This window comes from Acomys minous (genome assembly GCF_964271855.1).
Source record: "Acomys minous genome assembly, chromosome: 14".
Taxonomy (NCBI): domain Eukaryota; kingdom Metazoa; phylum Chordata; class Mammalia; order Rodentia; family Muridae; genus Acomys; species Acomys minous.
Genome location: NC_140496.1, coordinates 52,021,935 through 52,164,881, shown reverse-complemented (window position 1 = coordinate 52,164,881; position 142,947 = coordinate 52,021,935). Strand labels below are relative to the sequence as shown.

General features: G+C 46.7%; 2 protein-coding genes across 7 annotated transcripts; both read left to right on the top strand.

The window, feature by feature from the left end:
* The first annotated feature begins 46,241 nt into the window (after positions 1-46,241).
* HMGXB4 (HMG-box containing 4) lies at positions 46,242-85,093 on the top strand. 4 transcript variants are annotated; one of them, XM_084756332.1, is made up of 11 exons: positions 46,264-46,407; positions 52,043-52,144; positions 52,765-52,913; positions 53,018-53,096; positions 53,855-54,807; positions 73,352-73,433; positions 75,207-75,271; positions 76,499-76,604; positions 77,402-77,571; positions 82,603-82,725; positions 83,132-85,093. In XM_084756332.1, exons 2-11 carry the CDS (start codon positions 52,114-52,116, stop codon positions 83,174-83,176), a joined length of 1,803 nt encoding a protein of 600 aa, XP_084612458.1. In that variant the 5' UTR covers positions 46,264-46,407; positions 52,043-52,113; the 3' UTR covers positions 83,177-85,093. The 4 variants fall into 4 exon arrangements, with proteins under 4 accessions (XP_084612459.1, XP_084612458.1, XP_084612460.1 ...); XM_084756333.1 differs by lacking the exon at positions 52,043-52,144 and having other exon boundaries at positions 46,242-46,407; XM_084756335.1 differs by lacking the exons at positions 46,264-46,407; positions 52,043-52,144 and adding an exon at positions 53,204-53,318 and having other exon boundaries at positions 52,856-52,913.
* A 1,692-nt stretch (positions 85,094-86,785) lies between these two features.
* On the top strand, positions 86,786-124,798 carry TOM1 (target of myb1 membrane trafficking protein). 3 transcript variants are annotated; one of them, XM_084756336.1, is made up of 15 exons: positions 86,786-86,925; positions 100,132-100,216; positions 103,724-103,802; positions 105,085-105,234; positions 105,501-105,635; positions 105,726-105,872; positions 108,329-108,445; positions 110,944-111,077; positions 112,247-112,280; positions 112,823-112,916; positions 114,651-114,771; positions 118,720-118,795; positions 122,077-122,136; positions 122,844-122,883; positions 122,996-124,798. In XM_084756336.1, the coding sequence occupies exons 1-15, from the start codon at positions 86,874-86,876 to the stop codon at positions 123,145-123,147; spliced, it is 1,476 nt and encodes a 491-aa protein (XP_084612462.1). In that variant the 5' UTR covers positions 86,786-86,873; the 3' UTR covers positions 123,148-124,798. The 3 variants fall into 3 exon arrangements, with proteins under 3 accessions (XP_084612462.1, XP_084612463.1, XP_084612464.1); XM_084756337.1 differs by having other exon boundaries at positions 86,811-86,925; positions 100,121-100,216; XM_084756338.1 differs by lacking the exon at positions 100,132-100,216 and having other exon boundaries at positions 86,811-86,925.
* Positions 124,799-142,947: the final 18,149 nt, after the last annotated feature.

Here is a 142,947-nt window from a genome sequence, read left to right as displayed (position 1 = left end):
GTGTGTGCATGCGCCGTGTGTGTGTGTGTGTGTGTGTGTGTGTGTGTGTGTGTGTGTGTGTGTGTAAGAGAGTGTGAGTGTATATGCTCACTCACACACAAGCACTGCTTGGACGAATCTTAAGGCTTCACTCAATCTACCACTGAGCTACATTGCCAGCTTGTGGATCAAAATTCAAATTCACATGGTTCAAGTTCAAAGCCTATGCCAATGGCACAGAGGCTGGGTGACATGTCTCATATCACACAGGCAAGTATGTAAGGTGTCACAAGGGTGGTAGCTCAAGTCCCAGAGCCTGGTTCTACACTCCCATCAGAACACAGGTGGGAGGAGAGAGGCAGGGAGAGGAGGCTAAGAAAGGGGCCTGGAAGGAAGACAGTACACACCTCAGGGCAATGTAGTGAGCTAAAGAGAGGACTTCACAGTTAAAAGCACTTGCTCTTGCAGATGACCTGAGTCCTGTGCCCAGCACTCGGATCTGACAGCTCACAATTGTCTGGAACTCCTTTTCCAGGGATCAGGCACCTTCTTCTGGCTTATGGAGACATCAGGAACACACACTTATAAAATAATTATTTAGGGCTGGAGAGATGGCTCAGTGGTTAAGAGCACTGCCTGCTCTTCCTTAAAGGACCTGGGTTCAATTCCCAGCACCCACATGGCAGCTCACAACTGCCTGTAACTCCAAGACCTGACACCCTCACACCAATGCACATAAATTAAAATTAAATAAAATATTTTTTAAAAATAAAATAAAATAATTATTTAAAAGAAATGTATTGAAGGCCAGAGAAATGGCTTCATGGATACAGATGCTTGCCATACCAAGCCTGGTGACCTGACTTTTATTCCCTAAACCAATATATGAGTGAGGGAGAGAACAGACTGCACACAGCTGTCCTCTGACATCCACACAGGAGCTGTGACATTCGTGCCCTCCCCCACACAGTCACACCACATAATATAATAGTCATACGTAAAAAAAATTTTAAAGAAATATAATAAGCCATTACTTTTACACAACTAATTTGTAGTAATAAAATTGTAAAATATGAAAAAGAAATTATGGGCCCTATTGTAATTGGGGACCCAGAGGATCTGGACACTCTGCTATTCTCTCCAAATGCTTGTGGTGTTCTCTGTCACCCATTACACCTGGTGAAGCATTTTTTCCTGGCCTGTCATGGGAGTTAGAAATCCTCTCCCCTTGTATACCCAAGTGTCTTCTCGGAGGGCACAGTAAATGAAGTACACTTCCAGCTGCAATTGCCAGGGGAGCTATAGCTGCTCCTGAAGATTCGGGAGTCCCGGTGCTTAGCCACTTAAGCGACATATTTTGATTTTCCACACGGGTGAAGGGCTCTTCAGCCCTCCAAAATCTCCCAGTCTGGGAGGAGACAGAAGGCCAAGCCGTTAACTCTCAGCTATGGTAAGAGCGAGCTGGGAGCCTGCAACGGGCACAGGAGAGTAAGACAGCACAAAGCTGGGAGCAGAAGGTTCTGGAGGCCGTCCCATGGGGCCACAGTAGCGGGGGAGGTGTGAACTTTCACAGTTCAATGTCACCTATGGTGGCACAGGCCTCACCTGCTGCCTGAGAGTCACTACTGTTCGTCTCTGTGTGCTCACTCCACCCATTAAGGATAATTAGCCTCCCCTAACAAGAGACTTTTTTAACGTGGATTTTTAAATATTTTGATTTTGTTATTTGTCAAGACTTCTTTTTGCTAGGTAACCCTGGCTGGCCTAGAATTCAATATGTAGACCAGGCTGGCCTCCAATTCACAGAGGTCTGCCTGTCTCTTCCTCTGAGTAGTAGGAGTAAAGATGTGCATCACAATGCCTAGCCAAATAGATTTTTTAAATTTGATTATTTATTTTGTTTGTTTGTAGATTCCTAGTTGCCCAGAAGACTAGTTTCCCCTCAAACGCCAACAAGAGGGTGTCAGACCCAGCAGCACTGGAGTTACAGACGGTGGTAAGGCACCTCGAAGTTGATGGGATGGAAACTCATGACCTCAGGAAGAGCAGCCAGGGCTCTGACCACTGAGCCATCTCTCCAGCCCCCTCTCTTCATTTTCTTTTTCTGCAGGGTCATCTGTAGTTCAGATTGACTGCCAAATTTTCTATGTAGCCAAAGATGACATTAAACTTTTGTTTTGTTTTGTTTTGTTTTTCAACAGGATTATTTTGTGTAGCCTTGACTATCGTAGATTCACTTTGTAGACCAGGCTGGCCTCGAACTCACAGACATCCACCTTTCTCAGACTACCCAGTGACAGGATTACAGGTGTCAGCCATCAGGCTCAACGAGACCTCAGACTTCCTGATCCTTTTGTTTTCTTTTCCTGAGTGCAGGGATTACAGCCCACCATGCTAACTACATAACCCTGTCTGACCTATGGAAGCTAGGCTGCCCTCCACTCACAGAGATGCTCTACCCTGCCCCTCCCCCTGCCATTGGTCCCCAAGTCTCTGTCCTCTGCTCGGACATCTGCCTCTTCCACTCACTCTACTTCTACCTCTTCTCACTTTCTCTACCATCGACGCTGCCTCTACACTTCAGCCTTGTGCCCTCTGCCAATGATCAAAGTCTTTGTGCCTCTAACTCTGCCCCCTGCATTCTCCCCCTGCACTCTCCCTTTGCACTCTGCCTCTGCCTCTGCCTCAGTACTTAGATTACGTCCTGTGTTCTCCGAGCCCATTTTTCCCTGTGTCTCCTGACGTCACAGCTGCACTGAGCTCTATCTCGCACTTCGCACATCGGCTTCCTCTTTGGCGGCACAGCTGTAGCTGGCATAGTTTCTTGTCTCCTCTCCTGTATGTGACAGCCTGGTTTTGCAGAGTTTAAATAAGGCCATGGGTTGCTATTGTCTCCTCGCTGTCTGCAGGGACCGCAGAGCTTTGTGTCTCTTCTAACACCCGAGTTGCTCCCCCTCCCCGAGACAGAGCTCAGCCCCTTGAATAAACCCCAGGGTCTGCTCGGGTGGTGGTGCTCTCCTGTAATCCCAACACTCAGGATGTGGAGACAGGAGGATCATAAGGCCAAGGTCAGCCTTGGCTACATCGTGATTTCCAGGCCAGTGTGAGCTATGTGAGAAAAAGAAAGAGAAAAAAAGAAAAAGAAAAAAAGAAAACCCATGATAGCCATGGCTTTCCTTGACCTCTATGATGTCTTGAGTTTTACAAATGTCTTCCACTCTGCCCTCTCAACTATGATGAACTGAGTCTTCAAACCAAGAGCCAAAATAACTACTTCTTCCTAAGTCGTTTTTCTCATTTGTGTCTGTTACTGTTCTCCTCATTAGGGCAAAATACTCGACAGAAGCATCTTAAAGGAGGAAGGATTTCCCTTGGCTCATGGCTTCAGAGGGTTCAGTGAGGAAGGCAGAGCAGTGCTAGCTCCATCTGTCAGGGCGGAAGCAAGCAGCACAGCTTCTTCACATGACACAGATAAGGAGCAAATAATACAGGCCAGATCCAGAAGCCGGCATGACCTCAAAGACCTACCCCCTGCCACCTGCTGCCACACCCCGCATCCCAAAACTCCACGACCTCCCAAAACAACACTAGCAATGAGGATACAAGTATTCACACACATGAGCCTTGTAGAGTCTAACTTTAACAACATCCACCATCATCAATACTGAGGTCAAGGGCTATCTGGATTCCCTGTGGTAAGTTTGCTTTTCCTAAGTATTGCCAAAATTCTTGAAAGAGCAACTTAAAGGAGAGGAAATATTTATGTCATGTCTTGGTTTCATTTCTGCTGTTATAATAAACTACCCTGGCTAAAACAATTTTAAGGAAGAAAGGAGGTATTTTTGGGGGGTTTTGTTGTTGTTGTTGTTGTTGTTTGTTTGTTTGTTTTGTTTTGTTTTTGTTTTTGTTTTTTGCTTACAATTCCAGGTTACTGTCCATAATCGCAAGGAAGTCAAGGCCAGCACTTGAAGCAGCTTGCTCACAGACATAGTCAATAGCAGAGAAGAAATGAGTACATGCAAGCTTCCTGGTCCTCAACGCCCTCCCTGTATTCATACTGTCTAGAATCTCTGGCCTAGGGAATGGTGCTGCCTACAATGGGCCCGGTCTTTCTATATCAATTACTGTTTGTAACCAAGACAACCCCCCCCCCAAACATGCTTAGAGGGCAATCTGATGTAGAAAATCCCTCACTGAGACTCTCTTCCCTGATGATTCTAGATTGTTCCATGATGATACCGCAAACTAGTCATGCAAACTACATGCAAACTAGCACATGGTTTCAGAGGTTTAGTCCATAGTGGCAGGGAGGGTAGAGTGGACAGAGAGCTATTGAACTCAGGGCATCCAGGAGCCAGAGTACCTTGGTATTATTGGGAAGGTGTCAAGGCAGGATATAACTCCAAGAACGCATCTCCAGTGACCCAGTTCTTCCACTCAGGCCCCACCCTTCACAGTCCCACTACATCTCAACAGTCTATTTCAATTTCGAATCCCATCAGTGGATTGAACTATCCATTAGGCTAAAGCCCTTGTGATCTGATTGTCTTTGGAAATGTTCTCCCATAATCTTCCAGCCTATTCATGGTGATGATCAAAAATCACAATACCCAAAGCCAACTTTCCTCGGTGCCTTAGGCATAGCATGGTGCAGGAGAACGGGTTTCTACCAGTTCCCCAAGCCTGCGTGTTTTGCTCTGCTATATGGACCAAAAGTGATTGGGAAATTCTATTACCAGTCAGAAGCAACATACAGGAGCTCTTGCTGCAGAACAGACATCCGGACCCAGTCTCCTCCCCCACCCTCCAGGGTCTTTCCACACTAGGTGAGTCCCCTTCCTCTGGTCTACATCCTCATCTCTAACACCCCATTCTTCACTGCCTGCTCTTCCTTCCTCAATTCTAAAAGATTTATATCTCTGCATTTTTTTTTTTGAGACAAAGTCTCAGTTTTATCTGGAACTCAGCAATTCAGATAGAATGGTTAACCAAAAAGCCCCAGGAGTCCACCAGTCTCCCCAGTACTTAGACGACGGGCCAGCTCCGCCAAAGCATCTTCACCTGCCTGCAACTGGTAACTGCTTCTTTAACCTGGGGGAAGGTTCTGTGGATCTTGTGACTCTCTGGGCTCTGAGAGCCTGAGAGTACATAGTCTGGGGAGAGTCTCCTAAGGTTGAGAATTTTTCTGAGTCTCTTGCACCTCCACCCTCTCTACAAGAGAGAGTGTTTAATTCTCAAGGAAATATCCACACAACCAATGTGGCCTATCCTCAACACTTGCTTTCCTTGGAAGTCTAGAGTTTTCCTGCTAAGCACTGGGGAGGGTTTGTGTGACCAGACAACCAAAGAAACCCCTGGGAACTGAACTTGTAACAAGCATCCCTGGTAGACAGCATTCACATGTGTTCCTGGAGGAAGTAAGTGTAATTGTCAGTCTGATAGGATACAGAATCACCAAGGAGACACACCTGTGGGTGTTTCTGTAGGGGAGTGTGTAGTCTAGACAGCTAACTGAGGTGGGTGTGTCCCATTCTACTCCATGGGCTAAGGTCCTAGACTGAGTTTAAAAGAGAAAGCAAGCTAACCACCAGGATTCACCTCTTGGCTGCCTGACTACAGATGCCATGTGACCATCCATCTCCTGCTCTTGCCACCATGCCTTCCCCACCATGAGGGACTGGAACTGGGAGCCAAAATGAACCCTGATTTCTTTAAAGTAAGTAATTCAGGGGTTTGGGGAACCTGTACCTCTTTTGCTCTGGACTTCATCCCCATGTCTAACTCTGAAACGTCCCCTGTGTGTCTTCCCTCCAGAACAGACAGCAATGGATGCAACTATAGTACTGAATTCTGAGTCTTTCCAGTATGTCATTGAGCCTGGTGGAATACCCAGCATACTCCCTCTATTAAGGAATATATTTCACGTAGTAAGAGAGATGTTCTGCTTTTCGCACACTTATGCAAATGGCTTTGCCCCAGCCATTGATGTTCCCCATAAAGCCACACCTGTATGATGACTGACTGTGGTACTGTCTGGTACCCACACTGTCCAAAAGTGCAGGGAATTAATATCGGTGCAAGCCTTTGACTAGTGAGAAATAGACTGACTCCTAGTCTGAGCTCGTTCTCATCACATCATTTGGTTTCAATAGTGACACCCCCCTCAAGAAGGAACAAGAGTCTCATCCTTGAATGCCAGTGGTTGTCATCTCTGTCACCTGGGAAGTGCTCCTTAATGATGTATCAGCTCAGGGAGTTTTGCCTTGCCTCTGTGTTTCTGGGAAGCCATGTTGCTGAAAGTTGTTGGAAGGATGGATACATTCATGGACTCCTGGACTGGAGAAAAGGTCCAGTGTTTGGGTGTGGTCATTGGGGAAAGGACTGGATGGACTAGGAGATGGATGAATTTATTAATGGATATCCAGTTTCATTCTCAACGAAGAGACCATGGCGGTTTACATGGTCTTTAATCAAAGCAAAAGGGGAAAAGGATAAAAATATAAGATGAACTCAGATGAGACCCCATAGTGTTGTTGGAGGCAGTACTGACTCTGAGACTCTTGACAGTAAAAGCAAAGAGATAAAATTTGAGGGTTTTATCATTATCTCACCCCCAGTGTCATGAGTGCTAAGAGCAACCCAGCCAGGTGACATGGAAGAAATGGTTCCCAGTGAAGGTGAGGTTGCTGGGAGGTAGACAGCTCTTTCAATATGAGTCTACAGCAGTCAGAGGCCTGAGTTCTCCTATGGATTCCTAGAATGTTCTTCAGAGATGGCCAGGAAGAAAGCAGTTCAATAAGGAGTTAAGACAGACAAGCGTGGATACAAAACTCACAAATCTGCCTTGACCCACGGTCATGACCTGTAATGATCTAAGCCATCGTGACCAAATGTATAATGGCTCTTGATTGTTTAGAATCCAGCTGAATTGTGGAGACAAGGTTTGCTGAAAGAGAAAGCACCTAGGCTGCATCTCAACTCCAAGTCCACAGCCCTATCACTCTGTCTTGTCTTTGTATCCAGTCAAGCAGAGTGATAACAGTAAGAGCAGCAATAGCAACCAGAAGCAGCAGCAGCAGCAAACGTCCTGGATAGCTTGTGTGCTAGGAATTCTAAACAACAGACTTTGTAGGGCCTTTCTCCCAAGCATAAATACACACACACAAACCCACACAGGCACTCACACACTCACAAACACATACTCTCACACTCACACAACACTCACACATGCAGGTGCACACACTCACAAGCTCACATACATCATGCTCACACACACTCAGGCATGCACACTCATATGCTTTTCCTGAGCCATCGAGTGTAGATTTTCTTCCCCAAAGACTAGGAATCTGAATCTAAAAGCTCCAGCAGTTTCTGATTCCACAGTAGTTCTGATTATATCATTTGCAGGAAGGTGTGGGGAACTGGAAATCACCTTGTATAGTGAAATAAACCAGACTCAGGGAGACATATGCTATAAGCTTTCTCTCATATGCAAAAACCAGGGATGAAAAAGGTACAGGAAAGAGAAGAGAGACCAAGGATGGAAGGGGAAAGTGCAGAAGAGGCAGAAAAAGTAACAGAAGGGCTGGATATGACAGCTTTGTTCAACTGGAGAGCAAAACTGAGGCTGAGGAAATGGCTTAGTAAAATGCCTGCCACATAACACAGGGACTTGAGCTCTGATTCCCAGCACCCGTGAGGAAAGGAACACACACACACACAAACACAAACACACACACGTTTTTCTGCACTGCACCCCAACACAGAGACAGGGACATCCCTGGAGCTCACTTGCCAGCCAAGCCTGCTGAATTGGAGAGCTCCAGGTTCAGCAAGAGGCTGCCTCAAAATAAAGGTGGAGGGCCAGTCACATGGCTCAGAAGGTAAAGATGCCACCAAACCTGACAACCCATAAATGAAAAATCAAAATTAAAAGGTGGGTAGTGAAGACAGCAGATATCCTATGGCTTACACACCTACATACATGTATACGCACAGTCATATGACCCTGAGCATACCACACACACACACACACACACACACACACATACACACAAAGTTGGCTGTGGTAGTGCATTCCTGTTATCCTAGCTCTCAGGAGGCTGAGGCAGGAGAATTGTCCATTGGAAGGCCTACTAAAGCTACCTTTATAACAAGTTCCCTGTCACAGTGAGGCGAGGCCCTCTCAGGAGACGCTGTCTCTCTGAGCCAGACAGTATGAAGTAGAAGAAAGAGAACAGGAGCAGGAAGGTCTACGGGAGGGGACTGCCGCAGCCTTGGCATAAAGTCGTGTGGAAAGGTCTCAAAATATGAACTGATAGAAAAGCTAAAGGTATCCGGAGGGGAAAGATAAATCCTGGCGTCTTTATTCCTCTTGCTCTCTGTGTGGGCCCCAGTTTCCCCATTTGTAACACAGGGAGTCGCCCATTAGCCACTTCTCCGCCGATGAAGCTGTCCCTTGGGAAGGGTGCCGCACTGCAGCAGGTGCTGCCGTTGTGCTGATTGATTTAAATTGCTGCCCTTGAGGCGCTGCAATAGCCTCCTGAACATGGAGAAAGATTACATTGCAATCACTATAGCTCCATTGAGTGTCCTCTCTTCATTCATCAAGAAGTTGTAAGTTATCAGGTGTCCTACACTGAGCCTGGCACTCTGAGATAAAGCAGCAGTTCCTGGCCTGGGGATACTGAAGTTCCCTCATCTTGGAGACAAATGCTTATATAAAGAACACCAGACAGCCATGTGGGTAAACTACCCAAGCACACATACAGGCTGGCCAGACTCACACAGTTCAGCACCCAGCAGGTGTATGGTAGGTGTATGGTGTGTGTGTGTGTGTGTGTGTGTGTGTGTGTGTGTGTGTGTGTGTGTGTGTGTGTGTGCTATGTACACCAGAGGTCAATCTCAGGTGTCTTTTGTTTGTTTGTTTCTTTTCTCTTTTTTTTTTTTTGTATGTTTGTTTGGTTGGTTGGTTGGGGTGTTTTTGTTTTGTTTTTGTTTGTTTGTTTGTTTGTTTTAGAGGGGAGCTGGACTTCAAGACAGAATTTGTCTCTGTAGTCCTGGCTGCCCTGCAACTCACTTTCTAGATTAGGCTGGCTTCAAACGCGAAGATCCACCTGCCTCTGCCTCTCAAGTGCTCTCAGTGGCTGCTGCAGCCACGGCCACACAGCCTTTTTGGGGGGAGTGGTTCAAGATAGGGTTTCTTTGAGTAGCCCTGGCTGTCCTGGAACTCACTCTGTAAACTATACTGGCCTTGAACTCACAGAGATCTGTCTGCCTCTGGCTAGGGTCAAAGGCATCTGCCACTACCACCCGGCTTAGGTGTCATTCTCTTTTTTTTTTTTTTTTTTTTTTTTCTTTCTTTCTTTTTGGTTTTTTCGAGACAGGTTTTCTCTGTGTAGCCTTGACTCTCCTGGACTCCCTTTGTAGACAAGGCTGGCCTCGAACTTACAGAGATCCGCCTGCCTTTGCCTCCCAAGTGCTGGGATTAAAGATGTGCACCATGCCCGGCTCAGGTGTCATTCTTAAGACACTGCTCACTTGGTTATTTGAGACAGGCTCTCTTGTTGAGACCTAGGACTCCCTGACTGGGGAAGTTTGGCTGTAGAGCAAGCACCAGGGATCTTCTTTCTGAGAGCTAGGATAACAGGAATGCACTACCACAGCCAACTGTGTGTGTGTGTGTGTGTGTGTGTGTGTGTGTGTGTGTGTGTGTGTGTTATGCTCAGGGTCATATGCCTCTCCTGTTCTGGGATTACAATGCATGCCCCCCCACGTCTGGTTTTTCGTTTGAATACTGTGGACCCACTTTGATGTTCACAACTGCATGGCAGGCCCCTTCCCAGCTGGGCCATCCTGTGGATTCTGAAGCTGTTTCAAAGCTGGTGTTGGCCACAGGAAACCCCACGAAGACAATTATCTCCTCTCGAAAACAAGTTAAATCTTCAAACCTTGTTAAATGGGAAGAAATGTCATGGGGACATGAAGATCATTAAAAAATAATCAGAATTCTTAAGTGCATGTGTCTCTCCATTGCCTATATTCCAGAAAGTGCACAAGTTGGCAAGAAAGAAAAGAGGCCAATGAGATGGTTCAGTGAACAACGGCACCTGCTTCCAGTCTGGGAACCTGAGTTCCATCCCTGGAACCGGGAGGGTGGAAAGAGAACCAACTCCCGCAAACTGTCCTCTGGCCTCTGTAGCACACACACACTATATTTACTAAAATGTAATTTTAAAATCTTTTCAAGGAATGAATAGAATAATGCCAGCATCAACTTTGAAAGGTGGCCTTGTGGGTGGAAACTTAGGTCAGTCCTAGGCAAGTCAAGATGCTAATTCCTGGGATGTTAACTCCTTGTGCATAAAATCGCTGAAAGCTCTTCAGCTGTGGTTGACTGAGCAGCCATGATGAGCCAGACAGATCTATCCGCTCAGTTCTTAAGAGTGACAGAGCAGCTGTGTTCAAGGTCACAGAGAGTTGACGTGATCTTTTGAAGTTCAGGGAGCTGTGCAGGCACGATCCACAGGCCGGTACCCAGCACTGTCTTGCCCCATCGTCTTCAAAGCCGAAGCCAGTTTTTGGAATCTAGAAGCCTTGAGGCAATGAACTTGGCAGGTGCACTGTGAAGAGCCTTTAAAAGTCAGTTGAGAGTAACCTTCCACCACCTCCTGCTTTGAACCATATCCTTTTCCTGACCCAGGCAACTGTGCAACCCTGTTAAGTCTCCAGGGGTCTGAGGAAGCGCTCGGCACTCAAGAGTTCAGTTGGCAGCTGTCTGTGGAGAGACAGACACAGGAGATGAAGATGGGTAAAACCCACCCTCTCGCCTCCATTACCCCCCTCCCTTCACACTGACTAAAGAAAGAGGCGTTGGCACCAGGATCCCCAGCTACACCCAGCCAAGCATGCACGCAGAAACACACAAGAATCCCAAATTAGCTCAGCCTGCCTCCCCACTGCTGGAAGAGCCTAATTAGACCAAATTAATAATTTATTCAAGCAAAAAGAGATATGCCAAGAATCTCCTAGGAAGCTGTGAAATGATAATGCCTTCTTATTAGGAAATGTGTCAACACCTCACAAAAACTCTTCGGAGGATCTGGGCTAGACGTGGGAGGTCAGCAAATGTGGCATAATTCACCTTCTGAGACCAGTTCCTAGGTGTCTCCCCCTCTGAGACACAGACACCCCAGCCCACCACACACCCCTCTCTGTCTCCCCCCTATTGGCACCCCTCCCCTCCTCTCTCTCCTTTCCTCTCCCTATCCGCCCCCAATCACTAACCTAACGTTTGAAATTATTCTCCCCCCCTGCAAAAAGGAAAACCGATGACAAGCTAATATTTCCATGTCACACACTGAGTGACTCTAACATAAAAATTAACTGGCGCCTGACAAAGTCATAATTACTAACTAATGATCATTAGGAAATTTCCATAATTAGTCGTGCTACTGATATTTTCGTCCAAGCACAAAGCTGGTGGAGGGGCATCTTTATTTATAGGGATGGAAACGACTAGGTGTAGGTTGTCCAGAGAGAACCTGGGGACACAGTTTCCTTCTAACACACTCTCGAAGCCACTGCTGCCCGGTACACAGCCCCTGGGGCTGACTTGTGTCTTCCAAGAAACAGGAACAAACCAATGGGCTATTTACACAAAAGGATCCACTGAGGACAGACCAACTGAACTCCATGGCAAACTTCTCTCTCCACCACAGAAGCAGAGATGGAAGCTGACAGCATCTTTGGCTTTCCAGGCTGCACCCCTCGTCTCAAGGCCTACAGGCTTCCTGGGGCCATGGTTATGTACCCATTAGGCAGATGTGGAGACTGAGGCTCAAGAGGCAAAACAACGTGAGCAAGTGTACAGTGAGCTGGAATGTACATACTTTTCTTCCAGTTAACAGTCCAGCAAGCTGCACACAGTGGCGTAGATGGCACAGGCAAATCGCCTTAATCCAGCTGCTAACTCAATGCTGGAGTCCTTATTTTCACTGTGAAAACACCATAAAGGGTCTGGAGATGTAGAATGCTCACTTATCACGTACAAGTCCTAATTTGATCCCACCCATTGCATAAACCAGGTGTGGTGGCATAGGCCTGTTGTTCCATCAATCAAGAATTGGAAGTGCAAGGCCATCCTTAGCTAATCAGCCAATTCTAAGGCCAGCCAGGGATACACAAGACCCTACCTAAGCACATCATACATACATACATACATACATACATACATACATACATACATACATGCAAAATAAGTACCATAATAAGTCCTACCTATGGTGTTATAAGCTGCATGCCATGTGCTTGCACATCATTACCTTCTGCACAGTATATCACATTACAATAGTATTTATCTTTTTGTCTTCTTATTTACTGATTGTCTTCCTGCCTAGAGGGTAGAGTCTCATAAGCCAGAACAATGTAGGCTTTACATCTATGTTCAACAAACTGACAACCATAAATGGGGGGGGCACGTCCACATGTGATACAAAAATAAGGGAGAGGAATGCTTAGAGAGTGAAGCAAGGATGGGAACCAGAAGATGGAGTGAAGGAGGGAGTGGGGTAAGCTAACCAACAGTAGGGACTATGGGGCCTGCATGGGTAGGAAGTGGTTCCCTCAGCAGATATGGGTTATTAAGTAAAAACCTTAGGTACAGAATACATCCACATGCCTATCACCATAGCCCTTGGTTGGACACCATGACGTGGTGGTAATACCTGAAGATATAACATACTTTGGTACTTTGTACAACATAGAGAAATCAAGCTAGAATAGACCTAGAAACTTCCTGCTGACTAGTTTTCACGGTGCCAGGTGGTATGCAAGCGTCAGTGAACTTACTCAGCTGTGAACCATATATGCTGTAATACTCCTCTACCAGGAAGAGTAGCCATTGAGACAACAGTGGAAGGACTGTTCTGGGGGTATAACTGCTTTTTGATTGGGGGCCAGCTCCATAGAAGAAAATTTAAACTTGATATTGTAAACCTGGTCAAAATTGCAGTGAATTTTTTGTAATATTTGCTTTATCTCTGGTGCCCCATATTTGACCATGTCCCCTTCTTGGGGAGGCCCAATGGCACTTGGAGGAAGGATAGCAGACTACCAAGAAGAGACTTGATACCCTAGTATCATATTCAGGGGGAGGAGGTCCCCCTCAGTCACAGTCATAGGGGAGGGGAATGAGGTGAAAGTGGGAGGGAAGGAGGAATGGGAGGATGCATGGGATGGGATAGCAAATGAGATGTAATATGAATTATTTTATTTTTCAATAAAAATTTATTTTTAAAAAACAGCACAGAAAGCCAGGCTGTGGTGGTGCACACCTTTAATCCCAGCACCTAGGAGGCAGAGGCAGGCAGATTGCTGTGAGTTCAAGGCCAACCTGGTCTACAAAATGAGTCTAGGACAGCCAAGACTACACAGAGAAACCTTGTCTCGAAAAAAAAATAAAATAAAATAAATAAATAAATAATGAAAAATAAATAAAAGCACAGAAATAAGCCAGGCACAGTGGCACATGCCTGTTATCTCAGCACCCACGGAGGCTGCTTTCTGTGGGTTTGAGGCCAGCCTGGTCTACAAAGCAAATCCAGGACAGCCAGGACTACAAAAAGAAACCCTATCTTGGGAAAAAACACAGAAGAATTATAGGAATATTGTGGAGATATGGGACTACTTCACAGCAAGTGACTATGATTTGCTGCAGCCACTAGCAGGGGCGTGATTTTACCAGCTGCAGATAGTCTCTCCCAATGTGTGACATTTGGAATTCTGGAACCTTTCAGAGGACACATAAATGCTAGAGTACAGAAAGGAGAGGGAGGTTGTTCATTGGATGATGTTGGTTGCTATTGGTTGCTTTTGGTCGAGGTTTGTTAAGTAGTTGTGGGCAAAGGAGAAATGAGAAGAAGAAAAAAATCAGATATCCTAATGGCAAAGATCAAACTTGCCGTAAGGAACTCGATGCCCCTAATCAGCAGAAAGTAGTTTAACAATAAGTATGTCCCTTTTCTTCTCTATCCTTTTTTTTTCCCCTCTACATAATATTAGAGGGCTGAAAGGGAGGAAGAAAGGGGGTGATCAAGAAAGGGAGAAAAGCTGGATGTGGTGGCGCGCCCCTTTAGTCCCAGCACTCAGGAGGCAGAGGCAGGTGGATCGCTGTGAGTTCAAGGCCAGCCTGGTCTACAAAGTGAGTCCAGGACAGCCAAGGCTACACAGAGAAACCCTGTCTCAAAAAAAAAAAACCCACAAAGAAACAAAAAAGTGAAAGGAGGGAGTAGGCATGGATATTACCAAGATATATTTCATACATGTATGAAAATGTCAAATGATAAATTTCAATTTTGGGGTTTGATTTTATTTTACATTTTAGAGGGTGCATATGGAAGTTGGAGTATAAATTACCAGAGTTTCTCCTTCTGTCATATGGGCCTTCGGGTTCAAACTCAGGTCCTCAGGCTTGGCAGTAAGTGCCTTTATTTACTGAGCCATACCTCTGGCCCAAGAATAAATCTTTAAAGAAAGAGGAGGAGGAGGAGGACTACTAATGACATGAAGACTTCTTTTTATATATTTTTATTGAAAATATTTTTCATACAATAAATTCTGATCACAGCTTCCTCTTCCCCAATTCCTCCCACCTCCCCAGCATAAAGATTTGTCATCATTCCTACACAATACAGGCAACAGCGACACACATCACACCTGCAGTGCACTGGGACAGTTTGAGGTGTGCTGGAGCACATAGCACTGCCTGATATGCATGAGGCACTTGCATTACCAAAAAAAAAAAATCCATCAAGTAAAATGGTACATCTAGGAATATGCACAGGCTACATACAACTACTTCAGGATTTTGTAGAAAGGCCAAACGTGTCAACAGATGGTGACGTCTCAGGGGGCCCTGGATACAATCTCCACGATGCATAGGTAACTATAGCTCCATACTCACTCTGTCTTGGTCCATATTAGGTGTTCCAACAATGAACACATGAGTGGATGCTTAATACATTGCCTGGGCCATCATTGACACTCAATAAAAACAAGTTCCCTTCTCTCCCCAAGGCCCCATTCAAAGATGCTGCCGCACTAGTCAAGCTGAAGGGGACCATCTTTCCTAACCTTAACTGGCCTAACTCTGGGTGCTGGGAGATGGCCCAGTGGGTAAAGTGCCTGCTTCACAGACATCAGGACCAGAGTTTGCTTCCCCACTGGCACCTGGAAGAGCCAGGCACAATGGTGTGCATTTGCAATCTCTGCTCTGGGAAGGCAGAGACAGGAAAATCCCAAAACTCACTAAGAAGCTATTCTTTCCTAATCAGCAAGACCCAGGTTCCCATGAAAGACCCTGTCTCAAACAAAAAACAACCAACAAGAACAAAAAGTGTATACCGTTGTTGAGGACCAGCAACCCGGATTGACCTCTGGTGTGCATAGGCACACCTACCCACTGTCTTAGTCAGGGTTTCCACTGCTGTGGCAAAACATCATGAGAAAAAAGCAAGTTGGGGAGGAAAGGGCTTATGGGGCTAACACCTCACATCATAGCTCATCACTAAAGATGTCAGGGCAAGAACTTGAGCAGGGCAGGACCCTGGGAGCAGGAGCTGATACAGAGGCCATAGACGGTGCTGCTTACTGGTTTGTTTTCTTCCCGTGCTTGCTCAGCCTGATTTCTTATAAAACCCAGGACTTGCAGCCTAGGCATGGCACAACCCACCATGAGTTGGGCCCTCCCCTATTGATCACTAATTGAGAAAATGCCCAACATTGAGGTATCTCCTCAAATGAGGCTCCTGGCTCCTCTCTCTCTCTCTCTCTCTCTCTCTCTCTCTCTCTCTCTCTCTCTCTCTCTCTCCAGGGTTTCTCTGTGTAGCCTTGGCTGTCTTACACTCACTTTGTAGACCAGGCTGGCCTGGAACTCATAGTGATCCACCTGCCTCTACCTCCAGAGTGCTGGGATTAAAGGCCTGTGCCCCCATGCCCAGCTTTCTCTCTCATGACTAACCTGTGTCAAGCTGACTCACAAAATCAGCCAGTACACCCACAAAAACACCCACACATGGGGGGGGAGAGCAGGAGAGAGGGAAAGATAGAGAGGAAAAGAGAGGGGGAGAGAAAGAGAGAAGAGGAGGATGAAAGGAAGGAAGGAAGAGAGGGAAGGAGGGGGAGGGAAGGAAGAAGGCAGAGAGCCCTGGAGAGTGACTACAGGAAATGGTGAGACGCCCAGCTTTGGCCTCTCTGGGCAATAGCAGGATCCACACACACAGTTGTTTAATAAATGTATTCACATTTGATCAAACTGGGTATGCAGGGTGGTGTTGGAGAAAGCAACTCTGGGACACAGAAGGCAAACCTCACTGTCCCTTCTCTTAGCAAGGATTTGTCCTCCCTCCTGTGATGGAGTCTCAGAAGCTGTTAGGTGAAATGGTGCAGTGGGGAAAGGCATTTCCTGCTGAGCGGGACCACACCTGAGCTTTATTTCCAGAACCCATGTGGTAAACTGACTCCCAAAAATTGTTCTCTGGTCTGCACACACATGCACAGGCACATGATGGCATGCACACACATGCACAGGCACATGATGGCATGCACACACATGCACAGGCACATGATGGCATGCACACACATGCACAGGCACATGATGGCATGCACACACATGCACAGGCACATGATGGCATGCACACACATGCACAGGCACATGATGGCATGCACGCATCCCAATCCCCCTACACACAGAGAGAGAATAAGTAAATGTATGATTTTTTTTAAAAAGATTTTATGTATTTATTATTTATACATTATTCTGCCTGCATGTATGCCTGATTACCAGAAGAGGGCACCAGATCTCATTATAGATGGTTACTGGGAATTGAACTCAGGACCTTTGGAAGAACAGCCAGTGCTCTTAACCTCTTAACCTCTGAGCCATCTCTCCAGCCCAAATTTTTTTTTTTTAAATTCAAAGAAAGCACAGGTACAGAGAGGACATTGGTTCTATTTAGGATAGTACTAGAAATAATTTATAATGTGTCCCGTGACCCTTGTGTGGCACCTGAATTGCTGTTTCTCTCTGCTCACCTGGTATAAGCCTGCTCCTGTCTCCTCTCCCAGCTGAGCTGCAGACAGGCACACTTGAGAGGAGTGGACGATTAAGTCAGTTTGATGTTCCTCTCCTGTCTCACATCAGTTGTTACTGGCTCCTAGGGATTAGGAGGCTAGGAAAGGCTGGTAATCATAATTTCCTGTGCCCAGAGCCCACTCTTAAGCAAGGAGCATCTGCAAATGTTATCCTATTATCTGCAACATCCCTGTTAGGAACTGGTAGCTGCGTATTCTCCCATCAGTCACAGGTTGGAATGAGGTCCCTGATGCAAGCGGCTCCTCCTTTTATCTGAGCACTCCTCAGAATGGCCTTGGTCCTTGCATTGCCACACTTTGATGGCAGCCTCTGAGGCTGTCTCTAGGAAGGCCGGTGCTCTCTCCACACCCTTTTGAATCCTTCATCTCTCTGCTTGTTCACAGCAACTTCTCCCCATTCTCTGAGCCTCTTCTCCTAACTCACTTCCAGTGTTTGGCTGTTCCTTGAATTGGCACCCTACCCCTCAGAACCAGCTGCTGTTTCAATCCATTTGGGCTTCTCTGATAAAACAGCTCCTATCGATAACTTTATAAGCAATAAAGATGCATGGCTCAGAGTCCCACAGGCCGGGAAGGGTAGATTCAGGGTCTTCACTATTTCTCATAAACAATGGCAGAAGTGCAGGAAAGTGAACCAGCTTCTGTTGAGGCACTGTGTGAGGGTGTGTCTCTGTCTTTCCCCACAGAGGCATTCTCTGATTGGCTTTAATATAAAGCTGACCAATAACTGGGCAGGAAGTGAAGGGCGGGGCTTCCTGGGAGGGAGAAAGGGATTCTGGGAAGAAGAAAGAAGAGAGTTTTTGCCAGGAGACACAGAGGAGATAGATATGACTAAAGGCCTGGAAGATATAGCTAGGCATGTGGAAGGTATAGCTAGGCATGTGGAAGGTATGGCTAGGCATGTGGAAGGTATAGCTAGGCATGTGGAAGGCTTAACTTAGATGAGTTATTTGAGTCTACCCAACTAAGGCCTAAACTTTAAAAATATTAAAGATTTCAGTATCTTTATTTTTATGGCTGGCTGGTCACCAGGGTCTTATAACAAGCCTGGGGCTCTTTGCTAAGGAGACTGATCCAACCCAGGGAAGAACTTCTAGGAAGCTAGGACCACAACAGGCTAAGGAGCTGCTGCAGCCCCAAAGGGAGGGGAAACAGTCACAACCAGGTGTTCAGGGGAGGATTAAGAGGATTAAATGAGCATCCAATCATTTTTTGAAGTGACAGGACGCTGGGACAGAGATGGTGTGGAAATGATCCTGCAACCACAATTGGTTACCACCAAAATTCAACCTTCACCCCATCACCCAGAGCTGAGGATTGCCAGATGGGTTACAGGAAGACAGGCTCTGAGCTGTTCAGGTCCCTGTGACACTCAGTTCCTACATGACCAGAAGGGGAGTGAGATGGTAGCCGCGGCTTCCCAGCATGCTGACTTGAGGAGTTCCAGCCCCTGGGATCCTACATTGCATAGTTGTGTAACATATAGACTCCTCAGATGAATGTGGTGATCCCATGAGCCTCTTTGAAGTCCCACTGCAGGCCTGTCAGTGGTGGCAGCAAGTCACTGCCCTCTGGAGCACGAGGGGCACCCAGTCCATCCCCACAACCTTATAATGCATATTATATTGCCAAATTGCTGAGTGTTGTTTGAACTGACCTGGCTGGCTCTGGAGGCAATTATCCAACCCCCATTTCAGGCCCAAGCATGTTTGTGTCCAAGTGTCCTTTTCTAGAGATGGGCTTCCCTTCCTAACTCTGACAGGGAGGGAAGAGAACATCACAGCAGTCCAAGAGAAAAAAGCATCATGCCCTCGAGAATAGCTAGAACATTAACCATTTCCAATAGATGTTGCCATTGGTAATCCCATGATTAAAATTGTCTGCAATGTGAAAGAAAGTCTGGAAGGCCAGCCATGGGGTGCCCAGCCACGGGATGCCCAGCCACGGGGCACTCAACTACGGGATGCCCAGCCAAGGGGAAAAAAATCTGTCTGCTGCTGTTTGTTCTTTTGGAAGTCTCACCTGAGGCTACCCTGCTCTGCTTGAGCCTCTCACTGGGACTGCAGCTGGCTGCCTTAATGGATGCCTCCGTCAGTTCCTGCAGGATGTTTGAGGTCCTCAGTTGGATGATGTGTCACTTGTTCTATTACTCGGAAGCCTCTCCCGAGGGAGAGCTCTCTCTGTCCGGAGCTGCTGTGGCCTGCACAAACAGGGCTTCCCCAGTCAATCCCTACAGGACACATTTGAGCATGTGGCATAGACTCACACAGCTGCACACCATAAAGAAAAGAACTCTTCTTCAAACTCTAGTCACTTCACTTCAGTGTGACTCTTTTCTTCCTCTCCTCTTCTTTCTGAGAGAATGAGAGGAGCTGGGGAGTGCATTCCCTCCTGAGCTAACACTGTTCCCTAACAAACCACCCAGATGGCCTTGGCACCACAGATGGCCTAGCTAAGGGTCACACAGTTCTTTGAAGAAACAGAATTAAAAGGCAGGAAACAGAAATTTGAAAAAGTAAGGAGATTCGAACTCACAGCTGCAAGAAAGAAGCCCACCAGAGATAGCGTTATATGATAGCAACTGACCTGCCCCTCGCCCCCGCTCCCCCTGCCCCGCAGATAGGATTACTAAGAAAACAGACACTTCCCTGAGCAAAGTAGTGAACAAAAAGAACAAAAAAAGTTAAGCCTGTCACCATTTGGACATTAGACCCCCTTATGTTAACTAGGATCCCGCCTGCTTAGAGGGCATTGGGAGGAGAAGGACTTATAAAAAAAATCCCCAGGTCAATGCCCCAGGGTCATTTCCCAAGACTTTTAATTTGGTGTCAGGCGCAATCCAGCTTGAGCTGAAATATTAAAGATTCCTCTTGTATTTACAGCGGTTTTGAGTCTTCTGGTTCTTTGTGGGGATCTCAAAATCTGGGCGCAGCACTTCCACTTTCAGATGAAAGATGTATTCTTTCTGGTTAAATTCCCTCCAGTGAGCTCTCCCCACCTGCTGCTTCCTTATCTTTCTAGCTTGAGGGACTTGCTTTTCTCGTCCCCAACTCATCGTCTCAGTTCTGCTCAAGGGGCCAGGACTGTGCCTGAAAACCCACGATGCAGACAAGAAGGCCTGCACATCAGCCGAGGGAGGACAGGAAACATGATGCTTTTTGGGCCACAGTGCCAAATCATCAGGCCAGAGCGCTCATACCAGCACTGATTCTTCTAGTCTGAAGGAAGAAGGTGGGGAGGGGCACAGGCTTTAAATGGGAAGGGGTAAGCAAGGAAGACACACGCACGGTCCTCCTTACAATCATAGTGCTCTCTTTTTTTCTTTTTTCATGGTGCTTTCTTTTGGTGGGGGGAGGCATGTTTTCGAGAAAAGGTTTCTCTGTGTAACAGCCCTGGCTGTCCTGGACTTGCTTTGTAGACCAGGCTGGCCTCGAACTCACAACGATCCGCGTGCCTCTGCCTCTCAAGTGCTGGGATTAAAGGTGTGCGCCACAGCTTCATGGTGCTTTCTGAAGATCTAAAAACGTATCTCTCCTGATATCCACTCTTAGAGGCCAGTCAGGAAGCCATTTAAATAAAAAACAATAAGGACATGACCATTCCTAGGTATGGCTGAGGAAAAGGACTTTATTGTATTGCATTTATTTTATGTAGGGAAAGAACAGCTAAAGGCATCTGTAAGAGTTCAGACTGGTGCTGGGCGTGGTGGCGCACGCCTTTAATCCCAGCACTTGGGAGGCAGAGGCAGGCAGATCTCTGTGAGTCTGAAGCCAGCCTGGTCTACAGAGTGAGTCCAGGACAGCCAGTGCTATTATGTAGAGAAACCCTGTCTCAAAAAACGGAGAGAGAGAGAGAGAGAGAGAGAGAGAGAGAGAGAGAGAGAGAGAGAGAGAGAGAGAGAGAGAGAGAGAGAGAGAGAGAGAGAGAGAGAGAGAGAGAGAGAGAGAGAAGCCCAGCTCCTGGGCTGCGGCTGCAGAGGGGTTAGGGTGGGATGTGGAGTGAGAAGTGTTGACAGGATCCACAGAGATTGAGTGAGGTTTGTCCTGGCTTTCTTTGGGACCTAACAGCATTGTGTAGCTAGTATCATTTGAAGCTTTCCTTCTGGGCGATGAGGAGATGATCACAGTTCTGGGGAGGTGAAGCTATAAAAGCAGTAACCAGTTGATAAGAAACTGAAGACTCCTGAGTGGAGCTGGATTGCTGGCCAATGAGCTACAAGGGGCTGCCTGTCTCTGCCTCCCCACTACTGGGATTGCAAGCTTCCTAGGTGGGTGCTGGCAGTCTGTACTGATGTCCTTATAGTTACACAGCAAACACAGACGTATGTCTCTGCCTCTCATTTCTACATCTGTCTTCGTTGCCTAATATAATGTCTGGCCTGAACTGAACATGAATAAACTTGAGGAATGAATGAATGAACGAATGAATGGCTCAACCCTACACCAGTAGCCACCCATCACAGTGACCCCAAAACACACAATGCCTTTACCTTCTTAACAAAGAATCCCAATGTGGGATGTTGAAAGTTGTAAGCACACTCCTCTGTCGACACACCTCTGCAGTCTTTAGCCATGCCCATCCAAGCAAGCAGATAACTCATGCTGAGATTTACTTAAAAGGCATTTAACTCAGCTCACACATCTTCGGGCCAAGCCTATTACTTGGAGAAATCTATTCCACATATTACCATTTTGATTGCCAGCACTAAGGAATAGTGGTGGGTACGCAGACTCTTTGTTCTCCCCGCCTCTCACCAGTTGAGTTACTGCCTGCTTTTGTGGAATAAATTGCTATAAATTGAGTTACCAGCACTCTAACGTGAGGAAATATATTCTCGACACCCTATGGGCAGCTGACAACATTATGGAAATGCACAATGTGTGTGTTGAAGTTTATGTGGACGGTGATGGTTTGTGATGGATGGTAGAAGACTGGGGGGTGAGGGGGGAGCCTCAGACAAAGACACTCACTCTGTGCATACCTTTCCGACAACTGTGACAGTCCTTCACCCCTCAGAACAGAGTTTGTGAAATGGAACACTGGGATCAAGGCAAACGGTGGGGGGGGGGGGGTTAGGAGGTACTGAGCCTATTTGATTTGGACAGTACAACAGCTCCTGGAGCCATTAAGCATGCTAGCGTGTTGCTCCCTGCTCCCCGGCCTGTGTGTCCATCCTAAGGCTTCTAGCTGCTTCCCTACTAAAGACTGCACAGTAAGCCTCCCTGGCTGTCACCAGAATTCTCTTCAGCTTCACAGCCCCCAGAGCAGCCCATAGCCAATAAATAACGAACTGCAAGGTGTGGGAATGGGTATTGTCTCTACCTGCTAATTGTGCTAAGTGTTAAGATCTTTTAACATAGATCCAACAGTTAACATTAGGGTGGGGTTAGGGGGTCGGGGAAAGACTAGTAAATAAGTATGGGCATGGGCTTTAAGAAGAATCCTGGTCAAGTGCCTTAACAGTGGCTATGTATGTGATTCTAATGGCTTCTAAAATTACCTTGTTCTCTAAAGAACTTTTCTTTTTCCCATTTTTCAGTAAAGGAGATGACAGGGAGATTCCAGGATGCTTTGGCTAGGATTAAAACGTGAACTCATGGGGCATGTAGGTCACACAGGAAATAAGACACACCATTTACCATAAATGGAATTTTGTCTAGCTCACTAGTGTCTCAGAAAATTACAGGTTTCTATCTGAAAAAGAAAAGGCCATATTTGGTCATATATGCTTAGACCTTAAGCTTGATTCGTTGCTATTTTAATACTCTTATTTGAAATATCTCATTATAAAGGATACTGTCTCCTTTTGTTAATTGTGTTGGAATTCTTGACTCTCAATGAGTGGGAGACTTGAATCAGAGTCCATAGTGAGGGGCTCTTTTCCTCCCCTGATCCTGGATTTTTCCCATCTTTTTGTCTTGCCTCCTTCTAAATGGATGAAATGCTCGGTTCATACACAACAATGCTTAGGAAAAACTGATGTCTGTGAGCCATCCGAGTAGAAGAAGGCTGAGGCAAAACTGCACACTCTGTAAAAGTCTGTAGTAGTGTGAATGAGACTGGGCTCCATTGACTCATGTCTGAATGCTTGATTCGAGTTTGTAGAACTGTCAGGATTAGGAGTTGAGACTTTGTTGGAGGAGGTGTGTCACTGGGGGTAGGCTTTGAGATTTCAAAAGCCACTGGGCATGGTGGCACAGGCCTTTAATCCCAGCACTTGGGGAAGCAGAGGCAGGTGGATCACTGTGAATTAGAGGCCAGCCTGGTCTACAAAGCAAGTTCAGGACAGCCAAGGCTACACAGAGAAACCCTGTCTCGAAAAACAAAAAACAAGCCAGACATGGTGGTACATGCCTTTAATCCTAGCACTAGGGAGGCAGAGGCAGGAGGATCGCTGTGAATTCAAGGGCAGCCTGGTCTACAAAGAAGTCTAGGACAGCCAAGGCTACAAAGAGAAAACCTGTCTCGAAAAAAAACCAAACAACAACAACAACAAAAAAGAGATTTCAAAAGCCTATGTGTATTAGTCAAGGTTCTCTAGAGGAACAGACTGGTTGTGTGTATATGTGTGTGTTGTTGTTGTTTTTGTTTTTTGAGACAGAGTTTCCCTGTGTAGCCTTGGCTGTCCTGGACTCACTTTGTAGACCAGGCTACCCTCGAACTCACATCAATCCACCTGTCTCCGCCTCCCGAGTGCTGGGATTAAAGGCGTGAGCTACCATGCCCAGCTTGGTTCTAATAATTTCTATCAAGCTAACTCCCATCCATAATCCCAAATACTTGCTAATGTTCTTCTTCTGGGCTGAATCCTCCATCCACGCCTGCCATGTGCTTCTCTTCCATGATGGTGCAGCCGTCTTCTCCTCTCTTCTCTCCCATCTCACTTCTTCCCAAAATTCCCTCCATCCCCCTAAGCCCACAAACCTTAGACATGCCTATCCCATTAGCCCTGCCAAGGTGTGATGGCTTTTTATTAATTAGCATCAAAATACATCAGACCAACCCCCAACAGCTGTCTTCTCCATATCCCCTTTTTAAAAAGATTTATTTATTTATTTACTTATTATGCAGTGTTTTGCCTGCACATATACCTGCACGCCAGAAGAGGGCACCAGATCTCATTATAGATGGTTGTGAGCCACTACGTTGTTGCTGGGAATTGAACTCAGGACCTCTAGAAGAGCAGACAGTCCTCTTAACCTCTGAGCCATCTTTCCAGCCTCTTCTCCATGTCCTTGAGGTAGGCTGCCAACAGAAGATGTGGCCTCAAAAGACCTGGTTTAAAGGTGTGTCTTTTTACTTCAAAGATTCTGATTAGAAGTTGGTCTTAGAATTGCAAATAATTTAATCAAGCAACAACCTCTCACAAGCATGCCCAGCCATTTTTAGGTTGTAGTCCATTCCAAATGAAGTCAAGTTGACAACCAAGAACAGCCACCACACCAACATACCATTCCCAGTTATCGCCCTCTGCCTCATGGTTATGCCACATGATGTGAACCCTGTCCCAACGCGATGCCTGCATGCCTGCCTGCTGCTATGCTCTACAAGATGATGATCATAGACACTGAACTGTAAGCAAACTCCCAAATACACCCTCTCTCTTTTATAAGTTGTCTTGGTTGTGATGTCTCTTCATAGCAATAGAAAAGTCACTAAGACACGTTCCATTTCTATGCAATTCTAGAAAAGGTAAGATAGAGCACACAAAGGTGCATTAGTGTTGCCAGGGACCAGAGGCTGGGAGACAAAGGGAACAAAGAAACAGTGGGGGTTGATGGCAATGTCCTGCAGCATCTCAGAGCTGGTGGGGATGCTACTACCATGTGCGTCTGCCAAATTTTAGACTTGCCTGTTTAAAATGTCCATCACATTATACATAAATTATATCCCCCAATACACTGACCACAATGCTGGCAGTCTTGTGCATCCATCAGCTTTGTTGTTAGCGTCGGTGGAGTCCAGGATGTGGCGTCCCTAAAAGCTTGGTTCAGCCACCTGTCCTCAGTAGGCCAGCTAAGCAGACAAGGATTAGAGGAAAGCAGAAAAGGAAGAGTTTTCCAATGTGGCCACATTGAGGAGCAAAGAGATCCTGTGTCCCCTCCTTAGTCCATCTTCAGGGTCCTGACATGAGAGTTAGAATAAAAAGAGGCAAGAGGGGGCTGGAGAGATGGCTCAGTGGTTAAGAGCACCGCCTGCTCTTCCAAAGGTCCTGAGTTCAATTCCCAGCAACTACATGATGGCTCATAACCATCTGTAATGTGCTATAGCGCCCTCTTCTGGCATGCAGGAGTACATGCATACATAATAATAATAATAATAAAAGAGAGACAAGAGGCTGGGCAGTGGCAGCACAAGCCTTTAATCCCAGCATTCGGGAGGAAGAGGCACCTGGATCTTTGTGAATTCAAGGCCAGCCTGGCTTACAGAGCAAGTTTCAGGACAGCCAGGACTATACAGAGAAACCCTGTCTCAAAAACCAGAAAGAAGAGGAAGAGGAGGAAGATAAGAGTTAAGAGACATGACTAAGCAGTCCTAGTCAAGATGTGCTCCCACCCATTATCATTGTCCTGGCTGCAGTCTCTCCAGCAAGGTGTGCTCCCATAAGTCATCAGAAATGTGTGATAGGCCTTTCCCAGAAGCAGGATCCTCCTCTGCTTGACACCAAGCTTCAGCTCCTGGGGAAATTCTACTTCCTTAGTGTCCTTTCCCTCGAGGGGAGGCCCACAGTTGTCTCTAGAGTATTTTCATTCCTGCCTTGATGGTTCCAGCTTTCTGTTACTATGACAAATTTCCTTTTATTTTGGTTCACCATCTTGACTGTTTCAGTCAGTGGCTACTCATTCCCATGGCCTTGGAACTCGTGGTGAGACAGCACAGCTTCCCTGTTCTAAAGAAAACTAGGGAAACTGGAGACAAAGCCAGCCTGGTCTACAAAGCAAGTCCAGGACAGCCAGGGCTCTCTTACAGAGAGAAGCCCTGTGTCAAGAAATCAAAAAGGACAGACAGACAGACAGACAGACAAATAGAATGGATCTCTTCCCAGTTTTACCAATTGAGGCAGGGGATGTGTTGAGGGCTATCTACCAGAGAACACTGCTCAGACATGGGTGTAAGGCAACGGAAAGTCTTTATTAGCTGGCCAGCAACTACACTGGGTGCTCAGGACCCCAGTGTGGCACTGAACCTTTCTCAGGGTGAGTTTTAAGCACAAAAAAACATATTCCTGGGTTAACATACTTCATTTAATAAGAACAGTTAACCAGCCGGGTGTGGTGGCACGCACCTTTAATCCCAGCACTAGGGAGGCAGAGGCAGGCAGATCACTGTAAATTCAAGGACAGCCTGGTCTATAGAGTCTAGGACAGCCAAGGCTACACAGAGAAACCCTATCTGGAAAAAAAAAAACTAGTATAATGCCCAAGTTGTGAAATGTGGGGAGCCATGCCAAATTCTGCCATGTCAGAAATCCTGTGCTTAGGCTGCATGCTGTGACCTTTGCCTCATGAGGTCCTGTGTTCTAAGCTACCCTTGCACTATTTACCTTTGAAACAAGTAGGGAACCACCCAGAGGATCAAGAAAGTTCTTACAGGGAAATACTCAGAGTAATAGAAGTTCTTACAGGAAGTGATTCAAGCTATTGTATTCTTGCCTGGGGGCTAGGGTGAGTGGGATTAGAATAGATCCTATTGACCTTGCTCTATCTCTTTTCTTACTAGTCGACATTAAAGTGAGTCTTAATCAGAAATTTCTAGACTTGACTCATTATTTCTCATGTCTCTGTATGCTACTTTCAATCCCCACTCCCTCTTTCAGGTGAACCCTGATTCGGGACACATCAGTGAAACCCCCAAAGACCACCAGGAATCAGCCAGATGTATATCCCACAGGGTCTCGTTTATTAGTCAAGCTCAGAGCCTAGACCATCAGCCCCCTTGTGAGGAGGGAAGGTGGCGGCCCTGAGTGCAAGGGGAACAGGGTTTTTTGTTTGGTTGGTTGGTTGGTTTTTGGTGTTTTGGTTTTTCGAGACAGGGTTTCTCTGTGTAGCCTTGGCTGTCCTGGACTTGCTTTGTAGACCAGGCTGGCCTTGAACTCACAGCAATCCACCTGCCTCTGCCTCTCGAGTGCTGGGATTAAAGGTGTGCACCACCACGCCCAGCTGGGAACAGGGTTTTTAAAGGAAAAACTGTAGGGGGATTTCCAAGCCTTGCCATCACATGATAGGTTAGAGAGGTACAGGAAAGTTGCCCTTTAAAGCTGATTGACCTGGAAGACCAGGGCTAAGTGAGGGGACCAGGGCCAGACCACAGAGGGGAATTTTTTGTTTGTTCTGGTCACTGTGACCTGTAGCTCTGATTGGTTGGCCCCAGATGCAAGCACCTAGGAATACACTAGCTGTGTATTGTGGCTCTCCCTGGAAACGCCAGTGGGGGGGTGGGGGGGATTGTCAAGTTCTCAGGTCCTGAACACAAAATGGTGTTGGTTTGGTGTCTACACTAGTTAGCCAGAGCAGAACTGTAGCTCAATTTTCTTAGCAAATATATTTTATTATGAACTTATTAACCAAGAGTACCTCACTTCCAACCCAACTAACCTAAACAATAGGAAAAGAAGATTAAATAATACAATAGTGAAACTATAAGGATATCAGTTCCGAGGAATGATTCTCCTGGTATAATCAGCAGGATTTCTTCTGCTGAAACCTGGAGAAACCAGAACCCAGAACCTCAGCAGGAGCCCGGGGCTCTGAAGCCTTCCCTCTAGCAATTCTCTCTAGGAGCTTCTCGAAGTGAAGCAATGAACAGCCAAAACTATCCCAAGTCTCCAAAGGCCCCACCTCTTGTTTTTGGCTCACATTTATACCTCCTCTCAGAATTTGTTCAAGGATGTTTTTCAGCTTATTAATAACCATTCTCCCCCCACATGGTGGCTCAACTTTTTTTTTTTTTTTTTTTTTTTTTTTTTTTTTTTTTTTTGGTTTTTCGAGACAGGGTTTCTCTATGTAGCCTTGGCTGTCCTGGACTTGCTTTGTAGACCAGGCTGTCCTCGAACTCACAGCGATCCGCCTGCCTCTGCCTCCTGAGTGATGGGATTAAAGGCATGCACCACCACGCCCGGCCTGGTGGCTCAACTTCTAAGGGAATAAACATCACCTGTTCTCTCACAAATCTTTTTCTCATCCCCCACTTGTGATCTAAACAAAAAACATGTTTATCTCACCTTCACAGAACTACAGAAACCAAGGAGCAAGGTTAGTACATTTAGAGACTTTCCCAGAACTATAGATTGATGGATTAGGCCTTTGTTTTAGTTTGGCAGGTGGTGCTGTCTACGTGCTGAGTTTTACAGCCTCAATGGTATTCCCATTATGGAGTCAGTTATGTTAAAGTCTGGGGATCCTATTACAGTTATAAAAGCAGAATTGGGATGGGTTGTTGGTTTCTTTGTTTGTTTGCTTCATATATGTACACTTGTGTATAGGCTAGACAACCTATGGTGTTAGCTTCAGGAAAGCCATCTACATCCTCTGGGATACGGTCTCTCATTGGCCAGGAGCTCACTAGTTAGTGTTAAGTTTGAAGCTCACCTCATCAACATATCTCAAAAACCAAGGCAAAACAAACAAACAAAATGGGTGTTTGATGAGAAAAGATCAGGTTCTGTGGCAGGCAGGGAATCCGTGAAGAATTTCCAGAAAGGAATTTGACCTTTCACTGACCTTTCTGCAAGCCAAGTAAACCAAACTTGAGTGACTGTTGGGAAGTTGGAAGGTTGCAGGTCCAGAGCCTAATTACAGTGTATCACTTCAGGCTATCAAAGCCCACCTAAACAGCCCTTCCTTGCCTCTGTGCCTAACACCCTGTCAGTTTCCACCAAGGTGAGTCATCAGATGACTTGTGAGTGTGACAGGGTTCTGTGCATTGCTTCACTGTACCACCTAAGGCTTCCCCAGTGAATCTGAAATGCATCTTGATTTATTACTTTCTTTATTCTGTCACCATAAAAACATAGTGAAACTACTTCTGTGTGGGGTGGGGTACCCCGAATCTGTGTTCCAGGACATGATCACTCTTGTTTGCTTCCAGAGCAAACTGTCATTTATTCCCTTTGAGGTGAGATTTTTTTTTCAAGGGCAATCCTCAACTTTCCTAGACCTGACAGCATTCTTGGTCCACAGCTCTGTTTCTTTTTGTTGTTATTTGTTTGGTTGGTTGTTGGTTTGGTTTGGTTTGGTTTTTTGAGATAGGGTATCCTTGGCTGTCCTGGATTCACTTTGTAGACCAGGCTGGCCTTGAACTCGCAGACCTCCTCCTGCCTCTACCTCCCTTACAGACATGGGCCACATCTCTGTTTCTATGACGGGTAGAGAAATGAACCTTTTGGATCTTTTCTTTGGGGGTCAGGCTCAAGATCCAGATTCCTGCATTCCCCTTGACCAAATTAATTTCATTTATTTAAAGACAGAGGTTACTGTGTAGCTCTGGCTCACCTGGAACTGGCCCATAACATGCTACCCAACTTTGCCAAGGCTTCACCTCAATAAAAAGGAGTCTCTGCCTTCCAGTTTCTTCTGATAGCAATACTAGGTAGTTAGACCTCTGGATTCAGTTGGAAGAGCCTCCCACCCAACACACTCCAGCTTTTAAGTTAGAAATTAGCCTCAAAGAGAAGCTAAAAGTAACCTCAATGCCACGATGAGTCACACGCACGCACACACACACGCACACACACACACACACTCCTCCCCTCCACTCCCCTCTACCCCCCACTTCACACATTTACTATTCATTTGCAGATGGCTAAGCAGGGAGGAGTCCAAGTTGTTCAGGAGGAAAAGCTCAGGAAGACACAAGCAGATCTCAGGAAATCTCACCACACTGCTCAGACCACAGGAGGCTCAAGTGCCTCAACCTTCAGTAAGCAATATTTTGCAAAGAGATTTGAGAGCTTTCTTTGTGGAAAAATAATGCAAAATGATAAATTTGAATTATATTGCAAAACACAGAAGGGATCTATGCAGGGGAAAGTCCAGGAAACCTAAGGGTTTTTTTAGTTTTATAGCAAGCAATTCAAGATCAGAAAGGACACTGAACTGGGCCACCTGCGCCCTCTAGTGGCTACATGGAGGAAGGACTCGGGAATCTAATATCACGCAGACACATTCTCTCAGGAGTCCAAAGGGACTCATTTCCAGAAATGGTCTCATTAGCTATGGTCCTGCCCCTGGCTCCAGCTGTGTGATGTTCCAGGCCCACACATCAGCATTCAGATAGTTACTTACAGCTGGATTACTGTACCCTCTGTGCCCTTCTAAGCTTCCATTCCCTGTCTGTAGATAAGCTGTATCTTGACAGGACTAAATGCATACCTACTGCAGAGGGTGCTGTAAGGATGGAAATAGATGGTGCTTCCACGGGTGCATTATAGTGTATGGAAATTTACTCGTGATGACATCTTTTTCTGCTTTTGAACCGCCTCTCCTGGAGGAAGAGAGCCTTGCTATTGTGAACTAAGTTTCTACATAGAACAAAAGCTGCTCGCGTGCTAGCATACACCTTTATCCCAGCACTCCCGAGGCAAGCAGTCTCTGTGAGTTCAAGGTCAGATCAGTCTATACACAGAGGCCCTGTCAAACAAAACAAAAAGACACACATTAAAGATGATGCAAGACTGATCAGAGCTCTCTGAGTGAGGGGGTTAAAACCTAGCAGGTGTAAGGCCAAATCACCTTGGGCTCCGTTTAATCCCATCGATATTGCCCACCTCTGCATCTAGCCTAGCATCCTCTGACTGCCAGGAGAAATCTTTAGGAATGCATTATGAGACCACTAGCTTCAACCAACCTGAAGCTAAGCATGCCATCAGACCGTGTAATAATCCCCTCAGGATGGTTGTTGACAACTAGCCTGATTAAGGTAATTAAAACTTTTAAGTTTAAAAAAAAAAACTTTTAAATCCTTGTTTATAGATGGCCAGACCAAGAGCAGGCTCCAAAAAAGTCTCTTGGTGACCAAGTTCAGGGTTACAGAGTTTTTAAAGATAAAAACCATAAAGATACAACAGAGTTAGGTGAGGGTCAGAGTAGCCTTGAAACATTCATTCCTGGCAAAGCATTTAGTTGGTTTAGACATAAGTTGCCAACTATTTTTAATACATCTGAACCACATCCAAGGGCATGGAAATCTCAAGTGTGTTGCCAAGGCAGATGCTACCATTAGGGGGAGGGAGGTAGAGGGCTGAGAACTGTCTAAGCAAACACAAAATGGAGTCAGAACAAGATGGGGTTCCTGATCATTTCAGTAGCGTCCGAGACCTATCTCATGCTTGCCTGCAACCTATTTAACTAAGGGTTTTACCAATATATTTGGTAAATGCTTTGATTCATGACTTATTTTTGTTCTGTAACATTTTTTTAAATTCGCTTTACATCCTGGTCATAGTCCCATCCGTCCTCTCGTCCTAGTCCCATTCTCCCTCTCTTTCCCCCCCCCCATCCTCTCCCCTATTCCTCAGAAAAGGGGAGCCCCCCCTTTCCATCCACCACAACTCATCAAGTCACATCAGGACTGAGCGCATTGTCTTCCGCCGTGGCCTGGCAAGGCAGTCTCACCAAGGGGGCAGTAATCAAAACGCTGGCATCAGAGTCCATATCAAAGACAGCTCCCGGTCCCCTTACTAGAGGATCCACGTGAAGCCTGAGCTGCCCATCGGCTACATCTGTGTAGGAGGCCTAGGTCCAGTCCATGCATGGTCCTTGGTTGGTGCTTCAGTCTCAGCAAGCCCCTCTAGGCTCCGGTTGGTTGGCTCTGTTGGTCTTCTTATGGAGCTCCTGTCAGTCCAGGCCCTTTACTATTTCCCCCACTTTTCTATAAGACTCCCTACGCATCACCCAATGTTTGGCTGTGAGTCTCAGCATCTGTTTCAATGTTCTGTAACTAAAAAAAAAAAAGTTCATCAACTCAAATCTGTGTTCCTAGGGCATAGTCCCTTGTATTTGGCTCAGAATAATCTTTTTGCTTCCAGGTGAGAGCTGTGTTTCCATAGGTGTTATGTTTCCATAAAGGACCACTGAAGCCCCAGTTACACTGTGCAGAAGGTGGGGGGCTATCTAGCATCTGAGAAGCTCCATGGGCCCCAAAGAATAAGGATGGAGTTTGTTTCTCCGTGTGCCCTCAGTACCCCTGGCTATTAGGCCTCTGCAGGAGAGGTGGTAAATTCTGAGTGGTCTGTAAGAGCAACAGAGCCTTTCTCAGCTGTTGGATAGGCTTTAACTCAGGAGTTAGGCTGTCACACACTCATGGTCACATGACTCTTACACTGAGTCACTGCTGTCTAGATCTTTGTCTCACATACTCAAAGAAAGAAATTCACAGATCACAGGGGGTAAGGGTTGGTTTCTTGTTTGTTTTTTCTTTTGTTTCGTTTCTCTGTGTAGCCCTGGATGTCTTGGAACATGCTTTGTAGACCAGATTGGCCTCCAGCTCGCAGATCCACCTGCTTCTGCCTCCTGAGTGCTGAGTATAAGGGGATACATTTTAAGAGAAATGTATTATAGATTCACAGGTAGGAGCCCAAAAGAAAGAAGACAAAGGCTGGGCGTGGTGGTGCACGCCTTTAATCCCAGCACTCGGAAGGCAGAGGCAGGTGAATCTCTGTGAGTCAAGGCCAGCCTGGTCTACAAAGTGAGTCCAGGACAGCCAAGGCCACACAGAGAAACCCTGTCTCAAAAAACCAAAAAAAAAAAAGAAAAAAAGAAAGAGGACAGAGTTCATGTACAGGAAAAGTGGCTTCAGGAGTGGAATACCATTGCAGGTCACTGTCATGGAGTTAAAAAGGCTTGATTAGAAGGAGGCATGAGCTAGGTGTAGTGGCAGATGCCTTTAATCCCAGCACTTGGGAAGGCAGAGGCAGGCAGATCTCTGTGAGTTCAAGGCCAACCTGGTCTACAAAGAAAATTCAGGACAGCTAGGACTACACAGTGAAAGCCTGTTTTGGAAAAAAAAAAAAAAGGCTGGGCGTGGTAGCGCATGCCTTTAATACCAGCACTTGGGAGGCAGAGGCAGGTGGATCGCTGTGAGTTCGAGGCCAGCCTGGTCTGCAAAGTAAGTCTAGGACAGCCAAGGCTACACAGAGAAGCCCTATCTCGAAAAACCAAAAAAAGAAAAAGAAAAAGAAAAAAAAAAGGGTTAGAGAGATAGCTTAGAGGTTAAGAGCACTGGCTGCTCTTCCAGAGGTCCTGAGTTCAATTCCCAGCAACCACATGGTGGTTCACAACCATCTGTAATGTGATCTGATGCCCTCTTCTGGCCTGCAGGTGTACATGCAGGCAAAGTATTGTATACATAATAAATAAATAAATAAATAAATAAATAAATAAATCTTTTTAAAAAATAAGTAAATAAATAAAGATGGAGGCATAGGGGTAAGAGGTGCACTGGTCAGTCCAGTTCTTATTCACAAGGTGTCCAGGTGCCTCTCCATTTCCATCAGATCCTCATAAACAGTGCCAGGCAGGCGTGCTCCTTTAGAGGAAAAGATAAGGCATCTGGCATCTCCACCCTCTGGCCATGACAGAACCAGCACTATGGCATCTCTGGCCTCTGACAAAGCTGATACCAAGAACATTTCTCAATTTTAGTAGAGGAAAACACTGTTCACATTCAGGATTCTCTAAACTGCTCAGCCATGTTCTATCTTCCCTCGTCATCACAGGCAACAGGAAGAGTCATTGCATTAATGACTCCTGTGTAATCCGGGAAGAGAGAAGCTCAAATGAGAAAATGCCCACGGCAGACTGCCCTTAGGCAAGTCTGTAGAGCATGTCCTTGATTAGCTATTGAGGTGAGGAGTGCCCAGCTCGCAGGAGGCAGTACCAGCCTTAGGAGGTAAGAAAGCAGGCTGAGCAAGCCAGGAGGAACACAGCAGTGAGCACCGCGCCCCACGGCCTGTGCTTTAGCTTCTGCCCCCAGGTGAGTTCCTTTGGTGAGTTCCTGCTTTGGCTTCCCTTAATGATGGACTGTGACCAGGACATTTAAATCAAATAAACCCTTTCCTTCCTGAGATGCTTTTGGTCAATGTTTTATCACAACAGTAAAAAGCAAACTAGAAGCTGGGCATGGTAGTGCACTTCTTTAGTCCCAGCAGTTGGGAGGCAGATGCAAATGGATTGCTGTGAGTTCGAGGCCAGCCTGGTCTGCAAAGTGTCCAGGACAGTCAGGGCTATTACACAGAGAAACCCTGTTTCAAAAAACAAAAAGAAGCCAGGCATGGTGGCGCACGCCTTTAATCCCAGCACTTGGGAGGCAGAGGCAGGGGGATCTCTGTGAGTTCGAGGCCAGCCTGGTCTACAAAGCGAGTTCAGGACAGCCAAGGCTACACAGAGAAGCCCTGTCTCGAAAAACCAAAAAAAAAAAAAAATCCCCCCGCCAAAAAAAAGAGAAAAAAGAAAGCAAACTAGAATAGTCTTCAACACAGATGTGAGGTAGATGGGGCCAAATGAAACCCTTTTTGTTGGGGGGATTAAAGGCAGAGCCTGTGCCTTGGCGGCCCCTTATAAGCAAGGCGCAACCACTCATCCTCAAGCCAATTAAAAGAGCCAAATTAATAGTAGAAAATACCCTTCCATACCCACACACAAAATAAGCAAGCAAAGCCGGGCGTGGTGGTGCACGCCTTTAATCCCAGCACTTGGGAGGCAGAGGCAGGCGGATCCCTGTGAGTTCAAGGCCAGCCTGGTCTACAAAGTGAGTCCAGGACAGCCAAGGGTACACAGAGAAACCCTGTCTTGAAAAACAATAAATAAAATAAATAAATAAATAAATAAATAAGCAAGTAAATAAATAAACGAGATTGTTTTAAGGGTCACCTTCTTGCCAAGCATGGTGATACATGCCTATAAACCCAGCACGTAGAAGTAGTGTCAAGGTCATCATCTTCCCACATAACAAATTAAGTAGTTCAAGGTCATCCTCAGCTATGCGACAAGCTAAAGGCAGGCCTGTGTTATATGAAAACTGATCTCAAAATAAATTAACATCTCAGGGCTGGAGAGATGGCTCAGTGGTTAAGAGTACATACTGCTCTTGCCGAGGACTAAAGTTTAGTTCCCACAACCTATGTTAAGTGCGTCACAACAACCTGTAACTCCTGTTCCAGGAGATCTGATGCCCTCTCCTATCCTCCAAGGGCCCCTACATTCACATACACTCTCTCTCTCTCTCTCTAATAATTTTGAAATTAATATTACATAACCACATCTCATTTGAAAAAAATTCAATTCTCTTATCTACTTTTCAAAGTTATTAACATTTCACCAATGTCCCAATAATGTCAACTGTGCCAGTGTACCCAGGCTCAAGCACGCCTCCACGATTGGATTTTTCCCGTCTTTACTAATGGGCAAACTCCCTCAGTGATATGTGAATGGGGCTGGAGAGTGAACCAGAAGTTAAGGGCACTGACTGCTCCTCCAGTTTTACGTGAATGAACTTATGTGCACACTTCAAGATAGTAACACTTTTTAAGAATGCAGGCCCTAAGGCCTGGCGTGGTGATGCACGCCTTTACTCCCAGCACTCAGGAGGTAGAGGCAGGTGGATCGCTGTGAGTTCAAGGCCAGCCTGGTCTACAAAGCAAGTCCAGGACAGTCAGGGCTACACAGAGAAACCCTGTCTCAAAAAAACCAAAGGGAAAAAAATAAAAAAGAACGTAGTTGGTCTGAGGAGGATCTGGATTACCCACTTCTGGTAAGATGCCACAGTGGGGGCTTCTTTCATTCATCAAATCAAGAAGCATATGCTATCACTTTACCCAGTTAGTTACTGATGGTGATAATTGTAGTGAGAATTTCGGTTTATTTTTTCTTTTTTGCGGGGAGGGTGAGAGGGATGGGTTCTCAAGACAGAGTATCTCTGTGAGCCTTGGCTGCCCTGGACTCACTTTGTAGACCAGGCTGGCCTCTAACTCACAGAAATCTACCTGCCTCTGCCTTCCAAATGCTGGGTTCATAGGTGTGTGCCATCATGCCTTGCTAAAGTTTGGTTACTTTAAAAACACAGTTATGAGGCCTGGCATCATGGCACACACCTTTAATCCAGCACTGGGGAAGCAGAGGCAGGCAGATCACCATGAGTTCAAGGCCAGCCTAGTCTATAATGTGGGTCCAGGATAGACACAGATACACAGAGAAGCCCTGTCTCAAAAAACAAAAATAAAATGCAGTTATGTTATGTAAACATGTTTTTGTTTTAATCTCAGGTGTGGGATATGGGGCTGCTCCAGACTGTCCTCAGCAGCTGACTGTGATTTGTCTTGTGCTTGGACAGGGGCATGATTTTGCCAGCTGAAGATAATTTACATTTGGAATTCTGAGGACTCTTCAGAGGGTAGAAAAATGCCAGAGCCCTAAGAAGTAGCAGCCTGCTGTTGCTGTTGCTGCTGCTGTTGCTGTTTGCTGGGTTGCTGCTTGGAGATACCCTGTTGAGGAAGATCAAACTTACTCCAAGGAACTCAACTCCCCTAATCAGCAGGAAGTAGTCTAATGATATCTATGGTGCCTTTCCCATCTAACCTTTTTTTTGGGGGGGGGGGGTTTGGTTTTTCCAGACAGGGTTTCTCTGTGTATCCTTGGCTGTCCTAGACTCACTTTGTAGCCCAGGCTGGCCTCGAATTCACAGAGATCCGTCTGTCTCTGCCTCCTAAGTGCTGAGATTAAAGGCATGTGCCACCACACTTGGCCTCCATCTAACCTACCTCATGTTAGAGGCTTGGAAAGTACTGGCATACAAAAGGGTGGTAGAAAAAAGAACCCAATAAAGTAGCCAAAAGTCCAGTTATAGTTAGCATTGATTATTTGGATAAAGGGGCATCTTTTGGGGAGACTGGAGAGGTGGCCCAGTGGTTATGAGCACTTGCTGTTCCTGCAGAGAAAAGACTTCAGTTTCCAGCACTCACATGGCAACTTACAACCATCTGTACCCCAGTCTCAAAGGATCCAAATCCCCCTTCTGGCCTGCATGGATATCTTCATGCACATGATGCATATTAACTAACACAGGCACACATAAACGTAAACTAAAGTATAATGCCCAAGTTATGAGACCCCCAAAGACCACCAGGAATCAGCCAGATGCAAAGTACAACAGGGTCAAGCTCAGACCCTGGACTGTCAGCCCCCTCACAAGGAAGGAAGATGTCTGCCCCTAGTGCTAGGGGAACAGGGTTTTTAAAAGCAAAAACTGCAGGCGGTGGCAAGTTACAGGACAGCCAAGGCTACACAGAGAAATCTGTCTCAAAAAAAAGCCCATCCCTTGTGAACACTTCCTCCAATAAGACATCTCCTAATCCTCTTAATCCTTTCAAACAGTGCCATCCCTGGTAACTAAGCACTCAAATATATGAGCTTATAGGGCCATTCTTTTTTTTTTTTTTAAGAGACAAATAGCCTTTAATGTCATGACAGGTAAAGCAGACAGGTAATGCATTTTGTGGAATTTAATTGGAACAAAAAAATACTTTTTTTGAATAGCAAGTAAAATTAATATAATAAAATATTATCAAAGCATGAAGATTGCTATTATAGTTTAAATCAACGCTGCTCTCTGAAGATCAGTGTGTTAAAGGCTTGGTTCCCTTCTTGCTGCTATTGGAAGGTGCTGGAAACTTTTAAAGGCTGGACCTAACAGGAGGTTTTATGTTACCAAGGGTGTCTCCTCCATGATGCCTGGGGTATAGGGCCATTCTTATTCAAACCTTCTTGGAAGGTACTCTGTTTGTTTGCTTGCTTGCTTGCTTGCTTGCTTGCTTGCTTGCTTTTCAAGACAGGGTTTCTCTATGTAGCCTTGGCTGTCCTAGACTCACTTTGTAGACCAGGCTGGCCTCGAACTCACAGAGATCCACCTGCCTCTGCCTCCCAAGTGCTGGGATTAAAGGCGTGTACTACCATGTCTGGCTCAGAGAATGGTCTTTATTTGTTGTTGTTGTTGTTGTTGTTTGAGACAGGGTTTCTTTGTGTAGCCTTGGTTGTCCTGGACTCACTTTGTAGACCAGGCTGGCCTCGAACTCACAGCAATCTGCCTGCCTCCATCTCCCGAGTGCTGGGATTAAAGGCATGCACCACCATGCCCGGCCTTGGAGGATGGTCTTTAAAGTAACATTTATTATAGTTTCACAGATGGGCACTTAAGAGGTAAGAATGAAACACTCCCGTATAGCAGGAGTGGGTCCCAGAAAATGGTGTGGCTCTTGTATCAGGTCTTTATTAAGGAGTTATGGCAGAAACTGGGTGAGGCACAGGGAGAGGGATGAGCTGCTCAGTCCACTGGGCTCAAGGGTAAGGTATGCAGGTGCCTCCTCTCAGCTTCATTCCTGTACTCAGATTCACATTCCAGGCAGAAGTGATCATTTAGATGAAGAGATAAGAGAGCAGGAAGCAGGAACTCTCTCTTGCCCTCCAGCAAGGACATTCCTCCTGAAACAGCTCTGAGGTCCCAGTGCTACCTGGTCAGGATCTGTGGCCTGCTCTCATCAGCATCTCCCGTTCTCACCGTTCCTTTACTTCTGTTAGTGAGCTCAGTCACTCCTACAGTGCTTGGCTAGTAGTCCTCCTTAACCAGATTTCCCTTTCTGTGGTCACAGATACCCTGGGGCAACCTTAATTTAAAAATATTACATAGGGCTGGAGAGATGGCTCAATGGTTAAGAGCACTGCCTGCTCTTCCAAAGGACCAGGGTTCAATTCCCAGCACCCACATGGCAGTCAACTGTCTGTAACTCCAAGATCTGATACCCTCACACCAACGCACATAAATTAAAATTAAATAAAATATTTTTAAAAAATAAAAATATTACATAGAAAGTGTGTGTTAAAACTCTACATCACTGGGGGGCTGGAGAGATGGCTCAGAGGTTAAGAGCACTGCTTGCTCTTCCAAAGGTCCCGAGTTCAATTCCCAGCAACCACATGGTGGCTCACAACCATCTATAATGAGATCTGGTACCCTCTTCTGGTGAACATAATAAATAAATATTAAAAAAAAAAACTCTACATCACTGTAGTGTCCTGAACTTTTTGCATCTTACTCAGGAAGTAAGTCATCTCTTTGCCCAGTGTGTTCGCACTACATATGCTACCCTCCTATTAGAGTAGGTACTTTAGTACTTTAGTACTTTAGTAATCATGTCAGGTACCAAACTTACTATGATAAGAAAATTTGTGAGTTTAAGTCACCCTTGTTTTAGTGAATAATGGTCCTATAAGAGTAGGGCTGTATCTGGCCATGATGGTACAAGCCTTTAGTCCCAGCACTTGGGAGGCAGAGGCAGGTAGGCAGATCTCTGGGTTTGAGGCCAGCCTGGTCTACTGAGTGACTTTCAGGACAGCCAGGAATACACAGAGAAACCCTGTGTGTGGAAAAATGAGTAGCAGTGCTGGCAGTTAGGGTATGCCCAAGGAAATCTGAAAGGTGCTTTCTCTAAGGTAAACGCACAAGACATTATTTAGAGTCAGGAGCGATCACATTCACAAAGCTTTTATTATAGTAGATTAGTGTAACTGTTCTTACACCTCATTTGCCTACTTTATTTTTTTTTAAGATTTATTTATTATTTGCACAGTGCTCTGCCTGTATGCACACCAGAAGAGGACAACAGCTCTTATCATAGGTAATTGTGAGCCATGATATGGTTGCTGGGAATTGAACTCAGGACCTTAGAAAGAGCAGCCAGTTCTTTTTTGTTGTTGTTTTTGAGACAGGGTTTCTCTATGTTATCTTGACTGTCCTAGATTCACTTTGTAGACCAGGCTGGCCTCGAACTCACAGCGATCTGCCTACCTCTGCCTCCTGAGTGCTGGGATTAAAGGTGTGCACCACCACACCCAGCCAGCCAGTGCTCTTAACCTCTGAGCCATTCTCTCCAGCCCCATTTGCCTACTTTATAAGTTGAATTTTATAACTATATCACATATGTGTGTTACATGGATAAAACACAGTGTATGCAGGATTCAATAGTCTCCATAGTTTCCGTCATCTCCAGGGTCTTGCAACATGTCCCCTGTGGATTAGGGGGAGGAGGGCTATAGTTGGTCACTACCATTGTTTATTTTCATTGTCGATTTGCCATAGATTTGAGCAGCAAGACTAAAGAAAATTAATTGAGGTAGACAAGGATCTAAGCTGTTTTTGTATTTGCTATTAGTTGTTAATTTTTTTTTTTTTTTAGTCTGAGCAATAGGCCCACATTCTCCTCATCATAAAGGTAATATTCTACCACTGAACTCCATCCTCAGTCCACTAAATGCTTTCATTTTAAAGATTCGGGGGTTTTTTTGTTTGTTTGTTTGTTTTTTTTTTTTTTTTTTTTTTTTGGTTTTTTTCGAGACAGGGTCTCTCTGTTTAGCCTTGGCTGTCCTAGACTCACTTTGTAGACCAGGCTGGCTTTGAACTCACAGCGATCCGCCTGCCTCTGCCTCCCAAGTGCTGGGATTAAAGGCGTGCACCACCACCACCGGGCCCTCGCTTGTTTTTTTTGTTTTTTTTTTTTTATCACATGTACCTCTGACTGAGAAGCCAGGAGACATCAGATCCTCTGGAGCTGAAGTTACAGAAGGTGATGGACCACCCGTTGTGGATGCTGGGAAGTGAACTCAGATCCTCTGGAAGAGCAGTTCATGCTCTTAACCACGGAGCCATCTTTCCAGCCTGAACTAAATACTTTCTCAATGACACAGAACTTGCTCCTACAGGCCAACAGGAAAGCAGTGGGCTGGCAGCCCTCTGTCATCACACCACTTACTTGCTACTTACTGGTAGGTACATTTTACATAGGAGAAGTGCTCCTGAGAGAATAAAGAAAGGGAACTCTGTTATCTTCCCTCTGATGCTTAAAGTCATTAAAACACATCTTATGGACCAGAGTAACCTCAACTACAGTCTGATTTATTGAAAAGGCAGGCACTAAGACGCACAACGCTTTGAGATGGGATACTGGAAATTAAAGGATATTTAATAGATCTCTGGACCAATGATGTAGACTGAGCTCTGAGGTTTGTGTCTTTAGGAAGCAATGACAATCCAGCCACCCAGCACTGAAGTCAACCCTAGAGGACAAAACATGGCTGGCTATTCATCTTCCTCGGAGAACTAATTTCTATCCACTTTGGGACAAGACCCTTTTCCGCATGGCTCTTGGGCTATATCCATGGTTCTCCTGGGGCACACGCCGCCCATGGGCTCATCTGGTAGAAGAGATTGATAATTAAAGACAGTGATGAGTCGGGAAAGAGGTGGGTGTTCCTCCTTCCAGAAAAGCCACTCTGAGACATTTGGTACAAAGGGACATAATAGGTCTATTTTACTATAAAACAAGTAACTATACATGAGAGAGAAAGGAGAGACTAGTGCACTGAATACAGTGAAGTGGTAAGAAAAGTAACTTTGGGGCATAAAGAATGCATTGATTATATTGATTGTAGTTGTTGGTTGGTGTTGACATAAATCAAAACTCTACCAAATCTCACGCTTTAATACATGACAATTTGAAATACCTCAGTTATTCATCAATAAAGGTATCTAAATGTCATATAAGAGACACAAATCCAATTCCTAGAAGTGAAAGCTATAATGCCTGTGATCCTTAGATAAAGTGAATAGCCAATTGGATGTCAGAGAGGAGATCTCTTTAAGACCCAATATACAAAAGATGTTTAGAGGGCTAGATATAATGGTACACACCTGTGGCTACTTGGGATGCTGAGGCAGGAGGATTTTTTGAACCTGGGACTTTGAGGCCAGCCTGGGCTAACTACAGACAGCCTAACTCTTACCAAAAACACAAAGTCATCAACTTCTGGTGACTTGATCACACAGTTCCCCGGTGTGAATTTCATTATTGACAATATCATGCCCCAATCAAAAGATTAGATGTGCCACTAACAGTTCTTTGTCATCAGCTTGTCATTTCAAGAATGCTATTTAAATGGAGTCGAACAGCATGTCATTTTGGGAACTGGCCTTTCTCACTCAGCTCATTCTGTGAAGTTTGTCTCTTTTCATATCCTAATAGTATTCCATTGTACAAGCATACCAAAGTTTGTGTAAGGATTTGGAAATTTCAGTATATTTACACTGTCTTCTCTTTGAGCTCTGTCCTGGCTAGTTTTATGCCAACTTGATATAAGCTAGAGTTATCTAAAAGGAGGGAATCTCAATTGAGAAAATGCCTCAATAAGATCTGACTGCAGGAGGGGCATGATAGCATCTAGGACAGCCAAGGCTACTCAGAGAAGCCCTGTCTCCAAAAACCAACCCAAACAAACCAAAGATCCCTCTGCTGGCAAATCTGTAGGGCATTTTCTTAGTGATTGATGGGGGAGGGCCCATCCCATTGTGGGTGGTGTTATCCTGGGCGGTTGGTCCAGGGTTATATAAGAAAGCAGGCTGAGAGCCAAGTGTATGCCTTTAATCCCAGCACTTGGCACGCAGAGGCAGGTGGATTGCTGTGAGTTCCAGGCCAGCCTGGTCTACCAAGTGAGTCCAGGACAGCCAAGGCTACAGAGAAACCCTGTCTTGAGAAACAAAAACAAAAAAGACAGCAGGCTTAGCAAGCCAGTAAGAAGCACTCCTCCATGGCTTCTGCATGCCAAGGTGGGGGGGTGGGGGGTGAGTGTCAACAGAATCAGACTCCAGAGCCTAGACTCAAAGGTGCAGATTTAACTTCACTGTGCAGTGTATAAGCCTGTCTACAGTTGAAGGGCCAATCAGACTATCCCATGTTAGTCTCAAGCACCAATAGCAATCAATCAGGTTAGTGTAGATATGAGGAAAGGGGGGGGCACAAGGTCACCTCAGAAGACTTCTGTAAAGAAGGGGGAAGCAGTCACCGCCCTAGCCTTGGACCCATTTTGAGACTTCACTCGTGTGTTAAGAGTCCCTAGTAGATCAATTCCGTGTGCAGTGCATCAGGACCATTTGAGGAGTCTTAGCAGCAGTTGATGCTTCACTCACAAATCTCTATGGAACTCCAAAAGGCTTATCTCCACACTCACTACCCTTCTCCCTCCAGACGCCTGTCCTGTTGGAGTTCCTGCCTTGACTTCCCTCAGTGATGGACTATTACCTGGAAGTGTAAGCTGAAATAAACTCTTTCCTCCCCAAATCGCCTTGGTCATGGTGTTTCATCACAGCAAGAGAAACCCTGACCACAAGTTCTTAGGCTATGGTTGCTTCTGTGTAGATTTGGGGTGAAGATAAATCTTCATTTTCATGAGAGAAGTGCTGAGCAGTAGGAATGTTGTGTAATTTGGTATGTAATACTGGCTGGCCTGTAACCAACAGAGATCCGCCTGCCTTTGCCTTGTATGTGCTGGGATTAAAGTGTGCACCACCACACCCATGTGAAGATGTTTCATGAGTAGTTTTTTTTTTCCCATCATGTGCTCTATTCAGTTTCTCACACTATGTAGATTTATTTCTTCTACCTGGTTGTACATCTGTGTGCATTATGCACATGCAGTGCCTGTGGAAGCCAGAAGAGGGCACTAGACGTTCAGGAACTAGAGTTAGAGAAGGTGTCTGTGTGCATGCTGGGAAAACACTCTGGTCCTCTGCATAAACAAATGCTCTTAACCTCTGTGTGGTCTCTCTAGCCCCACACCAATTAATTCTTTTGTTTGTTTGGTTGGTTTTTTGTTTTTCAGGATGGGTTTCCCTGTGTCACCCTGGCTGTCCTAGACTCACTTTGTAGACCAGGCTGGCCTCGAACTCACTGCAATCCACCTGACTCTGCCTCCCAAGTGCTGGGATTAAAGGCGTGTGCCACCACTGCCCGGCTAACTAATTGATTCTTAACTATTTGAGTTTCTTGTTTGATTTGGTTTGAAAGGTTATAAGTGGTATCACATTATTATGTTTTAAATCATTTATTGATGTGTGTGTGTGTGCTCATGAGGTCAAAAAGAACTCTGTAGGGTCAGCTCTCTTTCACCTTCTCTCACCAAATTCCAGAGAACTATGCTAGGATGTTCACAGCAGCAATAAAACTTCTCCCCCAAACCCCCAAAATGCTGAGTGGGAGCGTGACCTTGTTCCCACAGCCTTGGTCTCCTGGATCCCACCACTGCGTCCCCTTCTGGCCAGGCAAGCTTCAGCGGGCACCACATCACAAGAAGCACTCTTAACTGTACCTGGTACTGCTCTTACACAGTCAGCACAGCGCCACCCAATGTAACACATCTTCATTATTTTCTGCCTCCCCACTCCCAGCCAAAGTAAAATATAAGCTGCTGGGGCTCAAGTACCCTGACTTTGTTCTCTCTTCAGTGCCCAGCACCTAGCCCAGTGCCTGATACATACTATGTTTTCCATAAGGGCTGTGTCAATGAATAAATGAATGAATGTATTTACAGTGATCCAAGACTGGGAGCAAGCTGATAGTATAATTGTGATCAAGAACAGGCTGGAGAGTTGAAGAGATGGCTCCAAAGTTAAATGTACACTGTTTGTTCTTCCAGAGGACCTGAGGTCAGCTCCCATCACCCACATTAAACAGTTCATGACTGCCTATAATTCAGCTCCAGGAAATCCAGGATTTTTGTCTGGCTTCCATGAGTATGCACACATGAACACACACACACACACACACACACACACACACATGCACACACACGCACGCACACACTCCAACACTTAAAGAAATAGAGGCCGTGAATTTGAGAGAAATAAATGGGAAGGGTTGAAAGGAAAGAAAGTGATGTGATTATATTTTAATTAAAAAGAATCAACCTGCTGGACCAAGTACACATAGTGTTGGTGCATGCTTTTAAGGCCAATGCTCAGGAAACAGAGGCAGGAGGATTTCTGTGGGTTTTAGGCAAGCCTGGTCTACATCATGAGTTCCAAGACATCTGGAGCTATAAAGCAAGACCAGTCCTCACCCCCATTCCCCAAAATGCCAAACTATCCCTTGTGACTTTGACGAAGAAAAAAAAGAAAAACTTCTTTCCTAGAGATATTGTTAGCAATATGGATGAAAGCTGGGGCTTTCCAGTAACTAGGGCACCAGCTTCTGCCTGGCCTGATGGAGACTTCACTATTCCCACCGAAGGCCACTGTATACTAACGCTATGCTGGAAAAACAGGGTCTTTACATTAACCCAGGGTCTGGACACTGTAAGTTCTTACACGTCTAAATTCTCCTCAGCAAATCAGAAGAAACTGAGTTTCATCCCAATTAGGAGTTATATCTACTCTTTCTTCGAGAAAGAGTAACTTATTTATTTTCATTTTATATTTAGAGGGCCTTCTGTAGCAATCAAACTTGCATAAATCGGTTCCCTCTTTCTACCATGTGGACTCTTGGTGTCAAACACATACCCAGATAAAATGCCATAACCAATTTACCAGTCCAATTTAAACAAAAATTTTGTGTGGGCGGGGCAAATGTAACGATTTGGTGGGGGGGAATTTACAACATACTTAGAAATGTATGTTCTTCCATTTCACCCCACACTGCTACTATCTAGATATTGGTGCTAAACTATAAATAAATACTTCTATTAATCTTCATGGCTCTGAGTCCGGAAAAGAGGGGACTGTCTTGAAATAAACAGCATGATACTCTGGAAAAAACACTGTCTTCACTATGAGAAGACTTAAGGGTGAAGAGAGAACAAGAAAAGGTGTTATTAGGTGACTACGTCGGACGGAGAATGCAGATAAGGACCTATGAGTTTGTGAGAGAGAATACAAAGCTAATTGGTTTTCTAAGTCTGTCAATGGAATTTTCTGGTTTTGTGTGCATATGGTAGATAAGTACATAAGAAAAGTAACTGATGGAGAACGTGTAAAATCCAGAGCCAGGCTCCACCGCTACAGAACGGCTGTTCTAATTGCACAGAAGTTTACCGAGCTATAAAGACTGGGTTGAGGCAGGTGTTTGGCTTCATTCATCTAGCTATCTAGTATTTTTTTCGTTTGCGATTTCTTTGCAGAGAATTTTTAAATTGACGAATAATCATAAGACTTGGGAAAAGATACGTTTAGATACATTTCTGGCCCAAACTTGTCATTCATTGAGTGTATTATCGAAGGCTACCGCTACCGCGCGCTCATCAAGCAGGTTTTATTCGATGTGCTCGACGCTCTTTCGCCGGCCCGCTGCAGTACGAGTCTGCGCTCTGGGCTCGACTAAGGCTCCCTGGTCGCTCGCGCTTTTCTCTCCTTCTCCAAGATGGCGGCTGTCGGCGGCGCTGAGGCGGGATCCGAGCGAGCCTAGTGAAGGTAGCGGCGAGCGGAGCCCCCACCAGACCCTGCCGGACCCCCACCCCGGGGCGGCAACGGCCCCGCCCGGCCTCCACCCACCGCTCCGGCCCCGCGACACCGTCCCGGAGGCGCGGCAGGCCCGCCGCGGCCTAGCTCGGGGGCCAAGCCGGGACCTGGAGTAGCGGCCGCAGCCGCCCCGGGGAAGGGGCTGGAGCGGGCCGCAGGAGGAAGGCGGCGGGAGCTGTTCAAACGGGGAAGGCGGGAAAGTTGCGGGACCGGGAGGGGGCGTGCGGCCGCCCCAGGGACCCGCGGCCCGCGCCGCCCCTCCCCCTGCGCCGCCCGCTCTGCGCTCCGGGGCGCCGGAGGCCGACGGGACGCGGGAACCCGGGGCGGGCGGAGCGCGTCTGCGGACCCCGGGCGCGGCTGCTGGGGGCTGTCAGGAGGAGAGGTCCCGGGGCGGGCGGGCGGGCGGGAGGGCTGGGCGCGCGGCGAGCGGCGAGCGGGAGAGGATGCGCGGAGCTCCCTGCGCTGCGCAGAGCTTTGTTGAAGTAGCAGCAAACCTGCGGGGGGATCGCAGCGAGGACCCCGGGAACGGTGGTCTTGGGGACTGTGTGGATAAACGATCTCGTACCGTGTGTGTTCTTTGCGTGCGACTCAGTTTGGACATGCCTTCTAATTGGAGTCTCCTCCACACAGGCCCATTTCCCCCTCCACAACCACTACTTGTAGCTTCACTTTATTTTATATTATATAGAAGACAAGAAATGTCTACCACTCGCCCCACACCTATTTCTAAGCTGCTGGCCGATTCTATTACCTCATAGCAAAATAAAATGTAAAAACTGCATCCGAAGTAAAGCCTGTTGATCGCACATGGCTTGTCAAAATTTGGATCGCTGGTCTGCTGGAACTGTGTTATCAGCCAATCTGTGCAGCGAGTGTGGTTCCACTTAATTGCATTGCAATGAGAAGATTCAATGCGCATTCCTAGCTGTGGAGCTCGCTGCGGTTCCGAAGCTGGCAGGGGCTAGGAGTGCTGCATAGGTAGGTCCTCGGAAAAGGGTGTGGCAAGAATTCCGAGAGATCAGAGATGGAAGGAAACCCACTGAAACAAGAATTCACCTGTGCTATCCTAGAAGCAGCAACAAAGTATCAGAAACTGCCAACAGCTGGATGTGTTTCTTCTTTGCCTGCATGGACTGGCAATCTGAGTTCCTGAGAACAGCCTTGGAGGAAACTCCCATCTGGAGCAGACGGATTTTCCTTGGCCAATTTACTGAGTGGATTTTCTTTTTCAATTCTATCTATTCTGGGATGGTGATACTGTTAGTGATTGCTGGAACTGAGATTACCTCCAGAAAATCATTTTCTGAAACTTTTTAAAAAAATAGTTAACAGTTTGAATTTCCACAAAATACTACCTTTGAAGCTTATAACCTTTTTCATAATTACTTGGTTTATCCCAAAAGCCTGTGTCTGAAGGTTGACTTGCAGTTTTACTTCCAAGTGGACCAGCAGCCTCTTTCTTTGTCATACTTGAAGAAAAGGCTTGGAAGAGTCAGTTCACAGTGCTCAAATTTCCTAAGCATTCGCTTTTTATAATGGCATAAATAGTATGAAACAATGAATTTTATATGTTGTCATTTCTTTGCACACTAAGACGAATACTTTAAAATTATCCTGTCCTGTGAAGTTGACAACATGCAGTTTTGTAAACTCCAAAATAATGGAATTCAAGAGAATGGGTTTTAGCACCTGTTTTGTTTGCCAACATTTGATGTAGTTGTTTTTTAATGTGAATATTAAACCTAAATTTTTTTCATCCTCATTAAACCCTCCCAATTTACTTTCTTCCTCTGAACCCTCAATTTATCTTGGATAATATCTGAGACTTGGAAGGATTATCAGGGGTTCGTCTAATCTTGTATAAATGTTGCCTGCACTCTGTCTTCTTCCACACTGCTGCTTGAGACCCTCCTACCCCCACTGTCTTTCTCTTAGGAGTCAGCCAACATTGAACCCTGAGCCAGGATTCAGGACCCATCAGTCTGCCCAGCCTTTGCATTGTCCATGGTATTTCAAAAGTTCTGGACTTTGTTCAGGGCCTACTCACTTTTTCTACAAGCATTTTGTAAAATGTTCTTCAAAAGAGAAAGTTCCAGTAGTAGCTGGCCTAATCCTAGTACAAAAAGCCAGCACATCTGTGAACCTGCCTTCAGGAGCATTTCCTAGTTTTTACTACTAGTTTTTACAGCAGTCAGGAAATAACTTTTTCATACCTAGTAAAAAGCTCAGTGTCCTCTCCCTCCCCAATGACATTGATTAATTCTATTTCACATTAGTTTTAATGTTCTCAAGGAGAAAGCCTGTTTTTGAGTCTCTGGGCCTGCCTTTGCTTACATTTAAAAGTGTGTTGGTGTTTGACCAGAGAAGGCTGGCTATATTGCGAGACTAAATAAGGGTGTTGTTGAAATTGGGGGGGGGGGGGGGGGGGGAGCATTATTTCTCAGGAATTTTATACCAAAATTCATCTGGCATGAAAAGCCTGAAATTTCAGCTGTTTTGCTTATATCAGCATTTGAAAGCCAAGGTATCTATGGCTTCCTAATACTCATCATTTTTGTCCTAGTGAGAAGATTGCCATTGTTTGGTTATGTTTGTTTGAGAGTCTCTCTAAATAGCCCTGGAATTCAATATGTAGATCAGGCTGCCCTCAAACTCAAAAGAGATCCACCTTCCTAGTGCTGGGATTAAAGGTGTGTGCCACCTGGCAAAAACTGTCATTTTTAGATGACTATCATCTTCAGTGACCTACCTTCACTTCCTCTTCAGTCCCCACCAATGGGTGGGAAATAAAGAACAGTTTATATTTAAGAAAGTTTAGTATAATTTAATGCTAGAACAGGAAAAAATGCCTACATGGTACATCTTTTCTCCTTACCTTCTCATATGAGGCTCAACCCTACAGTCTCACCCTTCATTTCATGAAATGAGCAAGCAGTGTGCCTGTGTACGCTTGCTTTCTTTAAAAAAAGAAAAAGATTTATTATGTATACAGTGTTTTGCCTGCATGTACACCTGCAGGCCAGAAGAGGGCACTGGATCTTATCATAGATGGTTGTGAGCCACCATATGACAGTTGCTGGGAAATGAACCCAGAACCTTTGCAGCCAGTGCCCTTAACCTCTGACCCATCTCTCCAGCCCTGCCTGCCTGCTCCCTTTAAACAATTCAGTTCATGTTATTTATTCACTTTCTGGCTTCCCCTTACCTCAGGCAAATTCATTCTTCATTTCACATTTTATATTTCTTAGACTTTGAAAACCTTGCAATGGTTTTTTTCTTTGTACTTTCAGCTTTAGTCTACCTGTATATTGTAATTATGTGGCTTTTAAGCAAAAATTCTTTTTATCGTTGTTTTGTTTTTGAGACAGAGTGGTCTGACTTTGGAGCCCTGGCTGATCTGCAAGTCATGTAGACCAGACTAGCCCAGAATTTACAGAGAACCAGCAGACTTTGCCTCCTGAGTGCTGGGATTGAGGGTGTTCACCACATGCCTCACTAGATAAAAATTCTTAACTGTTAAATTATGAAGCCTTCTCATTAATCCAGTTCGTCTTTTCTTTAGCCAAAAATATATAATTCTGTTTTTTCCCAAACCTATCTGAAGAGGTTAATAATGTATTCTAGAACAATCCTTTAGCAATCCTAAATCCATTTATTAATAATGAAAGTAAAGTTGCATTAAATTACCAATCAGATTAACTTCTAAGCACCTGACTAGCTGAATGAAAACTTTTTCTTTTTTGATTTTTCAAGATAAGGTTTCTTTTGTAGTCCTGGCTGTCCTGAACTCGCTTTGTAGACCAGGCTGGCCTCAAACTCACAGAGATCTGCCTGCCTCTGCCTTCTGAATGCTGGGATTAAAGGCATGCTGGTGAATGAAACCATTTTCAAATGAGTTATTTTAAATATCCTAAATATCTTGCAAAGAAGTGAGTTCCAGGCCAACCAGAGCTACTTAGTGAGACTGGAAAAAAGAAAAGTTCTGCGAAGATTTTCTGTCCTTAAGGTAATTTAACGGGGCTGGAGAGATGGCTAAGAGGTTAAGAGCACTGGCTGCTCTTCCAAAAGACCTAAGTTCAATTCCCAGCAACCACATGGTGGCTCACAACCATCTATAATGAGATCTGGTGCCCTTTTCTGGCATGCAAGTTTACAGGCAGGCAGGACACTGTATATGTAATAAGGAGATAAATCTTTTTTTAAAAGGTAATTTTAGGACTTCACAATGCAATATATAACTTTGTCACCAAAGTCAGTATGGGCACCTGAACTTAAATGCCACAAAAGTTCTAAATCAGTGGTTCTCAGCATTCCTAACGATGCAGCTCTTTAATACAGTTCCCATGTGGCAGTGACCTCCCCAACTATAAAATTATTTTCGGTGCTACTTCATGACTGTAATCTTGCTACTGTTATGAATAAATATCTGTGTTTTCCGATGGTCTTAGATGACCACTGTAAAAGAGTCTTTTGACTCCCCCCTCTCCAAGGGGTTTTCACCCACGAGTTAAGAACCACTGCTTTAAATAATATAATACTTGGAACTATGTAAGTTGATGAACACTTTTAATCCCAGTGCTTAGGAGGCAGAGGTAGATGGATCTCTAAATTCTAGACCAGTGTAGTCTACATAATGAGTTCCAGGCCAGCCAAGGTTACATAAGAAGACCCTGTCTTAAAAAACAAAACCCTCCAAGCAGTGGTGGTGCCCACCTTTAATCCCAGCACTTGGGAGGCAGAGGCAGGCAGTTCACTGTGAGTTTGAGGTCAACCTGGTCTACAAAGCAAGTCTAGGACAGCCAAGGCTACACAGAGAAACCCTGTCTTGAAAAACCAAAAATAAATAAATAAATAAGTTTTTTAAAAAAAGAAAAAACAAAACCTAGTACTTTGAACTTTTAAATTATAGTACTTATAAAGTAATGAAAATTCTTAAAATTATAAATTTCATTATTAGTGGTTAAATGGCAATCCTCCATACTTCTTACTAGCCTTTAGAAAAGGTTCATTAGTCTTGGAAGTCTCCATGTAGTCAACACATTTGAGAAGTATGCCATTTTCATAAGTAAATTTGAGCAAGGTCTTAAGCCCAGCAGAATGCAAAGCTTTAAAATTATTAATATTAATACATGCTGTTTGACAGCAAACTTTATCAGCTCATTGTCTCCTCAGCGGGGCTTTGTGGTCTTTCGGTATTTGGTGCACTCTGTCCTCCTCTGCATCTGGCTTTATCTGTACATCCTGTGACCATGGTTGAACCCATCACTCTGACTTAATGTCAGTTTCTACCCTGTCTCAGTGTCATTACTCTGTTGGCATTCCAGAAATTCTCATTCATTTTGGAAGTTTTTTCTTTACGTGTTTTAATATATTTCTTCAAATGACAACTTTAATACATGAATTAGATCCAGTTAAGCTTAGCATCCTCCCTGCAAGCTCAACTCCAGTATCTGCACAGTGAGGAGCTGACAAGACACTCCCGTGTCCCTTCCAGTCAGCCCTCGGATTACTCGGAATTCCCACCTGGAAGGTTGCTTCTCCACCCTGATCTCACATTACAGGAAGGTTTTCCTTCTTTGTTTCTCAGACCTGGTCCTGTTCACGGGAAGGAGCCTGGACAGTGGCACCACACATTCTCAAAGGCCCGGCAGGACCACCATGGCTTATGATGACTCCATGAAGAAAGAAGGTATGACCCCTTACTCAGAAGCATTCCAAAGGGCATAACCTCTTGCGTCCCTGCAGTCCATGGATGTAGAAACCAAGACTGGGCACCACGGCCTAGACCAAGTGATGCTCCAGAGTACTGTGTGAGACACAGCCTCCACATCATCCCCAGACTGGGCCCGTGAACATGAAAACCAGGACAGGGGTTCCTACACCAGAGTCTGAAATAAGAGCCTTAGCTCGTTGGGGTGATTCCCGCAGCACTCTTAGTCCTCGCCAGCTCCAGTGTCCAGGAGTCTGGGACTAGGACTCACATTGGACTCCCGCAGAGCAGCACAGCACATGAATCCTTACCCTTTTCAGCCTTCCCTCGCAAGTCTGTATCTGCCTGCCAAATCACTACTAAGAAACCATGTCTGAGGACGCACTCTGGGCATTTGCGTAGCGTGGACGCATTGCGTTTTCAGGTTTGAGTCTTGTGTTTGCAGCCAGCACATCAGAAGTCTTCCTGGCCCTCTAGGTTTAGCCCTGCATTTCAGTGGATGCACTGAGACCTAACTTTAACTTGGAAATGGGACTGTTGGCGTTTGCTTGTTATGTCCGTTTGTCATTTCCATTCCTAAATGAACCTGTGCTTCCCAGATTGCTTTGATGGTGATCACAGCTTTGAAGACATAGGACTTGCAGCTGGCCGAAGCCAACGAGAAAAGAAGCGGTCTTACAAAGACTTCCTAAGGGAAGAGGAAGAAGTTGCTGCGCAGGTCAGGAGTTCTTCCAAGAAGAAGTCAAAGGTCAGTTCCAGATGTCTTTCAAAAGCCGGAATCCTGGAAGAATGGCTACAAACTGTTACCTCGCCGTCTTATTATTCGCCAATTCTTCTCCTCTTTAACCACAGGATAGTGAATTGTTCTTCTTGGGGACGGACACACATAAGAAGAAGAGGAAGCACTCCCCTGATGATTACTACTATGGAGGTGAGGATAGGACTGCGCTGCAGGTGGGACATGCACATCTCTGGTTCTTGGAGTCGGGGTAGGGGAAGGGATCCCAGATATTGCTGACGCAGTGGCCTATTTAACAGGACAGTGGTTCTTGTTCTGAGTGCCGATAAACCAGTGTGAAGGAGGAGAGAGGTGGAGGGCTGGTATTTTGGAGGATTCAGCATAGAAGAACAGTCTTCATTTGTGATACACAAGGTACCAGGTTCCTTCTCCCCCCAATCATCCACTTATCTGTGCCATTGCTACTTAGTGTCCCTTTGCCAAATGCAGTCCTTGGGCCCTTTACATATCTGTGGGGCATTCCTCAGCATTGATCCACTCAACAAAACCCATGTTGTTAGCTATGCTCTATGTGTAGCTGATGAGACTAACCTCTAGAATGAGTTTGTCCTCAGCACAAGAACCAGTGATGCTCCATCTGCAATCTACTCCAGATTGTAACTACCCTTAATCCCACAGCTCTATTCCAAGAATGCTCTCTGTCTCTTGTGAAGACTCAAGGAAGAGAATCAGCTTTAGTGGCAAGAATGGTCTCCAGGGCCAAAGGCCGAATCTACCAAGCCAAGAAGTACCACGGGGTTTCTCTTTGAATGTTAGAACCAAAGTGTCTCCCCTCAAAATTGTTCCTATTAGCCTTTTCCTCATGCCAGTTGGGTGATTTTGATTTGAGAAGGACACTTGCTAGAAGTTCCTTACTGTCCTATTGACAGTATTTCTCTTGATTGTTCTAGACCTTTCGTCTTTGGAATCATCACAGAAGAAAAAGAAGAAGTCTAGCCCACAGTCGGCCGACACAGCAATGGACCTGTTGAAAGCTATCACCTCCCCACTGGCAGCAGGTGCCAAGTCCTCCAAGAAGACAGGGGAGAAATCCTCCAGTTCTTCAAGCCATTCAGAGAGCAGAAAGGAACACCACAGGAAGAAGGGCAACGGAAGCAGTGGAGAGCTCTCCCTGGAGGACAGCAGCGCTCACAAACCCAAAAAAATGAAGCCACTCTATGTGAACACAGAGACACTGACACTGCGTGAGCCCGATGGCCTAAAGATGAAACTTATTCTGTCCCCAAAGGAGAAGGGAACCAGCTCGGTGGAGGAGGAAGCTTTTCAGTACCCTGCCCAACAGGCTTCTCTGAAAAAGTCGTCCAAGAAATTAGCTCGGGACGAGCAAGGTGCTTTACTCCTAGGACACGAGCTACAGAGCCTCCTGAAAACAGCCCGGAAAAAGCACAAGTCGTCCTCAGACTCACATTCATCTCCTGGCCCCGAGGGCTGTGGCTCTGATACCTCCCAGCTTCCAGAATCCCACAGTACTAACCTTGACATCACAGGCCTGGACCCCATTCTAGTAGAGTCTGAGTCGTCCTCCGGTGGGGAGCTGGAGGCTGGGGAGCTGGTGATAGATGATTCTTACAGGGAAATCAAGAAGAAGAAGAAGTCCAAGAAGAGCAAGAAGAAGAAGGACAAGGACAGACACAAGGAAAAGCGGCACTCTCGGACCAAGAAAAGTTCAGGCCTGGCATCAAGCTCCGCCCGAGAGCATGGCTCTTCTCGGGAGCATGCAGTAATGCCCGGCCCTGCCTCCAGTATCCCTGCCCTGTCACTTTCTGCTCTCCACACAGACGGACATGGGGAGAAGAAAAAGAAAAGAGAGGAGAAGGACAGAGAGAGAGAGAGGGGAGAAAAGGTAAGGGGAAGGGGTATCTGTGAAACAGGTTCTTCCTGGGTAGGAAGTAGCCTTGAGCCAAGCAAGTGACAGCCGCCGTTGAACTGATGAGATGGCACAAGGCAAACAAGATTACCAATTGCCAGGTTTGTCTAGGGAAAAGTGACAGCAATTATTCCTGGCTTGTCTTTATTTTATGTAGATTGGTGTTTGACTGCACATATGTATCTGTGAGGGTGTCAGATCTCCTGGAACAGGAGTTACAGACAGTAGTTAGCTGCCATGTGGGTGCTGGGAATTGAACCTAGGTCCTCTGGAAGAGCAGTCAGTGCTCTTAATGACTGAGCCATCTCTCCAGCCCCGTCCCCCTTGGCTTGTCTTACTAGAGCAGTTCTCCTAACCTATTGATCAAAGGCTTAAGAACACCATGATTCTTAGAAGTAACTATACCCCATTTCTTTCCCTTAGCACCCTCTGTCTGTCAGAGCAGTTGAGAACTGTGAAAAGATGGCTCGTTAGGTTATTTTGGAGGAGGTTTCCTAAACTGATCAAGTTAAAGTGAGCTCACAACTTTATTTTAACTGGTCAGGATTAGTGGGAAATATTCCTTCATATCCTTTCTGGTATCTGAAGTATCATTTCACTGTTTGAGTGCTTACTGTGTCAGGGTGCAAAGACCAACAGAATACAGTTCTTTTTTATTTATGTGTATGTTTATGAGCTTAAGTAAGTGTGTGTGTATGCACACGCGCGCCATGACCATGCAGTGGCCCTCAGAGGTCAGAAGAAGGCATTAGTCCTCTGGAATGGAAACTACCCACAGATTTGAGCTGCCATGTTGGTACTGGGAACTGAACCTCTGTCCTCTGTAAGAGCAGCCTGTGTTCTTAATGGCCAAGTGTCACTCAAGCCCAAGAACAGGATTCTTGACCTTGGAGCTCCCTGTCCATTGGAGAGATAGGAGTAAGAAGTCAGTCACCTGACCCCTGGGGAAGGCTCCCAACAGATATGGTTTTTGTTTTGTTTTGGTTTGTTTTGGTTTGGTTTGGTTTGGTTTTTCAAGACAGGGTTTCTCTGTGTAGCCTTGGCCATTCTGGACTCACTTTGTAGACCAGGCTGGCCTCGAACTCACAGTGATCCACCTACCTCTGCCTCCCGAGTGCTGGGATTAAAGGCATGCGCCACCACGCCCGGCACCAGATATGTTTTAGGATGTGGTAAAGACATCAAATTAACAACTATTTTTATTAGGAGTTTATAAACTCAGAGCTGGGTGTGGTAGCCCATTCAGGACACTTTCAATACTCAGGAAGCTGAGGCAGGAGGAGGAAAAGTTCAAAACCAGTGTGGGTAAGACCTCATCTCAAAAAACAAAAAAGGAAAAGTAAATTTATAAACTCAGAAATAAAACAAGGAAGTCTTAGCCAGGCATGATGGTGTGAATATTTAATCCAGCACTCAGGGAGGCAGGCAGGCAGATCTCTGTAAGTTTGAGGCCAGCTCAGTCTATGAAGGGAGTCAAGGACAGACAAGGCTACAAAGAGAACCCCTATCTCAAAAAAAAAACAGAACAAAAAAACTAAGGAATCTTCTTTTTATATATTTATTTACTTATTATTATGTATACAGTGCTCTGCCTGCATGTACACCTGCAGTCCAGGAGAAGGCATCAGATCATATTATAGATGGTTGTAAGCCACCATGTGGTTGCTGGGAATTGAAATCAGGACCTCCGGAGGAGCAGTCAGTAAGCTTAAACTCTGAGCCATCTCTCCAGCCCAATCAAGGAATCTTATGAACGTATCCCATGAATGAATTATTAAGGCCCTAAAGAAAACATCAATTTTTCTCTCAGTAATAGAAAGTATAAATAATTTTGTCACCTAAAACCAGTCATTCCATGCTCTTTGCTTATGTTTCTACAAAGTGAACCAAACTGAAACAAAAAAGAGCAACACAGAGAAACTCTGTCTCAAAAAGCAAAAACAAACAAGCAAAACAATACAAAGTGAAATATACAAAATCTGAAAGAAAAGCTACTAAGAAAAGGATAACCAACTATATTTAGAATTTGGGTACCATGTGGTAGTCTAAGCCTGGAACCCTAGAATCTGAGAGGCTGAGGCAGGGGAATTACAATTCATGCTCAACCTTAATAACACTGTTTCCAAAAAGAAAGGGGGGTGGCAGGAGGCAGACATGGTAGCAGGCACTTGGGAAGCAGAGTCAGGAGAACCAAGTTCAAAGCCAGCTTGTTACATAGCCAGACTCTGTCTCAGAATTTAAGATAAAATAAAACAAAAATAATTTGGGAATGGGAATTTTATCTCTGTCTATAAAGGACAGGCTGCAAGTTTTCTCTACCATACATTATATGCATGTGTGTTTGTGTATGTAAAAGCCATACCTTGGATATACATTGTCAGGACAGACATCTGGATATGGCGGGGTTTTATTTGTTCATTTACAAATTGATAGATGAAGTCAGGTGGATATTCTGTGTGGTTCTGTTATCAGCACCCTGCTTATGATAGGGTAGATAACAATGCCATAAGCAAATCACAGGGCTGAGTGTGGGCGCTCAGAGAAGAGCATGGCGGGCAGTAGAAGTCATGGATGCAGAGGAAGCAGCTCCACTGAGATCCTGCTCCCAATGTCCCCTGGTCCCTTGGTGCCTCACATCCTTATGTCACTAGCTGAGCACTAACAAGGCCCACACCTCCCACTCTATCTCCCTCTGTATTCCCAGTCAGCCCAAATTCAAAACGAAATCTTTTTTCTTGGTGTTTTATGAAACTTGTTAAACAAGAGTTGAAGGAATTCATAGTGAGCAGCATAGGCCCTTGTCAAAGGTTCTCAGTTCACAGTTTCCTTTTGTGTTGTTTGGTTTAGGTTGGTTTTGGGGTTTTGAGACAGGATCTGGCCACGCATCCATGGCTGGCCATGCACTTGAGGTGATCCTTCTGCCTGTACCTTAGGAGTGCTGGGACTGTCACGGTCATCTGCAACTTGTATGTCATTAACCTGAGTTGAATTTTCAAGGCCTTTTCTTTTTCCTTTTCTTTCTTTTTTTTCTTTTTTTCCTGTAATAATTTATTGAGTGCGCTGCAAGAAGGCAGCAGGTCGGGGCTTAATGAGATTATTACCTACTGACTTTTTCCGGATAAAACTCACATAGGGTAAAATGTTCATTTGGTAAGTAAACCATCTGATATGATCTTTGGCAAATGCACATACCAGTGTAACCGCATCTTTAAGTTAGACATCCTCATTCTAGAGAGTTCCCTCGCCCATTACCAAATTCCCAGCCTTCTGGTTGGTTTATATATATCCCTCTTCTCTTTGTTAAGTCGGACAGTCCTCCTGGTGACTGGCTTTGTCGGTGTGTCATGAGTAGATGAAATAATATTGGGCAGTGGTGGCGCACACCTTTTTATATATAGATTTTTATTTATTTATTATGTATGTATACAGTGTTCTGCCTACATGTACACCTGCACGCCAGAAGAGGGCACCAGATCTCGTTATAGATGGCTGAGAGCCACTATGTGGTTGCTGGGAGTTGAACTCAGGACCTTTGGAAGAGCAGCCAGTGCTCTTAACCGCTGAGCCACCTCTCCAGCCCAGCACTTGGGAGGCAGAGGCAGGCGGATCGCTGTGAGTTCGAGGCCAGCCTGGTCTACAAAGTGAGTCCAGGACAGTCAAGACTACACAGAGAAACCCTGTCTCTAAAAACAAAACAACAACAAAAAAAAAAACAAACAAACAAAAAAAAATATATATATATATATATATATATTTTTTTTTTTGAAGGGTAGACTGGGATTAGATTGTAGAGAACCTCTTCAATAAAAACTAAGGCAGTTAACCATGGTTTCTAAGGCACATTTTGGTATGCTCCCAGTGGCAATATGAAAGTGAACAACACACAGGTAGGTTATAATAGACCAGCCTAGCAGCTTAGGATTGTGGTAGTACAGAGGCCACTGATAGAATCCTGGGAGAGACACAAAGAATAGATTTAAGAGACTGAAGGAAATGTGAACACAACCTTACAAGTGGGGAGCTGGAGAATAAAGGGTAAAATAATCTTATTTTGGTTTGGTTTGTGTTTTTTTGTTTTGTTTTGTTTTGTTTTGTTTTTCGAGACAGGGTTTCTCTGTGTAGCCTTGGCTGTCCTGGACTTGCTTTGTAGACCAGGCTGGCCTCAAACTCACAATGATCTACCTGCCTCTGCTTCCCGAGTGCTGGATCTAATCACATATTCAACAGATATTTATAGTACATATATAATGTTTTTAACCTGACCTAGACATAAAATTCCTTATGAAGTTCAAAATGTATCTTTTCTTGCTTTTTTATAAAAATTAACTATCAGCAGGGGAAATGGCTTAAAGAGTATGAAGGGCACTTGCCACCAGGCCTGAGCTTACTTTCCAGGTTCCACGTGGTAGGAGAGAACTGACTCCTACAAATTGTCCTGTGACCTCTCCACTGTGACACTCTCATGCATGCACATACACATACAAACATGCTCAATTAATAAATGTTTAAGTAAAGAAAAAAGAAAATTTAAATCAAGGAAGTGCTGGACAGATGGCTCAGTTGCTCAGTGCTTGGATCTCTTGCAGAGAACTTGAATTTGGTTCCCAGCATCCACATCCATGTGGCTCACAAGTGCCTCCAATTCCAGCACCCAGTGATCTGACGTCTTCTTCTGATGACTTTGTGTTCCTGCACATTCATACATGCACATACACTTAAAAAAAATAATAAGTTGAGGGAAAAGTTCATCCAGAAATAGGAAGAGTGCTTTGGGCCTGCTTCCTCAGAAATAAGAGAAACAGGTAGAGACTGGATGGCCACCTGCCAGGGCTAAAACTTCACCTTACATTCTGTGATGGTCTATAGCAAAAATAAGGATTAGGAAAAATGATTGGTGTGGCAGACAGTGATTTTCATTGAGATTTTAAGAAAAAAGCACAAGACGTTTAACATAGTTAAGTGTTTTGAAGGTGTGGGCTGAGGAGCCAAGACCACTGATTCTGAGTCCTGGCGCTTCCCCTTAGAAGTGGGATGGGCCAGAGAGGGCTCGCTGGTATTGGTGCTTATAAAAGAGCCTGCGGACCTCAGTTCAACCCAAATTGCTGGCAGCAGAGAAATGTCATGCATAGGCGTCTGGACATCACATTCTCCCCCTAATAAGTAAGTAAATGCAAGGTAAACTTTGTACTTTACAACAGAAGCTCTGTAATGCTAGATAAGTTCTGTAACTTGCCCAGGGTAACGTCAGTACTCAGCCTAGGCTGATGGTTAAATGAGGTGATGCTTGTAGCTCTCTGAGAACCTGCCTCAGCCACTGCTGCATGTTGTAGGTGTTTTAAAGGGAAGCAGCAGCCCTGACAGCTTAGGTCCTTAGCACCTCTCAAGGTCGTTTCTAGTCTCAGCCATGCTAGTGTCCATAAAAAGACTGTTTTCTGGAATTGTTGGGATAAAAAACAAATACCACATATAAACCCTCTTGGAAGGGGCTCATGACATAGCTCAGTGCTGCAGCCCTTTTCATTCCCAATTCTTTAGGTTTGGTCCCCAGCACTGTGGAAAACACTTGGACACTGAGAAGCCACAACCTTTGGCAACTTTGTCTTTGCTATAGCTAGCTTTATGGCTAGCTTTCAATAAATGCTAGTTGTTAAAATCATTATCTAGGCAGGAGCAGTGTGTATAACCAAGAATTTGGGAGAATAGTTAAAACTAGAATAAAAACCAGATGGTATGTGTGCAATAATGGGGAAGAGGAGATGCCATGAGCCTGGTTAGTACTTGTATACATGTTGATTCCCATCGAAAGCTAATCCCATCATGATAGAAATTTTCCTTTAAAAAGCTTTTATTAAAGACTGGGTGTGGGGCCAGGAGGTGGTGGCACACACCTTTAACCCCAGCAATTGAGAGGCAGAGGCAAGTGAATCCTGTGAGTTTGAGGCCAGCCTGGTCTACAAAGCAGGTCCAGGACAGTCAAGGCCACACAGAGAAACTCTGTCTCAAAAATCCAAAATAAATAAAAAAATAAATAAATAAAGGCTGGATGTTGTGCTGCACGTCTTTAATCCAAACACACAGGAGGCAGAGGCAGGTGGATCTCTGTGAGTTCAAGGCCAGCCTGGTCTACAAAGCCAGGCCAGGCCAGCCAGAACTATAAGAGAAACCCTGTCTCGAAAAAAACAAACAATCAAACAAAAAGCTTTTATTATAGTCATTTATTTATCTGTGTGTGTGGAATAGGGTGCCAGTGTGCTCAGACACTAAAATCTAAGTTACCATTAGACCTGCTGTGTAAGTTCTCCCTCAAGCTAAACCAAGCCTGAATAACAAAAATAAAGGGCAAGAGTTCCTCTCTGTTGAGTTCCTGCATAAGTTAGGCTTTCCTAGACGTTTTATCTATCAGCCATCATTGATTTGATTGCTATCATTACCCCATTTGACAAAAGAAGGAATCTGAATGGGTGTGGAGCCAGACTTCCCCATAGATCCCTTAACCTTCTCTGCGCCTGTGATCTTTTCCACTATACATACATGGCTACTGAGCACCATGTTAGTTTTAGTAATATGTTCTTCTGTTTGTACTGTCCTGGGAAACCAAACCCAAGGCCTTGTGCATAGTGTGCAGATGCTCTATCACTGATACACATCCCCAATCTTTGTTTTTTGTTTTGTTTTGTTTTAAGCAGGTCTCTATATAACCCAAGCTGGCCTTGAACTTATGATCTTCCTGCCGCAGCCTTCAGAATGCTAAGATTACAGGCAAGGTCCACTATGTCTGTCCCATAATTCATATTTGACAAACCTAAAAGTATTTTTAAATCCAAGAAAACAAAATATCAGAGCTGATCATGGTGGCTCATGTCTGTAACCCTGGCACTCAGTGTGCAGCAAGAAGTGAACAAGTTGAGGTCATATTGCACTACATAACCACACTCTCAAAGAGTGCTCTAGTACGCTGGCTCTCAGTCCCTGGCTCCAGCATAAAGTTACCTCAGTTCAGCAAAGCTTCAGTGGGTATAGTTGTTTTAAGTGTCTCCTTCCTAGCCATTGTCAACAGCTGGTATATTAGAGGCACTGTCCACATCTTTTACTTTAGGGAGACTAAGAGGATTTGACTCCTACCTTTCCTTCCTAACATGAGAAAGCCAACTCTGCATGTGTGCACATATGCATGTGAGTGTGTGCTAGAAGTTGAACCCATACATCTCACGTGCCAGACAAGTACTCTACCACTGAGCTACTCTTCAAACCCCCAGTTTCATATGATTCATATGATACCTATGCGGTGTTTTAACCCCAAGATGTTTCATTGTTAAAACTACACCTTTTTTTCCCTTATTTATTTATTTAGTTTTTCTAATTATAATTTTTTACATATACATTTATATTATTACACATACATAAAATAAACTACATACAGCAAGAAGAACACAGGAACAATCGGGAATTATATTCATGTTACATTCATAGTGTTTTGGCTGTTTGTGTTTGGCAACCTTGAAGAACTACATCTTAAATTATCATCATGAAGAGGAATTTTCGTCAGCTTCTTGGTTATGTGATACAAAAAAAGTTGAATGGGATTCCTTAACAAGATCATCAAAGGAGTTAGTGGGGGATCTTTTTGTCTTGTCTTGTTTGTTTTAATATCCTATTGTGACTTAGCTCATCAAACACCAAAACCATTTCTACCTGTAACATTGTATTCAAGCATAGATAGTCCGGTTTTTAATTTTGTTTTAGTTTTTTATGTATTTTGGATTTTAGCCCTCTAGTGGATATGTAATTAGTTGATAAAAATCTTTCCCCATTCTATATGCTGCCTCTGTCATAATGATGGTATCCTTTTCTTTCTTTTTTGGCTTTCAAAACAGGGTATGTAGCCTTGGCTGTCCTGGACTTGCTTTGTAGACCAGCTGTCCTCAAACTCACAGTGATCCACCTGCCTCTGCTTCCCAAGTGCTGGGATCACAGGCGTATGCCAACATACTAGGCTGATGGCACCATTTTCTTTTTTTGTTCTGTTTTCTTTCCTTTTATTTTTCAAGACAGGTTTTCACTGTATAGACTACGCTATCTGGAACTTGCTTTGTAGACCAGGCTTGCGTCGAATTCACAGAGATCCCACCTGCCTCTACCTCCCTGAGTACTAACATTACAGATGTGCACCATGGTGCCCAGCTGGTATCCTTTCTATACAGAAACTTGTCAGTTTCATGAGGTCCCATTTATTAATTGTTGATCTTAGTGCCTGTGCTATCGGTGTTTAGAAAGTCTTCTATGCCAATGCATTCAAGGCTACTCCCCATTTTCTCCTTCCATTTTTATTTTTATTAATTTATTTATTTTAAATTTCCCCCCCATTTTGTCTTCTATCAGGTTCTGTTTACCTGTTTTTATGTTGTCAGTCTTTAGTAGATTTGGAGTTGTTTTGTATGGAGTAATAAGTATGAATCTATTTGGATTCTTGTACATGCAGCTGTCCAGTTTGACCAGCACTATTTGTTAAAGATGCTATTTTTTTTTCCAGCTTGTATTTCTGGACTCTATCAAAAATCAAGTGTCCCAGGATTTATGTGTGAGTCCTCGACTTGATTTCACTAATTAATGTGTCTGTTTTTGTGCTAGTATTATACCTTTTTTTCTTTTTTATTCAATTATAGCTTTGTAGTGCAACTTAAGTTGAAAATAATGATACTTCCTAGTTCTTTTATTATTCAGGATTGTTTTACCTATTCTGTGTGTGTGGGTGCGCGCGCACGAATATGCATGCATGTATATGTTTCCTTGGGAAGCTGAAAATTAGCTTTTCAAGATCTGTGAAGAATTGTATTAGAATTTTGATGGGGATTGCATTGAATGTGTAGATTGCTTTTGGTAGAATGGCCATTTTTACTATATTAATCCTATCAGTCCATGAGTGTGGGAGATCTTTTCATCTTTTGTTATATTTTTCAAATTCTTTCTTCAAAAACATGAAGTTTTTATCATTCAAGTCTTTCACTTGTTTGGTTAGAGTTGCCCCAAGATGTTTTGTATTATTTTCAGCTATTGTGAAAAGTGCCTGATTTCATTCTCAATACATTTGTCATTTGTATATAGGAGGGATACTGATTTTTTTGTAATTAATCTTTTGTCCAGCCACATTGCTAAAGGTGTTTATCAGCTATAGGAGTTCCCTAGTCTAATTTTTAGGGTCACTTATGTACACTATCATATCATCTACAGATAAAGATATTTTGACTTCTTCTTTTCCATTTTGTATCCCTTTGCTCTCCTTCAGTTGTCTTATTGCTGTAGCTAAAATTTCAACTACTGTATATTGAATAGATATAGAGGAAGTGGACAGCCTTGTCTTGTTCCTGATTTTAGTGGACCTGTTTGAGTTTCTCTATATTTCAGTTAATATTGGCTATGGATTGCTGTAAACTGCTTTTATTATGTTGAGGTACACTCCTTGTATCCCTAATCTCCAGAACTTTTATCATGATTGGGATATTGGGTTTAGTCAAAGGCCTTTTCTATGTCTAATATGATATGATTATATGGCTTTTATCTTTCATTTTGTTTATATGATAGATTACTTTTTTCTTTGTTTGTTTTTCAAGACAGAGTTTCTCTGTGTAGCCTTGGCTGTCCTGAACTTGCTTTGTAGACCAAGCTAGCCTCGAACTCACAGAGATCCACCTGCCTCTGCCTCCCCGACTACTGGGATTAGAGGTGTGTACCACCACAACCGGGTAGATTACATTTATTGATTTTCATATACTTAACCATCCCTGTATCTTTGGAATGAAGCATACTTGCTCATGGTGGATCATCTTTTTAATGTGTTCTTGGGTTTAGTTTGCAAGGTTTTTTGTTTAGTTTTTTTAGATTTTTTTTAAAAAGCATTTCTGCTGTATGCTCATAAAGGAAACTGATCTGCAGTTCTCTTTTCTTTGTTGGGTTTTTATTTGGTATTAGGGTAGCTATGGCCTTGTAAAATGAATTGGGCAATGTTCCTTCTGTTTCCATTTTGTGGAATAATTTGAACAGTATTGGCATTAACTCTTACAAAGTCTGGTAGATTTCTACACTAAAGCCATCTAGCCTTGGGCTTTTTTGCTTGGGAGACTGGTTTTGTTTTGTTTTGTTTTGTTTTGTTTTCTTGAAAAAAGGGTTTTTCAGCCCAGCACTGAAGACTGATCTCTGTGAGTTCAAGAGCTCTGTATAACAACAAAACAAAAGAAGAAAAAAAAAGAGAGGAAAGAAAGAAAGAAAGAAACAAACAAACAGAAAGAGTTTCTCTGTGTAACAGGCTGTCCTGAAACTCACTTTGTAGACCAGGCTGGCCTTGAAGTCAAGAGGCCTACCTCTACATTGAAAGTGCTGGGATTAAAGACCACCACAACCAGCAGCTGAGAGACTTTTAATAACTGCATCTATTTCACTAGGAATTATATGTCTGTCTAAATTGATTTTCTGATCTTGATTTAACTTTGTTGAATGGTATATTTCAGCAAAATTATTATTTTCTGTCAGATTTTTCCAATTTGGTGGAATACAAGTTTTAAAGTATACCTTTATTATTCTCTGGATTTTCTCAATGTTGTTTGTTATGTTTCCCTTTTCATTTCTAATTTTGTTAATTTTGATATTTACTTTCTGCCTTTTAGTCATTTGGGTTAGGTGTTTGGTTGGTTGGTTTGGTTTGGTTTGGTTTGGTTTTGGTTTTGGTTTTGGTTTTGGTTTTTCGAGACAGGGTTTCTCTGTGTAGCTGTCCTGGTCTTGCTTTATAGACCAGGCTGGCCTAGAATTCACAGTGATCTACCTGCCTCTGCCTCCCAAGTGCTGGGATAAAGGTGTGTACCACCATGCCTGGCTAGGGTTTTTCAATCTTACTTAATTTTTTTTTTCCTTTAGAAAAGCAAGTCTTTGTTTCACTGATTCTTTGTATTGGTTTTTGTTTGTTTCTATTTTATTGATTTCAGCCCTGAGTTTGATTATCTTACCATCTCCTTTTTGGAGTATGATTTCTGTTTTTTTTTTCCCTAGAACTTTGAGGTGTGCTGTTAAGTTGCTAGTATGAGATCTCTTTTTTTTTTTTTTTTAAATATAGACACTTAGTGCTGTGCTCTTGCCTCTTAGAACTACTCTCATTGTGTCCTGTAAGTTTAGGTGTGTTGTGTATTCATTTTCATTCAATCCTAGAAAGACTTCCACTTCTTAGTTTATGTCTTGACACTAATGAGTTCAGTTTCCACGAGTTTGTCAACTTTCTGCGGTTCCTGTTGTTGGTATCTACCTTTAACCCATGGCGGTCTGACAGGATGCAGGGCGTTATTTCAATTTTTTGTATCTGTTGACTCTTGTTTTGTGGCCGAGTGTATGGTAAGTTTTGGAGAAGATTCCATGAAGTGCTAAGAAGAATGTATATTCTTTTATGTTTGGGTAAACGGTTCTGTAAATATCTGCTAGATCTGTTTGGTTTTTAACATGTTAGGTCCAGCATTTCTCTAGTTTTGGCCTGGGTGATCTGACTATTGGTGAGAGTGGACTACTGAGGTCTCCCGTTATCAGCGTGAGGGTCAGTATGTGATTGAAGCTGTAGTAGTGCTTCTTTTATGAACTTGGGTGCCCTTGTGTTTGGTACATAGATGTTAAGAACCACAAAGTCTATTTGTGGATTTTTCCTTTGAGTATGTAGTGTCCTTCCCTATCTCTTTCATTAGTTTTGGTTTGAAATGCCAGATATTAAAATGGCTACACTAGCTTGCTTGGAATATCTTTTTCCATTCTTTTATCCTGAGGTTGATATCTATCCTTGATGTGAAGGTGTGTTTCCTGGATGCAGCAGAAGGATGAATCCTGTTTCCCATCCATTCTGTTGGGGAAAGGAGACTATTGACTTTGAGAGATACCAATCAATGAGCACTGTTTGTTGATTCCTACTATTTTGTTATTATTGGTGGTGGTTGTGTGCTTTCTCTCTTTTGATTTGCTCTTCTGAGGTTATTTATTCTCTGTGTTTTCTCTTTAGATTAGAGCTTTTATTCTAGTGCCTCCTATAGGAGTTAGATTTTTAGACAGTTATTGCTTAAATTTGGTTTTTACCATGGAATATCTTATTGAAAGTTTTGCTGTGTATAGTAGTCTTGGCTGGCATCTGTGATCTCTTAGAGTCTATAGCATATCTATCCAGGCTATTCTGGCTTTTAGAGTCTCCATTGAGACTCAGGTATAATTCTAATAGGTCTGTCTTTGTATGTTACTTGGTCTTTTTCCATTGCAGCTTTTAAAATTCTTTCTTTGTTCTGTACATTTAGTGTTTTGATTATTATATACTGAGGGGACTTTTCTTTTCTGGTATAATCTATTTGGTGTTCTGTATGCTTCTTGTATTTTGCTAGGCATTTCTTTTTTTATGTTAGGGGAAATTTTTTTCAGATTTATTTATTTGTTATTATGTATACAGTGTGCTCTGCCTATATGTACACCCACAAGTCAGAAGAGGGCATCAGACCACATTATAGTTCGTTGTGAACCACCATGTGGGTGCTAGGAATTGACCTCCGGACCTCTGGAAGCGCAGTCCATGCTCATAACCACTGAGCCCTCTTTCCAGCCCCAGGGAATTTTCTTCTAGGATTTTGTTGAAGATTTTTTTTTTGTGCCTTTGACCTGGGTTTCTTCTCCTTCCTCTATTCCTATTATTCTTAGATGTGATGTTTTTATGATGTCCTAGATTTCCTGGATTTTATTTGTTTTGTTTTATTTTTCCAGACAGGGTTTTTCTGTTAGTCTTGGCTGTCCTGGACTCACTTTGTAGATCAGACTTGTCTCAAACTCACAGAGCTCTGCCTGCCCCTTCCTCCCTGAGTGCTGGGATTATAGATATGTGCTACCAAGTCCAGCTTCCTGAATGTTTTAGGAATGTTTTGTCCAATGTATCCATTTTCTCTCTTGTCTTCAGTGTCTGAGATTCTTTACTCCATGGTTTGTACTGTGTTGGTGAGGCCTTCCTCTGGTTCCTATTAATTCCTAATCTTTATTTCCAGAATTCCTCAGTTTGGATTTTCTTTATTGATTCTGTTTCCACTTTCGGGTCTTCAACTGTTTTATTCATTTCCGTCCAGTTTGCTCTTTTATAGATTTCTTTAAGGTATTTATTCATTTCCATTCTGAGGGCCTCTATTATATTCATAAAGGCTGCTTAAGGTTCTTTTCTTGTGCTTCAGCTATGTTGAAGTAATCAGGGATTTCTGGGTTAAGGTTTTGGGCTCTACTAGACACATACTGTCCTGGCTGTTATTGTGTTTTTCTGCTGGCATCTAGACATCTGAGTTTGGGGAAACTGTAATTCTAGATGCTGATACCTAGTCTTGTATTTTGAGGGGAGGGAGTGTTTTAATCCTTGGTTCGTTTCCTCTCAGGTTCTTAGGAGACTGTGATGGCTGTGTGTTGCCTATTAGGAAATCCTTTATGTCCTGATAGATGTGGCCACTGGTGGGGTATGGAGCATGTAAAATGAATTTCTGGTATTAGGAGCTGACCGTTAGGAACAGGGAGGAGGTGGGGGGTTCCACAGGAGAGATGAAAGCATGGTGTTCCACTAGTGTCTGCTTAGTCATTTGGGAGTGGGGCAGAGTAAGGAGAGGCCACAGCAGGGGGTCTACTACAGAGCTAGGGATGAGACTGGGGGGCTGGACTTGGAGGAATGGGCAAGAGGTAAAGGTGTACAGTTAGCCTACTTGTTTTTCTGGTCAGAGTTAGAACTGAATTAAGCTGGTCTGGACTTATAGTAATAAAGCTGCCTTTGTTTGTCTCCTAAATGTTGGGAATAAAGGTCTGTAACACCTCCCCAACTGACCTTTATTATTTAAATGAAAATTCTTGCTGGCCTCCCCTTGTTTTGTCTCTTGTAGGTCAAACATTTTCACTCAGTCATCCCCTTTGTATTAGCTTCCCTGATGCCACAGCTTCTATTTTTAAATGTACAGAAGGAATGAAAAGAACCAATTACTAGTGCAGCATAGTTCACAGACTATCAAAACTTTGTTGTTTAAAGCAGCATTCACGAGTTCCCACCCAATTCTGTAGAGTGGAAGCCTAAATAGCTCATCCTGGTCCTGTGCTTAGGATCTCACCAGACTGAAGTTGAATGCTCAGCTGATGGCATTCCCTTCTAGGGCGTACTCAGGATGTTGGCATGGGGTTTCCTATAGCTGTGGAACCCACAGAACATTATTTTCTCTCCAACATTCCATTTGAATGTTATTCTTTTATATCTAATATTGCTATGTTTTGTGGGGGGTGTTGTTTTTTGGTTTGTTTTACTTTTAGCTTCCTTGAGAGCTCATGCTGACCTTGAACTAGCAGTGCTTGCCCTTAAGCCTTCTAAGACAGAGGGAGGTAGATTACTTTGAGTTGGAGGCCAGCCAGGTTTACATAGTGAGTTCCAGGCCTGCCAAAGCCTGTCTCAAAAAAAGAAAAACAAAGTCTTTTGAATCACAGCAAGACTGAGAAAGAAGATGTGGACATATACCATATATTTCCTGTCCCCACACACATGGCCTCCTCCACTATCAACATCCCATACCAGTGTACATGTTACAGCTGATAAACCCAAACTCAGATTGACATAACTTCATATAAGCCCATAGTGTAACTATGATTGCACTCAGTGTTGTCCATTCTCTGAGTGAAGAAAATGCCCTGTCTCGTAGTGTAGCATCACAAGATACCTTTTTTTTTTTTTAAACAGTCCTGGACTCCCCTTTGTAGACTAGACAGGTCTCGAACTCAGAGGCCTGCCTCTGCCTCCTGAATGCTGGTATTAAAAGGCGTGTACCAGAGGCAGTCCCAACTCCCCACAACTGCGGAGAATGAGCTGTCTATTGGCTAGATCTGAATTGGGGGTCTAGGTTTACTGCATGAACTTTGGTGCCACCATTTGGTCACTTTCTCTTGGTGGGGAGGCCCAACAACACAGAGAGGAAAGGGAAGCAGGCTATAGGGATGAGACCTGAAAAGCTGTAGTCATAGGGTGGGGGAGATGGTCCCCTCTGTCAGAAGTCTAGGGGAAGAGGGAAGGAGGGTGGGAATGGGAAGATACAAGAGCAGGGATGTAATCTGAATAAATTATAATAAATTAAAAAAAATTTTTTAAAGGCGTGTGCCACCATACCTGACTTATACAAAATACTTTTAAGTACCCTAAAAACTCAATTCTCTACCTGTTTCCATCACTCTTTCCCCCATATTTTGCCTTTTTCAGAATGATACATAATTAGAATTGTTTGTAGGTGGCCTTTTTATGTTATAATACTAGTTTGTCTCTTGTTCTCTCAGCTCTAAATAGTGGCTTTGTTGTTTGGTTGAACCACAGTTCATTTGTTCTCCAGCTGCAGGCTGTCTGAGTTGCTCTCCAGCTTCTATAGCCATCCATGGTCTATTTTATGTGGAGAGATGTTCTCAGATCCAGTGGGTAAATACCAAGAAGCAAGAAGGACTGTATGATGAGGTATATTTACTTTAAGAAAAGCTACTTAGCTGGGCATGGTGGTGCATGCCTTTAATTACAGCACTCAGGAGGCAGAGGCAGGCAGATCTCTGTGAGGCCAGCCTGGTCTACAGAGTGAGTCCAGGACATCAAGACTAACACAGGAGAGCCAGGTCTAGAAGAGAAACCCTGTCTCGAAAAAACAAAAAAAGAAAAAGAAAAAAACACTTTACTGTCTTCAAAGTGGCTGTCCCATTCCACACCCTCCCCTCACCACCACCACCACCATCATTGCCGCCCCTGCATACACTGATGCCTCCGTGAGAAGAGGTCGCCACTCCACCCCTCATACCCGTCTAGTTAGTACTCTCCTATTCAGCTAAAGTCCTACATGCAGCTGCCACAAGGCAGGGTGGGACAATAGATAGCTTTCTGAATTAAAGCCTTCTGTCCTATCTAGTCACCCTACTGTTATGCTAAGCATGGACTCCTCCCTCAAAGCTCAGAAACCGCTCCCCTCTAAGCTATATAAAGGCATTTCCTCTGTTCCTGGGTGTCTGTTAGCTCTTCTCTCCCAGCTTCCTCCCTTGTAAGCGGCCAGTCCGTCCAGAAATCGTCTCAGCTTGTACTGAACCTGAAAAGAGCTACTGTTACTCCACATCCTGGGATCATGGTCAGTCATCTGTGGTACTCTCAGTACGAGCTTCTCTGATGACATCATAGGGGCATCTTTATCTGTGCTCATTTACTGTCGGCTTTGATTTCTTGGTGAGGTGTCTTAACTTTTTTGGTCCAGTTTATATTATTTTCTTGTTGATTTTTAGGATTGTGCATTTGGGTAATAGTACCTGATCAAATTTATGCAAGTGCTTTTTCCTGGTTTGTGGACTCTTTCTTCTAACAGTGACTTTTACAGAGTAAAAGAGTTAAGTTTTTTGGATTTGGGGTTTTTGTTGTTGTTGTTGTTGTTGTTGTTTTGTTTTGTTTTGTTTTTTAGTTTTGTTTGGTTGTTTGGTTGGTTTCTTTTTGCTTTTTGTTGTTTTGTTTTGTTTGAGACAGGGTTTCTCTGTGTAGCCTTGGCTGTCCTGGACTTACTTTGTAAACCAAGCTGGCCTTGAACTCACAGCAATCTGCCTGCCTCTGCTTCCTGAGTGCTGGGATTAAAGGCGTGTGCCACCACCACCCATCTGAGTTAAGGTTTTTGACAGTGGATCCGTGGTGCACGATTTTAATCCCAGCACTTGGGAGGCAGAGGCAGGAAGATTTCTGTGAGTTAGAGACCTCCATGAACTACAAAGTGAGCCCAGCCCAGCCAGCCAAGGCTACACAGAGAGACCCTGTCTCGGGGGAAAAAAAAAAAAAAAAACCTTGAAGTTGGCCTGCTGGAATTCAAGCATGTACCACATCCAGATTAATGTTTATTTTAAGGAAGTCCAACTTATCAGTTCTTTTTGTGGAACTTAAGCCTTTGGTATCTCATCCTAAATACCCTAGGTCATGGAGATTTTTCTGCTGTGTTATCTTTCAAGAGCTCTATGACTTTTGTGGGGGGTGTATATGTGTGAGGACCACTTGCAGGTTCTTTCCTCCCACCGTGTGGGCCCCAACATCAAACTCAGGTCCTCAGGTTAGGCAGCAAATACCTTTACTCCCACCCCCAGCCGTCTTGCTGTCCTGATAATTATTTTAATTATTTTGAAGGGTATAAAGTCTGTGTCTAGGTTTTTTGTTGTAGTGGGAATATCTAGTTGTTCATTTAAACATTGTCTTTTCTCTGTTGTATTGTTGCCTGTTCCTCTGTCAAAGATCAATTGAGTGTATGCACTGCTGTGAGTATTTCTGGGCTCTGTGCTGTATGAGTGTGTGTTCTTGTGCCTGTCAGTACTGTGGTAAGTGATGCCCATGGGGCTTTTTTTTTTTTTTTTTAAATAAGATGCTGGCTATTCTGGGTTCTTTTACCTCTGTATACCAACTTTGATTCAGTTTGTGATAGCTATGAAATAACATGGTGGGTTTGTCTCTTTTGTTTTACATTTTAAGGCCAGGCCTCACTATGTAGCTCTCTGATTGACCTAGGTGGAGCTCACAGAACCACCTGCCTCCACCTCCTGAGTGTTTAAGGGCTCACCTGAGAAAAAGCAGGCCTATTCAGGAAAAACCTTGCTTTTGATTAACTTAGATTCTGCTCACTAGATAACCTTAACTATGTCTGCAAAATCTCCTCTGCCCTGTAATGTGATATACAGAAGCCTTATTTAGCACCTTGTTCAAAAGCACAGATACATGATATGCACGCCAGGGAGCAGTCTTGGAAGATATCTTGGAATTCTTCCTCCCACAAAACTATCATTGCTCCCTTGCTGAAGTGTGGAGCATTTGACCAACCCCACCTTTGAGTTATAGTATGATCCATGATCTCTTTAATCCCAGCACCCAAGGGGTCAGAGGCAAGCCTGGTCTCCAGAGTTCCAGGACAGCCAGGGCTACACAGAGAAACTGTGTCTCAAAAAAACCTACAAAGAAAGAAAAGGAAGTTGTGTGATTCTGATTCTCAGGGATAAAACATTTAATCTCCTCAGGAAAGGATGGAGATCTTATTTTGTCAGTACTTGGTGGTCAAAGAAATATGCAGCATGGGATTTTTACATAATAATGATGCTATTCACAGATGCTTAGCACGTGGCTTTTAACTCCAAAGTTAGATCAGTTGTTAACCTCTGAGTGGTAAGTAACGTGGATTAAAAATTAGATTATCACTGGGTGGTGGTGGCCCACGCCTTTAATCCTAGCACTTGGGAGGAAGGAGCAGGGGGATCTCCTTGAGTTACAGTCCAACCTGGTCTACAAAGTGAGTCCAGGACAGCTACACAGAGAAACCCTGTCTTTAAAACAAAACAAAACAAATTAGATTGTCCTCTTCAAGTAGGCTGGCTCAAAGGATGGACTTCAGCTTTTGTGACTGGAGAATGACTGTTGAGAATATACTATTGGGTCCTAATCACCTTCTGCCCTGTTCTGCTTTCTTTGCGGCACTAGCCAAAAAAGAAGAACATGTCTGCCTACCAGGTGTTCTGTAAAGAGTATCGGGTAACCATTGTGGCTGACCATCCAGGTATAGGTAAGAACCCTTCTGAGTTTTGGGCTTTGTTTGTTTTTCTGTTTGGTTTGGTTTGGTTTTTACTTTCTACTCTCCAAAGCAGTGCATTTAATTAATTTATCCCAGGCAGCTTCCCCTTATTGCATTAGAATACAAATTGAAAGTAGCTGCGGAGGTTCATGTCTGTAATCCCAAGAAGGCTGAAGCAGCAGCCACAGCCTGTGCTACACAGTATACTCCTGTCTTAAGGAGACAAATGTATTTCCTCAATTCTGTGTATAAAAAACTGTGTGTGTGTGTGTACCAGAGACTGATGTTATCAGGTATTTATCAATTGCTCTCCACCTCATTTTTATCTATTATTAGTATTTTTGTTTTGTTTTGTTTTGTATTATGTAATCTAGTTGTCCTAGAACGCCCTATGTAGCCCAGGCTGTTCTTGAACTCACAGAGCCACCTGCCTCTTCCTGCCTGGGATTAAAGGTATATGCCACTATGCCCAGCTCCGCTTGTTTTTTATTGAGTTATGGTGTGTGTGTGTGTGTGTGTGTGTGTATGTGCGCGCGCGCGCGCGCACACACACACACACACACACACACACACACACACACATCCCAGTGGAAATCAGAGGATAACGTGTAGGAGTCTGTTCTATCTACACAATCTATGCCCGAAGAATCAAATTTAGGTTCCTCAAGCTCAGTGGTGAGTGCCTTTACTCTCAGCCATTTTGCAGCCTCATCTTACTTTTTGAGGCAGGGTCTCTCATTTAACCTAGAACTCATCTCTTCTGTAGGCCAGATGGCAAGTGAACGCCAAGATTCGCTGTGTTTCTGTTGAGATTCTAGATGTGCATTGCCACACCCAGCTTTTACATTTGTGTAAGATTTTACATTTACAGTTTTTGAGAATCAGAATTCAGGTCCTGGAGGTTATATGGCAAGTACTATATCCATAGAACCATATTCCCAGTATGTATTTCTCTTTTTTGTTTTGTTTTGTTTTGTTTTGTTTTAAGACAGTTTCTCTGTGTAGCCCTGTACTGGAACTCGCTCTGTAGACCCTGCTGGTCTCTAACTCATAGCAATCCACCTGCCTCTGTCTCCCAAATGCTGGGATTAAAGGTGTGTGCCACTACTGCCCGACAAAAATATGTATTTCTTAACCAATAAAAGTATAAATTAAACAAATATAAGAGCTGGGCCCATTCCTGAAATCCCTGGGTTGGTGAGGCTAATCTAAAATGATCACAGATTTCAGACCAACTTAGGCTATATAGCAAGATCTAGTCTGAAAAGAAATAAACAGAAAAGCACATGCATCAACACACATAAATATGCAAACTGTGTTTTATTTCTAAGAACATAGGCTTCTCTTTGAGTTCCCTTGCATATGTAGTGTAGTACAGATGCTTGTCTCTGTGTTAGCACTTAGTGAGATGAGCAGACACAGCCCTGGCTTTTCACAGGTCACTTTTGTCTGTCTCATTAAACTTATGTATAAAATGGCTGTCCACTATACAAAGTCCTGTGAAAAATTAGCCATTGCCAGGCATGGTGGTGCACTCCTTTAATCCCAGCACTTGGGAAGCAGAGGAAAGTGGATCTGTGAGTTTGAGGCCAGCCTGGTCTACAAAGAGAGTTCTAGGACAACTAGAACTACACAGAAAAGCCCTGTCGGGAGAAAAAAAATGAAGAAATCTGTCCCACCTTTTCTGGTTTCTACTTCCCCAGACTTCTGTTTTCTTAACAGTTCTGTTTCTTGTTTGTTTGTTTTTAACTGTTTTTATATCAGATTTTGGGGAACTTAGTAAAAAGTTGGCTGAAGTATGGAAGCAGTTGCCAGAAAAAGACAAACTGGTAAGTATATTTTCTTACATAGTTTTCATTGCTTTTTGCTTACCAGCCACACTGAGTACATGAAAAAGAAGCCATAGAAGTGGGTAGCAGAGGACATGGCTGCTGTCGGGGGCTGTTCTTGCTATAAGGAGACTTTCGTTTTCTACTGGTGTCTACTTTTTCTCCCCAAACCAAATTTAAGTAAAACAAACAAAGCTCAGTTGATTAAACTATTTCTAAAAGAAAATCTAAAGTTACAGCACCCTACTGCAAATGCCAGTCAGTCATGGTCTTGGGTCTGAGACTCAGCACCTTCTACCTAAGAAAGCATGGGATTCCCTTGCCAGACCATCAACCATTAGCAGTGAATTCTTCTATTAAGAACTAATAAGACTTCTGGGTATGGGTGGCTCATGCTTAGTTATTGCAGTGCTTAGTGGACAGGCATGAAGACTGAGGATTCAAGGCGAACTTGGGCTGTGTCACAAGTCAGCCTTTAAAAAACAAAAGAAAAGTAGAAAAACCAGTGATGTCATGCCTGAATTGTATAGTTGCATGACATCACTGGTTAGTAGAAAGAGAGCAAGGAGCCAGGCGTGGTGGCGCATGCACTCAGGAGGCAGAGGCAGGCGGATTGCTGTGAGTTCAAGGCCAGCCTGGTCTACAAAGCAAGTCCAGAACAGCCCAGGCTACACAGAGAAACCCTGTCTCGATTCTTACTTTAAAGCATAGCTTTTTTCTTTTTTTTTAGATGAAACAACTCTTTCCCACCAAGATTATTCTTGATAGCATGCTGTTTTCATTGCCAAGGAGGTTAGAGGAAGTGGTTAGCCATAGGACAGTATACTGAGCCAGTGTGTGTTTAGCCTTACTAAACTGTTCTGTTAGCCTGTCGGTACTGAGCATTGACTCTTTCACTGAAGAGTAAATGTAGTCCTGCACTTAAGAACCTATCAGCCTTGAAGACACTTTAGTTGCTATCCACCTTCTCCTAGCTCCTTCCCCCACCCCCACCCCACGCCCCCCACCCCCTCACCCCCACTTTTTCATGACAGGGTTTCTCTGTGTAGCCTTAGCTGTCTTGGACTCGCTTTGTAGACTAGGCGGACCTCAAACTCACAACAATCCCCCTGCCTCTGCCTCCGGAGTGCATGCGCTACCACGCCCGGCTCCTTGCTCCCTTTCTACTAACCACTTTGCCCTTTTTTTTTTTTTTTTTTTTAATTCTGTGTGGCTGATCTATTGCAGATCTGGAAGCAAAAGGCTCAGTATCTGCAGCACAAACAGAACAAAGCTGAAGCCACAACTGTGAAAAGAAAAGCATCCAGTGCAGAAGGTTCCATGAAAGTCAGAGGTAACAGCCACTTCTCTCTTCTGCTTTGAACAGATTTCCTCCAAAACACTGTGAATTCTTCTATGCTAGGAAGTTGGGCGGGCAAACAGCTTATAATAGAAATAAGTCTTGATCCCTAAGTATTACTAAATATTAAAAGCTGCATAAAAATAGTTCAAATTTAGAAACTGCAAGAAGTCACAGACTTGGCTGTAAAGATCCAGAAAGTAAGCCAGGGATGGGCCCTTCTGCCTACATATAATCCAGCAAGCAAGAGAATGGTAAATTCAAACTAGTCTGGACTACACTGGCACCTCTCTTTAAATATAAAGGATCCAGAAAGTGAATATTACACTTTTATGTGCTGTGTGCACGCCCAGGCACATGTGCATCTGTTTGCTTTTCTTACAACCCTTGAAACTTAAACAACTAGGGTCTGGAGAGATGCCTCAGCAGTTAAGAGCACTGGCTGTTTTTGCAAAGGACTAGGGCTTAAACCCCAGCCTCTACCTTGCTCATAGCAGGATATAACCCCAGTTCTTGGCAATCTAATGCCCTCTTCAGGCCTCTGTGGGCACTACACACATGTGGGAGCACAGACACGCATGTTAGGCAAGCACTCATACACATAAAATAAATATAAATAAATCTTTTTTAAAAGTAAAACTATTATTATCTCATGGGTCACACAAAAGAAGTGAGTCTAATTTTAGCTCACAAACATAGGCTAGCTAGTGCCTAATGCATAGTTTTCAAGAGAGACAGTTGTTTTTGTGATGTTGAAGACCATGGGCAAATGTTCATCCTTCTGTTTTCAGCTTCTTCTGTGGGAATACTGTCACCCCACAAGAAGTTCCCACCCACCACAATGCTTTTGCCAGCCTCACCAGCCAAAACTCCTGAGACAGAGCCCATTGACGTTGCTGCTCATCTCCAGTTGTTGGGAGAGTCCCTCAGCCTCATTGGACACCGCCTACAGGAGACAGAGGTAAGCACAGCACTTATTAGCAGGATTTCTGTTTTTATACCATTTAGATTGATTTGTTCATTTAATGAGCAACTACTTTATACAAAATAATGCCAGGTACCCATCATGTGGTAAAAAGACGTCTAGAGAATCTGCCTGTTTGCTCTAGAGTTTATACAGCTATACCATCCTGTAGAAACAGTGGCACTAAAAGAAGTCAAGATACCCTGTAGCTGGATTTTAGGTTTTAAAACTTCGTGGAAGAGCTGGAGAGAGATCTCCGTCGTTAAGAGCACTGGCTGCTCTTCCCAAATACCAGGATTCAAATATCAGCAGCCACAAGGAAGCTCACAACTGCCTACAACTCTAGTTCCAGGAAATCTGATGTCCTCTTCTGGCCTCCTTAGGTACTGTATGCACATGATGCACAGACATACATGTAGCCAAAGTGCCCATACATATATACATTTATGGATTTTTGTTTCTTTTGTTTTTCTCCAAGACAGCGTTTCTCTGTGTAGCCCTGGCTGTCCTGGACTCACTTTGTAGACCAGGCTGGCCTCGAACTCACATCAAGTCGCCTGCCTCTGCCTCCCGAGTGCGGGGTTTAAAGGCATTCGCCACCATGCCTGGCTGGTTTTTGTTTCTCAAGACGGAGTTTCTCTTTGTTGTCTTGGCTGTCCTGGAACTTGCTGTATACTAGCCTCAACCTCACAGAGATCCATCTGCTTTTGCCTCCCAAGGGTTGGGATTAAAGGCTGTGCCACCACTACCTGGCTCATATAAATTTTTAAAAATATTAAGTGGAAGGGCTGGAGAGATGGCTCAGAGGTTAAGAGCACTGTCTGTTCTTTTCAAAAGTCCTGAGTTCAATTCCCAGCAACCACATGGTGGTTCACAACCATCTATAATGAGATCTGGTACCCTCTTCTGACATGCAGGAACACATTCAGGCAGAATACTGTACAATAAATAAATAAATCTTTTAAAACCACATTTATTGCCATGCACACCTCTAATCCCAGCACTTGAGAGGCAGAAGCAGGTGGATCACTGTGAGTTCGAGGCCAGCCTGGTCTACAAAGTGAGTCCAGGACAGCTAAGGCCACACAGAGAAGCCCTGTCTTGAAAAAACAAACAAACAAACAAACAAACAAAGACTATAAGGATAAGAAGAGTTCCCATCCTCTGAAAATCCCAGCGTTTAGGAGGCAGAGCTAGGAGAATGATCACAAGTTAGAGGCCAACCAAGTCTGTATAGTGAGACCCTATTTTTAGAGACAGGGTGTTAGGGAAAAGCTCACAGGACTCACCCTACACAAAAACTACAGGCAACTAATAAGGAAGGCTGGGAGCAAAAGAAAGTCTTCCTCAAGAAGAACATGCCAACTGGTTATCCAATACCAAAGGGTCGGCCCTGAAAACATACAAGTAACATTGTACAGTCTGAGCAGATTGTATTTAGGAGAAAAATACACACATGCACCCCCATGTGCATAACAACAGTTAATGATAAAAAGAGGCCATGAATTTGAAAAAGAGCAAGGAAGGGGATGCTGGGAGGGTTTGGTAAGAGGAAAGGAAAGGGGGAAATGATGTAATTATATTACAGTCTCAAAAGATAAAAGAAGCTGTACGTTCACCTTTAATCTCAACATTTGAGAGTCAAAGGCAGGCAGATTTCTTGAATTTGAACCAGCCTGTTCTACATAATTCTAGGGAAGTTAAGGCTACATAGAGAGTCCTTGTTTCAAGAAACTAAAAAAGAAAAAAAGTAGGCTGGAATAAGAGCACAGCTGCTCTTCCAGCTGGCCCAGATTCAATTCCCAGCACCCACATGACAGCTCATAACTACAGGTCCAGGGGATCCAAACCTACCCTCTTTTACCTGGCACACATGGTGCACAGACATACAGTCTGTTGTTGTTGTTGTTGTTGTTGTTGTTGTTGTTGTTGTTGTTGTTGTTAAAAATAAGGAAAAACAGTGGACAGTAAAGGGAGCTCTGCTGGCACGTGAGTTGTACAGTGTGGTACCTGACAGGAGGCTTTATCCTTCCAAGTGTTAGTTTCTATCATTGCCCCTTAGCTAGCTCAGTAGTGTGGCATTTCAGTTCCCAGCTCTGAGACACTTGAGCAAAGAGATCATTGTAGGCTAGCAAAGTCATTTTTAAGTTAGTCAGTGCAGAAATATAAAAAGTAATGACTTGATTTTATGCAAAAGCTGAACAGACAAAATGGCAAAAGTCACAGGAGTTGAATCTACAACTGAGTTCTTTGTCTAGTTTCTGACAGTTTAGCAGTGTTAAAAGAACGTGTGCCTTCTCACATATACTCAAATACCTGGATAGGTAAAATAGTCAATGATCTTTATTGACTTTTTAAAAGATTTATTATATGCATATATATTATATGCATATACACACACACAGTGTTCTGCGTGCATGTATAGATGACTGTGTGCCAACATATGGTTGTTGGGAATTGAACTCAGGACCTTTGGAAGAGCAGACAGTACTCTTAACCTGAGCCATCTTTCCAGCCCCCTCTTTACTAAATTTTCATTTTTAACTATTATTATATTTCCTTAAAAACTAAAATAGTTTTATGATCATTTATTGTCCAGATTTGCCCAAACAGTTTCCTTTGTTTGGCAAATACTATTTTTTAGTTCTTTTTTGTTTGTTTGTTTTGTTTTGTTTTTTGAGACAGCATTTCTCTGTGTAGCCTTGGCTGTTCGGGACTCACTTTGTAGACCAGGCTGGCCTCAAATCACAGCGATCCGTCTACCTCTGCCTCCCAAGTGCTGGCATTAAAGGCATGCACCACCATGCCCAGCTTATTTGTGAGATTAATTCCAAGAACTTACAGAACAGAAAAATCTAAATGTCTATTTGCTGTCTTAGGCTGCTTGCAGTCTAATTGGAAAGACGATTTTATGTGATTAACAGCATGCACATATATAAGGGCTGCTTTGAGAGTTTGTGTACATACCACAGGCCCCAGACACTCAGCTGCATGCCCCAAACCACAGGTAGCACTTCTAGTGGTACCATGAGGTTGATGTAGTTAGGTGGCTACTGGCATCTAACCAGCTGTGCATCATCAACATGCTGAGTAGAGCTCATTCACAGTCCACACAGGACAGACTGCAGCATGCTGCTCCAGCAGCTTGTCTGCAGTTGAGAATTGGGAGTTAGGGCTGAGAGTAGGGCAAACCTGTCACCCTGGACATGGAGAGGCTAAGGCAGGAGCATCACACCTTTGAAGGCAATCTGCAGCACAAAAAAAAACAAACAAACCATAACAAACCCCTTCCAGCTCCCAAAATCTGAGTAGCCATGGAAGGGAAACTGCAAATAAGGAGTGGCTAGTACAACCAGAAAGGGGAGGGTTTACAGCTTCTCTTGCCCACTTACCTTTTCTTTTTTTTTTTTTTCCGAGACAGGGTCTCTCTGTGTTAGCCTTGGCTGTCCTGGACTCACTTTGTAGACCAGGCTGGCCTCGAACTCACAGCGATCCGCCTGCCTCTGCCTCCCGAGTGCTGGGATTAAAGGCGTGCACCACCATGCCCGGCTTCCACTTACCTTCCCTATCAGCCTTAATATAATGTTTCACTGGCCAAAATTCACCCTTTACAACAGTGTAGGACTTAGTGGCTTTTAATACTCTTAAGAGTTTTGGACCTAAAACTATCTCTAAAACATTTTCTTTCTTTTTTTTTTTTAATTTATTTATTTATTATGTATACAGTATACAGGCATGGGTGCCTACACACCAGAAGAGGGCACCGGGGACCGCATTATAGATGGTTGTGAGCCACCATGTAGTTGCTGGGAATTGAACTCAGGACCTCCAGAAGAGCAGACAGTAGTGCTCTTAACCTCTGAGCCATCTCTCCAGCCCCCTCTAAAACATTTTCATTACCCCAGAAAGAAACAAGGAACTCCAAGCCGTGTGTGTGTGTGTGTGTGTGTGTTTTCGTTCATTCAGTGTCCATGGAGGCCAAAAGAGGGCATCCATTCTCCTGAAGCTAGACTTACAGATGGTGGTGAGCTACCATGTGGGTGCTGGGAAGCAAACCCAAGTCTTCTAAAAGAGCAGCCTGTGCTCTTAACTCTTGAACCATCTCTCCAGTCCAATGGCTTTTATCTAATGTACAGACTAGTGGATATGTAACTATTAAAATAGTTGAAGTTCATCTATGTATCACCTAAAATTTCATACCACACTTTGAGGAACATTAATTTACATAGTTCACTAATATAGATATTAAATACCTGAGCCTCATTATCACAAATTTACACAACTATTAGTACCAAAAATAGAAGCCAACTCTCCTTCCTTTGTTCACGCTGCTCTTCTGCTTGTTACAAGGCTGTCAAAGAACAGTGTCACCTAAGCACTAGTGGTGCACAGGACTGTAGTTCTACTGCTGGGAGCCTGAGATTGCAAGTTCTAGGCCAGCCTGAGTGAGAGAGAGACAGAGACCCTGTCTCAAAAGAAGGAGAGAAAGAAAAAGAAAAACTCCGTGTTAGAGGAGTCAGGCCTAGTGGGAGGGCATCGAGTCGATAGCTGGAGAGACGCTGCGAATAGCAGACAGCACATGCTGGTTACTCATTCTTGGGAGTCTTTTGCAGAGGAAAATGGAGGAAGGTCTCTTGAGGCTTTAGGCCCCCAGCCCCACTTTAAACAGATCTTAGGAAGAGTCTTCTGCTTAACTGTCGAGGAAGCGGGTTGTATATAGCAGATACATCAGGTAGGAAGACAAGGTCAGCACCCGACCCACATGTCTTGGTGGACATTGAAGTATTTATAGTTTGCTGATCTGAAATGTCCTGCAGTTTTTATGAGTAAGGTGGGTGTGTTAGAGTTCCTACTTGGCCTTCTGAGAAAATCTACTTTAGATTGAGTGAAGAGAGCAGCAATGAGGAGAAGGAACAAGTGACAAACTCAGTACATGGTTCTTGAGATCTTGCTTGTTTACCAACAGGAAAACGTTGAGCAGAAAGAGCAACTGAGAGTTGATTGAGCTGCTGTCTGCCTTTCTTGCAGGGCATGGTAGCAGTGTCCGGCAGCTTGTCAGTGCTTCTGGATTCCATTATCTGTGCTCTTGGCCCTTTGGCATGCCTGACCACACAACTACCTGAACTGAATGGCTGTCCCAGACAGGTCTTGGTGAGTTATGTTGTTGTTTTCCTTAACTTTTTAGGGCTAGAGCCTTTGAGAGCCAGAAAACACTATTTTAATGAGCACTGCCAAGCAATGCTAGTAAGGCACACGGCACTCTCATTGCCTTACTGTCCCACAGAGCAGGACACTGTATCATCAACTGCAGGTCATGCAGTAGTACATTGGAGAAAAGCAATGTAGGCTAGCCCTTGGGCTGCACCTCACAGGCAGTACAGAAAGTTCTTCCTGCTGCTGGGGCTAATGTGAGACAAGGGCAGAGACACTCCTGGCACAGCTGACAGCAGTGTGCTGGTGTCTCTTGTCTGCTTCTTCCCATCTTGCCCTTAACCATGATATGTCTCAGGGATCGAGTGAGGTGTGCCACAGTTAAGCCCTTTCTCCTTGTTTGCAGTCAAACACGCTGGACAACATTGCGTACATCATGCCTGGACTGTGACCTCCAAGAAGCCTGGGACAGAAGCCTGTCTACCCTTCGCTAGTTTGTGTATATATGACTGTTCTAGATCCTCCACTGACCTATGGGTGTAGGTTTTAAATTTTTATATCTATATATGCACATATATAATGTACAGTATATACATAGGATTATAACTACTTTGCTTTTAATAATTTTATGAAATGGCAAAGGTTTAGCTAAAAGGAAACTTTGGCATGAATGTGGGCTTGGGATTATTTTTTTGTGTGTGAAAAAAAATCTGCCTTAACAATCAGTGTAATTTGGGGACTAGGGGCTTATTCTGGGTGCCATGTTTATCTCCTTATAGACAGCTAAAAATGTGTCCCCTCCCCCAAGCCTGGGGCACCTTCAGACCCATCACTGACCATTTGCCTTACCTGTCTTATCACCGGAAATGTAAAGATTATGGGAGGAGGCCAGCTGACTACAAACTTTTCCACTCAAAGTGACCTGTGGGGAGGTGGGGAGAGCTTAGGTGGACTGAGAAAGGGAGTCATTTCAATTCCTACTAAACAGGTCTCCAACTTTATTGTAACCATTGGTGCCACAGAGACACTGGTACCATCTGTCACCTCAGTTATGCGATTCTAGGCAGCAGAGAAATACTTTGTAGAGACCAAAGCTGTTGGTGCCACCTGTTGAACCTGCATTGGCTGGTCAAGAAGGCTTGGTCTATAGAAACCAAAGCTGGTATCTTCCATTGGCACCACCAAATCTCAGAGTCTGCTGCTTAACTGCTTGGTGGTTCTTGGTTCAGCTCTGGTTCCTCTAGTGGGCAGATTGTGTTCTGCATTCCACACACGGGTGGATCATGAAGACTTCCTCCTCCTCAGCAGGGTTATCTATATGTGCGTGTGAGTGTATATTTTAATTATGTGTATTTAACTCTTTAGAACTTCTTAGATTTTAATTTATCCTGTAAATTTCTGTATATATAATTTAATAAGAAGCTTCCACCAGCATTAGCATGTGGAGCATACAGATCTGTCATTTCTTCGTGTCTGTGTAAAAGCTCCCAAATCGTCCATATGTTACAGTGTTGTGACTCAGAAAGGAGCTTCATGGCCCTCAATAATGTTACAGAAGTGAAATGCAAAGGAATGTCACCATTCCCAACTGCCCTTACTCCCAAAGAACCAGACCTGCTTCCCCACACATAAGAGATGTTGAGCACTCCAGGGATGATTGGAAACTTGGTGTGAGGGAATTCACTTCCCTGCCAAAACCAAGCTGAGGTAACCATGTTTTCTGCCTCTGGCCTAGATGGAATAGGGCAGCATCACACTAAACCTTCGGGGACCATGTAGCCCGGTGGCATCCTACTTAATTCCTTCCCATAGCCTCACTGTGCTGTCACAGCTGACCTTCTCATGGGTGTTGTGGATGTGAAATCCCTTCCTCAGCTCAGAGCAGATTTGAGGGTTAATCTGGGAAATGGAGAAAGAAACAGGAATATATGGGAACTGAAATCAAGAAGAGCAGAAATTTAAATTTGAGCTAACATGTCAGAACCTCACTTGACCCTGCAGAAGTTTCCTGTGAGAGACAGGAGATCAAGGAGACCAGGAAGACCTGTGTAGTGCAGGAAGCAGCCAGTCCTCGTGTCATTGCTACAGACAGTAGTGAGCTCCTGATGAGAACCGGCTTTCTCGTGCTTGTTTTTCTCTGAAGCCCTGTTGTATTTGTATTAAAGATTTGTACACATTTGTATAATAATCTGTACCTTGTGGTATTTGGTACTATTAGAGGAAAAACTTTGGATTCAGGCCTTCTTGCTGTTTTTATATGATTGTTTTATTTTGTTTTTTAAATAAATCCTAGTGGTTTGATCCAAATCCTATTACAGTTGTATAAAGAAACAAAATTTTGTACTTATATTAAAGATCTCATTTTTAATATTTGTAGTCCAGTCTTAGCTGTCTTTTCCCTAATTGGGTTGCTTTAAAATTATAAAACCTGTCATTCACTCTATTCTATCCTAATTTTTCCTCTAAAAGGGATGGGGGCTGGAGAGATGGTTTACTGATTAAGAATACTTCCTGTTCTTGCAAAAGACCTAAGTTAGATCCCAGTACTCATTCAACTGAATGTCACCTCTTTAGGTACCAGCACATAGGTGCATATGCCCACGTAGAGGTACATACACATATAATTAAGTTTTAAAATGTTAAAACAAAAATCTGAAATACGGGTCAACTTGCCATATTCCGACCTATCATGGGCCATGCAGTCCTTAGGTCTCGGGGTAAACACACCGTATGTAAAGGCTCTTAAATATCATTTGTATATTGTAAAACTAGAGAATCTGATAGTTGTGATTCTAGTGCTTGGCAAATGAAACCATGTACATTATGATATGGCCTAAATCAAGAAGTACCTAGATGAGTGCAGTGGCACACACCTGTAATCACAGCACTCAGGGAGGCAGAGGCAGGCAGATCTCTGAGTTCGAGGCCAGTCTGGTCTACAAAGCAAGTACAGGACAGCCAAGGCTACACAGAGAAACGCTGTCTACAAAAACAAAAACAAAAAAAGATAAATAAGACTGATATTAAAGGCTAGGTATTTATAGAGTGACCAACTGTAATTCCAACATCCAGGAGATGTGCGTTTGGAGACCAACCTAGGGAACTTGTGTTCCCCCTATTCCCCCCCCAAAAAAAAGAAGGGCTGCAAAGGACAAGGTTCTAGGTCTGATCGCCAAAAATGGAGGAGGATGAGGAGTGAGATAGCTCAAAAGCAATTGTTTAATCAATTCCTGCAAGTTGTGGCCTAACCTCTCTGCATGCACCATGGCACACACATCTAGAGTAAGGAGGGGAGAGTAATTAAAAAATTTTTAAAACATAATGTCTTATAAAGATACAGAAAGGAAGCCACCATCACGGAATGCCTATTGCTGTTTAATCTAGCATGTTGCCATGAGAGGCTTGAAATCATATCCCCAGCATGTCTCCTAGAGACCACTTCACCCACTGCTCTGTTTGGCAGCTAGCCTCTTGGCTCGACCCTCCTCAACAGCCTATTGAGTAGTTTGCAAGTCAGCTCAATACACTCAGCATTATGGATATTGTCCCCCTTTTACAGGTGAGGAGTGCAGATGGAGAAAAAGCACTTTTCCCATTTGCCAAGTAAGACCAAAGGTGAAGGTGAGGTGGCTTGTCAGGTAATGATGCTTACCACAGTCCTGGGCGGAAACCAAGCAAAAACCCAGGCCTTGCCTCCTCGGGGCTACAAACACGTGGCTCTTGGAGCAGAGAAAGCCACCAAATTCGAGTCCAACAGGGGCAAGGAGGATGTCACCCTCTGGGCTAGGTCCCCAGGAGTAAAGGCTAAGACACTAATACCATTCTGAGCTTGCGTAACCCAATCTAAGTCTTTTCCTTGGCCAGAGACCCAGTTTCCGGATGTGAAGACTAACAGGTTCCAAAGGGGCGCGCGTTGAAGCCTTTCGGGGGCGTGGCTTAGAAGCGGCGCTGCCAGGCCCCGCCCCGGTGTGGCGTTAGCCACCGCGGAGGGACGGCCCATAGAGGGCCGGGCCTCGTGGCAGCGCTCCAGAGTCCCCGCCCTGCCGGCACCTCCCCGCGGGCCGGGCAGCGGGTCACGTGACGGGTCGGCGGCGCCGGCGGTTGCTGTCACCTGATTCTGGGAGCTGGTGGCAGCTGTAGCCGCGGCAATGGACTTTCTCCTAGGAAACCCGTTCAGCTCTCCGGTGGGACAGCGCATCGGTGAGTCGCGGGAGCCGCGCGCAGCCCCGCCCCTGTGTGCCGCTCTGGCCTCCGCCCTGGGGACCTGTCGGAGTCCACAGTCAGGGATGGAAGGAGGGAGGATAGGCGGCGAGGCTGGCGCGGCGCACCTGGCCCCGCCCCTCTCATGACCCTTGTCTGATTGACAAGAGCACAGGCCAATCCGAAGTCTCGTTTGGGGATTGATGCTTGAGATAACCAATAGACAGGGGCAGAAGGTGGGTCCTGGTGGATGTGGCTCATCCAATGTGTGTGTGCTGGGGTCCAGAGTGGAGGGAGAAAGTTTGGGTTAAAGGGACTGCTGTGGTGTGCGGGCGTTGGGCCGCGCCACTGCCGGGCTCGCGCAGACTGAAAGCCTCTCCTGTGCTGGCCGCGCTCCGGTCCTTCACTGCGTTGCGGGTCCCTCACATGCTGGGGCGCCGGGGTGTCTGGGCTCGGCCGCGCCTCTGTCCCCGCGGTCGGAAGACTGGTCTGTGTGACGTCGCCCTCTTGGTGTTCCTTGCTGGTAGTTAAGGGACCATGGCCTGGCCTTCCTGGGCTTGTTTGATCATTAAATGCATTATTAAGTGCGGGGAACTGAGGATGTTTCCTGGTACATGGCTAACGCTTGTCCTTGTCACTGCGATACCACCTAATGGGTCTGGAGCCCATGAGAAGGTGCTGAGAGTCGGCCAGGTGGAGTCATTTTCCCCAGGGATGGGTAGTCTGGGTGTGACCCCCTCCTGCCTGAAGGGTACCGACAGCATTGTGAAATTATTTTTGATGGCTTTTCGCCCTGGGTCCAGACTGGGAATGCTGGATCTGGAAGCAAAGCTTCCCCGAAGTAGTTAGCCCAGCTCTGAGTTGTAACCACCGCGGCTGTTAGTGGCTCTTTTGAGGTTCACATCGGTTCTCTGCAAGGGACCGCTGATGCCTGAAGCCCAGGTGCTTCACCCCACCTGTAAATCCTTGTTTGAGTCCCAGAAAGAGAAGGCAGCCCTCTTCACAGACATCCTATGTAAAAACAGGCAAATTAGTCTGGCCTTCATAGGCAGCCACAAAGTCCTGAGACTTTTCTGGATAAGCTTATTTGGGCTCAGGGTGCCCATCAGTTGTTCAAAGCTCGGCATCTCTTCCTGCCCTGAGGGGTTGCTTGCCTTGGGCTAGAAATACTTCTGGGCAGAGTGCTACTTACATCGGTACGTCAGATCACTGACTAGATCTCACTATTGGACCCTCAGCCTTGAGCAGTTCATGTCAGAATAGGCTGGACCCATCGGAGACCGGCAGCTGTGGAGTTCCCAGTACTGCTCTTTGCAAGGCTGGGAGACCATAAATTTTTATACTTTCCTACCAGAAGCAGTGGCTCACATCTGTAATCCTGATACTCAGGGAACTAACACAGGAGGATTGCCACAAAGTCTGGGGCTAGCTGGACTCCAAAATGAGTTGAAGGGCGGTGTGAGCTGCATTGTAAGACCCTGTTTGAAAACAGAAATACCAGTTTTCTCAATCCTATCCCACTTCCCTTTACTGAGGGGAGGGGATTGAGTTGTACAGAGGAAAGCGACAAAGACTGCGATGCACCCAAAACCTGAGTGAGTTGATAGCAAGGCTGAAGTGAGCCTTCCAGGGCTACTGAAGAGGCTGTAAAAGAGCATTGCCTATAATTCCAGCACGCAGGAGGCTGCAACAGGAAGATTTGAAGTTCAGGTCCAGCCTCAGCTACACAGAGAGACCCTTCCTTGAATGACGACGATATCATGCTCCATACTCTTCCCTGTGTAGAGACAGAAGCCCTGGAGTTTAAACATCTGTCCCCCCACCCACCCTCACCCCCCACCCCCATCAGCTTCCAAGTAGCAAAGACCTTGTGCCTGTACAAAGGGGCCTGGCTGGATGTGATGATTGGTGGCCAGGTTTTCGCTGCTTGTATTCCTGTAACCCAGGCCCCTCTTTGCTACAGGAGTAAAATGATGTCTTCTCAAGTCGGCTGATCTCGTGCCCTGAGAGTGGAGTCTTGTATGATTGGCATCCTAGCAGTTATTAAACGGTGCTAATCAGGGCCCAGGATCGCTGGCCTTCCACTTCACGTACACCTTGATACTTGCTGGTCTCACTGCCTGGAGTGTCCGCTTCTGGGAGGAGCTCTACTCATCCCTGGCAGCACCTAGCACCATCACCTTCTCCCCTGAGGCCTTTGCTAACTCCTGATCCAATCTCTGCTCTCTCATTCTCTCTCACTCTGCTTCCTGTAGGCACAAAACAGCTCCCATCTCATGGGAAAGGTGAGATAGTTAATCCCTGAGCCAGGTATGAATTGCCGTGACCCAGGAACACAGATTCACATTGCCCCAAATAACATGTTCCAGTGCGGAAATGTTTTTGTAGCTACAAAACAAAAGCGAGCCATAAATCAAGCAATTGTGCTACAGCAAAGCACAGATGAAAATCTGCTGCCTGTCTCAGGTGCTAGCCTGTGGCATTCCTAGCTCTTGGGTTGGTGGACACTAGTTTTCTAGTAACTTATTCCAAAAAGCATTTACCTGGTCACAGACATGTTAGGTCAGACAGAGATGAGCGATAGGTGGGTACTGAAGGGTCTAAAGCAAGGTAGTTTGTCTCAAGGTCTGCAACACGGAACTCTCCACAATCACGGAGAGTATAGTCAGCCTTCTAACAACTTTAACAAAGCTGTAGCTTTACTGGGAACTTCAGTGTGTAAACCTGACCTCTCTCGCTTAAGAGCGGTTGTAAGAAAGCCAGTCCCTCAGAGAGCAAGTGTGCAGTGAGAGGTCGTGGGAAGTGGCGGCTCCGGCTAGCTCACAGCTCATGTCATGTCCTGGTTCCACCTCCACCACACTGATGTGCCACTGTCCCTGCCAGTCTGTCTTCAGCTAGGCGTGACTTGAGATCGGGGGCTACCCAACCCTTTCCTGATGCCTCAGCATCTAGCAGGTGGTGAAGGAAAACAAGAAAAAAGGAGGCCATGACTGCTCCTAGGAATGGTGAAGGAGAAAGTTTATTGTAGATAAGAGGGAGAGCACAACCAGAGACAGACAGGGACCTCGGGGCGAGTCCAGAGTGAACATGGCTAGACTGAGGCCTGGAAGGTAAAGGTAAAGGTTAAAAAAAAAAAAAGGCCAGGTAACCAAAGTGATTGGATTATATGAGAAGGCTAGCTGGAGGGAGGGAAGACCAGCTCATTAACTGGGCTGGAGAAGGTTAGGATAGGGGGCCAGGGTGTGCCAGCCAGGAGGACCCTGTAACAGGTAAAAACTAAGGGATGCTAGGAGAACCTGGAGGCCAGGGCTGAGGTGTGAGACCTGACAGGAGGGAGAGAGCTCCAAGCTACTCAAGCCCCAGTGAACACAGCAGTCTACTCCTATATTGAATTTGTACTAGCCGAGCCCTGTGACAGGAAACTGTTATTAATCTACCAGAGAGTAGAGCCTGCTAAATGAGTTTCCACACCCTTCCAAGTCACTCAGCCTGGCTCTAGGAGAGCTTCACAAGGGCAGCAGCCTGTGGCTTATACCTGGTGGTAGCACAGCCCTCCCCTTCCAAATGTGTTACTGGGAGTTAGGACGCTGGAGCTCCCTGGCCTAAGGCCAAACCTGGGAGAGGAGGGGAAGAGCTGAGCCTGATTTATTAGCATACACCTGTAATCCAGGTACTTAGACTGAAACAAGCCAATTGCCATGAGTTTCGGGCCAGCTTGGGCTACAGAGAAAACCTGTGTCCTTAAAGTGTGTGAGTGTGTGTTCATATGCTCTTATCCAAAGCATTTGCACGTTTTAAAATTGAAAATAGATTTTTTTCATACGTTATATCCTGATTACAGTTTCCCCTACCTCTACTCCCAGTTTCTCCCCACATCCTTGAAGCTGTCCATGGATTCCCAAACCCTACCCAGGCGCCCATAGACAGCATCAGGGTCCTGAGGTCCCTTTGAGGCAGAAAGCTGGAAACCCACAGAGTAGATATCTGCTAGTAAGCAACCATGTTGTGGACATTAGGCTGGGTCAGGAGAGGTGCTCACAGTCCATCTGCTACTGACACTGCAGTCCTAGCTGCCATCCCCATCTGTAAAGAAGCAGAGGCACCCCGACTCCCTTCCCTTCCCAAAGGACTGGGAACAGCAGCTGAAATGCAGTGGGAATGAGCAAGGCTCCGTGCTGCTTGGCAGACAGGCAGTGTGGTGTTACAACAGGAAGTCAGGGCCGGGACAGGCAGCCAACGCTGCACCTGTCAGAGACTGGCCCGCTCTCTTGTTCATAATGAATTTCCCTGCCCAGTCTTGGTAAATGGTAAAGGTCAAAGGTGAGGGAGCCTCAGAGAACTGTCCCATCGGCTGGCAGATTGGACTAGACCAGGCTCACTTTACAAAGGGCCACACAGTGAATCCCCGAGGTTTTAGAGGCCATATGGTCTCTGTTGAAAATACTCAACAAGATCATTTTTGCAGAGCAGCCAGAGACAACAGGTAAATGAATGGGCATGGCCATGCTCCAATAAAATCAGATGAGCCATGGAATTGCAGTTTTCATGTCATTTCCATATGTCATTAAACACTGATCTTGTAGGAGTTGCACGCCCTTAATCCCAGCACTCAGGAGGCAGAGGCAGACACAGGCAGATCTCTTGAGATCCAGGCCAGCTTGGTCTGCATAGTGAGACCCTATCTCAAACAGTGTCTGCGTAGGGCTTTGCCTTGGCTGGGCAAATACTAGTAAGGCCCAAGGTGACCTTGAGTCAGAACACTAGCTCTGTTACACAGAGTAGCTTATTAACCTCATTATCCTCTGCTTCCTCATCTGTAAAAAGGAGGCGAATAAGAGCACCTGTCAGCTGGGGCTGCTGTGCAGTGTGTGGCATTGGAAGCGCTTGGCCTGATGCCAGCCAGCCAGGAGCCGTCCCCAGCTGTCAGCCACATGACTCTCATTGGTGGTGTCACTGTTCCTAGGGCACACTTAGTAAGTAGCAGAGCTACAGTAACGCTGCAGGGCCGGGACTCCAGTACAGCTTTTGTGTTGGTCTTTGTGTCACTGGGATGTGAGCAGTCACTGGCTGAGTAACAGCACATTCACAGGCAGGTTGAGTTTCAGGCTGTGGGGGAGAGCCGGTTCTCCTGGGGATTGAAGGCTCAGCTGGACTGTGGATTGAGCTGGTTTTGTTTTCACATGGAACACTGAGAAGTAAGAGTAAAGTCCTGGGTTTCTGCTCTCAAGGGTAGTATACCACTAGCAGCTAAACTAAAACCCTCCGTGTGTAACTACCTTGGGGCTGCAACTCCATAAAGAGCCTGGGATTCAGGGCACTAACTCTTCTTTGAGGAGTGGGGGTTCGAGACAGGATTTCTCTTGTATCCCTGCCTGTCCTAGACTCCACTTTGTAGACCAGGCTGGCCTTGAACTCACAGACACCGCTTCTTCCTCCCGAGTGCTGGGATCAAAGGCATGAACCACCACGCCCAGCCAGGACACTAACTCTCAATCCTACGATGAGGTCCTGTCTAGGTCAGAGATCTCAAATTGCCACACTCATCGGCCACCTTCTGACCTTTTGTATCTAGCTGTGCGCCTCTTTTAATCTTGTTTTCATGGGTTTTCCTTTAATTGACTCACTCACATTCATTCAGCCCCATCCTTAATTATGTCTGTGACCTCATGGCAGCCAGCACCTTTACCCACTGAGCCATCTGCCAAGCCTGTTGAAGGTAAGTTTAGATGAGATTAATAATGAAACAGTAGGCTCTGACTGGAGCAGATGGCCATCCAAAATGTGGACGCTCCTTAGTCAGCTGAAGACTTTCCTGGAAAGACTGACATCCCCAAAGCAAGGGAAACTCTGCCAGCAGACAGGTCTGACACTGATTCTTACTTGGCTTGGGACTCTGGACCTGCCTCTGCAGTCTTATGAGTGCATGCCTTAAAGTTAAAATCAGTGAACCCACTGGTATTTGCATGCTCCTTCCCCACCTTTCTCAGGTACCCTCTCAGTCTTCCATTTCTTTTATTTTTATTGTGCATGCATGTGTTGCATGTACATGTGTTTGTGTCAAGTGTAGAAGTCAGAGGTCAATGGTAAATGTCTTCCTTTATTGCTCTTCACCCTTTTGAGAGTGGCTTTCTCTGCCAGGCGTGGTGGAACACGCCTTTAATCCCAGCACTCAGGAGGCAGAGGCTAGTGGAGTGATGTGAGTTCGAGGCCAGCCTGGTCTACAAAAGAGTCCAGGACAGCCAGGGCTTACATGGAGAAACCCTGTCTCAAAAAACAAAACAAAAGCAAAACAAAAAAAGAGAGAGTGAAGCCGGGCGTGATGGCGCACGCCTTTAATCCCAGCACTCGGGAGGCAGAGGTAGGCGGATCACTGTGAGTTTGAGACCAGCCTGGTCTACAAAGTGAGTCCAGGACGGCCAAGGCTACACAGAGAGACCCTGTCTCGAAAAAAGAGAGAGAGAGAGAGAGAGAGAGAGAGAGAGAGAGAGAGAGAGAGAGAGAGAGGCGTTCTCACCAAACCTGGAACACAGCAATTCAGCAAGCTTAGCTGTCCAGCAGCTCCTGGTATTATTCTGTGTCTGCCTCCCAGTGCTGTGGTTACAGGTGCACACCACAGCACCTGGCTTCTTACATAGATAGTGCTGGGGATCAGAACCCAGGTCTTTATGTTCCCACAGCAAGCACGTGACCCAGCAGACTGTCTCCTTAGCCCTTCTATCCTTTTCTCCTGACCATCACTAACCCTGAGCCCTCTCTGCTCCCCACCTCCCCCCGTACGTACCCAGGCTGCCTTCACATCTTACATAGTCACAGCTGAGGTAGGGAAGGCCGCCAACACTCAACTCTTGGGTTGTCTTGTTCCCTCCTGCCTGAGCAGTTTAGGAAACTCTCCTTTGTCTAATCAAAACTTTCTTCAGCAAGGACTATAGTTAGTTACAGCTACTTGAAAAATAAGGAGGCAGTAGCCTCCATACGGTATTTTAAGGTTTCTCTTGTGGCCTGTGGTTTTAAAAAAAAAAAAAATGACAGGGGAGAAACAGCCAGGGCTTAAGAAAAGATGCCTTAGCAACTTAGGAAATGGATAGAACTTTCCAGGCTGTGTCTGGAAAGAATTGTTCATTTGGAAAGTAGGCTTCAAGACAACTTACTGACTAGAGGGGGGAAAAAATCTGGCTACCCTATATGATTCTTAAGTTGTTTTTTTTTTTTTTTTTTATGGGAAGGCTTAAAAATTTGCACTGTTTTTGTGGCTGATGTTTTTGTAGTGGGTAACATTTGTTTTGGGTGCTCATGACGTAGTCAGTGGACACAACGTGCTGAACATGCACACTTCCATCCCGCCCCACACACCCCTGGAAGGTGGGTACTTTACTTACCTATTCTTCAAAGGAGGAATGAGGCTCAGAGGGGGTGAGGCGTTCCCTCATGGTCACACAGCTCCTGGCTATAAAGGCAGGGCCTACACTGGAAATTGTCAGTTCATGTCACATATTTCTAGTTCCCTACCCTCCTTCACTGCTGGCCCACAGGACTGAAAGGGACTTACTGGGCTTCTCTTTAAGTCACAGGGCACCTATCTAGAATGTATGTGTCCACTAGTGACTCCTGTATTCCTACCTCTTCCATACCAATTTCCTCCCTAGGGCAGGGGGCTCTGATGAGGGTACTAGCAGTCTGGATATCTTTGCCAGGAGAACAGAGCCTTCAGGCACTATCCAGGAACTCCCACTCGTGTTCAAGTAGCTAAGAGTGGTAAGGGACTAGGAAAGTGACACACCGTAAACCAGGAGAGGTTGTCTCACAGCAGCAGTCAGCAGTGGTGTTCATGAATGTCACATGGCAGGTGTCCACAGACTAGTATCTCTTGTGGGCGGATGAGTTGCAGCCATTTATGGATTCCCACACTGCACTTCCAAGGTAGCTGATACAGCTAGTCTGCATCACAGGTGTCACTCAGGGAGGGATCATGTCCAGCATGGACTTACATCAGGGATGAAGATGTTAGGCTAGAGCACAGATTAAGAAGGAACCTGGAGCTGGGCTCAGTAGGGGCACACCTATAATCCCATCACTCAGAGAAGGCAGAGGCAGGCAGATCTCTGTGAGTTTAAGGCCAGCCTGGTCTACAAAGCAAGTCCAAGACAGCCAAGGCTACACAGAGAAACCCTGTCTCGGAAAAAAAAGGAAGGACGGATGGATGGATAGATGGAAGGACAGACCTGGAATTTTCTCACAGATTAGGGTTTTATTCAGTAGCTACTAGGGATCAAGAAATGTGAGGTGGAGGTGCTTCTCTTAGCTAAAGTGCCGTACGGGTGACGGCTGAAAAGACAGCCTCATCAGCAACGAGTCATTTAGCAAACAGGTCCTGCAGGCTTCATCCAGTGGAGAGAACTGAGAGACTCATGAGCTCTCATGTGCCCCTAGATGCACTCACATCCTTATGGAAAGGACATATGTTCTGAGGAGTCTACTGGACAGAGCTGAGACTGCACTGGATGCAGAACACTGGTGGCCCACGGAGTGCAGGACGAGCAGGGAGGGTGGGCTGTGGATCACCAGACTCGTTTCCTCTTCTGTACCTTAGCCCCACAGCCCGTGTGCTGACTCAGCCACACTTCCTGCATTGTCCACTATAGCCTCCAATGGACCGCACATTTGCCAATAGTAGGGCCTTGTTGGCCTTGCTCACCAAAGTCTCCCCAGAGTCTGGACATGTTTCAAGGCATGTAGGGGGCATGTGACAGTGGCTACAGGTCTGTTTGAGCCTATAAGCCAAGTGGGAAGCAAAGCCAGGAGGATTAATACAAGCCAGCACTGTCTACAGAGTAAGTCCCAGGCCAGCCTGTCTTCACAGTAAGTTCCAGGCCAACATTGTCTATACACACGGTAAGTCTCAAGCCTCTGTACAGAGTAGGAGCCAGGATAGCTGTGTCTACAGAGTAAGCTCTAGGCCAGCCTTGTCTACAGAGGCCTTTCCAGGTCAGTAGGATAACATAAAGCAAGATCCTTTCTCAAAGAAAACACGAGCACACAGGTACGCACTCATACACCACACAAAAGGGTGCGTGGGTTTGAGAAGTAGACTTTTTGGAGTACAAATCTCTGCTTTGCAGCTTACCAACCAGGTAGCTGCAGACAAGTTAGAGCTCTGTGTTCCCCAGTTCTAGCCTGTTCTGAGCGTAGTGAGTGTTACTCTGTACAGGACGTTCTCTGTCCTGTGTTTAGTGCACACGGTACTCTGTGTGAGAGTGTGTGTGTATGTGTGTGTGTGTGAGTGAGAGAGAGAGAGAGACAGAAAGAGAGAGAGAACACACTGGGTGTCTGGCTGCATGAAGACTGGACTTCCAGCAGCACCCAGGGATATAAAAGAAAAGGGGTGCAGAAGGTGGGGACTCAGCATTGACTGTTCCTCTCACTCTGAAGAGTTCGGGTTATAACCCTTGGTAACAGGGACTTTAGATAACTTTTCAGCAGAGTACTGATTAGAATTGCATTAAAGGAGAAGGACATGGGTGACAGTCCAGGCCTGGGGCAAGGGTTGACGGGTGTTGCCTTTGGACAGAACATCCCTGCATCAGGTCCAACAGAGGACAAGCTCTTGATCACAGGAGCATTAGCAAGCTTTCAGTGACAACAGAGAGCTGCAGGAGCTAGGAGACAGGGGGCGCTGCCCAGCGGCCCTTCAAAGTCACTTCCAGCAGCCAGAGGTGGAGGACTGACTCAGTTATCATGCTCTGGGAGGCTGGTATCCACAGTGAGTGTTTTCATCCCTTCTTAAAATAGCAAGTGACTTCATGATTAAAAACAAAACATGGCAACCCTGTTCTCAAAACCACACTTACAGGGCACATCTCCTCGGAGTAAGTCAGAAGGGATCCCAGATTCCGTAGCTGCTCGATCCTGCCAGCTGCACACAGACCCAGGGACCAGCCTGGAGGAGCAGTGGTCTGCGTGGGTCTACCAGGCCGCCCTTCTGCTAGCTTCCACTTCAGCAGCTCAGAAGATCTTACCTTTGCCACCACCTCCTATATCCCTTCCTGTTGAGGTTCCAGTCCTCCTCCTCCCTGCTTGTCACCCAGATCTCTGCTGGCACCCTTGCCACACCAATTAGACTATTTTTGTCCCGGCCTCATCCCCACATGTGATTTCCCAGCTCTCCCTCCCCAGCTACTAGCATTTCCACATGGCTATAAGCCCCTTCCGAAACTTCAGCTCTCTCCACAGAGGAAGGTGCTCAGTTACCAGAGTGTGTGATGGCCATCACCAGCGCCAACAAGAGGACTGCTGTGAGGCCCTTGGGTGGATGGGTTAGGGGTGGGCTGAGTGCACGACCCCAGGAAGGGCAAGACTTTGGAATACCCTGACCCCAAGCAGCAAGGCAGGCATGAGGAATTTGTTACAAAGAACCAGCCACCCCTCACCATACAGTGCTGTTGTTTTGTTCTGAGTTTTGTTTGGTTTGGGCTTGAGGTTTTTTGTTTGTTTGTTTTTTATTTTATGAGGCAGGGTTTCTCTGTGTAGCCTTGGTTGTTCTGGACTTGCTCTGTAGACCAGGCTGGTCTCAAACTCACAGAGATTCACCTGCTTCTGCCCCAGAATGCTGGGACTAAAGGCGTGCGCCACCCGCCCGGCCTTGGTTTGGTTTGGAAACAGGATCTGGCCATGTAGCTCTGAATGGCCTTGCTCTGTTGCCCAGGCTCGCCTCTTCCTCTCAAGTGCTGAGGTTAAAGGTGACATCACTGTGGCCAGTCTGGGTGGCTGTTTTCAGGTGCTGACCCTTCTGTCTTGGTTTCCTCATTAGTGAGGTGGAGGTGGTAGTATACACTTCATGGGGTGACAATTAAGTCTCATGTTTATTATAACTAGCTAATTATGCTGGTGGTTATGTAATATAGTTTAAGAGGTTACAATATTACCGAAGGGTGTGTAGGCCAGGCAAAGACGAGGGAACCCTGGAAGGTTCTGAGGCACAAGAAGAACATGGCCGTTCTCAGCAGCTGAAGAATGGGAGGGTGGGCATTGGGAGGGAGAGAAAGAGAATGAGCATAATGCAGACTTGGGAGGCGGCATTGGCAGTGCACTGTGACTGCTACACATAGGTCTGAGGTCAAACATGACTCAGAACTGGTCATCTGGCTGAGTACAGCCTGTGGAAGAGACGTGGGTTTTCATGTTTAAGCAGCCCCTGCCCCAGGCACTCTGTAGCAAGTCACAACCTGCTCAAGGGGACCCTTGGCCTCAAGATGAGGAGTGGAACACAAAAGCCACACTCAGTAGCTATCTGTGGGAAGAATAGGCCTTGTCTTCCAGCCCTACTACAGAGACACCTTCCTGGTTCCTCCCCTGGCCATAAGCCAGTGGCAAAGCATCCGCCCTTCTGTCTCAGCCTCCTGTCATGTGTTTGGCCACACTAGCATCTGTCTGGCTGCAGGAAGCAAGGGTGGAACTGAAGGCATGCCAGTTAGAGAGCAGGCTCGCTGGTCAGCCCAGCAGGGGCATTGCTGCAGGTTGGAAGAGCTCCACCCAGTCATGTGGAGACAGACCACCTCATCCTCTCCTAGGCCTGCTGAGAATGTGCCACGTGCCAAGGCCTGTCCTGGACACCATGGGGCAAGAACTGTATCTTTGTCCAGCAGGCATCTCAGTGCCTGGAATGGGCCTGACTTACCAATAGCTGTGCAATGGTAAGCCATCAGCACCACCCAGCAATAAAGACAAGTGACATCACCAGCCAAACTGGCTGATGAGCAGGTGTGTGAGTACACCACATATGCAGCCAGAGTCTGGAGGCCAGAGAACACAGCATGACAGCTAAGGAGGGGGCGAATGTGGGCAGACACCAAGGATCTCACCCTCTGAGTATGGAATGTTAACCTGTCGCACAGCTTACCTGTGGAAAAATACATACATTTGCCATACCAGCCAGGGCATGACAGGAAGTGAAACAGAGTATGGGTGTCACTTGTAAACAGTAGACATAGCAGTGTGTGTGTGTGTGTGTGTGTGTGTGTGTGTGTGTGTGTGTAGGGTTGGAGAAGGTCTACCTAACACCCATTGATGCTCTTGGAGATGGGGTCTTCTTATGTAGCCCGGGTTGGAGTTGGATTTGCTGTGTAGCACCAGGATGGCCAGTAACTCTCAGTCCCCCTGCCTCTGCCCTCCAAGTGCTGGGATTATATGTGCATGCCACCATGTTCACTTACTCATTGCAAGCCTTGAGAATTTTATAGCTGGTTCCTGGCTCAGAGATCTTTTGGGGTTTTTTATTTTGTTTTGTTTTCGACACAGGGTTTCTCTGTGTAGCCTTGGCTGTCCTAGACTCACTTTGTAGACCAGGCTGGCCTCAAACTCACAGAGATCCGCGTGCCTCTGCCTCCCAAGTGCTGGGATTAAAGGCATGTGCCACCACGCCCGGCCTTGGCTCAGAGATCTTACCCTAAAGATCATCCCAGCATGAAAATACCCTGAGGAGTGGAAGTGCTCACAGAGCATTATGACTGTACCAGTTGACCATACAATTATGCTGTGTGGCTTTTGTGTTAATTTAAAAGGAAGAAATGGGCTAGGACGGTAACTTAGTGGGAGGGAACTTGCCTGCCGTGTGTTCAAGCCCAGTACCAGAAAAGGAAGAGAACGAGCTAGAGCATTCACTGCACAGCCATTGTGAGAAAGAGCCATTTAAGCATTGCCATTGTCCCAGTCTATGGAGAGAAACTATGCCTGGGGCATGGAAGGCCAAGTCCCATTTTAAAAAAAGAAGAAACTGATTATAGTGGGGGCTTGTAAGAAATAAGAGCCTGGGGCAGGGATAGAGAGAGTTGCTCCCCATTGACTACTTCTCTGGGACTTTTTATGTTTTGAATCTTGTAACTGCTTCCAACTCAAAGGACACTAGGAAGTGAAGAGAGGCATCTTATCTGCACAGTAAAGCAATGCTGGGGCTCTGCTGCCCTCTAAGGCCAGGCCTGTCTCAGTTCTTGGTCCCATTCATCCACTTGGGACTCTCTGAGCCAGATTCCTTATCCATAAATGAGTAAGGATACTTCCGACCTCATATGGCTGGTACAAGTGGGACGGCATATAAACCTGAGTGCTTAGAAAGAGTCTGTGATCTTCTGTTTTATCTATTCCCTCCTCATTCCACTATCTGAGCCTGCCCATTTAGGATTCCCCATACCTTTGTGACTCACAGTTTCTTCACAGAGAAAGCTACAGATGGCTCCCTGCAGAGCGAGGACTGGGCCCTCAACATGGAGATCTGTGACATCATCAACGAGACCGAGGAAGGGTAAGGACCCTGGGGGGAGGGGTTGCAGGCTGTGGGCTGTGGCAGGCAACTGTAACACAGTACACACCAGCATTGATTCACACCTATGTCCCACCAGATGGAGCCTCCCTAGGCTCCCCACTGTTGTAGCCATAAAGTCTAACCCTGTGTGCAGTATCCATACTCCATCCAAGACAGTCACATGGTACTTTAAACATCTGTGGACCATGTGCCAGTACAGTGCCATCATCAGGTAGATGAAAAGCTCAGAAATATAAAGTTCAAAGACACGATGTGAGCCAGTTGTTGGTGGCTCACGCCTTTAATTCTAGCACTTGGGAGGCAGAGGAAGGTAGGTCTCTGAGTTCAAGGCCAGCCTGGTCTACGTATCGAGTTCCAGTACAGCCAGGGCTGCATGGGGAAACCCTGTCTCAAAAAAAGACACAGTGTGTGGCCAGCAGGCCTGTTGGTGCTGTGACCCATGCAGCACCTCTGAACAGCAGGCTAGATGTCACACAGATCTGGAGCCCCAGCCCTGGTACATCACCTCCCTGGGACAAGGCCATCTGGAGACTCAGTGCCATTCTGCATGCTGAGAGCTGGAGTTCTCTGAGAGCAAGAACACACGTGTACTTCTTTAAGATTAGAAGCCAGCAGACCCATCAGGGGTACACAGAGGCCAGTCATGGAAGCAGAGCAGATTTGTGGATCAGGGTGGGGGTAGGTGCCTGCAGGAGACCAGCTATGGGGCCCTGAGTTCCCTCAGAATGCTGAGCCCAGCCAGAGCATGTGCTGTGGGAGAGACGTTGGAGTCCTGTCTTCCTCTGCCTGGTGCATGTAGGCCGTCTGTGTGATGGGACCCTGGACAAGTTACATTACCTCTCCAGGGCTCTTTCCTCAACAGCCAACCTCTGTTAAATTCTGCCAGAACTCGAGCCTAAGCCCTTGAGTGGACCAGAAAAGGTGAGGTGGAGTATGGGTGGCCATGGCAGACAGGGAGTACAGGCCAGATGAGGCCTCTGCTCTGGTAACGCAGGTCATCTTCCTAATCAAGTTCAGATTAGCACAGAGTGGCAGGAGGCAGGACTGCAGCTTGAACTTCAAGGAGACTGGGTATCTCAGGCTAGAAGACGATGTTACCTCCAGGCCCCAAAGTCCCTCACAGTTGTGCTGTGTGGTTCACCCCCACATCCTCATCTGGACTCATACTGAGAGTGGGGTCCAAGTGGACAAATCAGACCACAGGAAAAAGACAGGAGCTAGACATGCCTACTGAGCCTCAGGAAAGGCCTAGCAGCTTTCTGGATGGGGTGCTGTAAGCCCCTGCAATATCTGGAGACAATGTTTCCCTCTCTGGGATGAACCTGGGAAGTACTGTAGTCAATTCACTGGCTATATTGCTGTCCATGGAGCATTAAATGTTCCAGACACTGCATGCGGCATTGAGGAGCCAGCAGTGGGCAATGGCAGGCATTACCCTTGGCCTCACCAATCTTATCTAAACCTCTGTGTCTTTGGTGGAATCATATGATGGCCATACACTTCATCTGTGTCTCTGTGCAATACATAGTCCACGTCCAGTGCTGTGCCCTTTTCTCCAGGCCACCCCATGAAGGGTGGGGTAGAATCCATCCCTTTCAGGTACTGAAGTGTTACACAGGTCAGCGCCTGTGTCTGTCAGCTTTTCCTAACTGTAACAATGCCCTTGAGAAGCTTTGCTTATAAAGAGAAATTTGTATCTCATTTTCAGTTTGGTTTGGTTTGGATTTTGTTTGTTTTTGAGGCAGGGCCTCCCTGGCCTCAAATTCACTGTGGAACCAAAGCAGGTTTTTTGTTTGTTTGTTTTTTGTTTTTTTGCCTCACAGTCTTAATGTTGTACATGATGAGGAGTGTGTGTGTATGTGATGACCAACAACACTCACCTCATGGCTAGAGAACAAAAGAGTGACAGGGATCAGGGGTCCATGGCACCCTTCAAAGTCACATGTCTAATGACAAAAAGTCCACCCAGCAGGTTCCAGCTCCCCACCCCCACCCCAACCCAGGGCCTCACACATGCTGGACAAACACTGTTTCTGAACTGTACCCCCAACCTAAGCCTTGCCCCAGAGTTTCTGTAGTGACTCATCAGTGCATTTCTTAAACATCTGGGCGTTTATGGGGACATTAGGATCCAAACACTATAGCAGTGCTGACACCAAGAGCTAATACCGGCTGCTACTGGGACTAGCCAGGGAAAGGGCAGGGAGCTGTCCAAGGTGCTCTGAGTACAGACTGTTCCCACCCTTCTTGACAGCCCTACCCCACCCCCACACGCACACACCCTCGCTTCCCTGGGCTGCTCCGCTGTAGCAGTGACCACTGCACAGCTTTGCCTCCATGCAGGATCCATCCTGAAGGCCTCTGCCTTCACGCCTGCTGAGGACCTTAGCAGGATTCCATACTGTCCTGTTGCAGACATTAAAGCTCAGCACTGACAGACAGGCCAAGTCAGAATAGACTTCAAAGCCCACTGCAGGAGCCCAGGCTTTGCTGAGAGACAGAACACTGCCTGCCCTCGAAGAACTGCCTTCTCTGCCTGGATAGGTTAGTGTCCCGTGAAGGACACAATGGAGAGGACAGCCCCCAGGGGAGCCTCACAGACCTTCCCTTGAGGGGTTTGGAGGTGGGGGACAGGATCCAACACAGGCCTTCAGGGCAGGACAGGAGGAGGAGGCTCAGCAGGTGGGACAGGGAGAACCAGAGCCCTCCAGGCTCTCTGTGGCCACCTGCTGTATGTAGGCACTCCAGGCTCCTGGCCCTTCACCGCCTCTGCACTGTTGCCTCCTATCTACCTTCCAAAGCAGTTTCTCCCCACCAAACCCTAGCTCAAGCTCCCTGCATCTGAGTCACTGGCTGTCTTCCCACTCACTTGCCCATCCTTTAGGGTTGGCTACTTCCTTGAGGACCTTTTGGCCTCTACCCCATTCTCCCTGAAACTGCTTCTTCCTTCAGTTATCCCAGAATCCTTGCAAGCAGTATATGTGGCATGTGCACACATGTACGCACATGCACACACGCATGCACACAGCTGCTCAGATAGTAGAACTGACTAAGCTGTGGTGTTAGAACATGCAGCGTGTGGTCATTTGTTCTTAGCATCAACACCCCGGAGGCCCTGAGAGCTGTGGGGTACAGGAGAAATAAGCACGTTTTGGGACTGTCCCATTGGTGAGCTCTGTCTGGTACTCTCAGCTGAGGCCTGGGAGTCTGTACCTTTAGCATTCACTCACACCTTGCCCAACATGAGTCTGTGAGCAGAGGCTCAGGATCTACCTGGTGCTTGGACTGTCAGGCTTTCCTGAGACGGCTGTGCTCAGGCAGCAGGATCCTGGTGTGGTCAGAACCTGAGCACATAGGTCAGGTGCAGGGAGGCAGGAAGATCCCACCCACCTTTGCACAGTCTCCTGAACGTGGGTCCTAGGCCTGCTGTGCCGGGGAAGAGGGTCCTATGATTAAACTCCTCCTTCCCTTTATCCTTTTTGCCAGCCCCAAAGATGCCTTTCGAGCAGTAAAGAAGCGAATCGTGGGGAATAAGAATTTCCACGAGGTCATGCTGGCCCTCACGGTGAGTGTCCTGTTACCTGTCTGTCTATCCCTCCCTCCGTGATCACTGCTATGGCTGGACCATGGTCTGCTGAAAGCTGCTTCCCTTTAGTTAGGTGTAGTGGGACCCCGTCCACCCTTGGGTTTCTCATCTAAAGGCAAGGAAGGAAGGGACCATGGGCAAATTGTTTTCCCACTCACACTGTGGGTGGAGGTGGATGACAAAAGGAAGGAACTGAAAAGAAATTCACAGCCTTAGGCTGCGGAGTAGAAACACTCGGGCCTCTTCTCTCTAGAACTACACCCTAAAAAATGAACATATAACAAATGCAGTGTCTAAGAACAGTGTTGGCCTCAGCTCTGAGCCAGGCCAGTATGGGCCAAGCATTAGGCTTCCTGTCTTCATGACGGCCTGGCGGGGGAGTAGGCAGGAAAACAGCCTGTCCCAGCCTCTACCGTGGTGATCCTTAGACTCAGATGGGCCTGCTACCCTGCAGAGTGCAGGCAGCTCTTGCTAGGCTGTGGGGAGAGCTCAGTGCTTGGACCTTGGCTCACAATGGTACCTATTTATAGGGGAAGCTGAAGTTGTCTCTGAGTCCTCCTGGAGAACTGCTAAGCTTCTAGAACTGTTTCTCAAGCAGTGGGTCGCAGCCCTTTGGGGTTGAATGGCTCTTTCACAAGGGTCACATATTAGATGTCCTGCATACTACATATTTACATTACAATTCATAGTAGCAAAAGTAGTGGCAGAAATAATTTTATGATTGGAGGTCACCAAAACATGGAACTATACTGAAGGGTCACAGCATTAGGAAGATTGAAAAGCAGTGCGCTAGCTGGGTGTGGGGGCACGTGCTTTTAATCCCAGTTCTCGGGAGGCAGAGACAGGTGAATCTCTGAGATCAAGACAAGCCTGGTGTACAAAGAGAGTTCCAGGACAGCCAGGGCTACACAGGGAAATCCTGTCATGGCGGGGGGGGGGGGGGGGGGGGGCAAGGAGAAAAAATAGAAAAAAAAAAGAGAAAGAAAGAAAAATTACTGTTCTATACCATGTGAGCTAGAAAGCAGGGTTAGGTTATAGCAGGCCTTAGCCTAGTAGGCAGTCCTGTCTGTCACATCATTCTGCGTGTCCTAGTTCCCTGTGAGGCAAGCACTGCTCGCATCCCTATGTCCTCGGGGTTCCCTTCTAGAAGCCTCCTTTCCTCTGCTCGGCTTTCCTCCGGGATAGAAAAGGAGGCTCACTGGAGTGGCGGGCCACTTCCCCTCCTCGGATGGCTCACTCTCTCGGGTACCCTGACCTACAGGTCTTGGAAACGTGTGTTAAGAACTGCGGGCACCGCTTCCATGTCCTGGTGGCCAGCCAGGACTTCGTAGAGAATGTGCTTGTGAGAACCATCCTGCCGAAGAACAATCCACCCACCATCGTGCATGACAAGGTGTTGAACCTCATCCAGGTGCGCTCTTTGATGCTCTTTGACAGGGTGGTGGCTCAGTGGCCTCAGGCTGGGGGAGTGCCAGGGCTGTTCTGCCACTGTCTGCTAGTGGACTGCTTACCTGTGCAGCAGGCCTTATCACTGAGCCTGGTGCACAGGGTTAGAGAACCATGCAGAAGAAAGAAGAGGAGGGAAGCATTTCTGTCCTCTGGGTGCCAGGGTGGGGCAGGCTCACAGAAAAGAAGGTGAGCAGTGGTTACCGGCCATGTCCCCTTGTCCCCTCTCAGTCCTGGGCTGACGCGTTCCGCAGCTCGCCTGATTTGACAGGTGTTGTTGCTGTCTACGAGGACCTGCGAAGGAAGGGCCTGGAGTTCCCCATGACTGACCTGGACATGCTGTCACCCATCCACACACCCCAGAGGGTGAGGAGAACTTTGGGTGGGGCAAGAGGTATCCTGAGGGGCTCAGTACCTTCCCAGCAGGCCTCGCTCACCCTGTCTTTTGCTGCCTAGACTGTGTTCAACTCAGAGCCACCATCCGGACAGAACTCTGTGGGTTCCGACAGCAGCCATCGAGGAGACCTGAGCCAGCATGCCACCCCTCTGCCCACTCCAGCTCTTCTCCCGGGTGACTCACCCATCACACCAACTCCTGAGCAGGTAAGCAGACAAGCCTATGGCAGAGCCAAAAGGTCCAGGGAGGTGTCAGAGATGGTGCCTAGCACTGTGGCGATTCCTTTGCCCTCTCAGCAGCCCACAGATGTGTGCTCTTCTGCTATGTTCATCCAGTCTGCTCAGATTCAGGTCCCCGTCTGTCTGACTCCTGGGGTGCAGTCCAGTACCACTGTCATTTTCCAAACTCTTCCATGGAGAGGAGACAGTCAGCAAGCAGGCACTCCCATCTACTTGGGCCACTCCACTTTATTTGTGTGGTAATAGGCTCACATAGAATGTCATCTGAATTGAGATTCTAATTGAAGACAACTTTAAAAGATCTGTAGCCTGGCGTGGTGATGCACACCTTTAATCCCAGTACTCAGGAGGCAGAGGCAGGCAGATCTCTGTGAGTTCTAGGCTAGCCTGGTCTATAAAGCTAGTCCAGGACAGCCAGGACTGTTATACAGAGAAACTGTCTCGAAAAAAACACACAAACAAAAAAGAGCTGTATGCTTTCTGAGGTTTGTGGCATGCCTTTAATCCTACTATTTGGGAGGCAAAGTAGGTGGATCTGTGTGAGTTCAGGGCCAGCCTGGTCTGCATTGAGAGTTTAAGGATAGCCAGAGCTGCATAGTAAAACCATGTCTGGGGGGGCGTAGGGAGAGAGAGAGAGAGAGAGCGCACGCTCACTGCATCTGTACAAAATGAGAAATTGCATTTGTAGTGCACTGAGGTCTCCCACAAGCCTCATGAAGAAGCTTGGAGGCCTAGCATGAGATTCTGGGGAGGTTTCCCTAGCTTGTGGCTACTCTAGAGGGTTGCCTGCTCCAGACTAGGTCACTGTAATTCAGACCATTGTCACTTGAGACGTAGTACTGGGCTGGGCTTGAGGCCTTCACAGACCTTAGACCATTACCGGAGAAGTGTGAAGACTTAGCTGCTGAGTGTGCTGGTGGTAACAAATAACAAGCATTATGCAGATGAGAAAAGCTCCTTTCTGAAAAACTGTCCCCTGACCACTTCTGTGCAGTGCAGTCTCAGCCCCCCAGAGAGAAGCTTCCGTTACCTTAGAGCAAGTTATGAAACCACGCACACAGCAAGTGTGACTAGAGATGGTTGGCACACCAAGCAAGGAGTTAAAGCCTACAAAACTGTAAAATTACCTGTGATCCAAAACAGTTATCTACCTTGCTTCTGATTTGAACTAGTTTTCCTAAAGTCTGTGTATTAAGGCTAATTATTTTAGTCCTAGGAGGTTCTTGTCAAATAAAGCTGAGTATTTTGTTTGACTCACAGCCCCTTCTGCCTCTTGGACCATGTTAGGATGCCGTAGTGTGGTGATGTAACTCCTAGGCTCCTTTGTGGTTAGAGTCCTTTGGGTTTGGATGTGGCAAGTTGGTGATAAGCAGCTTGTCCACTCACACTAAGAGTCATTCTGCCTGACACTGGGCTGTGCTGTTGGTCACCTGCAGTGGATTTGGTACTTGTCTTTGCATGTTTCTTCATCCTCAAACTCTATAAAGGTGGCTGAGCCTACCTATGATGATATGTGTTCAGTGCTTGGCGCTTATTAACTACTCAGCAAATGGTAGCTGCTGTCACAACCATGATTTCAAATTCTGAAATTCACTGTCATTCAGACACATAATTTAGAATATACCAGTATTTCCCAAAGTGTAGTCTCCTAGCCACTAGATTCATGAGCCAGCCCATGCATTATAAGATGGTTCTTCGGCCAAATACATATGGGGGGAGGGACTTCGTATGATTCTCAGCAATCAAAGTAGACAGACACAGTGTCAATGAGCATTTGAAATCCCTGAGGGTTCACAAAATACACTGCACAGAGACCCTGACACCTCATCTGCTTAAGGACACTGACCACTTCATTGTTATGTCCCCAGGTCTGAATCATAGCTCCCTTAGATCACTGCTACCAGTCCTGGATCTGAGGTTCATGCTCAAGTGGGTAGCAGGCCTGGTACTTACTTTGGATGAGCCTGGGCCCTAAAGTAGACCAGAGGCAAGACAGAATCCCAGTTCCCTTATGGGAGGGAAAGACAGACAGAGCCCACTCTGTCCTCCCAGCCATAAGGCAGCTGCAGCCTACCTCCCTACTCTCTGGAGGTAGGGAACTACCACTCCCTAGGGCCTCATTAATTGCCATCTTGGCTCCAACAGATGCTGGCGCTCTTCCAACCACACTCACTAGCATATTCCCTTCTGATTATCACACTTCTTTCAGCCTTCCCCTGTACCTGGCTCCTGGTTTGGAGATGGCAGCGGTTGGTAGTACCTCTCTGAGGGGGCTCTGTGGTGGGATGAAACCTCTGCTGGCTCTTGAGTACAGACTATCGCCGGGAGGGGAGCTGTGTGGAGGGTGTGTTGGTGGGGCAGTTCCTGGGCCCCACAGCTGAGGGAGTCATGTGGGCTCTGTCCCCTTACAATGTGCATTTCAGATTGGGAAGCTGCGCAGTGAGCTGGAGATGGTGAGTGGAAATGTGCGAGTGATGTCAGAGATGCTGACAGAGCTGGTGCCCACCCAGGTAGAGCCTGCAGACCTGGAGCTACTACAGGTGAGCAACAGCCTGCATCCAGGTTCAGCCCCCACCCAGGTAACCCCATGCGCATCCACACCTGTCTCTGCCCTGCCTATATTGCAATCTTTTTGGTTTTGCTGGGAGCTCTGAGGCAATAGAAAATATTACAACCAGGAACCTTGGGTTTGCATCAGATGGCAATTCAGATGTTAATTCTACTGCTTCTGACTTAAACAAACTAGCCCCTCATTTTCTCTGTGTGTGTGCCTGCTTTGATACAAGTGGGCATGAGAATTAAATGTGATTGTACTCGTGAAACATCAAGTCCTACACTCAGTGCGGAAGAGCATGAGCAGCACTGGGAAAAGCCGCACGGGCTGGTTTGCAGCTCTCACAGTATTTGAGGTAGCAAGCAGGAAGGCCAGCAACATCGGCTTTGAGAGGAGTGAGCGTCTGCGCCTGGGGAGCTGAGGCAGGTGGGAAATGCTGGGGTTTGTACCTAGGTGTTAGATAATGCTCAATGATCCTGGTGGGGCACCAGAGTGAAGGGGGCTAGGCAGCCTTCCCGCGAGGGACACTCAGGGTGGCAACAAGAAAGCTGGGAGCTGCTACAGCCTAGGAGTCTCTAGAATGCATGGAAGGACAGAATGCTTTGTGTGCAGAACGCTCCTACCTGCTCCCAGAGGGCAGTTTGAGGCCAGGACTTTTGTGTCCCCGTGACTGCTCAGAGATCCCCACACTTGAAGGTGGGGAGTAAAGTAGGAGTGTCTTAGCTTAGTGGACTCCTGAGTGTGACCACCAGATGAAGAAAGGGGATTGGCTAAGGGTGGTTGTTAGTTTTATATGTTCCAAGCCAAGTCCATGTGGGTATGAGTACATGTCAGGGATAGTCAGAAGGCTGCAGCCAGCTGGCGAGGTGACACGGGGTTAGCACCCACATTATGAGCACTCTGCGTGTGTCAAGCAGCTCAGTGTAGGTATGTAATATATACTCACTCGTAGCCCTGGCCACACCCATTCTCCAGAGCAGGAACTAAGGAAGAGAGAGAGAGAGGCCTTGGAACATGCCTAGCATCATTGTGGCTGGAGGGAGCAAAGACTTCAAGCTGTGTTCTTCTGTCCAGAGGGGCCATGAGGAAGCAGGAAGTAACAGTCAGTTATGCTTCATCATGGGAGGAAGTCAAGGGGAACCCAGACGTGTTGAAAGTCACCCTGAGCGGATGAAGAAACTCAGGAGACTGACCTAGGGGAGGCTGGGGACAAGGTGCCTGGCACTGGGGGAAGACATGACCAGTTTGACTAGTTGCCTATAGACCAAAAGAGGTTTGTTTTACTTATTTTTAAGTCAAGATCTTATGATACAGCCAAGGCTGATCTTGAACTTTCTTTATCCCCCTGCCTCAGCCTCTCTGACACACTAGGGCTGTGTGCATAGCACCACACCCAGCCTCTGACTAAATATAGTGTAGGATCCAGAAATAGAAAAAGCGGTAAAACCTGAGTAAGTAGTTTAGTTACTATCAGTGTTGATGCCTTAGTTTTGACAAATGTCAAACTGAGTGAAGGTCAATGCGAACCCTCTCTGCTGTCATTACAGCTCTTCAATAAATCTGAAAAATTATTCCAAAAATAAGAAGCTTATCAAAAAGAGAAAAAAGTTAGTCAGTGAGAATAATGGGGCAAGAACTTGAAATCAGGACATTACAACCTGGAGAAACTACAACCAGTTCACACTCCTCCACCCCCATTCGCAGGCCTGCCATCATCGCCACCCTCCTCCTCCTCCTCCGGTTTTCCATTTGCTGTGCACCTGTGTGCATGATGTCTCTATGAGTGAGGGCATGTGACTACCACAGCATGCATATAGAAGTCAGAGAACAGCTTGAGGGAGTGGGGTCTCTCCTTCACTCTGTTTGAGACACTGTCTCTCTTGTTTGCGCTGTTTCACCATATGTGCCCGATGAGCTGGTCTAGGAGTCTGAGATGTGTTTGGTTTGGTTTGTTTTCCAGTAAGCAAACATGGCAGCAGAAACTTGATTCTGTAGTCTGCACCATTAAAGCAGCACAATCATTAGCATGTTGAGTTCCTGTACTTGATTTTTTGATTTTTCAGGACAGGCTTTCTCTGTGTATCCCAGAGTGTCCTGGACTTGCTTTGTACACCAGGCTGGCCTTGACCTCACAGAGATCCACCTGCCTCTGCCTCTCTGAGTGCTAGGATAATATGTGTGTGCCACCTCCCACCCCCTCCACACCCCGGCTGAGTGCCTGTACTTTAAATGTTAGCGTGAAGCTAACTCTTTCCCAGCTACTGTGGGTCACTGGAGGCCAGGAGCCCTAGAGCAGCCTGGCAACATAAGTAAGAGCCCATCTCACAATTCAAGGTGGTAGTTACCCTGTAGTTCAGTTACCCTGAACGGTTCAGGCTTGCAGAACCCGAAAAGCTGTTCTGTGGTACCATGAGGACCCCTCCTCCAGGACAGGCCCAGACTGATGTTGTGCTTGTGGCCTCAATGTCACACTTCTCCCTGCAGGAGCTCAACCGCACCTGCCGTGCCATGCAGCAGCGGGTCCTGGAGCTCATCCCACGCATCTCCAATGAGCAGCTGACCGAGGAGCTGCTCATGGTCAATGACAACCTCAACAACGTGTTTCTGCGCCATGAACGGTAGTACCACCCCACCCTCCACTGGGCCCTGGCCTTGGCTTCTCCATAGTCATTTTCCCTATGCCTTCTTCAGGCACCAGCAAGCTACCAGGGGCATGTGCCTCCAGCTCCCTGCCCGCCACTGAGCTGCTTGGGTAGTGGGGAGTCATGAAAGCAGGCAGCAAAGTGCTCTGCTTGCCTGGGAACAGGGTTTATTATCTGGCTGTCTCCCACTCCTTGTACCTCTTTTTTGTCTTTCCCCACTGGCTATGTGGCTTACAGTAAGTTGAGAGGGGCTGGGCCCCTGCGGGCAGCAACTGCCAGTTTCTCCTGTTCATTAGCCTCCTCCTAGCCATCTTCAGGTGTACTGTGCAGTAGTCCCCCAATACCCTAGCATCAGGCCCCTCCCTAATTCAACTCAGCCATCACCGTGCCTGGCAGGCAGGTGCCCAGAGGCATTAAACCAGCAGATGAATTCAGAAGTGATGTCCTTTATGCCAGGCCACAGCTCCAACAGGCTACACGCTGAGGTCTTCCTCATCCACCTCCCTAGCCCTTAAGTAGTCAGGGTTAGACACAAGGGGTCACCTTGGAGAGCCACCCCCCCCATACACACAGGTGTTGAGTAGGCAACTGAGACAAAGTAGTGCTCGCCTCTGCTCGCTGAGTGTCCTTTGCTTTTCTCTGTGCTCCTGTCAGCTTGTCTCTTGCTGACCATTACAGGGTGGTCCTGTAGCTGATCTTACAATTCCCAACCCTTGTGCAAGTGAAAGAGGGGCTCTGCTAGTGATGACACGGGAACAGCAAATAGACACTGCATCTCTTAGGGTAGCCTGGTATATATGTCATCCTGATAGTGACCTGTGATTTCAAAATTCCTAGGGGTCCTCTGGGGACTGTGTCAATCTCAGTCTGTCCTCTTGGGTTTGGATTTGGGTTTGGGTTTTTGTTCTTTCTGGTTTTGGGGGGGGGTTGCTTATTTGGTTGTTGTTGTTGTTTTGTTATTGGTTTTTCAAGACAGGGTTTCTCTGCATAACCCTGCCTGTCCTGGAACTCACTCTATAGACCAGGCTGGTCTCTAACTCAAGATCTGCCTGCCTCTGCCTCCCAAGTGCTGGCATTAAAGGCACGTACCATTACACCCGGCTTGTCAATCTGTCCTTTTGACTGGAGTATTTTCTGTCTTGCAGGTTTGAACGCTTCAGAACAGGCCAGACTGCCAAGGTAAGAGGCATCTCTTCTGTGTCTAGGTTGTGCTGTATTGATAAGAAGGAAGAGGGATGTTGTCACCCTCTCCTGGATGCCTTGCATAGGAAACTAGAGCTTCTTAGGCTCATAGGGAAGTCTGCTCCTGCCCTTTTTTTTTTTTAAAACATTTTTTACTTTATGTACATTGGTGTTCTGCCTGCGTGTATGTCTGTGTAAGGGTGTCAGGTCCCCTGGAACTGGAGTTACAGACAGTTGTGAATTGCGATATGGGTGCTGGGAATTTAACCCCAGTCCTTTGGAAGAGTAGCCATGCTCTTAACCGATGAACCATCTCTCCAGCCCCTATTTCTGACTTCTTACACCACTGCCCCTTTAAGGGAAATGAGGCTCTGCCACCACCAGTTGGTACCTCAGGGCCTTCCCAGCCTCCTGGGGCACAGCTCATCTGGAGCCTGAGTGGAGGAGGAGAAACTCCCCAGCTCCCATTCTGAGATGTTGTGGCCTGGAAGCAGATCACTGCATCCAGAGAGGATCACCCAGGCCTCTTCCTTTGTCAGGCCTCCAGTGACGCTGCGCTAGCTGCTGACCTGATTGACATGGGTCCTGACCCCGCAGCCACAAGCAACCTCTCATCCCAACTGGCAGGAATGAGTAAGTGTACTGGGGCTACAGCCAAGGGTATGTTACAACATGTGGGTGGCCTCAAAGGTCTGGGGGTACCTTCCTGTATTCCCCAACAGCAGAACATTGGTCCACATCTTACTTTGCTGGGATCCTAAGCCAAATCTTGCTGCACGGTTGGGCAAACTTGTGAGAATGCCTTGGGAGCACAGAGCTCCTGATCCCCTTGGATTTCATAAATCCTGCTGTGCTCTGACCATCCCTCTGTACTTATTTCCCCCTCCCTCCCCCCATCTGAACAATTCAGACAGTCTGCTGCTCAGCCTCAGAAGGAATGGGTCCTTCTTCAAGGTTGGAAGGGTGGAGTCAGAGGCTGCCAGGAAGAAGCTTCCATCAGGGCAGGGCCAGAAGGCACTCTGTTCCGGTGATAGTGGGGGTGGGGGTGGGCGGGGCTGGGGAGGGGTGGAACCTGGGACCCTGCACATTCTAAACAAGTGTTCTGCCTCTGAATTATACTCTGAGATTGCTTTTTTGTTTGTTCGTTGGTTGGTTGGTTGGGGGGGGGGCTGTTGTTGTTTTTTGAAGACAGGGTTTCTCTGTGTAGCCTTGACTTTTCCTGGACTCACTTTGTAGACCAGGCTGACCTCGAACTCACATCTCTCTGCCTGCCTCTGCCTCCTGATCACTGGGAATAAAGGCATACACCACCACACCTGGCTGCCATCTTGCTTTCTTTTGGTGCTTTGTTTTGAGAATTAGATAGTTCAAGGTTTATTTGATTTGGGTGGCTTTTGATCCAGGTTTTTGCTAAGTACTTAGTAGCCTGATTAGTTTGCCTCGAACTTTCTCCATCTTCCTGTCTCAGTCTCCTGAATGCTGAGATTACAGGTGGGTGCACCTGGCTGTGTTCCTGATAAACATTAGCAGTCATCGTACTGGTCTTTTTGTTGTTACTGGGTTTTGTTTTGTTTTCCTTTTGGTGTTGTGTTTTGTACAGTGCTAGGGATTGACCTTAAGGCCTCAAGTATAGTAATTAAGTGTTTTACCACTGAGCTATATCCTGACCCTTTAATTTTGAGACATGGCCTCACAAAGTTCCCCAAGCTGTCCTTGAATGTGCTTGGTAACCCAGGTTAGCCTCAGTCTCCCCTGGAGACCATCAAGCCTGCTTGTGATTGGGATTAATGTTCTTGACTGCCTGCTCCATGCCAAGCCCCAGGAAGCCATTCACCTCCCACCTAGAGTACCTGACAATACAGTTATGAAAAGTCAGGTCTGACCCCCGTCCTACTGGCCAGCCTCTTCCTTTAGCTCTGTGATTTTCAACTTTCCTAATGCTGTGACCCTTTAATATAGCTCCTCATGCTGTGGTGACTCCCAGCCATAACATTATTTTCTTTGCTACTTCATAACTATAGTTTTGCTACTGCTAGGAATCGTAATATAAAATATCTGATATGCGACCCCCTGTGAAAGGCTCATTTGACCTCCAAAGGGGTCTTGACCCATGGTTGAAAACTGCTGCTCTAGCAGGTGTCACAGGCAGCATTTTTCTTCCCCACAGGGGGAGGAGGTGATGTGGTCCCACCTTAGAAATGAGCACACATAACAGAAAGAAAGAAAGTGCTTCCTACTGCCCCACAGGCAGCTTCCCATCCAAGTCCCACTACCTAACCCCTGATGCTCTTCTAGCAGACAGCCCTAGACCTAAGTGGGACATGGGACAGCAGGTGGCTTTCTCACCTGGCCTTTCTTTCTCTGCAGACCTTGGCTCCAGCAGTGTGAGAGCTGGCCTGCAGTCTCTGGAGACCTCAGGTCACCTAGAAGATGACTTTGACATGTTTGCTCTGACTCGGGGCAGCTCGCTGGCCGACCAACGGAAAGGGTAAGTTACCTATTCCATCCTGCTCTCCTGCAGACAAAAGCGTCCTTGGGATCCTGAATCTGGATTGGAGGTGGGCAGAAAAAAAGACACAGAGTCCCTAAGTTTAGTCCAGCATGGCCTGGGCCAAGAAGGGATGGCAGGGAAGGGATGCCAACATCTCATCAGACCAAGGCTCTGAGAAGCTGGCTGTAAGCCACAGGATAAGCAGCTTGCATTTGACAGCACCAGGTTGGGAGCTTCTGGCTATGGGACAACAGTCAAGACCCGGAAGTCACAAAGGCTTTCTTAGGGCCTTCCCTGCCTCTGGGGGCCTGACACTGGCTACACAGTATATTGTGTCTGGTTTGCCCACCTTCTTATGTACTGTGCAGCCAGTGTCAGGCTCCCAGGGGCAAGGAAGGCCCTAAGAAAGCCTTACTGACTTCCGGGTTTTGACTGTTGTCCCATAGCCACCCTTCATCACAGAGGAGACTCTGGCTCCCTTCCCTGTGAGCTGCCCATTTTCAGAGAGACACTGTCATCAGTCAGCACATTTCCAAGGGCCACTCCCTGCTCTGGCTTATCTCATACTGGCTCCACATGAGCTGCTGCTGCTGCTGCTTCTTCTTCTTCTTCTTCTTCTTCTTCTTCTTCTTCTTCTTCTTCTTCTTCTTCTTCTTCTTCTTTTTATTTAAGTAATTTATTCAGATTACATCTCAGTTGTTATCACCTCACTTGTTTCTTCCCATTACCCCCTCCCTCCCTCTTTCATCCTATTCCCCGCCCCTAGGTCTATGACAGAAGGGGACCTTCTCCCCCACCATATGGTCACAGCCTATCAAGTCTCATCCTGGTAACCTGCTTACCCTTCTTCTGAGTGCCATCAGACTTCCCCACCAAGGGGAAGTGGTCAAATAGGAGGCACCAGAATTCATGTCAGAGTCAGTCCCTGGTCTCCACACAGCTGTGGAGAATGTGCTGTCCATCGGCTAGATCTGGATAGGGGTTCTAGGTTTACTGCATGTATTGTCCTTAGTTGGTACAGTTGTTTGAGCAGACACTCCTGGGTCCAGATCCTCTGGCCTTGATGATCTCCTTGTGGGTTTCTAGGATCCTCTGGATCCTTCTGTTGCCCCATTCTCCCATACCTCCCTCACCTGGAGTACCAGTAGGAAGTCCCAGCATCTATCCCAATCTCCTGCTAAGTGAAGATTTTCAGGGTCCACATATGCTTCTTAAAGGAAATAACTTAGCTAGTATTTTCTTTATCCCTTTGCTTATGAACCATTGGCTAAGCTGTGGGCACCTAAGGTTCTTATAGCCAAGGAAAGTTGTAGATTAAAGAAGCTGCCCACTTGGTCACACTTGGCTCCTTAGTAGCTGTTCTGTCTTTGTCATTGGACAGCAGACATTGGCCAGAGAGGATTCCCTGGTCACACTGCAGATCCAAGTACAATCTGACAGTCTACCACCAACCGGGTCCGCACTGAGCTGTAAACCAGGTTTGTCCTCTTCCTAAGCAGTCTGTACTCCAAGCCCAAAGGTCCTGTGACTAGCAGCTTATAATAGCCCTGCAGTTAAGGATGCTGCTGGGCTGTTATGCTGATGAAAAGCTAATGAATCTATTGAGACCTGCACTCGGGAGGGCAGCCTTTCCACACAGGCCCCAGTGTACAAAACAACTAGGCACACTGGAGAGTGCCTAATGTTGAAGTGGTCTGCCAGCCTGGCTGGGGTGCACTGTTAAACAGGGAACGCACACATGCAGCCTGCCCTTCAGGGCATGCAGTCTTCATGTAGTAGTGTGCATGGCCGTTGTTGTGTGGAGGGAGCTCAAGGCCAGACAGGTTTAGGGATCATTTCTGATTCTAGGAACAGGATATACAGAAGCTCAGAGGCAAGGTGGAAGAGCTGAGCTCTGGCCCTTCACAGGGCACATGTGTGAGGAAGGGAGCAAATGCTGAGAAATCACACAGAAGTTCTTCCTGACGTTGGCTCTAGGGGCCAGGGGAAGGGTTCCCAAGCGGATTTGCCTATCTGACTCTCCCTTTGGCTGGCATAGCCATCCTGCACCCTCTTAGGCCTTTGGTTTTCCTGCAGCCCTCACTATGCATTGGTCCCCACCCTACAGAATGCACCCACAGAGGCAGGGCTGGGCCTTAGCTCTGAGGCCCTTCCTTTGTTCTCCTGCCTGGCTAGCCCACCTTTGTTCTGTGATGGACCCTCCCATTCTGGTCACCTGGATGACCTTTCTGCCTAGATAGTTTCCTTGCCCTTCCAGCCTCCTCATCCCATGCCAGCCTGCAGCTGGCCCTGCTGGGCCTCACAGGAAAGCCAGCTTCTCGTCAACACCCCTATTTCCATTCCAACTGCTCCGCATCAATACCTCAGCCTCTCCTGACCAGGCCCTTCCTCTTGGGGTGTAATGAAAGCATCCAGGGTCAGGATGCTCCCCCTTCCTATCCTCCCTGCTATCCCTAGGAGCCAGCTGTCCTCCCTCAGTGCTGTCTGCACAGCAGCCTCCTCAGAAGCCTTAAACAGGTGTTGTCCCAAGTGCCCTCAGACCCAGCCCTGCCCAGCAACCAAGGACTGTCTGGGTAGACTCTCTTCTTCCTACTCAGGTATGGGATGGCCATCCCCTAGCCCAGGGTCTGCAGCCTATAAAGGTCGTGTTGGGCTTTCCAGAGGAACACAGTAGGCCTTTCAGATGACACTTGTAGACTGAGAGCAGGGATGTGATGAGCAGGAGGAATTAGGAAAACAGGTGTAGTCTCCGGCATGCCTTCTTGCCAGCTGTCCTGGCTCAGACTTAGCTAAAGATGCTGAGCCCCACTGTGGCTCCAAGGCGGCTCTAGCACAGCCCTGCAGATATCACCAGCCTGTTGTGTATGTGACCAGGAGCTGTGTGGCCAAGGGAAATGAACCAGCCAGTGCTGTCCCTATAAGTGGGCCTCCTGGGAAGGGAGTGACAGCAGTGTCCCTGGAATAGCTGCCTTGGAGTTGGAGCTTTTATTCAAAGAGCTTCCTAATGACAGCCCACACTGCTCCCAGAGAAGGACATCAGCACTGCACAAGTTGAGTGTGACAAGGCCCCCATTCCTAAAGAACTTGGCTTTAGCAGAGTAACAGCCCCCATCCCCGGAAAGGAACTCCTCTCCCGACTCTTGACAGTGCCTGTCTTCCCCTTGAGACAGGAGCCCTATGGCTGCCTTTGACACCTCCAGGCTCAGCTGTTTAGGACTGAGGTCTGGCCTCCTCTCTGCTGGCCATTAGAACAATGGGCTCCTCTCCAACATCAGTCCTCCCTCCCCCAAGACATCACCACTGCAGCAGCAGGCAGAAATATCCAGCCTCTCTCTCACTCCCCTGAGGCTGTACTGAGACACACCACACACTCTTTCCCTGTCCTCACCTGCCAAGAGCCAGGAACCAGCCCCTCCTCTCCCAGCCCTAGCCTTCCACCTGCATGGCTAGGTGGCCTCCTTTAGGGACATATGAAAAAGCTGTGACCAGTCCACCAGAGAGGCAAGCCAGTGTCAGATGGGCCCTCGCAGCTTGCACACTCATTTTGGCAGTACAAGGGACTCTATTCAAATGCTTCCTTATACAGAAACACAGCTGATGAAATTCAGATGGGAATTACACAAAACGGAAATTATAAAAATTGTCCACGAACATGGGGTCAGATCCATCTCCCGGTCCCTCAACTTGGCCCAGCGTGCTCACAGCCATGTGTGATGTTGTTCCTGGTCTTTGGTCACACGCTGTCCCTGGATCTTCATGCTTTGTTAATGCATGTCATTATGTGGTACATATCTGAGCATAATCCCCAACAGCAGAAAGTGGAGCCTCTTCTTCCTGCCCCAGGCCAACCCAAGTCTGGCTCACCCAACCCCCTCAGTTCTCACATTGCCTGTCAGGCCTGGTGTTGCCAGGCAGCATCTGATGTCATGCTGTTCTGTATTTCAGGGTCAAGTATGAAGCCCCCCAAACCACAGATGGCCTGGCTGGGGCCCTGGATGCCCGGCAGCAGAACACCGGAGCGGTAAGCAGAGAGCCCCTGTTCTACCCAGAACCTTGCAGGAAGAGGGGACTATGAGCCCACCATGAGCCCAGCACTGGCTTAGCATAGCTCTTTCCCACTTAGCTCCGTTGGCCTTTTGTGGCTAATGTGATCATTCCCAGTTAAGACCCTAGGCACTCACCCAGCAGAGATTCAGACACAATCCTGCTTCAGAACTGGTGTCCATTGTGGGCCTGGGTTCACATCGCACTTCATGCAGATTAGCCTGCTAGCCCTCAGTTTCATCTTTACCCGGAACTTCTAGCAGTAGAAGTACTGTGAGAGGGCAGGACTCTGTCGCTGCTCTCTATCACTGCCTCTCCAGACACCTTTCACTAACAGGAGCATGGGTAGAAGGGAGTAAAATGAGACCCTACGACAACAGAATTCCTAAGCATTAGCTGGGTGTGATGGTGCACGCCTTTAATCCCAGAACTCAGGGAGGCAGAGGCAGGCGGATCTCTGTGAGTTCGAAGCCTGGTCTACAGATGAGTCCAAGAAAGCCAAGGCTACACAGAGAAACCCTGTCTCAAAAAACAAAACAAAACAGAACAAAAATCCTAGGCATTAGCTAAAGTCCAGTTAATTCCTTGACTGTGTGTTGAGTGGCAGCCACATGCCCAGAACTAAGCACACTGTGACCACCCTCCTCAGTGGCAAGACCTCCAAGCATACTCTATAGTGAGCCCAGCCCCTCGGGGGAGATAGCTAGAAAGAGCACACCCCACTCAGGAGCTGGAGGAGGGCAAGGAGGTCGCAGAGGAGGTAAAGGAGTGTGGCAGATGGACCCTGAGGCCAAGTAGGCCAGAGAAGTGGAAGAAGAGATCTAAGAGGTGGCTAGGACCGTGGACATTGACCTAGCTGAGGTAGAAGCCATTTGAAAGCCTTGAGCACAGAGGAACCTCACTCGACTTCCAGAAGGAAGCCAGAGCTGCATTAGGGGCTGCTCCCAGGAACTCTGCACCTGCACTCCTGGGCCTGAGCCCTTTGCTTGGGGTCCCTTTCAGAGCAGAGCAGGCGCAGAACACTAGGGCGGGCAGGCTTCGTGGAGTCCCAGGGCCTCTATTAGGTACTTCAGAACACACCTGTGCCAGGGCTTGGTACCTCTGCACTCTTTTGAGCCATCACTTTTTTTGTTTGTTTGTTTTGTTTTATTTAGATTTTTGTTTATATACGAGTGCTCTATCTGCATGTAAACCTGCACACCAGAAGAGAGCACCAGATCTCATTATAGATGGTTGCGAGCCACCATGTAGTTGCTGGGAATTGAACTCAGGACCTCCAAAAGAGCAGCCAGTGCTCTTAACCTCTGAACCCTCTCTCCAAACCCAAGCTGTCATTTCTTGAGCCTGTGCTCTGTGCTTGGCCCGGTGCTAAGCCCTCGTGTTCCCCTCGTGGGAGTTGCCAGGACAAATGGCAACCAAGAGGATGGCCAGTGTTGGGGTCCCAGGTTCCACAGCACCTCACGGTAGCCCCCAATGAGAAAGGCACACACAGCTGCACTCACTGGCAAGCAGGGCCATGCACTTACCTACTACCCTCTATTTGGGCAGCCACCTGTTGGGTATGATTTTTTTAAAAGATTTATTTATTATGTATATAGTGCACATTAGATCACATTATAGATGGTTGTGAGCCACCATGTGGTTGCTGGGAATTGAACACAGGACCTCTGGAAGAGCAGTCAGTGCTCTTACAGCTAAGCCATCTCTCCAGCCAATGAATATGATTTTTCCTTTCTTTCTTTCTTTCTTTCTTTCTTTCTTTCTTTCTTCCCTTCTTTCTTTTCTTTTCGAGACAGGGCTTCTCTGTGTAGCCTTGGCTGTCCTGGACTCACTTTGTAGACCAGGTTGGCCTCGAACTCACAGTGATCTGCCTGCCTCTGCCTCCTGAGTGTTGGGATTAAAGGCGTGCGCCACCACACCCAGCTCCTGGGGTATGATTTTTGAAGATCAAGCCAGAACTCATTTCAAAGGGCTTAAGTCTGGCTACAGGCAAAGCCACATAACCTACTGTCTACCTGGATGTGATTGCAAGATCAATATCCGAACTGGAGCTGGTGGGCGGTGCCTTTGTCCAAGGCTCAGCAGAACTCACACCTCGTGAGGTGTACACCAAGGGCCGTGTTCTCTTCCTTCGCTCCCTGGTGCAGCAGTGGGCTAGGCCTGCACTGGTCTGTGTAGAACGGACGAGGTCAATGCATCATGGGCAGGAGCTTCCTCTTTTGCTGTTGGTAGTTACGAAGCCAGTGGACAAAGCAGCCTTTCTGAAACCTGGGTGCCCCTCAGAAGCCCTTGGCAGTCCCCAAGCTGGCTGACAGCTGCTGCTCTACAGCTTAGAGTGCCAGGGCCACCCTTCAGAGACCCATGGGAATGTTGAGGAGGGTTTCATTTTATTTTTTGTTTTGTTTTGTTGGCTCTCCACATTGCCCCAGCCTGGCAGCTCTGTGCTCCTACCAAGGTTCTCCCATAGTGAGGCACCCTGGGTAGCTTAGGTGATAAGCTGGGATGCTGAACTGGTTTGGACAGAGACTCCAGCTCTCCTCCCTCTGTTCAAAAGCTGCCAAACAGAAACTTAAGCATCCCCAGCCTTCCTCCCTGCAGGCTCTCTGCTGGCCTTGCCTCTGCCTGGCAGCACTCTGGATGGCCGTCATGCTGTCATGTGAGGAAAAGTCAAGAACATTATGTAAGATGCCAGGAGTCACTCTGAGGGCTGGAGCACATGTCTGTCTGTGCTCACGACCTCTGACAGATGACACTGTGGACACTTACAGAGGAAGTCCAGAGTCAGTTGTTCCCACCTAGAAAGCTGCCCTTGGGACCATGAGCACTGGTCTTCTGGAGCACTCAGCACTTCCCTCCTCTTGGATCCTACTGTTCCTGCTTCTGCCATTAACTGAGTCTGCCGAGGTGCCAGGAGACAAGAGTCTCCCTGGCTTTGCTCTGAGTACCTGTGACCAGGCTTGTCCTTGTCCTGGTCTAAGACATAAAACCCCTTTCGTTGGAGCACCGTTCTGTGTAGGGAGCAGCTCCCTTGCCCTGCTCCAGTGCTGGGAGCACATTCCCGGCTTATTCTGCGTCTGAATTCCTTCGCCCACAGCTGGCACCACTGGCAGAGTGGTCCTAGGCAGCTGGAAGAGGTAATCCCAGGATCTATACCCCAGCTCAGGTCAGAGTGTTTGAGTGACTTTCAAGAACCATTCAACTTCCTTCTTGGCATCCAGACCACTGCTCATACCTACCTCACTGCTACCTTCCTTCCAGATCCCAGCCACGCAGGCCCGCATCATGGAGGATATTGAGCAGTGGCTGTCCACAGATGTGGTAAGTTGTGGCTCACCCTTGCCTACCCTCTTTGGGGAGCCTGGTGAATGACTGATGAAGAGAGGCAAGCATTAATGTCTTCATCACATGCATGCCTGGTGTTTGAAAAGGTCAAAAGAGAGCGTCAGATCCCTTGGAACTAGAGTTACAGTTGGTTGTAAACTGTCCTACGGGGGCAGAGTCTGGATCCTCTACAAAAGCAACCAGTGCTCTTAACCACTGAGCATATCGCCAGCCCTAATTTTATGTTTTGTGTGTGAGTATGTGTATGCACACACATGTGTGTGTGTATGTGCATTGCACATACATGCACACACACAGGTGCTGTACCCACGGAGGCCAAAAGAGAACACTGGGTCCCCTGAACCTGGTGTTACAGGCTGTTACGAGTCACCTGACATGTGTGCTAGGAACTGAGCTCAGGTCTTCTGTCAGAATGGTATGAGCTGTTAACCACTAGGCCATCTCTTTAACCCCAGCCTCCTTGTTTCAAAGGAGAAAAGAGTCATGGCTCAGAGAAATTAGAATACCTGGGCACTGAAGCTCAGGAGGGGGTGAACCAAGGCCTATGTCCTGGTACCAGGGTCCTCTTAAGCACAAAACCAACACTGGTCGGGTCCCAAGGACCCTTGCCTACCCCACCATGTGGCCAGCGGTGCATGCTCCCAGCTGTAATAACCTCGGTCTCCTTCCCTCTGCATTCTCAGGGGAACAGTGCTGAGGAGCCCTCTGGTGTCACCAGTGAAGGTAACAGTCCACCCCATTTTCCTAATCCTCCCCTGAAAGTAAAATCCTGTCCTGTCCCCATCCCCACCTCTCCACCCCCACTCTTGCCTACAAGCCTACTCTTTCCCACTAGAATTTGATAAATTCCTGGAAGAACGAGCCAAAGCTGCCGATCGACTGCCTAACCTGGCCAGCCCTTCAGCCGAGGGCCCCCCGAGGCCTTCTGGCACAGCCCCTCGGAGGAAGACCCAGGAGAAGGATGATGACATGCTGTTTGCCTTATGAATGCAGGGCCCAGCATCCTGCAGCCCAGGGCCTGGTACTCTCATGTCCACTGGGGCCCCTCCCTCCCTTGATGTTAAAGCTGCTTGGGGGTGTTTTGTTACCCCGCTTCTCTCCTCCTGGAGCCTGGGCAGCAGTGGGATGAACTGGGGGACAGGTCAGCCCTGCACTGGGATCTGACTCGTCCTGCCTCCTTCTCCATCCTGCTTTCTATTATGACTTTGCTGAGACCTGGGCCCCCAGACAAGCTGACCTGGTGTGACCTGATTGACCTGGTGTGAGGCTGCTTTCATCAAATTCCCCTGGTTCCCACAGAGAAGCCCACAGGAGCCCTCTGAAATCTACACTACCAGTCTAGGCAACAGAGGAGACATTACCACAGCCTCGCCCATCCCCTGCCCCTGCAGAATAGGGCCTGAAGAAAGCTTTGGCTGACTCTCAGGTGGCTATGTTGGCCCCTGCTGTGCTGTCAACTGACTAGGTACGAAGCTGCATCCAGTGAGGAAAGACCTCACCAGCCCAGGTGTCAAGATGAGACCTCTGGGATTCTAGGTACCCAGAGCCCCCCAGTTCCTCCACTGCCTTTTCCGCACCCTTGCTCTGTTTCTCCAGCAGGGCTCCACCTACCTGGGACTCACCTGTCGATTAGTCCTCAGGTACAGGGAGAGGTGCCTTTTATATCCTCAAATAAAGTAGAAAACCACCTGCCAGTGTGATCTGCTCTGGCAGGAAGTAATGTGACCTCGAGGGGGACAGGGCCTGCTTTAAGCTAGAGCCCCTCTGAGAGGTGGCATTTAGAGACCATTCAGCACCCCTGCGTCACTACACAATCCCAGCCTCTGCTCTGCACAGCGGAGCCACCTGCCTGTGTGGGTTCCTGCACACACCACTCACCCTAGTAGTGGTGGACAGTGTTAGCATGTCTGGGCAGCAGGCCACAGGGAGGGTGCTGGTGCCTGCCATGGCCCAGGTACTCTGCATTGTCTGCACTGCATGCTGGTGACTAGAACTCATGGCTGCCTTGGCACACAGCCACTGTGTGCCATATAAATTGCGTATGAGTACCCAGACGTCCCTGGTTCTACATAAACCATCAAGAGGCCTTGTTCTTAGCTATAGGCACCTGCTGGCCCAGCCCTCTAGAGATAGCTGGGTAAAGGAAGCAGATTAGGGACAGCCTACATGGGCCCAGGCTAGTCTATCTTCAGGCAGGAGGAGGGCTGAGTGCATGTCCAGGCCAAGCCCAGCCACCCCTGGCCTGGCCCACAGCATTTATGACATAGGCACACTTTAGCAAGTCAGGGAGGAAGAGGACACCAGCCCACTCCGCTACCTGCCTCCTTCATTCTCTCCATATCTGAGGCCCGTTAGGGAAACTGGCTTTGTAATGATCAAAGGCAACGCTGCTGCTTTCCTGTGTACGCTAGAAAGGAAGCCTAGGGAAGTTTCCACAGACCACTCCAGAAGCCTACAGCATACCCAAAGCTACACTACCAGCTTGTGTATTACCAGGGTTCATTGTTTTCTGAGTAATAGCTGTAGGGCAGACGTGGTGCCTCAGTGCAGGGGATACATATGGGGATGTGACAAATCTGCCTGTCTGCCTGGGGACTTGTAGAAGGGAAGGGGCAATAAAGATGAGATCTGAAGCCAGGCTTGGTGGTGCATGCCATTAATCCCAGCACTCGGAGGCAGAGGCAGGCAGATTGAAGTGAGTTCAAGGCCAGCCTGGTCTACAAAGTGAGTCCAGGACAGCCAAGGCTACACTGAGAAACCCTGTCTCAAAAAAACAACAAAAACAAAACAAAAATAAAGGGGCTGCTGGGCTAACGATGGTCAGTTCCCAGACTACCACCAAGACAGGGAAGTCTCCGGGTGGTCAGTTGACAGCAGCATGGCTTGGAGCACTGCTGCTTCCTCAGTTCAGCGCAGCTCAGCCAGCAGCGTTGCTTCCCTGCTCCCAGGATGCAGCCATGCAGGACAACTGCTGGAGACCAAGAAAGCAGCACCAGTCCCTCCTCTCCGACTTGGATGCCCTTTGAAACGATGGCCACAACTGACTGCATCCCAGAAATGGGAATGAAGCAGAAGATGATCATGAGTCTAGTTCTGCCCAGGCAGGCACTTCCTGAAGCCCTCCAGTAGCTGAAAGGCTGTTCTGCTCTGACTTGTGTGGGCTTGGTTTCAAGACAGTGGCTCACTGTGACCACAAGGTGGCGACATTGTTGCATGCACGGGAGCTCTCTTCCCCCTCCCTTCCCTGCGCACCTGCACACATGCTCCCCCCACGTGTGTGTGTGTGTGTGTGTGTGTGTGTGTGTGTGTGTGTGTGTGTGTGTGTCCTCCCCCCGCACCTCCATGTGCACGAGCACACATGTACATGTATACACACATAATTCTCCCTATGCGCACTCACTTCTCTGACTGGTGGAGCAAGGAGTGGGAGTCTGAAGGAGCTGGAGTCCTCCTTTCAAAACCCAGCTGAGGGCTTGATTTCCAGAAGCTTTAGCTCTTAAACCCCGACTCTTGGGCTGTAGAGAAGACACAACAGACTGTGAGGCCATCTCCCAATGCTCCTGATAGAGCCTGGTGTGCACACTAGTGTCTCCTCTGTCCAAGGGTCCAGCTGCAGCTGCTTCCACATGCAGGACATCAGGAGGGCACCATGGCACCCAGCACAGGCCAGCACAGCCCTCAGACCCCAGCGTCTCTTGCTGCTCCCTTCTTTAGTAATGAGGAGCAGTCCCACTGTACGATGGTTGGGGTGAGTGGGTTGGTTTGTTTGATTTGGTTTTTGTTGTTTTTTTTTTTCAAGGCAAGGTTTCTCTGTGTAGTCTTGACTGTCCTGAATGTTTTGTAGAACAGGCTGGCCTCCAACTCACAGAGATCCGCCTGCCTCTGCCTTCCTAGTGCTGAGATTAAAGGCGTGCGCCACCATGCCTGGCCCTTGTTTGTTGTTTTTGAAACAGGATTTCTCTGTGTAGCCCTGGTTGGCCTGGAACTGACCCTGTAGTCCTGGCTGGCCTCGACCTTACGAGATCTGCCTGCCTCTGCCTTCTGAATGCTGCGATTAAAAGTGTGTGCCACCACCACCTCAGCTTGGTTTTGGTTTTTTGTTTGTGTTTGTTTGTTTGGTTGGTTGGTTGGTTTGGTTTTGGTTTTTTTGGGGGAGGAGGTTGGTTGGCTGTTTTTTTCCGAAACAAGGTTTCTCTATATAGCCTTGGCTGTCCTGGACTTTGTAGACCAGGCTGGCCTCGAACTCACATTGATCTGCCTGCCTCTACCTCCCAAGTGCGCACACACACACACACACACACACACACACACGCCACCCCTCCTGCGGTCTCAGGCATCATCCCCAGGCCTAGCTGGTCCACTCTGCTGCTGCTTCCTCAGCCCTGTCTCAGTCCTCCAGGCCATCCTCCACTGGGCCCCAAGGCCTGTTTAAACACCAGTCTTCCCACGCTCGAACCCACGCTGGACCCACAATCTCATCACTATCAGTGGCAATCTTTCCACTCATCTCACAGCTTTTGGATAGGCAGATGGAAGAGGGGACATCCACATCCTATTGTCTGGGCAAATTCCACATCCAGGCACCTCTGGGATTTGTCCCTGGGAAACGCCTCCCCACCTCCAGCATCAGAAAGCTCCACAGAGATCCTTGGTCCATGCGATTCCCCTGCATGGTTCCCCAGCAAAGGGCCACAGCTGGCTGAACAACACACATTCACTCACACTGGAAACTGCAAAGTCTAGGATCCAGATGTGGCAGAGGTGTTCTCCCTGGTTTGCAGATGGCCTTTTCCGCCTGTGTTGTCACAACAAAGGCCCGTGTGTTGTCCTGATTTCCTCCTCTTAGAAAGACATCAGCACTCAGGAGGCAGAGGCAGGTAGATTGCTGTGAGTTCAAGGTCAGCCTGGTCTACAAAGTGAGTCCAGGACAGCCAAGGCTACACAGAGAAACCCTGTCTCAAAAAAACAACAACAAAGACATCAGTTACATTGGATTAGCCCCTTATCCAATGACCACACTGCACCTCAGTCACCTCCAAACAGTCAGTCACACAGAGGCCTTCAGAACTTCAGCATGTGCATTCGGAAGGACATACCCTGCCCATGGCTGTCACACATTTCTCCCACTGTACAGAGCACTCCTGCCCTCATGGAGATTGGAGGTGACTAGCCTAGCTCCAGAGCCGTGGGAACCCAGGAGCCAGCCATGAGGCTAGAGCAGAACACGAGCAGGAGACAGAAAGGGCGGGGTCCAGGGAGTGTGTCTGGGGCTTCCACCTGCTCGCTAGGACTGCCTACCCATTTAAGAGTGGCACCAGCACTCGGCAAGCAGGCTTCACTGCCACGCATCTGGAGCCCGTCCTCCCCTTCCTCGCTTAGCCAGTCCTCACTCTGCCACTACCAGAGGCCAGCCTGCATTCCAGTCCCCACAGCTGCATGTGGCTAAGGACAATGTTCAGTTCCCCACACCCACATGGTAGTTTGTAACTATCTCTGGCTCCAGTTCCACGGAATGTGGAGCAAGCTTTGGGCCTCTGCGGGTACCAGAGAGGTACACAGACATATATGCAAACAAAACAAATACACAAATACGTATCAGAATACTTTTTTAAGAAGATTAACATATGAGAAAAAAAAAAGCAGGTGACAAGGTCTGGAAACATTTTCCCGCCTAAGCTTCATACAAGGAGTGGAGCATGCTCAGGCCTGTGCTCTGCGGAATCCTGAAGGTTAAAGGTGTGCATCACCATGCCTGAATGTTAGTCTTTTTTTTTTTTAAGATTTATTTATTTATTATTATGTATACAGTGCTCTGCTTGCATGTACTCCTGTAAGCCAGAAGAGGGCACCATACCATATTACAGATGGTTATGAGCCACCATGTGGTTGCTGGGAATTGAACTCAGGACATTTGGAAGAGCAGGTGGTGCTCTTAACCACTGAGCCATCTCTCCAGCCCCCAGTCTTGTCTTTTTTTCATTTCTTTCTTTGTTAAGAATGATTTATTAGCTGGGTAGTGGTGGCACACGCCTTTAATCCCAGCACTTGGGAGGCAGAGGCATGTGGATCGCTGTGAATTTGAGGCCACCCTATCTTGAAAAAAAAAAAAAGCAAAGCCTAGACACTGGGCACTGCCCTCTCTGGGATAGAGCCCTCCATGCTGCCAGGATGCTCTTTTTTTTTTTTTTTTAATACTTTTTATTTAGTTTTAATTTATGTGCATTGGTGTGAGGGTGTCAGATCTTGGAATTACAGACAGTTGTGAGCTGCCATGTGAGTGCTGGGAATTGAACCCGGGTCCTTTGGAAGAGCAGGTAGTGCTCTTAACCACTGAGCCATCTCTCCAGCCCCAACTGCCAGGATGCTCTTAAAAAATACTTTTATTGGTACATATTTTAATTTTAAAATATTGTGTATGTGTTATGTGCATGTGAGCATAGTGCATGTTTGAAGAGGGCACTGAATTCCCTGGAGCTGGAGTTACAGGTCATTGTGAGCCACGTGACGTGGGGTTTGGGTACTGGGAACCAAACTGTCCTCTGGGAGCATAGGGTGACTTCTTATAATGGCTGAGCTGTCTCTTCAACCCCCTACCCCATGTAAATCTGACCATGTTTGTTTGTTTGTTGCTTGGTTTGGTTTGGCTTTTCAAGACAGGATTTTTCTGTGTAATAGCCCTTGGCTGTCCTGGAACTCTCTTTGTAGACTAGGCTGGCCTTGAACTCACAGAGATCTGCCTGCCTCTGCCTTCCAAGTGCTGGGATTAAAGGCGTGTGCCACCACATATTTTTTTTTCTTTAATTTTAAAATTATATTCATTTGTTTCTTCACTAGTGTGTATGTATGCATGCCTGCAAAAGGTGAGGACAGTTTTCAGCTCTTTCTGCTGTGTGGACCCCAGGGAACAAATTCAGGTTATCTCAACTCACCAAGCTTGGCAGGAGGAACTTTTAGGACTGAGCTATCTCACTGGCCTTGACAATGTTTTACAACAAATGGCATCCTCAAACCTCAACAAAATCAAATCTTTCACATAAGTTAAAGACTCACTTTCTGGCCCCAGTAACACCCAGAACAAAGGCAGTTTACACACACACACACACACACACACACACACACACACACACCCCTCAAAGTCCTGTGCCCTGACTCTAACAGCCTCTGTACAAGATGTTTGCTGTTCCCTGTAGAACATGCCCCTCCCACACTGTCTCATCTGTTCTTCAGTGTGTCACCTCCTCCAGACAAGTCATTTCTAACCTCCTGATCTGACCATTCAGCCATCATGGAATCCTCTGTTTACAATAGCAAGATGATGAATGGAAAGATCGTAAGATGCTTACTACACCTTAGATATGTGTGACTCATTCGTGGCTCTGTGCTACCATCCCTGTATTTATTGTCCACATGAAAACAAGCTGGATGTCCATTGTGGGGAAGAGGGAGTAGCAGTTGGGAGCAGAATCTGTCATATTATCAAGTACTTCACACTCTCGGGCTCACCCTCACATACAGGGGAGAAGGCTGTTGGACAGTTCTAGAAGGTGATGACATGATTAAGAGCAAAAATGGGCTCCCCACATTTGTCATGGACCTTGATTGGTCTGCTTAAACTTGGGGCTCTGGGAGACAGGGAGCCTGATTATTGTTCAGCTAGTTTTTTATGCAGGGAGCATGTTCTTGAGGTCAAAGCATGGCCCCCAAGAAGCACAAAACCCACCCTATGGAAAACCCATCTTCTCAGTAGCAACCAGAGATTGGCCTCCGCCTCAGCTTCCAGCTGGTGGAGAGTCACACAGTCATAGGCCACAGCAGTCTAGTTCTTACCGGCGGCCATGCCTCCACTGTCAGGACATGCACCATCTACCTGGGAACCATTTCTTCCAGCAACTCCCAACACTGCCCGCAAACTAAACCACAGAGGTCAATTAGTGCTATGTGTATTGATTGGAGTCCACAGGGCTCTGGCATGTGCACCTGCTCCTGTATATGCCCTTACATGTACATGTGTGCCTGTGGAAACCAGAAGTCAGTATCTAGTGTCTTACTCATTCACTCTATATTTTATTTTCCATGACAAGGCTTCACACCAAGCCTGTAGCTGGTCAATTGGGCTAAACTGGCTAGCCAGTGAGCTCCAGCCACCTTCTTAGCTCCAACTCCCCAGCTCTGGTTTTTAATAACATTTTGGTCTTAGGTTTATTTATTTGACTTTACATGTACAAGTGTTCTGCCTGCATGGATGTATGTAGATGTATCAGGTGCCCACAAGAGGCCAGAAAAAGGCATCAGAGCCTCTGGAACTGGGGTTACAGAAGGTTGTAAGGCACCATGTGGTTGCTGGGAATCAAACCCAGGGCCTCTGAAAGAACAACTGCTCTAGACCACCGAGCCACTTCTCTAGCCCGCCAGCCTTGGCTTTTACAAGAGTTTTGAGGAGCCAAAGCCAGATCCTCAAGTTTGCACAGCAAGCAATTTACTAAGCAAGCCACTCCGCTAGCTGGCTTTGTTTGTTTGTTTTTCAAGGCAAGGTTCCTCTGTGTAGCCTTGGCTAGCCTGGACTCACTTTGTAGACCAGGCTGGCCTCAAACTCACAGCGATCCGCCTACCTCTGCCTCCCAAATGCTGGGATTAAAGGGGTGCACCACAATTTTCAACAAACCTCTGAGTTTCCCAGTGTACAAGCTGTATGACTTCAAACAAACAGGCTACTTTCTATTTTTATTTGCTTGTTTGTTGTTCGAGTGTTTGGGACTGGGTCTCACTATGTAGCCTTGCCTGGTCTGGAATGCTCAGTTTAGACCAGGTGAGTCTGGACCCCACAGAAAGCTGCCTGCCCCTGCCCCTGCCCCTGCCCCTGCCCCTGCCCCTGCCCCTGCCCCTGCCCCTGCCCCTGCCCCTGCTGGGATTATAGGGTACGCTACTGGGCCGACAGAAGACTTTGAATGTGGCTCTGAAGAAGAGTGCTTGCCCGGCTTGCAGGTGGCAGAGGCAAGGCCCTGGGTTCCGGCCCCAGCACGGTGGGCAAATAGAGCTAGCTCAGTGAATGCCTGTCCTACCCTGTCATCTCCTCTGCTCACACTCCTGCCACCCAGGTTCACAGCCAAGAGCTTCAGACTGCCTCTGTTCCCTGTCCCCTGGACTGTCCTGCCCCGGCCACCCTCCTGTGTTGTGATCCCGTGTGATGGGCTCTGGGAATGTATCCAGGGGAGAATCACCTTCCTTGACCCATAGGCATAGGGACAACCTGGAGACAAGTGAGTGGTGCCTGGAAATTGATTGATAGAAACCCTAGGGCTCCTGTCCCCACGAAGGCCAGCTGGGCTGCTGACCTCCTGGGTGTTGGCCCTGGTGAACTGCCTGCCCTCCTGGATAACAACAGCACAGGATGATACAAGACCCAAGCTCTATTGGCCTCTAGGGAATGTCAGGTGACAGAGCAGCATATGCTAACAAAGAGGGGAGGGGGCAGGAGTTGTTATAACTGAGCCATCACCACCTCAGGACCCACAGCCCATGGTCTCAGCCAACTAGAGAACATAAGACACAGGCTGGCTGGTCCAGAGCCTCATACCACCAGCCAGGAGGATAGAGCTTTCTCTCTTCCTCCTCCTCTTCCCCTCTGGTTTTGTTTTTTGTTTGTTTGTTTGTTTTGGTTTTGGTTTTTCTTTTGGTTTTTCAAGACAGGGTCCTCTCTGGTTTTTGAGATGGGGTTTTTTTCCATGTAGCTCTGGCTGTCCTGGAACTCCCTCTGTAGACCAGGGTGGCCTCTGCCTCCCAAGTGCTAGGAATGTTTTTCCTTTTCTTTAGGCTGACATCTAACTTTGCAGAGTTGAAAATAACACTGGTTCGATGTTGCAGCCCTCCTGTTCTGAAGTGAGGGTCACTGTTTTCCGTAAGGCCACAGTCACTGTACACCAGCACCTGTCACTCACATAGCCTGCTCTTCCTGTGGGCTCCAGAATCCTAATCTAACATCTATGGACGGTGAGTTTGATGAGCAAGCAACTTCCCAAGGTCACGCAGATAGTATGTAACTCATTTGGTACCAGAAAGATCTAAGCACCCAACACCCATTCAAATCCTCCAAACATCTCCCAGGAGTATCTGCTGATGAGCATTAAGGTAGGCTCACCTGTGCAGGAAAGCAGCCGAGGCTACTAAGAAAGAGGAGGGGACAGCCCCAGGCCCCTCCAGCCACCAGGGTCCACCTTCGGAGTACAGTGATCAATGTTACATAGTCCCCACTTCTTACCACTATATCACATGGCATCACCCATACCATTTGGGATTGGTGCTGGCCCAGTTCTGCCCCCTGCTTTATGAGCCTGATGTCCAACCTGTAAGCATGGTGTTTATACAAGTCAGGGTAAGAAGAACCCCACCCCCACCAACTCCCAGCATGGCCCAAACTGTGGAAGCTGGGACAGGGAAAGGGACAGCAGCTGCCTGGTGAGGCTGAGGAAGAAAGAGGAAGTGCAGAGGAAGTGCAGAGAGGAAGAACGATGACACAGCACTGGAGGGGGACACAGAAAAGTGTATAGTTTGCTTTTTGAACACTCTTGTATCTGTGTCCCTCGGGTGCTGCTAAAGCCACTGCTAACCCCAAGCAAAGCCTTGCTTTTAAGTCCTGGCACCATAAAAGGAAGAAGAGGGGCTAAGAAGATGGCTCCCTGGGTCAGGATACTTGCCATAAAGTCTGATATGAGTTCAGTCCCCAGAACCCACATAGAAGAAAAGGAGAACCAACTCCACCAAGTTGTCCTCTGACCTCCGCATGCATCTCAGTGCCCCACCCAACAAATAAGTAAATCTAAAATAAGACAAGGAGCTGGGGCATGGTGGGCTGCAGAGGCAGGCAGATCTCTGGGTTCAAGGCCAGGGTTGTTCTAGGACAATCAGGGTTATACAGAGAAACCCAGTCTGGGGAGGGGAGACGGGGAGGACGACAAACAAAAAAGAAGCTGGACAGTGGTGGCAGCTCTCTTTAATTCCCACATTTGAGAGGCAGAGGCAGAACTCTGTGAGTTCGAGGCCAGCTTGGTCTACAAAGTAAGTCCAGGACAGCCAAAGCAATATAGGAAGACCCTGTCTCGAAAACACTGCCCGCCTCAAAACAAATAAAAATAAAAAAGAGAGGAAGTTTATTATTAATGGATTATAAGCCAGGTCTAGGGTTGGTTTTTCTTCTGTTGTCGTGTGTGTGTGTGTGTGTGTGTGTGTGTGTGTGTGTGTGTGTGTGTGTGTGTGTAGATCCTGCTGTGTAATGAGCCCAACTCTTTGCTTCCATCTCCTGCTCCAGGAGCCTTCACTATGTCCTCCATGCTCTGACACAGACCTGTGCCTGAGTCTCTTGCTGTGAGCAGCGGTTGGCCTGAGGGTTGGTGTCCTAGAGGTGTTCACAGCTACCGCCTCTGCCCTCAAGCTCACAGCCCACATCCCTGATGAAACCTGACTCAGCACTTCCAGCAGCCACCAATTGCCACCAGCTCCTCGGACAGAGGTGGGACTCCAGGAGTCCCCCAACCCCACCCCCAGTGCATGCTGGGACGTGGAGTTGGTTTGGTCTTAAGCAGGCCATGTGCATGCAATCCGAGCTACTGTGAGTTCACATGTGCAACTGCAGTGTAATGTCCAGCAAAGAGGATTCCCCTGTAAACACCCACCCCCTGTGATTTCCCAACCCTTCTTATGAGATGATCTCTGAGTCTTAGTATTTGGGGTGGAGTGGTGTCCCGTTTAGAATTGTCTCTACAGTCTCTTATTCTCTGCTCATTAGCCTGTTGCTAATCTTTGTGTTGATCTCCATCTCTGGCTGGCGGAGGAGCTTCTCTGGTAAGAGTTGAGAGGCACACTAAACAATGGGCATAGAGAATAATTCAGGAGGCAGGCTGGGCATGAGGGCACTCACCTTTGAACCTAGCACTCCCAAAGGAGGTGGTTCTTGCCCACTGAGCCAGCCCCTCCGGAGGCCCCACCAGGAACCACTTCCACAACTAGTAGTCCTAAAATGTTTTTTGTTGGGGTGTTTTTTGTTTTATTGTTTGTTTGTTTTTTGTTTTTGTTTTTTGCTCTACCCGACGTGGAACATGGAGCTCTGAACATGCTTTAAAAGTTTAAAAAGTTTATGTAGGAGGCCAGAGAGATAGCTCAGGGGTTTAAGAGCACTGGCTGCTCTTCCAGAGGACCCGGGTTCAATTCCCAGCAACCACACGGCAGCTCACAACTGTAACTCTAGTTCCAGGAGATCTGACACCTTCACACAGGCACATGCAGGCAAAACACCAATGGACATAAAATGAAAAAATTTTTTAAAAAGTTTATAGCTGGGCGTGGTAGCACACGCCTTTAAGTCCAGCACTTGAGAGGTAGAGGCAGGTGGATATCTGTGAGTTCAAGGCCAACCTGGTCTATAAAGGGAGTCCAGGGCAGCCAGAGCTACACAAAATAACCCTGTCTCAAAAAATAAAAAACAAGGTGTGGTAGCACATGCTTTAATCCCAGCACTTGGGAGGCAGAGGCAGGTAGGTGGAAGGATGTGAGTTCAAGGTCAGCCTGGTCTACAAAGAAGTCCAGGACAGCCAAGGCTACATAGAGAAACCCTGTCTCGAAAAACAAAACAAAACAAAACAAAACAAAAAAACAAAAATAAAAAACAAACAAAAAAGTTTATGTAAAAGCCAAGGATAGGGTAAGTGAAATAATTCCTTTTTTTTTTTTTTTTTGGTTTTTCGAGACAGGGTTTCTCTGTGTAGCCTTGACTGTCCTGGACTCACTTTGTAGTCCAGGCTGGCCTCGAACTCACAGCGATCTGCCTGCCTCTGCCTCCAGAGTGCTGGGATTAAAGGCATGTGCCATCACGCCCGGCCGTGAAATAATTCTTATATATCTTATTTGTTAATCATCAAATTCACCAATTTTATGATTAAAATAATAAAATGATAATAAGATAAGGTACCAGATGCCAGATATTAGAATATGAGGTTTACTAAATGAGCATGGGGAGAGAAGGAAAAGGGGGAGGGGTACCCCAGAAAGAGACAGAGACAGAGAGGGAAAGAGTAAGAGACAGAGGGTAGAGAGATAGGAGAGAGACAGACAGACAGACAGAGAGGAAGAGTAAGAATAAGAGGGAGGGCAAGCTAGGATTGTCCTTTTATACAGCCCTAGGCAGAGCCATGCTCCCGTGGTAGGTAGGCAATGACATCACAGGAAGGCCGACTGAAGCAGAATAGTCCTTCTTTTCCCCCAGAGTTGAGGACCGAACCCAGGACTGAGCTAAATCTCCAACCCCAACAATAGTCCTTTTCGAGCAGTTTTGGTTTTTAGTTTACACAGAGCAATTTACCAGAAAATAATTCGAGAAGTCCTGTTTACAGGGGTCAAGCACAACGACCCCCCCTTCCTGTCAGAAGGGATGGGGTGGTATCCTCAATGCCCCCAATCTTCACCCCTGAGTGAGCAAGAACTCTGAGAGCTGGCCGGGCTCCAAGTCCAGGGGTCTCAGTCCTGATCCCTCCTGAGGCAGGGGTTTGACATGCAGGGCAGTGATGCCACATGGCTGCATGCATATGGAGAAAGATTGGTAACATGGACAAAGGCATCCCTGGAGGATGCATGTGGCAAATGCCTCTTGAGCGTCAAGGCTAATGACTTATTCTTCCTTTTTCCCCTTCCTTCCCCTTGCTAAGTATAGTTTCTGAACTTTGTTTCCAGACTCCTCCCTGTTGAGCAGGGGTTTGTTTTTCTCTTTGTGGCCCTGGCTGTCCTGGCTCCTTTGTAATACAGGCTGGCCTCGAACTCAAAAGTGCTGGGATTAGCCACCACGCTGAGCCAGTTGAGCAGTTTTAAGGTGTGTGTGTGTGGAACTGGCTTGGTCCAATCTTCAGTGGTGACTGAAGCTGGTTCCCACCCTCCTGAGGTTCTAGGCAGGGTCTCCAGATCACTTCTCCAATACAGAAGAGGAGAGGAGGGGAGGAGCAAAGTCAGCCAGCTGCCCCCACGGAGCAGCAGGCAGCTCTGCAGTCCTAAACGATCCCTTGCCCCGCCCTGCCTGCTCAACCCCCTTCTTCCCCCCCCCCCCCCCCGCGCCTTTTTCTGCTGAGTCAAGGTCCAGGCAGTGTGGTGCTGAGTCACTGTCCTGGGAAGAGTGGTGCTGAGTCACGGTCCCGAGGTCTGTTTTCGCTGAGTCACGGTCCCGAGGTCTGTTTTCGCTGAGTCACGGCTCCAGCTGCTCCAGATTGAACCCTTAGAGGCGGAGTTCTGGCCGGAAGGAAAGCGGACGTGCTTGTCTATCACGTCTTCTCTGCTGAGCGGAGGCCACCAAGGTTCAGGCTCAGATTCACCACTTAAAGTCAGGGAGCTATGGAGGAACGTCAAGCAAACAGCTGGCTTGTGTTTTTGACTCACATCAAGATGACAAGGCAGAGGTTAAGGAGAGCACAGAGGACAGAAACTCCAAAGCCCTCTCTCAGATACACGGGATTTGGGTATAACCTGAGTTTATATATTGTGTATACACTGAATTTTAAAAATAGGAATTCCCCTAGTGTTGTGAATTGAGCCAGGGCCTCACATATGCTAGGAACACATTCTACCATCCAGGTCACTGACGGCCCTGGGCTTTATGTCTGAAAGAGTTTGCGTGCTGAGGACACATAGGTCAGTTAGTAGGATGCTCCCATAGGTAGTAGCAAGAGGATCCGTTCGAACCGCTTGCCTTTAAATTAATAAATTATTTGGAAATAACTATTCCCAAGTATGCCTTTTGCATTTTCAAAATTGTTTTAAATCTTATTTATGTGTGTGGGTGGGGAGGGTGATGCAGAGTGGGGGACATCTGAGTGGAGGTCAGAGGACTCAGTTCACTCCTTCCACCTTTCCAAGGTCTCCAGGGATTGAACTCCATCAGGGCTGCCAGGGCTGCACTCCAAGCACCTACTGTACCCACTGAGCCTAACCCCTTGGCACAAAGATTATTTTGTGCTAAAGACATTTTAAAAAATTGGTTCTCACAAAGTAGCCCTTGCTGGCCTAGAACTCAGTTATCTCTGCTTCTTGGATACTGGGATTAAAGACATTCACCACCAGGAATAAATAAACAAAAAGAAGCCAGGCGTGGTGGCATACGACTTTAATCCCAGCACTCGGGAGGCAGAGGCAGGCAGATGGCTGTGAGTTTGAGGCCAGCCTGGTCTACAAAGCGAGTCCAGGACAGCCAAGGCTACACAGAGAAACCCTGTCTCAAAAAAACAAAAACAAAAAAAAAGCTTAGTTGAGAAAAGACCAAGGCACCAGTCATGATGACACTTGCCTTTAATCCTAGCACTTGGGAGGCAGAGGCAGAGGCAGGTGAATCTCTGTGAGTTCCAGGTCAGCCTGGTCTACAAAGTGAGTCCAGGACAGCCAAGGCTACACAAAGAAAAACCTGTCTCAGAAAACAGAAGAAAAACAACCAAATAAGACCAAGGCTGGGCATGTTGGCTCAGGCCTGTAATCCTACTACTTGGGAGTCTAAGACGAAAGGCAAGTTAGTGAGTTCAAGGCTAGCCTAAGGTGTAAAGTGAGCCAGCTGCTCCCACAGACAGCAGGGAGGGCTGACCTATCCCATGCTCTGCAGTCTTAAGTACACGTACACACACACACACACACACACACACACACACACACACACACACACTCCAGCAATACCTTTCCTGCTAAGTAGACCAGACAAGACTTCAAAGCAAGACCCTTTTTTTCAAAACAAGACAAATTATATTTAAAACAAACCACAACAAAGACAGGAAATCTAGCGTCCATGTGGCAGAACCACCCACAGGCCAGGAGGAAAGCAGTGGCCTCCTGGAGGTCAGGAAGTGGGAGCTGGGATGACTATTACCTGTTAGCCCTGGTACAGGGGCACTGTCTTCCTAGGCCTCCTCCTTGCCTTGTGAAGGATTCCCTTACCCCTCAGCCTAACTGCCCAGAACTGCCCAGCTCCAAATGGTTCTCCCTGTCTCTGCACACTTATGTTACATACATGTGCATCTATTCTCCCTGGTAACCAGTTGTGTCAGTTAACTCCCAGACCTGGCTGAGAGCTCTTATAAAAAGCCTTCCTTAGAAGCAAAACAACTTCACAGTCCACTGTGTCCCCGGCCATGGTCAGTCTTGGGGTGTTGCATTTAATAAACCATCAATGGGGGCTGGAGAGATGGCTCAGAGGTTACGAGCACTCTTCCAAAAGTCATGAGTTCAATTCCCAGCAACCACATGGTGGCTCACAACCATCACTTCTGGCCTGCAGGCAGAATGTTGTATACATAATTAAAAAAAAAAAAAAACATCAATGTCTCACTGAGATTGGTGCCTAAGTGGTTTGTGGGTGGTTTTTGTTTATTTGTTTTTTGATTTTTGTTTTTTTGAGACAGAGTTTCCTACACTTCGCTTTGTAGACTGGGTTGGCCTCAAACTCACAGTGATCCACCAGCCTCTGCCTCCCACATGCTGGGATTAAAGGTGCGCACCACCACACCTGGCTTGTGTGGTAATTCTTTGTGTGTGTGTGTGAATACTGTACTCCAAGGTACAGTAATTCTTTGGGTTTTGTTGCTGTTGTTGTTCTTTTTATTTTCTTTCTGCTCTTCTGGACATTTGAAAATATTTCCCAAGAAAAATTTACTTTTCTCTGTGTAGGGTTTGTTGGAGTATAATAGGCCCCCAGACCTTAAAACAACTGACACCATAATGGAAGTACCATTCAGGCCTTAAAATGCAGCATGTAGACAGCACCACCAGCCAGAACAAAAACAAAGACTGAATCCATCAAGGCCTATAGCTCTGGAAAAGTCTCTAAATGTACTAACCTTGCTCCTTGGCTTCTGTAGTTCAGCTTCTGGCCAGCTGTTCTTGTTAGCTGAAGTGTGTCATCCCAGGGCATGGTCTTAGTGCTTAGCTCATCCTGAGAAAGACTACAGTGGGGTACTGAACACCCAGTGTAGTCACTGGCTGGCTAACAAAGACTTTCCATTGGCTTAAACACATATTCGAGTAGTTTTCTTGTGGATACCAGACAAGAGGGGGAGGTACACACACGAAGGTCAGAGGACAGCTGTGCAGAGTCGCTTCTCTCTTGCTATCTTTACATGTGTTCCAGAGATCAAACTCAAGTTGTCAGGCTTGCTTGGCGTTTCCTTTCTCCAAGGAGCCATCTTGCAAACAAACAAATGAAAAGAGACATAGGAAGCAAACATTCACGACTGTGGTGGAGAACAGTTGTTTGCCAGATGCTAGTGACTTCCCCACCCAGAGGCAGAACCTTTGGAAATGTCTAAATTAGAGAAAAGCTGGGACTGAATGGTGAAAGGGGAACTGGCTCTCTCTGAGACCACTGCCACAGTGGTCACTTCCTTTGTCCTTCCCCAGCCACATAGAGTTCTGAGCTTCTTACACATACTAACTGATCGGCCGGGCATGGTGGCACACACCTTTAATCCCAGCACTCGGGAGGCAGAGGCAGGCGGATCTCTGTGAGTTCGAGGCCAGCCTGGACCATAAAGTGAGTCCAGGATATCCAAGGATACACAGAGAAAATCTGTCTTGAAAAACCAAATAAATAAATAAATAAATAAATAAATAAATAAATAAATAAAAGGAAAAAGAAAAAAAAAAGATACTAACTGATCCAGCCCCCTCCCCCACCCCAGATGCCCTCCAGCCTCAGAAAGGTGATGTCCATGTCGTCTTGTTGCTCACACCTGGGTGAGGTGAGGGGTTTGGAGCACATGGAGCTTAGGGCAGGCCCCTAAGGTGACTAAGGATAGGAACAAGCAGGAAAGCCTTAGCTGAGTCTTCATGGCTTCATGAGCTGTAACAAGCTTTACGTATTTACAAAGCATGGTGAGTTCAGACCCCAGAATCTATGTAACCATCCCACCCTCAAGGTTCTGAGCATATTCATCACTCTTAGAGGTTTTTTCCCCGCCTTGGTGAGCCCCACCTTCTACCAGGTAACACCCTGATTAATTTAATTGGCATTTTCTAGATGTTTATGTTAGTTTATTTGTATGTACGTGTTATGTTAGTGATATTTTATACATATTCTTATCTAAATGGAATTATAGAGCAAATGGGCCATTCCCACTTTTTGGATTTTTGACACAGGGTTTCTCTGTGTAGTCCTGGCTGTCCTGAAACTTGCTGTGTAGACCAGATTGGCTGGGTTTGAATGCACAGAGAGCTGCCTGACTCTGCCTCCGGAGTGTTAGGATTAGAGCAAGTGCTATGACATAGCTTTTCTTTCTTTATTTTGTTTTTGTTTGTTTGTTTGTTTGTTTTGAGACCGGTTTCTTTGTGTAGCCTTGGCTGTCCTGGACTTGCTTTGCAGACCAGGCTGGCCTCAAACTCACAGAAATTTACCTGCCTCTGCTTCCCAAAGTGCTGGGATCACAGGTACGCACCACCGTGCCCAGCTAAGATTTCTATTTCTATACACTATGATGATGCTAGCCTGATTGGGGGCAAATGAGGGCAGGGAGGGCACAGAGCTTTCGGGGGCTTATTATCCTCAGTACAAAATAACCCTGTGCAGCCAGACATGGTGGCACATGCCTTTAATCCCAGCACTTGGGAGGCAGAGGCAGGCAGATCTCTGTGAGTTCGAGGCCAGCCTGGTCTACAAAGTGTGTCCAGGACACACAGAGAAGCCTTGTCTCAAAAAAAACCCAACAAAACAAAACAACTCTGTGCTAGCACAGCATCTATTAGTGTACCATCCTAATCATCTGCAATAAAGAAATTCACTCTCAAGATCAGTCATAAGAGGAGTCTTGGGTTGTTTTGTTTTGTTTTGTTTTGGGTAGCCCTAGCAGTTCTAGAACTAGTTCCGTAGACCAGGCTGGCCTTGAACTCACAGAGATCTACCTGCCTCTGCCTCCGCCAAGTACTGGGATTAAAGGCATGCGCCATCACCGCCCACTGTGGCCAGAACTTGCATTTCACTGTTCTCTCCCATACTGAGTGGGTATACAGGTGGTAGCCCTTATGCCTTTGGTGAATTGGCCGTTCCTGCTGCTTTTATCTTCTACCTGCTGGGTTACAAACACGCACTGACTAGTCTCTGGGCAAAAGTGGGGTTCTAGGAGAGGCTAGCAAAGCCTGGGGATAAGAGTCTTGCTGGCTCACGGCTGGAAGGTACTCCTGAGCCTGGCATGCCAGGTGTGTGCACGGAATGGAATGTGGACCCTCTGTTGGAAATGTGGGCTGGGCTAGATCTCAAAGGGCCAGGAGTGCTGGGATAAAGGGGCAGCTGGGAGCAGTAGAAAGGTGTTGACAACTTCCTCTGTTATTTCCTATAAAGTCATCAGGCAGGAGGAAGAGAAGCGGGGTGAGGAGGAGGGATGGACCTCTGGGATCCAGCTGTCTGCCTGCTGTCTGTGGGACTCTGTCTTTCTGCTTTGGGTAGCTGTTTTATTAGGAATGATCTTTTTCTGTCCTGCACGTGTGGCAGCGCATATCTGCCTGCCTGTCAGAGGGTTTCTACCCTACTTACGGATGCTCCTGTCATCAGAATTCCATGGCTTCCTATCAGGCTGCCGGGCTGCCGAGTGTTTCTCAGCTTTGGGCTGTCTGCTCTGTTGATAAACTGTGTATATATGGGCTATAGATCTTCACTAGAGTCCCCTGTCTCCCAGGGCTGACGACATGTTCCCGCCTGCTCTGTGTCAGGCACAGTGTAGTTAGTTTGCCCTCTGTGAGGATTCCTTCTTTAAGACACCCACACAATCCCACTTAACTGTCATCTAACTGGGACAAAAGGCACAAAGAACCCCAGCTCAGACCAGGACTCCAGCCCCCAGTGGAGCATGAACTTTTTTTTCCCATAGCGGCTGGGATGCTGAGTTGCTGATTTCCTCACTGCTCTGCAGCTGCTTTTTGCTGTGTCATGTTTGGGAGGGGGAAATTGCAGACAAAGGGAAGGCAGATTTTGCTGAGTCACCCTCTGTTTCCTCAGCCTGCCTCTGAACAGTTGGTCAAAGGGGGAGTGCTTTAACTTCAGGCAGGAGGAAGTGAAAGTTCTAGTAAGGTACAGAAGCCTCTTGTGTTTCTAAATTGTTTGCAGGGCCCTGTTTGAAACACTTGGAGCTGGCTCATGCATGCCACACAGACACGCAAACACACACACACACACACACACACACACACACACACACACACGCATACACACCTCCACACACCACACACACATACATACATACCACACACACACACAGTTGCTACTGTTAGCCCCATGCTTCTCAGTTACAGAAGCTGGCAATCCCATCTGCCAAGTGGTAATCTTTGGATTTTTTTCTTAGGTTTTTCCTATTCTGAAATCCACTGTGACAGCCTGTGAGATGAGTTCTGGGTGTGGGCACTCCCTGTCTTTCTAGCTTCCTGAGGCTGCCTGTGCATCTTAGCTTGTGGCTGTGTAGAAAGCAGGACAGCAGTCTTCCTGTCCTCTTCTGCCACTCTTTCCTTACCCATCAATTGTGTCTGGACCTGTCATGCACTTTGTGATGATCCTATATTCTGAGGGATGGTCCAGGGGTGAATATTCAGCTAGCTGCTGCAGGAGGAACAAAGTCATGGATTGGGATCTTTCTGGTGCATGAGGCAAAGGAAGTCAGAAAGCTGAATCAGCGTGGGCACAGAGGCGGGGGCAGAGACTGAGAAAGGACCAGAACAGCCTGGCCTACCCGCCTCTATCCTGAATGGTGGGTGGTCCATATTCTAGAAACATCTGGGGATCCCCTCTGGAAGCCAAGA

What these genes read in the sequence shown, in the direction of transcription:
- HMGXB4 (XM_084756333.1), top strand. Translation starts at nt 46,257, where the DNA reads ATGTGCTCGACGCTCTTTCGCCGGCCCGCTGCAGTACGAGTCTGCGCT. An exon ending in TGCCAGAAAAAGACAAACTG is followed by an intron (nt 75,272 to 76,498) that starts GTAAGTATATTT and finishes GATCTATTGCAG; the next exon opens with ATCTGGAAGCAAAAGGCTCA. An exon ending in ACCGCCTACAGGAGACAGAG is followed by an intron (nt 77,572 to 82,602) that starts GTAAGCACAGCA and finishes CCTTTCTTGCAG; the next exon opens with GGCATGGTAGCAGTGTCCGG.
- TOM1 (XM_084756336.1), top strand. Translation starts at nt 86,874, where the DNA reads ATGGACTTTCTCCTAGGAAACCCGTTCAGCTCTCCGGTGGGACAGCGC. An exon ending in GAACAGGCCAGACTGCCAAG is followed by an intron (nt 112,281 to 112,822) that starts GTAAGAGGCATC and finishes TTCCTTTGTCAG; the next exon opens with GCCTCCAGTGACGCTGCGCT. An exon ending in ATCCCAACTGGCAGGAATGA is followed by an intron (nt 112,917 to 114,650) that starts GTAAGTGTACTG and finishes CTTTCTCTGCAG; the next exon opens with ACCTTGGCTCCAGCAGTGTG.